Source organism: Crassostrea angulata, chromosome 4, assembly GCF_025612915.1.
Source record: "Crassostrea angulata isolate pt1a10 chromosome 4, ASM2561291v2, whole genome shotgun sequence".
Lineage (NCBI taxonomy): Eukaryota > Metazoa > Mollusca > Bivalvia > Ostreida > Ostreidae > Magallana > Magallana angulata.
Window position 1 is genome coordinate 30,260,730 of NC_069114.1, and position 140,708 is coordinate 30,401,437.

The 140,708-nt window shown below is 33.0% G+C and overlaps 9 protein-coding genes, 1 non-coding gene and 1 pseudogene across 19 annotated transcripts; 4 read left to right on the forward strand and 7 right to left on the reverse strand.

The window, feature by feature from the left end:
- Positions 1-5,991: 5,991 nt before the first annotated feature.
- Trnat-ugu (transfer RNA threonine (anticodon UGU)) lies at positions 5,992-6,064 on the forward strand. Its single transcript has one exon. It is a non-coding gene; the product is annotated as a tRNA-Thr (tRNA).
- A 3,662-nt stretch (positions 6,065-9,726) lies between these two features.
- Positions 9,727-28,023, reverse strand: LOC128181805 (octopamine receptor beta-2R-like). Of its 4 annotated transcripts, none has more exons than XM_052850345.1 (2): positions 18,563-18,645; positions 9,727-11,973 (listed from the first exon to the last, which is right to left on the reverse strand). In XM_052850345.1, exon 2 carries the CDS (start codon positions 11,837-11,839, stop codon positions 10,667-10,669), a length of 1,173 nt encoding a protein of 390 aa, XP_052706305.1. In that variant the 5' UTR covers positions 11,840-11,973; positions 18,563-18,645; the 3' UTR covers positions 9,727-10,666. The 4 variants fall into 4 exon arrangements, with proteins under 4 accessions (XP_052706305.1, XP_052706303.1, XP_052706302.1 ...); XM_052850343.1 differs by lacking the exon at positions 18,563-18,645 and adding an exon at positions 27,786-28,023 and having other exon boundaries at positions 9,728-11,973; XM_052850342.1 differs by lacking the exon at positions 18,563-18,645 and adding an exon at positions 15,375-16,075 and having other exon boundaries at positions 9,728-11,973.
- Positions 28,024-35,594: 7,571 nt separating this feature from the next.
- On the reverse strand, positions 35,595-42,388 carry LOC128181074 (proprotein convertase subtilisin/kexin type 5-like). Its single transcript, XM_052849327.1, has 10 exons — positions 42,167-42,388; positions 40,744-40,881; positions 39,937-40,081; positions 38,949-39,305; positions 38,295-38,386; positions 37,942-38,056; positions 37,281-37,369; positions 36,894-37,009; positions 36,389-36,551; positions 35,595-35,907 (listed from the first exon to the last, which is right to left on the reverse strand). Exons 1-10 carry the CDS (start codon positions 42,192-42,194, stop codon positions 35,783-35,785), a joined length of 1,368 nt encoding a protein of 455 aa, XP_052705287.1. The 5' UTR covers positions 42,195-42,388; the 3' UTR covers positions 35,595-35,782.
- Positions 42,389-42,527: 139 nt separating this feature from the next.
- On the forward strand, positions 42,528-50,435 carry LOC128182377 (ATP-dependent RNA helicase SUV3 homolog, mitochondrial-like). Its single transcript, XM_052850982.1, has 15 exons — positions 42,528-42,858; positions 43,871-43,948; positions 44,095-44,202; positions 44,576-44,702; positions 45,287-45,455; positions 45,793-45,904; positions 46,025-46,194; positions 46,445-46,496; positions 46,673-46,801; positions 47,257-47,350; positions 47,510-47,729; positions 48,060-48,140; positions 48,394-48,573; positions 48,929-49,077; positions 49,486-50,435. The coding sequence occupies exons 1-15, from the start codon at positions 42,585-42,587 to the stop codon at positions 49,676-49,678; spliced, it is 2,136 nt and encodes a 711-aa protein (XP_052706942.1). The 5' UTR covers positions 42,528-42,584; the 3' UTR covers positions 49,679-50,435.
- Positions 50,436-52,833: 2,398 nt separating this feature from the next.
- Positions 52,834-57,465, reverse strand: LOC128180935 (uncharacterized). The gene is made up of 3 exons (XM_052849140.1): positions 57,309-57,465; positions 53,609-54,630; positions 52,834-53,251 (listed from the first exon to the last, which is right to left on the reverse strand). Exons 2-3 carry the CDS (start codon positions 54,618-54,620, stop codon positions 53,241-53,243), a joined length of 1,023 nt encoding a protein of 340 aa, XP_052705100.1. The 5' UTR covers positions 54,621-54,630; positions 57,309-57,465; the 3' UTR covers positions 52,834-53,240.
- An 849-nt stretch (positions 57,466-58,314) lies between these two features.
- LOC128181869 (zinc finger protein 853-like) lies at positions 58,315-65,457 on the forward strand. 2 transcript variants are annotated; one of them, XM_052850418.1, is made up of 6 exons: positions 58,315-58,666; positions 59,884-61,564; positions 61,911-62,031; positions 62,260-62,358; positions 62,444-62,612; positions 63,362-65,457. In XM_052850418.1, exons 2-6 carry the CDS (start codon positions 59,903-59,905, stop codon positions 63,477-63,479), a joined length of 2,169 nt encoding a protein of 722 aa, XP_052706378.1. In that variant the 5' UTR covers positions 58,315-58,666; positions 59,884-59,902; the 3' UTR covers positions 63,480-65,457. The 2 variants fall into 2 exon arrangements, with proteins under 2 accessions (XP_052706378.1, XP_052706379.1); XM_052850419.1 differs by lacking the exon at positions 58,315-58,666 and adding an exon at positions 58,700-58,964.
- Positions 65,458-65,498: 41 nt separating this feature from the next.
- On the reverse strand, positions 65,499-75,907 carry LOC128179734 (heat shock 70 kDa protein 12A-like). Of its 4 annotated transcripts, none has more exons than XM_052847284.1 (5): positions 75,794-75,907; positions 68,608-68,981; positions 68,155-68,385; positions 67,921-68,065; positions 65,499-67,750 (listed from the first exon to the last, which is right to left on the reverse strand). In XM_052847284.1, the coding sequence occupies exons 2-5, from the start codon at positions 68,929-68,931 to the stop codon at positions 66,711-66,713; spliced, it is 1,740 nt and encodes a 579-aa protein (XP_052703244.1). In that variant the 5' UTR covers positions 68,932-68,981; positions 75,794-75,907; the 3' UTR covers positions 65,499-66,710. The 4 variants fall into 4 exon arrangements, with proteins under 4 accessions (XP_052703244.1, XP_052703242.1, XP_052703245.1 ...); XM_052847282.1 differs by having other exon boundaries at positions 75,824-75,898; XM_052847285.1 differs by having other exon boundaries at positions 75,767-75,818.
- On the forward strand, positions 75,724-106,141 carry LOC128179733 (kinesin-1 heavy chain-like). Of its 3 annotated transcripts, none has more exons than XM_052847279.1 (14): positions 75,724-75,861; positions 76,658-77,121; positions 78,891-78,941; positions 79,157-79,292; positions 80,351-81,479; positions 82,092-82,163; positions 82,462-82,578; positions 85,200-85,336; positions 85,892-85,986; positions 88,511-88,707; positions 89,056-89,197; positions 89,602-89,750; positions 97,949-98,126; positions 104,091-106,141. In XM_052847279.1, exons 2-14 carry the CDS (start codon positions 76,713-76,715, stop codon positions 104,375-104,377), a joined length of 3,099 nt encoding a protein of 1,032 aa, XP_052703239.1. In that variant the 5' UTR covers positions 75,724-75,861; positions 76,658-76,712; the 3' UTR covers positions 104,378-106,141. The 3 variants fall into 3 exon arrangements, with proteins under 3 accessions (XP_052703239.1, XP_052703240.1, XP_052703241.1); XM_052847280.1 differs by having other exon boundaries at positions 89,605-89,750; XM_052847281.1 differs by lacking the exon at positions 104,091-106,141 and adding an exon at positions 101,376-102,065.
- Positions 106,142-113,965: 7,824 nt separating this feature from the next.
- On the reverse strand, positions 113,966-115,799 carry LOC128182212 (heat shock 70 kDa protein 12A-like; annotated as a pseudogene).
- Positions 115,800-119,525: 3,726 nt separating this feature from the next.
- LOC128179735 (heat shock 70 kDa protein 12A-like) lies at positions 119,526-125,929 on the reverse strand. The gene is made up of 5 exons (XM_052847287.1): positions 125,791-125,929; positions 122,978-123,353; positions 122,569-122,799; positions 122,333-122,477; positions 119,526-122,100 (listed from the first exon to the last, which is right to left on the reverse strand). The coding sequence occupies exons 2-5, from the start codon at positions 123,299-123,301 to the stop codon at positions 121,055-121,057; spliced, it is 1,746 nt and encodes a 581-aa protein (XP_052703247.1). The 5' UTR covers positions 123,302-123,353; positions 125,791-125,929; the 3' UTR covers positions 119,526-121,054.
- Positions 125,930-130,532: 4,603 nt separating this feature from the next.
- Positions 130,533-135,921, reverse strand: LOC128179737 (heat shock 70 kDa protein 12A-like). Its single transcript, XM_052847289.1, has 4 exons — positions 135,581-135,921; positions 133,253-133,477; positions 132,781-132,925; positions 130,533-131,760 (listed from the first exon to the last, which is right to left on the reverse strand). The coding sequence occupies exons 1-4, from the start codon at positions 135,890-135,892 to the stop codon at positions 130,709-130,711; spliced, it is 1,734 nt and encodes a 577-aa protein (XP_052703249.1). The 5' UTR covers positions 135,893-135,921; the 3' UTR covers positions 130,533-130,708.
- Positions 135,922-140,708: the final 4,787 nt, after the last annotated feature.

Genomic DNA, 140,708 nt, shown 5'->3' on the forward strand with positions numbered 1-140,708 from the left:
CTTGCGCTTGCGCAATACTTTCACCCTAACGGGATCTTTAGTTTATGTTTCCACAATATCACATCTACATGAATAAACTCCAAAATGATAATACAAATACGGGTAAATTTTCATTTGACTTTTGCTATATATTCTGTTCATATATATTAATGATTTCTTATGAGAGAAAGTATAAAATAACAAATATACATTTCAACAAAGTACTTAGATTTGTCTTCGTGATGACAAAAAATATTTGATTAAGTTACATTATATTTGTAAGGAGAGTGAAGATAAAATATGTTTTATCGTAAAAATGAATAATGTCCTACGGACCCAGTTTTACAAAGAAAATACGTGTACGTTGGTGAAAAGGTGTTGAATTCTTCCATTATTTGGATTAAATTTTTTATTTGAAAGGTATTTGTACTCTCAAAAAGGTTTGTTGTTATGAATTTGACTGTTATTTTCAAGGCAACTTCATTAAATTTCTCAAAAATCGTTCCAGAGCGAATCTGCAATTTTCTGCTTTATTACGGGTATAATGGAGGCATTGGTGAGGTCGGGTGAGGGCCTTTCGCGAGACACAGTTAGATTATTCAAACTAACGAAAGTGTAGTGAAAGTAATAGCATTATTGTATGCTTATATAGCTTTGTTATGTAAATGTCAATAATAAGGTGTGTCGATGTACCTATTTCGTAAATTATGTCCGATATGCAATGTCAACCCGTGCATGCACAGGTCAAAGTCTAGTAATACTTAAGACTATGGGGTCACCGGGACCCACCATCCGTATATTCGAGCGTTTATAATCAAATGTTAAGCCAAACAATGCATTTCACCTTACGTATACTCATTCATGTCTATGCACTCGATGTTTTAATTCGAAATGAATGATAAAAATCGTAAGGTAGGTGATGTTCCATGGTAAAATTTCTTTGATATTTGGAAAATAAAAATCAAATACTGGTAGATGGTTCGGAATGGATACTCTACCTTCCCGCAGTAAAAATAAAAATAAGTTGCTGGCTATATTAGACAAAGAACACATCTAGATCTCTGCAGCTATATGTAGTATGTATGGTCACCTAGGAAAGCAAATATGTACGTCATAATTTTAAAAATATTGTCAAAACAAAACTTGAAAATTCGAAATCTTATCTTTATGTTTACATCTAATGCCCTTTAACCTGCGTTTTAATTACTTACTGCTGATTCTTGATTACTTTCTATATTTCCAAGTAATATTGCTTTTTGCTAACTTTTAAAATAGGTTTTTATTATCTTTAATGGTATCGATATTTTGAGATAGAGGAAATGAGCCTTGTTCAAAATCACTCTAAATTTCACAGCGTTTTTGACACTACAGAGGAAAGGCGATTTATAAGCCAGTATTTTCCACATGCAGACAGTAGCTGTTCTATGAAAATTTAAAAAAAAAAACAGTTCCAGGGGTAGATCCAGAATTTGAAGTTAGAGGGGGCGTCAGTGTAAGACAGGAAGTCTGGAGAGGCCGATTTGAGGCCTCTAGATGGTCCAGGGCAAAGTCCTGTTGGTGACCCAAGGAGCACAACCGGCCCCGGAAGCTCCAGGATTCTAGAGATTTTGTAGGGTAAAAAGGAAGTCTTCAAATAGACGTTTGAGATATTTCTTTTCGTGATTACCGGTATACTTAAAGTAATAAAATTATTTACAATTTTTAAAGGTTTGTAGATTAAAGACATACAGTCATCAAATTCCTCTGTCTTGTAGAAATCCAAGAAACATATCTTTTTATTTTTTTCTTTCGAATGACTGTAAATTAATCAGTTTAAAAATCAAGTTCAATGGGACAATGTCAATTAATGAAGTTTTAATAAAAGATAACTATATATACCAGCTTATATTATAATAACAATGGAAGAGTCGTTAAAACACTAGTTAGTATAACCAATTACATAAATGTGGGTATATGGGTGACGGGTCATATTTGAACACAAGGACAGCGTAACCATAATGTTTTTTTCTGGGGGGTTTTAGTTTCACCATTGACCACACGCGTTTTCTTCCTATTGCACAATTGAAATCAGTCTAATGTAGAGAAATCCCCTAAGTTAAATAAAAGATAATTAAGACTCGCAAGCTGTACAATTTCTTTGCCAGAAGGAGTATGATTTAACTTTATTTGGACAATTTTTTTTAGGGCTGTGGGGGGTGGGGGGGGGGCGGGGTCGACCTCCTTTACTCCGCCACTGATTTACCGCTTATTCTATAAAATGTTTAGAACTAACCTACATTTTCTCTATAATCAAAAAAGGGACCCAGAAAGTACATCTGATTGAAATTGATTAATAACGATACATGTACATTGATTTCTTTGTTTTAAGTGATGGTGTGTATGGGTCGTATTTGACTAAAAACAGAATTCTTAAAAAGTCGAGCTATTCAACGGTAGTATTTTGTACGTAGATTTACATGTATATGTACATTAATCAATGAAGCAAACTATCTAAAAGTTATTTTGATAATCTTGGTTGCAGTTCGCCCTTACTCTTAAATTCACCTCCATTATATCTAGATATGTCATTAATAAAATGGTAAAAACTTTCCATTTTAATTCATATACATGTAAAAATGATTAAATTATAGCGTATTATACAGCAACGTTACAATATGAACAATATAATTATATGTTTGCACTGCATTTTATTTAGATTAAATGTCTTGAGTACGACTTTGAGAAAGCTTCATAGCTTACTCAGAAAATCGCCGTTTTGTACTCAGCCGGAGTACGAGTATGAGTATGAAAAAGTTTTATAACCTCGATACCTTGAGTACGAGTACGATTTGGAGCACGGAGTACGATTTGGAGTACGACATCGTACTCAAGAAAGTTTTATAACCTCGGGGCCGGATATACCTTATTTTGACCTTTTTGCACCAAAGAAACAATTCAACATGCAAAAAAATAGTTTTAAAAGTGTCAAACTTTTACCTAAATTATAACAGAATTTTTTTTAAAAATTCTTATTAATTCAGAAAATAAAACCAAATGTTGGGTCTATTATGTAATTAGATTTTTAGATATGGCATGAAATAAGCTAATTTTAGGCAAAAATTGGGGTAAATGTTTTCTAGACCTTTATGGAGTATAAGCTAAATATTTGTCGATCGAAATGATAAAAAATGGTCAGATAGTTTTTTATACAAAATGAAAATATCCAAACGCAGAAACTATCTGGAAGTTTGGTCTTTATTGAAAATTAGGAAGGCAAAATTACAGAACTCTAGAATACTTGAGTTATGAAAACCTCTTGAAACCCTTCCGCCACAAAATATAGTCCCTTACTATAAACTCTGTAAATAAGTCAAATTCGTACATTCAATTTTTATTCAATGCAGTTTTTTTAAGCATTGTAAAATATGAATAAACAAGTTGAAATCAAATGCGATGCAGAATTTTCAGAATAAAGGTGATTCAAATTGGCTACCTCAAAACAGAGGAACGAACCTCTTTAAAGCTCCAAGTACAAATTAATACATCGATATTAAATGATATGAATCAAATCAAGTGTATAAACAAAAGTATGTGAAATATACATATATGTAACTCTTTATTTTAATTACAGTTAAACCTCAATTTGTCGCAATATCAGACTGATCACTCGGATTTACTCAAATGTATGTAGAGTTATTGCTCTTCGATACACTTTTGTATCATACTGCCACATAAACGGAATATAGTCGGACTGAATATCCGATAAAAACACGTTTCTCTCCCCCCCCCCCAAAAAAAAATACCAGAAGTTTTAAAATAAAACAAATGATCAAGATCTTTTATTATATCCCTTTTTCTTTAGCCTGCTGTTTTCTTGAACTGTTATATCTTAGTCACCTTTAATAAATGTTATGGCTCTTTGTACAAATCATCTATTGCTCATTACTATTGAAATTTTGAAGGTTTTATGTGGTTAAAAATACCTTCTGGCACATAATGTAATCCCCTACCCCTACCCTCACCCACAAAGCCAAAGTTAACTTTTTCTTCTCTGTACGCAGGTGCTCAATTTGTCCCGGAAGTCTCTAAGCAAGTTTTCTGACTGGAATTAACCAAATATTGATTCAGGAACATGGGTAATTTCCATCTTATATACCGCGGGCAAATTCCAGACATGAATTCTGCGTACATGTATTTGGGCGAAAGAACCTATTACCCTTTCCATTAATCTGTGAATTTATAAATTTTTGCTAGAGTTTTCAGTCATATAACAAAATTGTTCGAAGTCGGCTAACGCAGAATAAAGGATTATTTTCATTGCCGTTATTTTAAGTAAATGAATTATATTATACAGGTATAAACAAAGTGATAGTACATATAGATTTGCAGGTAACCCAATACTTTATGATAATTATATATTAATTTTTTTTTTTATTTTCAGAGGAAAAATTTCGTTTCGAAATATATTTTGTTTTGTGCGCAGGATGAAATTGATTCATTTCAATACGAGCTTTTAAATAAATTTTCCGATGAAATGTGACTAAAAGAAATATTTTACAATGAAAAATATTTCGACATGGAAATTGCAGCTCAGGTTGATCTTTTGAGTCTGATACCGCAAAACAACTTTGTAGAATTGGCTCGAGAAACACTATTAAAAAGGTATTATTTTCATTGTGTGATTTTTTTCTTAAAATTATTCTTTCGGATATCGAAGTAACTATTTGAAAAAGATATGATGTCGATACACGTATCTAAATAGAAGTTGATGAATTATTTTAAAATCATCAATAAAGGTTCTACTTTGCAAAACGCAGAACCTGCTTATGGACACGAGTTATCTTGTCTGGGTTTTCCTCTTCTTTCACTAAAACGAAAGATTTTTTACCTGCATTTATTAATGTGCGGGCGTTTTATGTTCACCTGCCTATTTTAGATTTAAACAAAAAAATATGTTAATGAAGCAGTTAGTTTTAAATTATTACATAATGAAATAAACAAACACATACATCAAATTACACTTGGTATGTTAGAGAATAAAAATAATTATCGGGTTTTTTTTATCAAATTTTTGACGCATAACTTGAAGATAAGAAGAAGTGTTTATGTGCCAATCGCTCTGCCATTGATGTATTTGTTTGTATTGACAACATAAACTACAAAGCAAATATGTTATTTAAGAAGCTATTAGATCGATCGTAAGATATGATTTCGAGGACAATAATTTTCGTAAATTAATTAAGACTATGTTATCCCGGCGTTGAAGCATATATTTTAACTCAATATGCAAAGTCTTTCCTTCAGGATCAACATGCTAGCTTCGGGTAGACTTTCATACAAAGAATATCATAATTCTGGGTATGGTATAGAATTTACATTTAAGAATTACCTGATGTATTATTGCTCCTTAAAGATGACAGCACGTAATTTTCTACTCATATTTAAACTATTCTTCGATCTTATTTCAAGTAAATGTATCTCCCAATTGTCGTCTCTTGGAAGCAGAAAATTTGGATTTTTATTTATAAATACAAACTCAAAACCCCTCACCTTAGCATTATTTGTGCTAAGTGTGGTTAAAATTGGTCCTGTGGTTCCGCAGAAGAAGTAAAAAATGTAATAATTTTAACAGACGGATAGACGGACGACGGACAAAAAGTGATAAAATATGAAAAAAAAAATTTGGCCTTTAACTCAGGAGAGGTTGAAATAAGAAAATGAAAAATATAACGTCAACCTTTTGATTATCGGTTGTATTTATTTGAAAAATGATGCACATGTTATAATTAATTCGTGTATTATTATTAGAAATGTATCAATAAATTTATGCTGGTATATATTCATTTACATTCAAAAATATAGATATACATTTAAATGAATAAATCGTCAGTCTTTTTCTTTCTTTTCAAAGATTGGCAAACAGTGAACAGTGAGTTAAATCTTATCAATGCGCCAGCTGTGCAAATGTAGGAGGTTTTAATCAATCGTATACCTTGAGTACCAAATGTCAACCTACTAATTGTGTCACACGGAGCCTCCATAGCTCAGTGGTTAGAGCACTGGTCTTGTAAACCAGGGGTCGTGAGTTCGATCCTCACTGGGGGCTTTTACATAATATGGAAATGAATTTTTAGGGGTGGTCGAGGCAGACATGAGGTCTTTCAGTTGTGTTCTATTTCAGACGAAACTTAATTATTTTTTATTGCAATGAGTTTAACAATATTGCACACGCAAAAAATTATCTATTTAATAATGAAGCAATCCTCATATAACTGCATACCCCTTTCTCTGTCATGTTATACAGTGAAAGAGTGTAAGGGGGTTCCACTCTCATTTTGATTTTCATGGTTACCATGCTTATAACAAACAAACCGATTTTAAGTAGAACACTTTTTTATGAATGGGTACCCCCCCCCCCCAACAATGACCCTGGAAATATTTCTGGATATATCCATGGCCAGTTACATGTATGTCAATTATTTAAGACCTAATGGAGCCAAAGAAACCTCGACTCTACATTTTCTCTAATGACCAAATTATATAACTGTCCTCAATTGTCTGTAAAACAGTTCAGTCCGACCGCATTAGGAAGGATTGTACATCGCATTGCTCAAAAACAAAAATATTAATTTTATTACCTGTTATTTTTTTATGTTAACCTTGGTGTTCCCTGGATAGCTTTAATTAGCACGCACACAAATTAATTTTTGGTGTCAACGTTTTATTCTTCAGAAAAGTATGTTCGGGTCCCCTGTCATTTTGATTCACACAGAGTTATGTATCATGCATAATACCGCAAATACCTGTAGGTCTCCCAATTAGCATGTAGTTTGTAACATCCAATGGCGGTAACAAGAACAAAATGAGTTCATTTCAGTAAGGAAATAGATTTAATTAACAATGTTTGTTTATATAAGTACTTTGTTCAGTTCTTTAAAAAATGATTATAACAGACGTAAGTGCATATATAAACATGTGAAATTTACATACATGTATTTCTGGGTATAAAATTCGGGGTGTGGGGGTATGTGATTTCTTCAATCTTCTTAAAATTTTACTTTCTGAATCCGCTATATACTGCTTCTCAAACTGAAAGGTCATTTTTATTTAATTTGCCAAAAGTCACAGGAGGTGAATAATTCGATGCAGATGTTGAGCCGAGATCCGAATAGATAAAAGATAACAGGACTGAATACACGTACGTAATTCAATCAATCTGTACTGTAGGCTAGTTTGTTTTTAAAAGTATATTCAAGTAAGCAAAAACGTCAGAGTAGTGGTAATTAAGACATAGTGATTTTGCCAAATTAAAAAGAAAATTAGTGAGCTTTACCGTGTGTTGGACACAGAATCTAACAAACCAACCTCATTAATATGCCTTCAACTTTTCCTATCGTTTTTTTTTAAATTATAATTTTAAGGTGGGTCTCTACTCAGCATTTTTTGGAGTTGAAAGTTTTTTTTCTTTAAATCATTAGTTTGTCGCCTTATATAATTAACAAATCCATAAAAATTATGATTTTTTTTCCTTCAGATTTTATCGACAGCATACGGAAATAAGGTCTACATATCTGAGCATTGTCTTTTTATAGACTTTAGTTTATAGATATCAAATTAAATCAAAACTATGATCACTGATTTATAAATAAAAGAATAATTTTCTGAAAGAATGATCCAAAAAAAGAACGACTTCCCATGTAACGGCCTTCAAAGTGACAAAGAGACACAAATAAAGAGCTGGGAAATAACTTTTGATGCCGAGATAATCAAATTAAATTGATGTCGGATGTACTTTTTCATTATCTCTGTCCTGTAAACTAGAGCCAAGGCATTAAGGGGGATTACGCTTTTCGAGATACCTTCCTCTCTATCTGTTCCGGATCCGGTTGATGCCGTCTATGGCTCAACAACATAAAAACTTTTTGGCTGAAAAAAAAATCATTTTTCGGCGCAAAGAGACTTGATGGAATCATCAAAAAGTGTCACGTGGTTTCTGATGTTGGGGTTCCCGCGGGTACAGATCCAATGTGATGATTGGGATATAAATAGATAATTACAATGAAGGGATGTCCTTTTATGTCGTTATCACACAAGTAAATCATGCATAATTTGATGCTGATGAATAAGGTCTGTTTTGTTAAAGAGGCGAGAAATGACAATGAAGTCACTCTTGAAAATTATATCATTAAAGTTGTGAATTGTAGATTGAAATGAGCGATACGGCGGGAAAAACGATATGATAGTCATGTCGTGGTCTCTAGATTGTAAATCAGCTTTATGGCCTTGAATACAGCCACTACAGAAACTAAATAGAAGCAACACAATGGATAACAATGACAGAAATTCGTTCATTACCTATATAAACAACAAATGCACCAGCAACGACAATCGCATGGAAACCAAAACCAGACAACGTTTTTTGCTGTTTACAACTTTCACCATAAACGCGTTAACAACACGTAACTGTGATATTGAAATAAATGAATTTTCTAAATGATGCAGTACTAACATTTCATATTACTAACTGTATCTTGATTTTTTGTAAAAAGTTATAAGTTATGTCATTTTATCTAAAATTTATTACTTTCATCGTTGATTTTCCCACATGAAAAACCTAGTTTTAAGCATGTAACACTAACCTATATTTCGTTCTACGAAAAGAGCTATTTGCAGCCTGCAATTTGTCGTCGTACAAGGGTAAAAAAAAATGTGAAACTACCTGCAGTGGGAACGTACGTAAAATGTCAAAAGAATTTGCAGATAATTTGTCTTGCAGTTAACTACGTAGATGCCATCTTAAAAATGTAGGTCTGAAAATAACCTTCATATTTTCACTTGTTTTATATCTGAAAATCTAATGGCAATTTGTTGCCTTTTATATGTTATCGCATCACATGATGCCACTTATATATTACAGACGTAAACAACTTCATGAAAACTAGATGGGCAACAAAAAAAAATTGAAACCGAATTTCCAACGAGCACTATGTTTTTGTTTGACATTCAGATTACCTTATATTTATATCCTTAAAATCATCTTATTTTCGTCTCCTACTGTTATCGCCTACTTTAAATTACCATCCTTAAGGTCAGTGATATTATATTTTCACAAGAACGTTTTTCTAAAGATTTCAAGAAATGACCACGACTTGCCGCTTTTACCCATTGCCGCGGAATTCACCACGTCACATGTACTGATATTTTTAAAATTCTGTACTTAATTGTTGTTCGTATATACTAGTATAGAAAATCCTTTTACCAATTTTCTTTGTTTTGTTCAAAAGCGAAAACATAAGACTTTTGTGCACATATCATACATGATAAGGATGAATTAGATAGAATATTAATATTTGTTTCAAGAGCTACAGATGTTGTTGTTGTTGTTGTCGGACAACAACTTAACGATCAAATATTTGATATTGAGCAGTCTGTTTAGCCAACATATAGCGAGTTTTTGTCCTCACATTTGCGTACTTCTCTGACGACCATTCACATTGATATGACATTATTTTTATGTTGATATGACGTAATGTTTATGTTGATATGATGTTGTCTTGCAAACAACTTCTACGTATTAGTACAACACTAGGTGTGCGCATTTTCAGTTTCCAGAATAAAATTAAAAACAACTGCAACGCAAGCAGATCAGCACTGCTCGGCCGTTGGACCTTGCGCACGAAGGAAAAATTATCAAAGATGTCTAAAGGGTATCAACAAAGCTTGAACATCCTTGGGCAGGATAAAAAAAACAACTCTAGGATTCAAACTGTTTTACTGTCTGTTTTTACGAGCTGCTGAATATCTGGTCTATGAAGAAATCGCGGATTATCTTGGAAACCAAGGGAGATAACCCTGGAGAGCCATTAAGAAAGTGTAAAAACTATAAAAATAATTCAGCATCTCAAATTAAACAATCTAACTTTTATCTTAGCTATGTGCTATATTCCTCAGAATATAGCCTAATATTTTTTTCTGGATATCTGTTATGTCGATTAGCAATTCTGTATCATCTGTTTCCTCAGATTTTTTTTCTGCTCTTATTCTGACCTTTAATGTATGCACTTTTTCTATCATCTTCTCAAATAATTTCTGTAGAAGACATTTTTACAATTATGATATATATTCTGAATTAAATATTAAAACATTGCCTTTATTTGGCATTAACTCGGTCGTTTTTTATTCACAAAAAGAGTGGTTCAAATATTATTTAATAGGTGTGGTGTAAAACCCTAAATCTTATGTTTTCTCAAAAATCATTTAAAAAACAACAATTTATATTGGAAATAAAGTGATAAAGCAAACGTATAAAAGTTATGATTTAAAACAATTTCATTTCAATAAATAGAACATTCATGTAATTACATTTGCAATGAACAAATAATTTATAAAGATTATGGATCAGAAAAATACGAATAATGTTCCTTAAATTAATACATGTAGTTTCATAAACTACTTTGGAACAAAGCAAAAAAATATATATATATACATATATATCACATGACGTCATCACATTTTTCTATTTATTAGATGGATTTCGACACAGTCATCAATGATATTTATTTTTCATCTAGAACAAATAGATGTTGGTTTCCCGATGGCTAAATTTTAATCAAAGGTAGCTAACTTTTTCTATCAAACACCAGGCTATTCCTGAGATCTATTCAATGTTTTTGTGAATACCATTTTAACTTTAAAAACAATAATTTAATTAAACATTTGTCAACATTGACTCCTTGTTAACAACAATGTATTTAGCTTTGTTATTTTCCCCATCAGATCCATTTCGTGCTGATGAACTACTAGGAAAAGACCCACCTAAATTGCGCATGTGTAAAAGTCGTTTGAACGCAGTCCGAAACTCCAGGTTATAATATGCATATATGATTGGATTTAAACAGGAATTTAGGTAACCAATCCAAAACAAGATTGATCCAAGTAACGGTGGATAGGGACAATCGTCTGCGCATAAACTGGTTATTAAATACCAAGAAAAGAAAGGTAAAAAACACATAATGAATGCACCCATCACAACTCCTAAAGTTTTCGCAGCTTTGTGTTCTCGTTTCCATCTCGTTCGTTCCGAGACTTTGCCGGATTTCGTTGAGGCTGGGAGTAGGGAGTCCGAATTCCCATTTTCAATGTACTTGTAAGAATAAAAACTGGTGGTTCGGATGTGTTTTTCTTGTCTTCTCGCAGTAATGAATATTCTGAAATACACAAAAATCATAATGGTACACGGGATCCAAAAGGAAACGCTTGATGAGACGACAGCGTAAATTCTATTCACTTGAAATGTACACGAGTCTGGGTTTTGTTCCAACAATTTAAAATGTTCGTTTGTAGTGTAAAACTGAGCATGGATTGGAATATACGAAATAAGCACCGATGCGACCCATGTTGTAAGAATCATTGCGCATGCGCAGCGTTTTGTCATTTTCGAATCGTATTGGAGCGGATAGTTGATGGCAATGTAGCGGTCAACACTGATACAGCATAGGTGCAGTATAGATGCTGTACTAAAGAGGACGTCATTAGAATTAAATATGTCACACATGGCTCTTCCAAACAACCATTTTCCCGTGATTTCTTGGCTTGCATTGAACGGCATGACCAAAATTGCAACAACAATGTCGGCAAAGGCCAGGGAAACTATGAAATAATTGGTTACCCTTCCTCGAAGTTTTTCGAACTTTTTTACACTTATTATCACTAGAGAATTCCCTACGATGGCGGCCCCCATGATGAGTGTCATGGCAACCGCTTTCAACACTACCACAAAGATGTTCACCGAAGGTTCCAGTTCGCTGTCGTGCGCTGATCCATTAGAGAGGGTGTTGTTGAGAAGATCCGTGCTTCTGTGCATATCATTTACTTTCAACATTCCAGGTGAAACTTAACTGCAGCAATTGTGCTTCCGGTTCTAGACAGGAATGAATAGTTTTACTTCCGGTATGTGTATGTCCTTCCGAGCTCTCATCGCAACCATTACCCAGAGTCCTTCCTTTGATTCATTCTCTGTAAAACAAATGATAAAAAAAATTCAATAAGATTTCCTTTTCAATCCGATCACAGCACCTACTTAATATTTTGTTATCCATAAATAGAGGGTATTCATTATTTATCAAGGCGCCTTTTGGTTTTTTTCAACTGGCATGCTTCAAAGCGGAGAGAGAAAAAATCCAAATGCATCGTGCTCATTAATATGAATTAAATAAGGGGCTTGGGGTCCTGAACCGTACAACGTTCATTGGGTCGATATCCAACCTGTTACTAAAAATACGAAAAGAAAAGAAGTTCATGTCGAAAGTTTACAGTTTCTACGCAAGTATGACATGGCATCACTTAAACTTGCCACTCTCTTCAAATGGGGTGAGCGACCTTTGTAATTAAAGTCGTGTGATGCCTCCCTCCTCGCGACTTCTACCAACTCAAGTTATCTTCTCGAAACAGCAGGAAATATAAGGAATTATTATCTTTGAAATTATAAATTAATGTTCTTCCAATTTGAAATCCAAATCAAAAAGTGTCCATCCTTTTTTTTTTGTCGCCAAGGCCATCTTCTGCGAAATCAAAATGGTAGACAGAGCGTGCCCGTTTGTGGTGTATACGGGTGTAAGTGTCTATAAAAGGAAGGTCTCTTGACGTTAAAAGGTCAATCATTTGTAAAACGAAAAATTAACCACGATCTTTCAGGTAAAAGTAAGAAAACAACAAAAATTTTTCGATTAAATCAACTTGAAAAAAAAAACCTACTCAAGATTGTGTATGTAATGAGTGAGTTAAACATGCGTTACCAGTATATCGAGTATCATCTGACTATCAGGCTGTTGATATAATCAGTTTTATTATGCAGTTTTTTATGAACTAAAAAATGCTTACTTGCGTAGATAAAGGTACATTAAAGCACATGTTTACACTGAAGATAATTCCTGATTCGGAAGATGCAATCCAGGATTTAGTGAAGTACATGCATCTTTTGCAGTAGAGCTAAAGGGCATCGCCTTTAAGAACAATATAACATCTGTCCTCCCTCATGACCAACAAAGAACTGTATCGCGCACCTGTTACATGTACCTTGTATAGCTCTATTTAAGCTAACTCCCGAATACTTAATATTTTATATAACCAGTCAATATCGCGGATACATCTAATCACTGCTAATTTTAAACTTTTAAAGTGCTTCTTGTTTGTGGTATTGAGAGCATGCCTCCTAATTAGCTACGATGAATCTATAGATGAAAGGTGTTTAACGGGAGAGCGTCATTTGCCTGCCGATTTACGATTTGCCGCAAAGCGTTATGGCCATCGCAGCCTATATTCATGAATGAAAGTGGCTACATAAATTTAACATACGTATATGTATTTAAAATGATGACTATATAAAACATAACTTTACGTTTTTATGGCATATTTAATGACACAAATTTAAAAAGCAAAATATTGAGAAATATTGAAAATAGAAACGAGATGAAAGGGTACTCGGACATTAAACATTAAAGGAATGTTTTACGCAAAGAGCAAAGAGATGCCTGAAATTTGTGTTGAAACATTTAAGATTTCCTATTCACCGCGGGTGATGACACATTCATTTACAAAATTCTCACACATCGCCCAATTTATGGTTTCGATGATTAGTTTTTTCTTCCACACATCAATTTTATCAGAGGAGGAAGAGTAATCGCCAAGGCACTTGAACTTCAGTACCACGGGAAACTGAACGCAGCTTTAAAAAAATCGAGACATCTAAGATTTCCAAATTCCAATTCTACCCATTTTTTACGAAAGAAGATCGAATCTTTATGACCAAGACTGTAAGATTTAATGTGGCATTTTTCTAACTTTGTTTGTTTGCCAGTGAGTTTATCTTCTTGGTTTTTTTTCAATCAACAAATAAAAAAAATATTTCCGATAACGTTTACATTGTAATTTCCAAGGTCAAATAAAAAATATACATTCCCTGTTTTTGACAGACAGGTTTTCAAACAATAGAGAACGTATCAAATCTGAACTGTTACATCAAGACGGCGTGGCTTCTTTCTATCTACAAAACGAACCATGACACAAAGGAATGCATGTTTTGCACAGTCAAACCGTGATTTCCCTTTAATACAATACGGCATTGGCAGTAAAATTAAGTTAGGTTCTCTTATATGACAAGACAAACCTATTTAAAAAGAACTAAAAAAAATCAAGAAGGTGCATGGAAGCTGCATTTGGCCCAATCTCCGAAACAAATTATGACAAGAGCAAATTTTAAATCGATTGAACAACCGTTTCCTTTTAATGTAAGTAGTCATATCATAGACGCTTGTGAAATTTGAACCAATTTTCTGTCTTGAGAATACAGACTTTGCATGAGTAGAGAGAAAAAAGAACAAAGAGATGTATACATACATCATGCAACGTTGCTACATTTTTTTTTTATTTTAACTCATGTTCTTAAACAATTGATGGACATTGGTAAATATAAGACTGACTCTCTGATTCGACAAGGCTAAAACAAATTAACACAGAAAGTATAATTATGTATCTGCCTTTGACTGCAGCCGCGCGAAACAGTCATTAGTACAAGAGCACTCTTTGCAGCGGTTAAATTGTTAAGGACAATGCAATTTAGACCGTTTCGAATGCTCAACATGACATACTTATTAGGATGGAGCAAAGCAAAATGGTGCCAAAACAACATGTATTTCAGAGGCTGCGTGTGACAGAACATAAGGCGGACGTCCGTACCGGAAACGGGATGAGACGATTTTATCAAAACAGACATTGGGCTTTGTCTGTGTGTAATTGAAGTTGCATGTATATAAAGGTTTAATAAAATCTTTTTCTTGTAGTTTTAAGAGATCGATAGATAAAATGCGCGTTAATATAAAAATAAAAATCCCACTTACCAAAATTCACAGCGGACATCAAAATAACAACGATTTATCTTTATAATGATTTCAGTTATTTATAACCTTGTATTTAAAATATATTGCCTTTCTGATTCATTGAAATAAAATTTTCATTCAACGAGTTTTCTTTTATTTTTAAGGAACATACTAGTATCTCAATCTGCTTTCTTATCATCATATAGAAATGTCGACACTAAATTAAGAAATTCTCTGCATGATCTATCAAACATTTTATTACAAGGTTCATGAGAAAATTAATATATCTGGAAGAAATCGTTCCACATAATTCATCGATTTGTTTTAATTTTATACCGGGATAACGATTTATTGCTTTCTCATCATCTGTAGCATATTGTATACGTAGCAGTCAATGTTTTGCGCAAGACAGAAAAAACACCATAAGACAAAATACGACTGAGTTTGAATTATATTTGTTAGCTCCAAACTCTGACTACAACAATCTTAACATTTTTACGCAGATGATGAGGAATAAAAAGATTTTTATCACATCTAACTTACCTTTATAAAAAGCATTGACAATAAAATCCATAGGCAAATGTATTTGTAAACTTGTGTCTTTCATCACATTTCAAAAACGGAAAAAACACACGGATGAAATCCTACACTCCACTTTGTGAATCCTTGACTTTACTTCATCACAACTTCATGCATACACAATAGGAGAAACAATTTCAACAATCTAAAAAAGTTATCAAATACCCGAGAAATCTAACTCCCTCAAGTGGCGTTCAGACAGGCAGAGAAGGATAATAAATCCTATTTTAAGAATATAACCTTCTGGAATTAGCCTTGTTCTGAATGACGGCTTGTCAACGCACTGTTAAAATTTACCAACCCTCCCCGTCCATGTAAATAGTCGCGTTCGATTCCTCACCTATTGATCGCCGCGCAAAGAGGGCGTGATCCACCGTGTACTCACGTACAGTGGAGAACAAAAAGCTTGTCTCTGTCTTTCATGCAGCCTACTGAACTTGCACTCATGAATTATAACGACGCGCAAGGCACATGCGATACCATACATTATGTCTCAGGTTTATTTATCATAACTTGTTATTTTCTTTTCTTAAACAGTTTATCATATTTCCCGTTTTTGTTTGGGTTTCAAAGTTTATTCCGGACCGCAGACGTTTGGCTGGTCGCTCGGTCAGCGATACTGGGCATCTGTAAAAGACCAACTTTCAATCGTTAACCAAATTTTTTGCCTCTCAAAGTGTGTTAAAATAATTATGGACGCGCTCGATCGGCTAAGGAGAATGATATTAGCGTTAAGTGTGCAGTAAGTATATATACTCTGTAGAACAAAACTTTATAAGATATGTATATATAACCAGTAATTATCAACGAAATGTGCTTGTGAAATACTAGCTTTATAAACGCTTCTAATGACCGTCTGAGGCAGACTTCTACAGTAACCTTGAGAGAAAAAAAATAATGACTTTGACCTTGAAAATAAAAGTTGCATAACCTTAACCTCTAAGTCTTACTAGAATAAATGTATAAATGTTTTCGCGGTTAAAAATAAATAACTTTATAACTCAAAAAAGACACAGAGACTCTCCCAAAACTGAAACTCTGATGTAAACAATGTGAGGGGTTTTTTTTCGTTTTCATTGTAAATACTACAAAATTAATGGTTGGTAAATTTTCAAAATTTAAACCACAATTATTCTGTTTTAAAATACACAACTGCCACATTAGAAACAACAAATTAGGAAACATTTATATTCCAGTGGTGCAGTTAGCGTTAATGTACCAGAGGAAATGTGCTTCGTGGGGGTAGGAATATACATATGTAAGTTTTTTTTCTTTGCTTTGTTAGCTTATTAGCATGCATGTAACAAACAGTATTAAATTATGATCAAATGTACATGACACTTTTAAAAAAAAGTAATAAGAAAATTCTGTATTATATCAGCACAGTGCCATGTCCTTATCGAGAACGTGAAGAAGAAATAGACCCCTGCGGACAAATAGTGGGGTTTTTTTTCTCGCAGAATGATTCTTTTTTCCATCGTTTTGTTTTGTACAGATTAAGTGGGTGTCATTGCAGTATAATACATAGATGCCATGCCAGTTTAACGTATCATATTAGCAATATTATATGCGAGCAAAACAAAATAATTAAATGCTTAACGGGATTCCGCATATACACGCTAATGGCATTTTCTACCACAGATTGCTTAATCAAACACACTTCAATCGTGCCCACGAGATGAATAGGAACGCGAGGTTTCTCGCATTGCTTACATTTGTAACCTGTAGTATCGTGTATCATCATGGAGACAGTCGTAGCAACGACATGTGTTTTATTTATATCAAACATTCTTCTTAATTTTTTTTTCCAGGCGGATTTGCATAATTTTGATGAGTGGGCATTCATCAGCACAGCATTTTTGAATTTTTTTGTAGGGCAATGTCACAACATGAAAAATTACACCCGAGATTAATTTTTCAATTATAAATAGAAAAATACACCAGACGGAAATTCAAAACCGAGACGAACCTAATGGGGGGCTCGTACATTTCATGCCATTCACAAAAAAGATAGCAAATCGGGGGGAAAACACAACTTATGCATAGGGTTAAGGTTTTCATATTTTCTTTTTTAAACTGATCCATTGTCCGGCCAGTGAACCTAGTAATTTGATTACCCAAATAATTCCTGCACAAAAAAATCACCGGCAAAAATCTCTCGTTAAATGGGTTGGTTGAAGAGGGGAAGGGGGGATGGTATTGTCGAAAGTCATATGATTCCACTTAACGCCCAAAATAGAGTAAACGGATGCTTAAGATGACAATAGTTATGTATGTAATGGGACACGCTGCATTTAAACCATATACTTATATTGTCACACTGCTCTGCCTTCTTGAGACTATTACTGGTGGTTTTTTTAATAAGAAAAAATTAACCTTGAGAGAGAAATACATGTAGTACATATAGGTGAAAATGCAAAAATATGTATGCATACAAGTCACCTTATGTGAACTTGTATTAGATGGCGTAGAATATAATTTCCAATCGATTAAAGATAAGAACAAACAGAAAATCATTTCAAGCTTGTATCTACATCTTTAAGAGGGATTATAGGTTTATTTTTACTATAATGAGTCTAATTCTTATTAATTAGTGAATTTGTAAGTTATCTAATTAGCAACAGAGAGAGAGAGAGAGAGAGAGAGAGATACAAACTCTACAAGTAGTTTTAAACATGATTTTGCTTCTCTCACCTCGTTAACGACCGTCATGACAATTGAAAAACTGAAAATCCTAATTAGTAAAGTTAACAATTAATATAACTGACTTTTCGCTGAGCCAAGATATTTCTTCACGCATGGAAATCCCCAATGCGTTCTCCTAAAGACCCATATAAATATTTATACGATCCACAAACTAGTATAAATGAAACAGTTATAAAAGTAATATTATATTTATTAATTATATTAAACTGTCAACACCATTTCAAAATAACAAATACAGGTCTAAGTTATTACAAATGTAATTGCCCTAACCAGGCTTATTAATTGGTTAAAAACATCTTCATCAACAACAAAAATTCGCTCAAATAGAAAAATAAGTTTGACAGCTTTTGGCATTAAATACACAAGTAAATTGCAGTTGGAGAGTGGCACCTAAATCATAAATCCATTAAAAAGACAAACACACATAAGCAATCTGAAAGACTTACCGACAAATTGTTTTGACCGGGGACTAAGACAGAAAGTCACACAAAAGAAAACGAGTGCTATCGAGATAAAAACTTCGCCAGGTCATTAGTCAAGAGAAATTCTGGCCAAATGACCGATATCAAAACCCAAGTATTTCTTTTAACCTCGTTCTAGGTACACTGTATATGTGAAATAAGTTCAAGGCTAAAAAATGTTTGTATCTTTTGTTCGAATTCCTTCTATTACTCGATCAGATGTTTAAAATCACAAACTCGAAAATAACGAGAGAGTCATTTGTCAAACTGCAATGGCTTGTAAATTTGTGACAGGATCGTTCAGCTTTTCGATTTTAACCGATTTTTTTTTTGATTTTTTTTTTGTAAAATAATTTAATTTTACGAGGGACATATTAAAATAAATTAGTAAAGATTGAAGTTTTGACAATTTTATGTTCAACAAGATTGGAAAACGCCTCCATTTTTATGAGTTGTTTCTTGAGAAAACAAAAATTACAACTCGGGCTTGGCCTGACTTTTGCTTTATTCTAAAAACAGAACTGTTTACAGGAAGAAAAAAGCTGATTTGAACTTTGTCCGCAATGATGTATATAGGTTTCCATCGGTCAGTGCACAAAATAGAGATATGTTAAAACATTTTACATGTTTAAACTTCAAAAACGATATTTCCGACATGAGTGTCATTGATAAATCTAGGCTTTGGTGGTGGGCTCTTTTTCTATACGGTTGAAGTACAGTATCAAAAATAGATATAGTTCACAGAGAGGATTGATCAGATAACAAAAAGGAAAAATAAATAAATAAAAAAATAAGGAAAGAGACGCATTCTAGCATCGGCAATGGCAGACAGAGGCTCCCCAATGACTGATCACTTGAGACTTTTATATAAAATAAATGACCCTGCAGTTATTCATTTGTTGTGTTTGAACCGCCAGATATTTTTTGTTATCAATAAACCTGATATTTATTTCACATCTATTGCTTATTGATTGATCTTTCTTGGTTTTTTGTCAATTTCTAGATCTGTTTGAATATTTTGTACATGGATTCTTCAAAATGCCGGAAGATAAAAATTTATATCCTGAAGACGGGAAGAAATTTCAAAAGACATGGGTCAAAACTGTTTTCATTTTATCCTTTTCCGAAAATTGGAAAAAAAAAAAACATCCGCTAAAATACGAACTCTCTTCCATTCCTCCTAAGAAAGTAATGATTCTGTCAATTCATATCTTGTACCGTACTGAATAAAAATCTAACATGCAGATAAAGAAACGAAATACATTACAAACCCTTTTGATCATTACATTGACACATTGCATGAGTGATTGAATGACACATGGTACTAGAATAGGTTCATCCTGGAATATTCTAAATGTAATGTTTTATTGTAGTGAACCATCAAAACACACACACTCTCTCTCTCTCTCTCTCTCTCTCTCTCTCTCTCTCTCTCTCTCTCTCTCTGAGATAAATATTAACGGACTCAAAGTTCAAACATCTGATTTCATAACCGTTTATTGCTATATTTTGGACCGTCGACATCAAGGCCTTTCGTTCGGTCTGTACATAGTAAATTATTATATACCTGCTCTCATAAAGAATTTGGTCTAGATAAAGATAAGGGTTCGTAGACACCATACCACAAAGCCGTCCGTAATCATCTGGGTAATGCAACAAGCTAAAGCCAGGATTCCCAGGTCTCCAATCTATGGACAGACATTTATTCGATTGGATCTGGCAAATGTTAATATTAATTTAGCAATGATTGGGGTCGTAGCAGGCAACATGGCTATGAACATGGCCAGGCTTTATAAAATGGGACATGCGCAATAAGCAGGTACCTCAGGACGACCCATCCTCTCGGCAAGGATCAGAAATCTTTCCTTTTTAACCTCGTTTGTGTCATTGGCCTTCCATTTTATATTGTCTTCGAAATAGAAGATCAGTGGGGGTTATGCTTGGTTTTATCCGCCTGTCATTTTGCAAGTTTTGCTTTGTTGAAAATAAAATTTGGTGGATGTCAAGGTCAATATTAGATATATGTCTAGGACATTTGTTGAAGTCAAAGATCAATTGTTTTGTGGGTTGTTTCAAAAGCACATATTTTGAAAGAATATAACAATATAGTGTATTCTATTTATTGATTAACTAAAACTGGAAAATTATAGAAATATACATTTCGATTTATTCTTAGATTTAGATTTTATATAAAAAGACATTATAAAGCTAAAACTAAAAATATATCCTAAAATCCCTGCGGAGAGAGAGAGAGAGGACACTTTTTCAGGTTGATTCCGCTGCATGATTGGCGAAAATTTTTCGTGATTGTCACCTCAGCAGCGTATGATAGTTATGGAGCTATTGAACCTCTATTTTTATATAAATAGTCTTACAGACGCACTTTATGCTAGAATAGAGACCCTTGTAATCTGCTTACGTGCTATTTGAGAGACGTGAAGTCAGACGATAAATTAATATTCTTAAGTTTATTACGGATAGGCGAGAGATGAACTCTGTTTGGACCGCAGACTGGGAGAAATAAACACATCTGAACGAACCCTTGATTTTCAACTTCATAACAGCAAAAGTTTCAATTTTCGCAATAAAAGTCTCAGATTCGGAATATAAAGGTAATTACGAGTCAATCATTTTTGATGGGTCGATGACAAGGTTGTGAGGTTGAAACCAAGAAAACAACATCGAAAATGGGGGAAGTTTAGTTTATAACCGAACGTCAATGTGAAGTTTAATGGAAACGACTGGAGCAATGCGTTCGTATATAGGAATAAAAGATAAAAGGAACGAGTTTAATCCCAATTGAGCAGCTTCCTGAGATTAGGAAAGATTAAAAGACCCCACAATGCCCTACTTAATCCAAAAAGCCTGTTAATATCCTTTTTTATATCCTTCATCACATTTTTCATTTTATTCCACATTTACTTCTAATGGTCACCGTTTTTTCTCTTTGAAGAAAATGAATAAAAAATGTACAAGGCTTCGATTTTTACATTTGTTTTCGTTTTCGCTTGACATTAGGGAAGTGTTTCAACCATAGAGGCAATTTATATTAGAATATTACCTGAAATTACGCGAGATTTAGTCCCCCCCCCCCCCCCCCCCAGGAAACTTTCTAACAGACATGATAATGAGAGGAGTAGAAGATTATATATCACAGAGCTTTGCTTATTAGTCGATTTGTTGAAGGTCAGATATAATTGATTTTGGCATTCACAAGGAAAAATAGAAAAATCAACAAACAAAAACAAAAACAAAAGTAATGCCATCGATTCTTTGCAGACACTGACGGGTGAAATTGTAACAACTCTTTAATTTATTATAAACTGCTGGTCTGATTTTTAAAGATATTATGAAAGAAACATGTAAGGAAGACTATCAATCGATATTTTTACACACTGCATTGTCTTTCATAATTGGATTAAATAATTTTCACCATTTTTTTTTTCATTTAGCAGGAAAGCTTACCAGGTTAATAAACCAACTGATCGCACTCAAAACTAAGTTTATATTTCTAAATATAGAATTATGAAACCATCATTTGATAAATTTACGATTATCTACAATATTACAGTGATACAATTAAACATCATACAGTCCTGGCGTTTCCGGAACTGTCACGTGGTGTTTGCCGGGTGAAGACAGGAACAATCCATAAAAAGGGGGGAAAAGGACATAAATGTACTAATAAGAGATGGTGTTCTTTATCAAAATAAGCAGATTGGATTGCTTTGCTCTGGCAGATGAACCCCATATGTCATTAACAAGCCGTCATGTTATTTTGTCCATGAATGCCCAGTTGATCACCAATGGCCACCGCTTAAAGAAGACAATAGCAGTAGGAAATCGGTCATCTTTCCGTATAATATAGAATCATTACACTGAGATGGCTCCATAGGATGGATGCACAGATGCAGAGATAATTCGACTCGAAAGAAAAATGAGATGGTAACAATTTTTTCCATTAATAAGATATATGCATCAGAGGGGGAGAGGGGATTTCCTATTTGATTAGAGGGTGTTTACAACATGAGGAAGGTTTACACGCGGATCACAACGAAGACGAACGAACTATGCACACAAAGCTTGTTTTTTCCCAAACATTCAAACCAAATACACAACCTAAGTGTAAAAAATACACGTTTCTTTAACTTTGAAATAGAATTTTATTACAATAAAAATATAAGGCAAAAAAATGATCATTTAAATTAGGTGTACTATTGATGTTATGTAAGTTCTGTGTATTTTTATATTCCCGTAAAGGAAAATTTGTTGACTATTTTATCCATCTGTCTATTCTACATCTTATCTCGGTCAATTTTAAAGGTCAGAGGTCGATATCACTGAAGATCAATGCTCAAAGAATTGTATTGTAAAATTTTGTATTTTTGACATTTTCCCCTTCATCTTTTTGACCATGGATAAATAAAGTGATCTTTTTTCTCTCTCTGAAAAAGTTTCCCTAAGCACTAGAAGAGTGCTTAAAAACATAGCTATTAGCATTTAGACACATGCTTGGCGCATTGTTTGCATGGCTTTGCTGCATCACGGGAAACCGGAATACACATATCATTTACAGAAGGCATGTCGATTTCCACAAAACGCTGGAAAGAGCATGCCGACTTCTGTATCTGAGCAAGCATGAGAGGGGATTTGTTGCTTTATGTAAACATAACTTGATACCTAAATCTATTATTGAATGCTTGTTTTACAGAGCATAATGTTCACTAAATCCATTAGAAACGGACCATTGCATTTACAATGGGTGCAACTTTACAATAAAAGGATAAATAAAAAAAAAAAAGAATAGCGGAAACAACCCAAGTATTCAATATACTAAGAAATAAAAATTAATTATGCCGTATAAAGGGTTGGAAAAAAAAGCGGTTTCTATTACAGATATTATAGAAAAAACAACCCAAGTATTCAACCTACTCAGAAATAATAATTAATTATGATGTGTTAAAAGGTTCAAAATTAGGTGTTTCTACTAATTTTGAGATTATTGACTTGAGAAATTATTTAATCTGAACATATGTCTCTTACAACCCTCTCAAACATCTCTTCCAAACTTCGATAGATAATTCTATGCTAATTTCAAAATTAAACTTTGCGTGGTCGTATAGAAATGTTATCGAGTTTTTATCAGCATTGAAAGACCATCGCATGTAGTGTTATTTTAGGAAGAGAAATTCTATATGCATTTGATTGAAATACCTTGAAACATTATCTATACCGTTGTAATCATATAACCATGTAAATATTTAGATCTCATCTCTCTTTTTAATAGATAAACATAAGGTTTATGATCTGTTCATAATCAGAGGATAGGGTAGTTTCCTCTAGAAAATATAACCTCGCTCTCGGGGGAATCTGGAATCATCCGCTTTAGAAAATGAATAATATAAGAGTACATAATAAATTTATTTTCAATCTGAATCATTGCAGTTTCTGGGTTATTTTTTTTCTTCAATATTCTGAAAAATTAACCCAATTCATAGTTAACCGTATTTTTATTTCAAATTCTAGGTGGATCCTATATATGATAATATGCTTTAATGTCTATTACTATTGTCTGAAAGTGAAGTTTTTAACCATTTCCATTAAGCGATAATTTTAATGCTCTGGGCTGGCTGGAAATCGATTCCGGAAGGGAAGGTACACGAGTAGGGAAAATAAATTATATGAAAGATACGTGCATAAAGAAGGCCGACTGTGCTTATCAAAAGATCTGTGGCAAGAAGTCTGCTACAAACGTCAATCATCGAGATTCTCCATTGCATGCTCTGCTCATTCTATTAGCAATGGTAATAGACAATGTTCACTGGATATTAATGAATGATTTTTCCATTCCTACGCATTGGTTCTTATATTGTATTTCACATCGAACACGTCAAATGAGGTTTGTCTTTCAAAGGCCAATATGCTTGGTTGTTTGTTTTAATAAGTCGTTTTTAGACGGTTAATATGTTTTCATTTTTTTTAAAAAGATGAATTTAGCGGCGAAGAAGAGATTCACATCAAAACAGCAATTATTGATTTAGAACAACAACGAAAATAATGTCATAAAACAATAAGACGATATGTAGCAGTTTGAAAATAAAAACAACAACAGCAATAAGTTATGACAGCACTATCAGCAAGCGGCGAGAAACCAACCCCCCCCCACCCCCACCCCCATACAGAACAACACACAACAGTAACATCACCACCAATATGGTGGCCATCGGTCACAACAACAATTTTACTAATGACATGATGACAAATTCAACAACACAGAGTCAACAACAACTAGGCCTATATCATCATCATCATCATCATCATCATCATCATCATCATCATCATTTAATATTGCTCCAAGACTGTTGTTATAACTGCAGGATGATTAACACACCATCATCATTATCAACAACAGCGACATCATCATCAAAATGGCAACAATTTAATTTTAGTCAACAACAACACAATCCTTATCATCAAACAACATAGCGATGAACAACAAGATCATACAGGTGACATCATAATCAGTTTCAGAAATAACAACCAAGCATACCAGCGACAACATAAAAAACATTAAAAGTCTCTAAGACAACTACGGGAACATCAATAAAACAATCATCAAATACCAACAACAACAACAGAAAAGATTATAAACAACAACTGTGTTCTTTCATTAATTGTAACAATAGACTACATGTAATACTTTATCACCAACGTCAACAACACTTCTTAGAAAAACACAAAATATGAACCATAACGATATAATGAATACAACGATCCTAAGAATGACAATATCAAGACAACAGCAAAGGCAGTAAAAAAAGTATAAACGACAACAAAATTTTTCTTAGATTGCAACAATGCCGCCAACTGGAACAACATTTATTATAATACGATAATCAAAACGATAATATTGCGAAAACAACAGTGACAACAACGGTGACAACAACAAAAGCAGCAACTACATGTATATCAAAGAGAATTATAGGCATAAAATAAGGATAAAGTCTTGAAACTGCTTAAGGACGTTAATTGTTTGTATTATGTATAATTGTTTTCCAGTTTCTGGGCAGTGCAGTGGGTAAGGTGCTGTTGAAGGGATAGCCGCGTCTTGGAGATTCTAACAAAATTTAATCGCATTTTCAGTATATGAATGTATTGTGGGCAATGGTTAAAGCAAATTGGTTTGAGAAATACCAAGTAATTGCACACTAGTAGATAATCGGATAAATCCGCTGCGGATATGATTAGCTGTAGGTTATCCTTATACATAAAATCAGACATTATTGAAGTTTAGAAACTATCTTTTAACCACTCATGTATACATGCACTACTCATATCATATTTAATGTTCGGTGGTAAACTGAGTCTCTATACATGTACATGCAAGCCAATTTCCATCCAATATATGGATCATAAAATCTGCTGTTTATATCATTTTACAGGTTTCAAAGGGCTATAACGAGCCGTGTTGTGAAAAAATATTTCATTTCATATAAAGTAATATTTTGTTTTGTTTTGAAACCTATATTTCATGCTTTCAATCTTAGCGTCCTCTTACTTCTTCAAAGAACAATTTAATGTTGCGGATTCATTATTAAATCTAAGATTTGCATCACTTAACATAATCATACATGTGTCAACAGCGACTGATTGCTCAAAGTACGTGTAGTCGCAAATGAAATCAATGCAACATTCAACTAAAAGGCAAAACATGTAAAGCATCTACATGTATTATAACATCGAAAGACTTCTAAAAGAGACAACAGGGGAAACCAAAAATATGATTCGAAATCGATATTATATGAATAATTTGAAATTCTTTATTTTTTTAAATCATTGTCATACAAAGAATGAAAGAGGGCCATCAAGTGTTTGCAAGAAACAACCCCTTTTGCAAAATAAAAAGTATTTGATGCCAGGAGTATTAAAATCGCAACCCCCCCCCTTTCCTTCATTTTAAGGATTTTTATATTTCAGATTTAAATGTGCTTTACTGATTAAATGGTACTTGACCAAAGGCAATAAAATCTTTAACCGAAATGATTTGAACTCTTTTAATTCCTGCTTCATTTATAATAACGGGAAGTTCATGCATCAGTTCTAAGTCTAGTAAACAAGTATATCCATTCTCTTTTGAGTGTAGAAAGGCTGAGGTAACGTGAAAAACCCCCAGAACATTTACCGGCTGACCGCCTGACGATCAGGCATAGAAGTTAAATTACATCGCAGTAAATTGAGACTGAAAGAGAGTTCATCCCTAATCAAAACCCCATAATTTATAGCACTTTATCATCGATATTACTCAACTTTATCAGACAGTCTACCGAAAATTTCAAGGCCAAAATTTTTACAACCGATTACGTGCAGGCGGACTCTGGTTCAATACACATTCTTAATTTTAATGCTGCAGGGTCGAAACTTGAGCAATTCAGATCTTTTAGCACCATTCCTAATTTTGAAGGTTTTTCCCTATCGTGAAAATAAGATGAATGATTTCTTTATTTGAGTCTTGACTCTGAGCTGTCGCTTTTTTTTTTTTTTTAGTTTCCGCTGATTAACCCATGCCCCTCGCAATTTAGTGTTAAGTCTCATTGACTTGTCACTTTGTTGACCGACGCATATGTCGATAAATGTTTATTTATAATGGTACAGAGTAAATATGATAATAGAACTCCCGTGTCAAATTCTTTCAAAGAAATTTGACAAGCATGCAACCCAGCTGTTCAATACAGTAACATTAAATATAAATAAAATATTTATTTTTTAACAAATGCATGTACAAATCTGAAAAGACTTATAAAGAATTTGATGAAACATAAATTTGAAATACAGCTTAGACTTGTCATCGAAATCTACGAAAGGTCTTTTCTTTTAATATAAACTCTATATACAATTTTTTGCTTCTTTTTATATCTATATCAACGGTCTTAAAACTCAAAATTAAAGAAAGAAAAAAAAACGTTTTACAGGAAATAAATTTGAAAACTCCAGTGAAAATACACTACAAGTTACATGTATGGTAAGACAATAGTAGATATATAACAACTTCACAATTAAGGGGACCTCGTGAACCCATTAAAAAATACATATTTGTTTTACGATAAAAAATCTGTGTGTGTAGAAAGTTCTGGTGTTTTAACAGTTAACACAATAATAACCTTATACTCTATTTTTTATTATACATAAAACAACTGTTAATAGAACTTACCTTGAATGCTAAGATACGGAGAAGAGATGAAGTCAGCACGTGAGATGCATAGTTGTGCAACTACTTCCCCGTACCCAGATGAAGGGGGTATTTAATCTGTGGTCACGTACCAGGGGTCAGCGATTGGAGTAGAGGCCAGTTATCCCGTTATCACAAGAATGCAGTGGTCTCGGGTCTGTTTATTGGTCCTGATCAAACAATTGGACGGCTGCTGGCAGACGTGGTGATTTATAGTAAAGAAAACGGCCAGTTTATGGGGCGGCGCGGGATCGGTAATTATTTCCCATCTGCAGATTTATAGGGATCGGTAATTATTTTAAGTTTTTCGACTTTTTACAATTTACTTCCCAAAATTTAGAACATGCACGTTCTAGTTTGTTTACAAAATGATGGGTAATTAAAACATAAAAAAATGAATTCATAAATAGAAGGAACTGATTACCTGACCGCGATTGTTTATGAGAAGGTTATATAATCTGCAGCAATTTAAAGTCCATTACTCATTTAAATTATTCGTAAAGTAAACGATTATATATGTGGCAAAGATGCAAATCGTATGCCCCAAAACACAGTTCATCACATTAGCTTCCACTGAGAACTCGCGTATAATATACTCCCACTGAGAAACGAATTGTGCAAGCCAAAACCATCAGAAAAACATTGTCATATACTTCTGATTATGTTCTGTAATTAAAAAAAACGCCACAAAAAATCTCTGCTCAATTGAAGGTAAAGCAACCTTTATAATAGAGTTAATTTTCCACCAAAACGCGGCACTGTATGAAAAACGATAAAACGATAACAATCAAATTTTGAAAGAAAAAAAATATGTATATAAAAAACAAAAGAAATGAGATTGCACCAGTTAAATTGGCAACGTTTTGTGCACAAACTCAATCCCAATTAAAGTCGCTTTAAAATAGATAAAAGTACGTGTTCCATTTCCTTCACCTATTTTCCTCCTCTATGTCCGTATTTTACAGAACCTGTCTGCTTAAAATGTTAAATATATCGGATGATGAATAATTAATTGGATGATAGACTGTTTGAATGCATGAACATGCCATGCAGTTTTTACAATTAACCATCACAAAATTTAAACGAAATGCCCGAAAAGGATTCCCACAAAGTTGTAATGGATTCCAAATACGTGCAATTTTTGTAGCTACTTTATTATCAAACATGTTATTAAAGGTATGCTTGTATCGAATTATCATACATGTTGATAGAGTTTTTGCTGAAGACACCTGTCTCTTTGTCAGGCATCTTTGGAACTCGTGACTCTTGCTCAAAATACCTTGTGCATGATGGTGCCTTAACAAACAAACGTGTATAGTAGCTTTGTCAGTTGAAGAAATAACAAAACAATAAATTATAATTAATTACAGTACCAAAACAGTATTCATTTGAACATTAATGTCGTAATCCCCAGTGAATGATAAGGGATACCGAGTGCATTGTACAGAACAAGGAAGTTATGGTTTCACAAGGTGAAAACCTACTTCCCGAGGCGGCAAAATTTAAACTGTGTTAAAGGGAAATTCTTTTATTTCATTTAGAGCAAAAACCATGATAATTGGAGTAGAAATGCACTCCACGGCACAATGTTGGATGCCCCTTCGCACTTTTTCCTCCCATTTGGATGATTAATGTTTCAGACGACAGACAGTGGCCGTCTTTAATTCAAGCCATAATAAGAGAGAAAAAAATCAATCTGAAAATCTAATTTTTTCCAATGAAAGTTAAATTACATACTTAAAAATCACTGCCTCATCGGGGGTAATAAGAATGGCAAACAAAACACAATCCGGTGAAGCCTCTAGCTTGATCGGCATGTTAAATAATGACTTTCGTTTTGATTTTTTCAGATTCAAGCGTTTGGTGATAGAGATTAAAGAACGTGCTGCAATTTCCCAACTTCTTTACATAAATATTACACAAAGAATCGATTCAGTGATTCGTGCTTATACAATATAGAATAAATTGATGAAATCCACCACAAAAAATATTAAAGTGAATTTGACGATCGAAATACCGGTATTTATTTCGCATGATATTCACTTGCTTGTAATCATCTGCATTATTTTTTAAATAATTCTATTCTCTTTCATAGAGGATATTATCCTTCATTTCAATGAATCCTTCAAGATATAATTAATCTTATGCCCGGTATATAGCCCCATCTGTGGCCCTTATAAAGTTAATAAGTTTACGATGTAAACACAATTAATTATGATAATCCTCTGTATTTTTGTCAGACTTAGTATATTATTTACCGAACATCATCAACTACATATGTAGGTTGCTTCCAATTTTCCTAAATTATACCATCCAAATTTTCTTCAAAACGAAATTTTCCTCAATTACATCCATGTATATATACATATAATTTGACCTCATCTTCCCTAAAGTAACTTTTATTTGTATCAGAAAGTTTTTCTACATGTATAAATATGCTTTAGGGAATTCTGGCTCAGGTGAGCTAAAACAAGAGGCCCATGGGCCACATCGCTCACCTGAGGAACAATAGGTATGATAAAGTCAGCTTAATGGAGTCATAATAAAAACAATCTGGACAATGTACAATAATACATGTAGATTTTTCCCCCTTGGAACTGGGATAGCCCCGATTGCTGCCAATATTTACAAGAGCAGACTTTAATTACCTCTCCTGCACATGTATAGGGACTCAACGTTACGCAGGCAGGGATGTCCGCACACCTACGCAACTCAACAGGTACCAACGTTAACACAAGCAGGAATGACCACACACTTGCGCCAACAGCTCAACATAACGCAAGCAGGGAGTGCCGCACACTTGCGCTAGAAAGGCCAGAACTCTAGCAGAGATGACCATTTACTAGTGCTCCGCCACATCCACCACAAGCAAGTATGACCACACACTTGTATTTAAGCGATACAGGGCAGGAAAGAGCGCACACTCTGTGTCATAGGCTAGAAAACACGAAGATTAGATAGAGCATGGGTGTCCACACACTCAATCTATCTGTAACTGTTCAAGTTTAACCCCAAACAATCGCACATTGTTATGCAAGAGACACTGTCCCTATATATGTGCCAGCCTAAAATAATTCATAGTATCTAAAAATTGGAAATCAAAAATAAACTAACTAATCCGGCCTAACCCAAAACTACTTATGCAGAACAACTTAAACACATTGAATATTTATTATTGTATAAAAATAATCATCACAATAATTGGTTAACAGTGGATGCATTAATTAAAATAATCAAGAATCAATAAATCAAGGGCAATAACTCAATACAGTAATACAAAAGATTTTAATGAAAAAATAGCTGCCTGCCTCAATTTTATAGTCATATCACATGTTGAGTATTGCAGTTTTCTAAAAGATCCTTTTCAATTGTTTATATATGGGATATTTAGCTGCATCAAACTCTGAACCTTCTTGTGAGGCCGAAGAATTGTCCTGGAGCCAAAGTCTTAACAATTATAAAGAATCATCTTGCTGATCCGTTTCTAAGAAGAAGATTTTTAAAGATTTGCTCTATATATCCCAAAGTAAAACTTTAACACCCCCCCCCAATGTGGCCTCACCCTACCCCCAGGGATCATGATTTTCACAACTTGAATCTACACTACCTGAAGATGCTTCCACACAAGTTTCAGCTTTCCTGGCTGTTTAGTTTCTGAGAAGAAGATTTTAAAATATTACTCTATATATTCCTATGTAAAACTTCACCCCCCCCCATTGTGCCCCACCCTACCCCCAGGGATCATGATTCACAACTTTGAATCTACACTGCCTGAGGATGTTTCCACAAAAGTTTCAGCTTTCCTGGCTGAATAGTTTCTGAGAAGAAGATTTTTAAAGATTTACTCTATATATTTCTATGTAAAATTTTAACACCCCCCCCCCCACAATGTGGCCTCACCCTACCCCCAGGGATCATGATTCACAACTTTGAATCTACACTACCTGAGGATGCTTCCACACAAGTTTCAGCTTTCCTGGCTGATTAGTTTTTGAGAAGAAGATTTTTAAAGATTTACTCTATATTTTCCTATGTAAAACTTCGACCCCCCATTGTGGCCCCACCCTACCCCCAGGGGTCATGATTTTCACAACTTTGAATCTACTGTACCTGAGGATGCTTCCACACAAGTTTCAGCTTTCCTGGTTGTTTAGTTTCTGAGAAGAAGATTTTTAAAGATTTACTCTATATATTCCTATGTAAAACTTCAACCCCCATTGTGGCCCCACCCTACCCCCGGGGGTCATGATTTTCACAACTTTGAATCTACACTACCTGAGGATGCTTCCACACAAGTTTCAGCTTTCCTGGCTGTTTAGTATCTGAGAAGAAGATTTTTAAAGATTTACTCTATATTTTCCTATGTAAAACTTCAACCCCCCATTGTGGCCCCATCCTACACCCAGGGGTCATGATTTTCACAACTTTGAATCTACACTACCTGAGGATGCTTCCACACAAGTTTCAGCTTTCCTGGCTGTTTAGTTTCTGAGAAGAAGATTTTTAAAGATTTACTCTATATATACCTATGTAAAACTTCGACCCCCCATTGTGGCCCCACCCTACCCCCAGGGGTCATGATTTTCACAACTTTGAATCTACACTACCTGAGGATGCTTCCACACAAGTTTCAGCTTTCCTGGCTGTTTAGTTTCTGAGAAGAAGATTTTTAAAGATTTACTCTATATATTCCTATGTAAAACTTCAACCCCCATTGTGGCCCCACCCTACCCCCGGGGGTCATGAATTTCACAACTTTGAATCTACACTACCTGAGGATGCTTCCACACAAGTTGCAGCTTTCCTGGCTGTTTAGTTTCTGAGAAGAAGATTTTTAAAGATTTACTCTATATATTCCTATGTAAAACTTCAACCCCCCATTGTGGCCCCACCCTACCCCCGGGGGTCATGAATTTCACAACTTTGAATCTACACTACCTGAGGATGCTTCCACACAAGTTTCAGCTTTCCTGGCTTTCTGGTTCTTGAGAAGAAGATTTTTGAAAATTTCTCGAAATTTTTCATTAATTTCTAATTATCTCCCCTTGAAAACGGGTGTGGCCCTTAATTTTCACAACTTTGAATCCCCTTTGCCTAAGGATGATTTGTGCCAAGTTTGGTTGAAATTGGCCAAGTAGTTCTTGAGAAGATGTTGAAAATGTGAAAAGTTTACGGACAGACGGACAGACGGACAGACAGACAGACGGACAGACGGACGACAGACAAAATGTGATCAGAATAGCTCACTTGAGCTTTCAGCTCAGGTGAGCTAAAAAAGAAACGACAAAACAATATTTATCATTTATACATATATTGCACAAGTTTCATTCATCACATCATTTTCATCAGTAAATATCACCTTAATCATTAAATTCCATGAAGTTATCAAAATCAAAATGTACAAATAATTATAAAATCTGATTTATATTGTTTCCGCATTAAATAAATGAAAATTGACGAATATGAGTATTAAACAGGAAATTAACATACCAAAAAATAAAATAAAATGTGTATTGATACCTATGTAATTTAACCAAATTTTGTTTTACAACTCTTTCTGTTAATACTGCAAACTGAATTCATTTCTTCGGTGATGAAAATATTTAATTGAACTCTGGATAGTTATAAGTAGCCATATTAAATCTTTGCCAAAACAAGTTTAAGTGATAAGGAGAGAGAATTATCTCAAAAAGGGTCAGAAATCTCACTAACATTAAATATTAGTTCCACCAACCCCCCCCCCCTTCAAAAAAATGATAAATAAATAAAAAAAGGGAACCATTTCTGTTATATCAGAGGAACATAATAATGACTGATAATATTTATTAACATATATTTGTAATTCCGCAAAATTGACATGGTGATAATTAGCCTATTCATTTGTTAAGCAGTTGGTTAAAATCGGGAATGGGTCGAGTTCTCAATCAAGCTGCATAATAAAATAGAAACGTATTATGGAGAAATCTTTCATTTCTTGTGTATAATTGAGGTTTAAGATAAAACAGTTGGTTCCAAAAATTTTCATTTTTTAGCAACAATCCACCTTAAAAACAATTTTAAAAAAGGCAAAAAAAAAAAAAATCAAAAAAAAATCATGCTTTGGAAGGTTATAAAGTTGAAGACTATGCTGATCTTGAAATCTAAGGGAAATAACTCCAGTAATAGTCGGTAGATGATTACGAAATTCTATTCAATTATAGTTTTTTGTAGCTGTTTTTAGCCATAATTGTGTCAACATGGAATTAGTACCCCTTCCTCAAGAGTTTACATCCTAACAAATTATGAATTTAAGCTTAAGAATTAGATAACATGTATTACTAACAATTCAATTAATCTATTATCCAGATAAATTTTTAAAAAATGGTTTTTTTGTTTTTTTTACATTGCCCCCTAGGAAGTTACGTGATTTTCAATGGGTTATGCAGAAATGAGAGCTTTGTGTGGGTGACACATATTTCACATACATTTAAAAGGGTTATACTATAACCGTTCACACTTTGGGAATCATAAACATGAATACTATACATATATACTAGACTAACTGGCCATTGCTGAGCGGGAAAGTGCTACATCCACTTGACAAAAGACATGATGATACTGTTAAAACAATGAATTTCATCTCTAATTCCTTGAGTATACCTTTGTTAGTGGCTGTCTCACAGGCAGCTGTTTCTGCAACAAGATTTAATTAACCCCAATGTATAATACATGTAATATTAATACATTGATAAATTAAGTGTGTTATTATCAAACTATAGGGTGAACTTATATATACAGAAACGAGTGCCTGTCAGTTGCCTCCAAGATTGGTACATCGTTAGAAGTTTGGTCACAAAATATAATGATTATAAAATGCATTTTTCACCTTGTACATGAACTATATTGAGTACAAGTAAATGATTTATAACTCTAAATATACACAGTACCCAGTGTAGATTCAATATCATATTGCACAATCATAATCATTAATGCTCGCTTCACACAGAATTACATATACATAGCTTTATACACAACTACAATAACCTAAAGTCAATAAATTTAAATATATTCAGCGAACCAATACACATCAACCTGTATGTATATAACTTTTGAGTAAAAAATAAATTCAAACATGTCATTAGATATCATCTTCACTATTGCCAAGGGTTTTGGGTCTACTCTATTCAAAATTGTGAGCAAGGGTGGAAGAAAACCCTTGGCTATAATTGTTAGATCCTAGCAGGGAGTCAAAAGAAATGATTCTCATACAAGCTATAGTTGAGAATCTGCATCTACCTGTAGTCAATTTTGAGTTTGGAATGCATAAAGCTGAGGTATAAACAATATTTTGAGCATGGAATGAATTTAAAAGGAATCAAAAAAAATCAAAAAACCTTATAAAATAATTCTGAAACAAATCTTGTCTAACAATACAATTACAAATATACAAACTGAAACACATAGATATATATGCACATATGCCTTCCAGATCTGATTTAACAAACACAACAATTTTTTTTTTTTTTGACCTCAAAGGTTTACCAAAGTGGATCACATGTAAATGAATAGTTATCTGTAGTTGCTTTCACACAAAATAACAGTATATTCCGACAGCAAGGCACACAATTAAGTCATCAAATATCACACGATGAAATAAATGTGCTCTGACACATACCAGTACAATATAGTTTTCTACTATAAATTCTAATTTATGAGCTTATAAATACAACGTTGAGTTGTATTGCAAACCTGGTAATTAAGGCCCTTATTCATAACCCCCCCACCCCCACCCCCACCCCCCCCCCCCCCCAACACACACAACCATCAATCCGCCCACACAATTTTAAGAAATACTTTTTGATATACAAGAACAAATTGGAATATTTTTCCATCATAAAAAATAGTTTAACTTCACATCTAAATACATACTTTTTTTTAGTGTTGTCATCACCTTATTTCTACAAGGAAAATGGTTGTTGCACAGTTTAGAATATAATCCGCTATAAGCCTTGGTATATTTGGGTTTTTGGTGTCGTTGTTAGGGGTTGTGTTTCTTCTTGAAACTGGCGAGATCTCCTATACTTGTACACTTTGTATGTAATTGCAAAAACTATAATGAGAGTGACTGAAAAAGAAAGAAATAAGAACATTAATAAAATGTAAAGATATTTTGAGCAAAGAGCAATTCCAGTGGTTTATAATAAGATTTGAAAGATGGAAAAATAATGAAATAAATTAACTTCACTATGAAATATTTCTCAACTACACTTCAGATAATTTGAATCACTGTAATTCCTAATAACCTTACCCAAAGACACTCTAGAAAACCTTCAAGAGACACTTGAGAAAATGTTACAAACAGAAACTCTAGAATAATCTTATCCATAGAAACTCTAAATAATCTTATTCAGCCATATTCCAGAGCACTTTATCAAAAAACACTCCTGATAATCTTACCCAAAGACACGACTACTTTACTGAGAGACACTTCTGATAATTCCAACAGACACTCTAAATGATATGACCAACAGAAACTCTTGGGAATCTTTCCAACAGTAGTTCCAATTACATGTAATCTTACAATGAGAAGCTCTAGATAATCTTACCCACAGAAACTCCAGCAATGAGAGCAATAAGTTCTTCAGTAGGTCGACACTCATACGTTGTTTTGTCTGGAGAAAAAAATGGAACATTGCATGGAATAGGGGAAGATTGTCCTGCAGGACATGTAGATGAATCAGGGCAAGGAATTGGGTTGTTCCAAGGGTTCTGTCAAATATATAAATGTGAAGATGGATATAATTTTTTTCATACATGCAAATTCAAAAGAAAACGATATTCTCTCGGAAGACATGAATCCAGTTAAAAACCATCAACTAACAGATGCATGGTATTCTAATTCAGCATTAAAGACAAACTTTAAAAAAAAGAAAATTTATATGTGATTTATATACATGTATAGTAGAAATAAAAATCTTTAAAATTCTGAATCACTCTAAAAATTGACTATAAAAATGCCACATGTAAGGCAATGCATAGATTAACATTTTTGGTGCAGATCATTTCTTCCCATAGTATATGTGTGCCACCTGTCCCCATTGAATAACTTACCGGACAGTAGAACCCCCGGGGACATTCGAGACAGGAGGTTGATCCCTCACCGGTCGTGTAGAAGCCATCTTTACACTGCCTACAACGTTCCGTTGAAGGTTCGTCTTTGTAATACCCTTAATTTGAAAAAAAATATACCAACTAAGAGGTTTCAATAACATATAAATCGATCATTTACTTTCATTTCAATGCTTTGAAATGTAATACATGTATAAGAGATTAATGATCATATTAGCATAAAATTAATTCTGGATTCATAATTTGTGTTGTTTAAATCAGTCCAATTACTAAACACCTTTTAGATGTACTTCACAAACTGTACACTGTTAAAATTAATGAATCAGCCTTGGAGTAACTTTAGGGCTTCTTTAGTTACCAATGAATTACCTCTGAGGCACAGTTCACATTTTGTACTGTTTAATTCCCGAGTTTCATGGCCTTCTGCACATGCTCCGCACGTTTCACAACCATCATCACTGGAAGAAATACATAAAGTTATTATTCCTTCACACTGCAAAAATGCCTTGAAAGGGCTGCCTCCTCCCTTTCCCTTTACAATTCTTAATCTAAATGTAATATAAATACTGGACAGATGACAACATACATGTAGGTTGATATAAATGATATTAAAGGTAATTAGAAAAAAAAACCCAGAAATATTCTAGCTAGTAAATATATCATGATTGAAGACATCTTCCCAAGTCAAGGGTTTTGGATCCGCTCCGCTGCTTCTTTGTGAGAAGCAAAGCAGATCAGGAACTCTTGACATGTGAAGATGGACTGAAAAATAAAATTAAAACAAAGATTCATTCCTGATAAGGCAGATAACTTCTGCAGGATTAGTTACATGCTAGCTGTGTTATTCCTTCAAAAATGTCAAAGGCAAATAAGCTGAATTTGTACAAATTTCAATTTCAAAACATTTTTCTTTTGGAAAATCATTTTCTAAAGGCAATATATGGACCATAAACAGTAAACAGAAAACAGTAAAATGATGAGCCTTACCATGACAACCACATTGGTATTGCTTTATGGTTCAAACACTTACCTACAGTAGGATCCGATTGCACATGGTTCACACTTAGTTTTGTTGATTTTATTCTGGTAAAACCCTTTCGAACATAGAGTACATTGACTAGACCCATTTGCTGCTGAGAAACTTCCTACAATAAGAAAAGAAACTCCATCAAAATGCTTTATAAGGTTAAAGTTTCAATAAATGTCAGATCACAGGTTTCCAACCATAGTAGATTTTGTGATCATTTCTTTGACAATTCCACTATCTCAACACTCTATTCAAGTCCAGTGGAAAACCTACACTTGCATACATTGTACCATTTGCACTAATTGCGTGTAACCATACACGAAAGATCTATTCTGAGGCCCAACAAAATAACATACCTGGGCGACAGGCTGGGCACTCCGTTAAGCCCGTGGAGTCATTCCCATACGTTCCTGCAGGACACAGTGAACACTGGACACATCCGGGCTCTCTATTCAGCGTGGAGAAAAGAAAACTTGTCACAGTAATAAAAAAAATCCACAAAAACACACAAAAAATTGGAAAAATTTTCAGACTTGGAGCTACAGACCTGCAGCTACAACATGCAGGTCACATGCTGCCACTTGATTTATTTCATTGCAATATTGAAAAGGGGAATAAATCAATTATTAAACTCTAGTTTAAATATAAAATGAAGTTATTCCCCTTTTCAAACATGATTGAATATGACACATTATGTTTTGAATTGTTAAAATACAGTTGATTTATCAGTCTCTTGGTACTGTGGGATAATATATTCTTTACCCTATCCTATAACTCTGTGTTTCGATTATAGGACAGATAGGACCCAAGAACTTCATTACCAAAGACCATATAGACTGTCAGAACGCAAGGGTTTTCTATCTGTTACACTGCTTTCAAGGGACTTTAATTGACTGAAACCTGTGGGTTCTGATGATGGACAAATCAAATTGGGGCGTATCTCAACAATTTGAAGCACAGTCTGCAGCTTCCCCCCATCAGTAAGGATTAAATTTCTATATGGTATTAACCTGCAGTAAGAGTTTTGAGGACACAGGTCACAGGTGGTGCTGCCATTGCCACTCTGGCTGTGCCCGGGCGGACACTTCAGACAGGTGGACTGACCGGTCAGGTTCTGGAATGACCCCGGGTGACAATCCTCACAGCTGGGCTGCCCTTGTTGGTCCTGGGACGTCCCTTTTGGGCAGTCCTTACAGCTGGTCTGTCCATCAGTATCCTGGTACTGCCCCTGAGGACACTGAACACAGTCTGATTGTCCTGTCTCATTCTGGAATGTTCCCGGTGAACATTCATAGCAACTGGATGAGCCAGTCTCGTTGGCAAAATGACCAATGTCACATGTTGTGCAGTTAGTTGATCCTGTCTCACTGAAATTCACACAAAAAAGTTAGTCAGTGACTGATCATGTGCAACTGTTTCACAACAAATCAGAAAACTGAGTTGAAGAGAAATTCCCTATAAAGATTCTTTCTGAGGTGGTGCTTTCAAATGTGCTATGAAGGTAACTGTGACTGCAGATTTTTTTTTTCTTACAGTCAAGTTGATTTGGTTTGTTACCGCGTATGTATTTTTGCAGCAGTGCCAACTTCCTTCATATCTTCCTCTTTCAACCACCATAGAAAGCATCTTACTTTAATACCAGTATTTAAAATAATGCACATGCAACTTAATTTGGAATATCCTTGAATTGTGTTATGGATGTAGATGCTATGATCTAATTGAGCTTCAAATATAGGCTACATGTATACTGTGGAATCATTTTTATTCATGGGGGTCAATGTTTAGAGGTAGCCAAAATTTTCCTGGTTTTGGGGGACATAATTTCATTGATAGACTTAGTGTGATCAGGATATAATTACATGTATAATGAAAATTAAACAAATGATTCATGAAAGCCACAAACATTGGTCCCCCCACAAACAACGATGAATCCACAGTTTATGTCAGGGAACTTTGAAAATTGAATACGACTATTTCTAAAGTCTTTCAAACATTTACCCTGTATAGGATCCTTTCTGACATGGGAGACAGGAGATCTGAGCAGGCTGGGACTGGAAATACCCCACTCCACATTCCTGACAGCTGCTACTATTATAGCACTGACCTTTAACTGATGTAGGACAGCAATAACATTCCTCAACAGCTGAAATTTATTGTGAGATTTGAGAAAGTATAGGGCACTTTCAAAATATGAATACACAGAAATACAAAATAACTTGAGTAACAAGAGAATAACATTTTAAGTACATGTATAACAATTTTTTAGTTTTGAATTCGGGAGGGTACATGTTAAGAAAAACAGTGATCTGAATTAATATATTCAATGAATTCTGTAAATAAAAATTAAAACTTCAACTTGGATTCATGATTGATTATTGTATTCATGGTCATGCAGTATACGACCCATCTAGCAATAAACTAACTGGTAATGAGAGTAGTAAACGCAATTGTATGGTCCTAAACAACTTGAACTTTGGTATTGCTCGATGCAAAGTATCCATCTTAAGGGATCATAAACTTCCTTTTGCCCTCATAACCAGTTAGTATATACCTGTAACATGTATTACACAGTTCACATCAATTTGTTCCATATGCATTTCAAATGTGAACAATGAACATCAATTTATATATCATTTTAATTTTTTTGTGCCTTTATGAAAACGTATCATTGAGAGAGAAATAATTCTTATATTTTGGCGCAATCTTTATTGGTACTGTTTGAATCTGAAGTATTTTCAATATCATTAATCAAAAATTTTAGATAAAAGAGTGTAGTATTAATCTGTTTAGAACCTATATACATACAGCTGTTGGCAAAAGAGCCTGGACTGCATTGCACACACTTCACATAATGCACCGTACAATTAAAGGTGTTCAGCTCAAAAACTATACCACTGGCCTTGGAGATTGTAAATAACAGTAGGATACAGCTTACAATGTAATCTGAAAGAGAGTCATAAAAATGGAATTGCTATAACCCCTATTTATGTTTGTACCTATTAATTAGGCTATCACTACTGGGTATACAAGGAAAGAAATACAAAACCTTCAAGAGAACAAAAACAGAATACAAACCTATGAGTTTTTACTGGGTGGTTTGACATATTGAGTACCGTAACTCTTAAAATTATACATGTATTTAAAGATTGGGGTTGAGCACAACATTGATTATGTGAGCCAGAGAGGGACAAAATGTCACATGATGCAAAGTCTCCCAATTTAAAATCTCCAAGAAGAGGGAGTAAATGAGAGAGAAGAATTAAAGTATAGGGCTATTACAGCTAGATGCCCCTTCTGAATGGTTGATGATTCGATCAATACAAAATTCCAGTCCATTTTGTGTTAAATCTTGGGAGGGCAAGGTTTCAATTATTTCACAAGAGTTCCAATTGAAATTACAAAAACAAGTATCTTATTTCCTTTAGTAGATTTACATCTAAGAAAAATGTTATAAAGATATTGCTCAGTTGGTAGAGCACCTGACTATAGAATCACGGGGTCTAGATTCAAATGGTCTGTCATTATTTTTCCCATCTCAATTCATTTGGTGCTGTGCAAACCCTTGGAACTTAATATGAACTTCTACCAGATTAAAAAGCCTAAGGTTGTTAGTCTTCAATTTGGCCCGGCAAAGATCATTTAAGAGGAAGAATGTGACAGTCAGACTGGTATGATTGTCATTTGGTAGAGCATCCGGCTAAAGAATAAGGGGTCCTAGTTTTAATCCTGGTCAGTCAATTTTTCTCCAATCTCAGTACAAATTAATGTTTCATATTTCATCGAATAACAGAACATTCATAATGCAGTGTATTGATTATTTTGGATTTGTAAAACATTTAACAACTGTTTAACTGTAAATCTCTAAACATGCTAAATACATTCGTTTTATCATTCTCTTTTGAGAAGTGGACAGGCATATATAAGCCTACATCCACAACTAAATGGGTGTAGGTCCACTTCTCAAAAGAGAATATCGTTTTTTTCTGAAATGTGATTGACTGATTGTTTCATATTCCCAATTTATATGGTATTGGGTTTAATTTACACAATATACTCTAAAATGCAGCAGATGCAATGCAATTTTATCACACTCATTTTCAAAAAGACACATTGTATTTCATAACCAGTCTGATCATTCTGTTAGTAACTTATCAAATTTAATGATAAATTTTGATTCGTTAAATCTTAATAGCAACATATAAATACACTAAGTTTGTGAAATACTTACAAAACTTGGGAAGAAACATCACCTCCATTTCAACCCATGACAATGTTTATGTCATGTGATGTTGATCTATAAATAGTTTTCCGTCGTTGCAAGGTTGAAAATGTTTTATGACATGTAACACTTCCACAATGTCTATTGTATCATAGATTTAAACAATATAACATAATTGATCGGAATATCATATTAATACGTTTAAAGTTTGGTTTTTATCATTGGTTATTAGGTGAATCTTGCATCTTTTAAAATTGTGGAAATCGAAAGTTCAAAGGCATTTCGGATATCCTCTGTATTCTGTCGTAACTTCTCGATTGTTTCCATTTGCGCCAGTAAAAATCCCCGAGGTGCTGCGGTGAGCTTGAAGGTGTTCCGATGACATTAGTGCCATGTGCGACTTGTGAAAAAACCTTATGAAATCAACATGTCTCATATACGAACGTTTTTACGGGCAAATTACACATTTTGTGCATACAAGAGATTTTTGATCGACAAGAATTTACGTCTCACCTGTTTTATTTCAAAATTACAAGGACAGTCTCAATGCAAACGAAATTTCAACACAAGCTCGCTCTGGAGAAATAAAGAATCGAGGAAATCCGGGAATATAGCAGATATTCTCGTCAAAGAGTCGTCTCTAGAAACATTAGTCGATCCCACGGGAGCAGGAATAGATATGACGGGAAAACTAGACAGAAGTTAGTATTACCGAAAAGTGACCTGGACATTTTATCATGTCTTGATCACTCTTCAATTTAAGTTTTAAAACTGCCAGTTACTCCTTCGTGCAGTTACATCACAGGACCCAGGAGTCTGAAGCATTACCAATAATAGAGCCAAAAATTAATGAACAATATACCTTTAACATAAACAATGTGGTGTTTTAATCATTGAAGGGTGTTTAGCTCTGGTATAAATAAAACTATAAATTCAGACTCCTATGGTTATATAATTTATAATTTGACTGACTTTTTTAGGTCACTCTAAGCAGGAATTTTTCCATAGAACTACCTTGCAAGACTTACATGTATTTTATGCTATACATGTAGTTACATTTCTTATATATCGGATTTGATAGCAAACTCAATGATACATACAGTTCTTCATAGTAAATTATTATTGATGAAACTTAAACTCTTGCAGAAGTACTATGTACACAAGTTCATACTATTTGTCAGAGTTGGATTCTGATGGTATCCAAGATCGCACTGCTCTGCTTGATATTTGAATTCATGCTTTTACTATAAGCAATTAACAGTGATTAAGGAATCACAAGTAAATATCAAGCCAAGCAGTATTTTGCCTGACACTAAGTTTTAAATGACTTTGAAAGTTTTTGGGAGATGGAACTTTTATGTATGTTTTGACTTTACAAGGAAATTGTGCAAACATTATCAAATGACTGTAATGATTATAAAATTCTACCTGTCTGTACACTGACATACTCAACACTTGTAAATGCTTGTCTGTGTTTTGTATGAAATGCAAATATCAAATTTACATGCAATGAGTTATGAAATAGTTCAAATACCAGTACATTTCATTTTATATATAAATATGTTGTCATAATGATGAATATTTACCAATATATTCAAACTGACACTGTAGAAGATGTGAAGTTTAATGAAAATCAATTGAATTGAAAGTAAACTTCTTGACAATACATGAGTTAAACCTTTAATTAAGTTGTAATGAAATTAACTTTTGTAGTCTTGGTGGCAAATATTATGAGGCAGTTTCAACAAAGAGAAGAAGTTTGTAAAGCAGCAACATCAGAAGGTCTATTAGGTGATTACCTTAGACATACATTTAAATTCTTTGTATGAAACATCATGCAACCTTATAAAAAAATTGACCAATTGATATGGTCTTTTTCCAGTTATTACAATGCAATGAATGATTATGACTCTATTTTCTCCATGTTTTGCTTGCAGAGCCCTTCTATTCTAAGGCAATGGACCGCTTTGTTGAGTTTGTGATGGATAATATAGACAGACTTCCTGCCCAGCTCCATGTGATTATCTATGATATAACGAAAGCAGGTCAGAACCAACTAGATCTTACAATATTACACCCTCTTCCCACCTTCCCATTCCTCCAAAAAATTGAAGGAAGAGGAAACTAACTGCCCTCTCCCCTCGCGAGTCTGTAATTTTTGTGAATTTTAAAAATACTGTTCTTGCCAGTGTAATTTTTTACCATAGAGAGTGCATGCATGTATACATATCTCATGAATAATTAATTTACATCAGCAAGCATAATTATAAACATGGAAATTTCAGGAGAGGTTTCATTGTATATTTGATATATTGAGGCACTATATGTTATATAGAATGTGAATAATTTGTTACTTTTCCTTTTACATTTAATCATTTTATTTTAATTATTTGCGCTTCTGTATGTTTTATTTTTCAGAGGGTAAAGGAAAGAGTATAGATGATTTATACCCGTATTTTATTGACTTTGCCAAAAAAATATATCCACAGTTTGAATTTCAAAAGGACTTGCAACTCATCTGTGATTTGACCCAACCTGCAAATTGGTAAGATCTAAAGACAAGGTTTTCCATTCCATTCAGTCTTGTCTACATATCCTTAATTAAGATGAATGTATTTTTTCTGCTTGCCTCCTTATCTACAACCACAATATTTGGTGAAAATTACATTTTAAAAGTCAAGGTCAGTGTCAAGGTTTATGTTTAATTCAAGGTCAGCCATCAAGTTTAGGGTTTTTAAATCATCATCATTTATGGAAGTTCTTTGCTATGTGTGATGGCCACACATTTTGTGTACATTTAATTTTGATTTGGTATTTCCATTTTGTAATAGCTTGATCAAGCCATAGTCTATTACATGTATCTACAATTACATGTTTATAAAAAAAAAAAACAGTTGCCAAAAAACAGTCTAACTTTCTAAATGTCTACCAAATACATTAATATTCATTTATAACATAAATTCCCATCAGATGTTTAAAAATCCTCTGAATTAAATAAACTATTCAATCAGCATACAAAAGTATGGGACTTTATATTCGGTATTAAACATGGCAGATATACCATAATCATTATCTTTTGTTTAATTTTTAAGATTTAAACACATTATTTTAATGTATCTTGTTCTCCAGGTATGCTGAAGCCAGAAGAATGAAGAGGAAAATGATCTTCCACTGCGGACCCACCAACAGTGGCAAAACCTACCACGCCTTGAAGGCATTCATGGCGGCTAAATCTGGTGTCTACTGCGGTCCACTGAGGCTGTTAGCTGTGGAAGTCTTCAATAAATGTCTGGAAAATGTAAGTATGATTTAGTCATTTATAAGTGTTTATACATGTAGCAAATTGTGAAGTTTAATCAGGGAAATGCAATTTGGAACCTAGTACCTCTGATAGTTGCTTGTTAATTATTTTTAATTTTAAAAGAGTTGAAATAAATAAAGGTCACATTCTTTTTTAATGCATTTTTCAGTACATGTATAAATCAAGAGAATGTGATGTAAAAAAAAAAAATTTTGCTTCTTACCCATCTATCCATTGTTAGCAATTGTATTCAGTATGTTAATTTTGGAGTTTACATTTTTTCAACAAAATCAAAATATTGAATATTTGCTATTGTTTACAATATCATTTTCAGAATGTGCCATGTGATCTGATCACTGGAGAGGAGAGACGCCACCATTTTGGCCCCGACAGGCCGGCGGCTCACGTATCCTGTACTGTTGAGATGACCAGCACCACCACAGAATGTAAGTAAAGAAAAAAATGAACAAACGCCAAAAATATCTCTTCTGCCTTCCCATAAAAGAAAGAATTTTATAATGGTAAATTTAAATTTGACTTTACCATGAGTTTGTCTGTCTGGATAGATGATGTGGCAGTCATTGACGAGATTCAGATGTTGAGGGACATGGAGCGGGGTGGGGCATGGACGCGAGTCCTCCTGGGGCTGTGTGCCAGGGAGATACACTTATGTGGGGAGGAGGCGGCGGTCAATCTAGTCAAGAGGATCGTTAATACCACAGGGGATACCTTGGAGGTATATTTAATCAATCTTCTAATCGTTCGAAATTTGGTTTTTGTGTCAAAGCATGTTTTGGAAAAGAAATGGGCCTTCTACTGTATATTTTAAATTATCCAAGGAATGCATATACCTAGCTGTATATTCATACCCAGGCATATTGTTGAAAACTGCTTAGATCATGATTTGTTTTTGTCAGTAGCTGTGTAAACACAAATGTCCACTACTATAAACAGGTTCATTCATGATGTTTTTTTTTATATTTTAGGTGCGAAAATATGAACGTTTAAACAGGTTGAGGTTCGACAATAATCCATTAAGTAAGCATAATTTCTAATACATGTAATCTATAAAGTTCTCTCCAACATTCATGCAAATTCTGTGGTTTCTTTCTTTCATCAAAACCATTAGAAACAAGCTTGTTTTGCTGTTCCTTCCCATCATAGCCGGTATCTAATGAAACAGATAATTGTCAAATTTATAATTTTTTTTACAGTGTCCCTGAAGGAAGTTACAGCAGGAGACTGTATAGTGTGTTTCAGTAAACGTACGATTTACAAGGTGTGCATCGAGTTGGAGAAGTTAGGACACAATGTGGCCGTTATCTACGGCAGTCTACCTCCAGGTATGTTACTATGAAGACAGTCATTTTACATGTACCTCAGTATTTCACTTACCTCCTCCTTAGAATCTGAGAGACATCTTGTGCTTATAATTTTACGAAAGCCTTGGTATAACCTCAGAACTTATGGTGAGTTAGCCAGCACTTGCTGTGACACAGGGTCAGATTAGATAGACCAATAACTTTCACCTCGACTTGGAAAAAAGCCTTGCCAAAGTGAAAGTTACTGGTAGATTAAAATAAATATTTTGGAGAAAAAGGATAAAAATACTTTTACTGTTGTTTTTTTTTTGTTACATGTATTACAATTACTTATATGTTATTTGATTTTGTTGCTTTATTACATTTACAGGATATGAGATGTTGACTTATTGATTTTTCATGTGATTATGACAATGAGATACCAAGTACATACAAGTATATTTCATCATTGACAGTGCATTCTTTTTCTTACATAGCAACAAAACTAGCCCAGGCTCAGAAGTTTAATGACCCGAAGGACCCCTGTAAAGTGTTAGTGGCCACCGACGCCATTGGAATGGGCATTAACCTGTAAGTACAGTGGGCTTCAATCAAATTAAGTTTCAAATCCTTTTTACCCACAAAAAAAGAGCTTAAGATGATACTGTATGAATATAGTTTTTGAGGAAACTAAACCTGACATTTTTTATCATAATCATTCACTTGAAATTTTTTCTGTGTATCTTTCAGGAAAATCAAACGGATCATTTTTCTGGAGATTCAGAAGTTGACTCGGGATGAGAACGGTGATCTGAATTATTCCTTTATTCCCACGCACCAGGCCAAGCAGATAGCTGGTCGGGCGGGGAGGTTTGGGAGTGGGGAGAATGTGGGGTTGGTGACCGCCCACACAGAGAAAAAGATGATCGAACTGAAAGAAATCATCCAACAGGACCTGGAGGACATTCAGGTAAAAACACACAGGGAGATAACTCTGCAGAGATCATTATTAATGATTTGTTCCTCACCAGACGGAAAGTTAGTTGAAGTCTCAGAGAGAGAGCGTTGTCCATCAATTATGGCCTTTATGCTGCCTTTTATTATTTTCAAAATGAAACTCCTTGACTTCATCAGACATATATCAACTAACAAACATAATTTCTTGCTTTATATAAGAAGTGAAGAGGCTAAAATAAATGACATAATCTTTTAGTGAAAGGTAAATAAATTCCCAATGCATGGCTTGCAGATGTTTATCTGGTACTATGATACAATACATGTAAACCTGTACATTTTGTAGGCTGCTGGATTGTTACCCACTGTTGAACAATTGGAGCAGTTTTATTTCTATCTTCCCAACTTTAGCATGCGTGATATTCTGGTAAGCACTAAATACATGGGTATGATTATTACCAAAATACAGATTTTATTTATGAATTAATTTACTTGTTTTCCTCAAATGTATGTGGTAAACTATATTTCTTGTAATTGATTTATGTTGTGTTCAAGGATGCATCTTTAGTTTATGATAACGGAAGTGTAACGGTAAAATCAACTTAGGACAATTAACTTTACATGTGATAAGAGGTTGTCATTTAATTGATTTGAATCAAACAGGATTCATCTTTTTGCAGGGTATTTTTCAATACATGTCAACTGTGAACAGTGATATGTATTTCCTGTGTGGATTGGAGAATTTTAAAGAGCTAGCAACATTAATCGACCATATTGACCTCCCCCTTCGAGTCCGGTACCAATTCTGCCTGGCTCCAGTGTCAGTCAAATCACCATTCCTAAGCACTTTATTTACAAAGGTATTAGTCAATACCAAATAAGATTCAGTTGATGCAAAAGATAATTTTTAGTAACATGTTATTAACACGTTATTTTAGGCTAACAAGAAGGTAGCAGCTCATGTAAACTACTGCTAGAAAATGTGATAAGGAATTAAAAACAGTTAAAAGGTGTTCTTCAATCAAAATGAGAAGAAAGTGAATTATCATGTTACCAGATTTGTTATTTGATCTGTACATTTGCAATTTGAAAGGCATAGATACTTTTTTTTTCGTGATATAAGGAAATGATTTCATGAAGAAGTTGTACAAAGTGTTAAGAAATTGAACGTCAAATCTACAAAAGTTAATGAATGGATTTTTTCCTGTGTTACAGTTTGCCAGGAGTTACAGTAATGGGACTCCCATTGACTGTAAGTGGCTGCTCCTTCAGACAGACTACCCCTGGATCCTCCCCAAGACAATCAAGAGTCTGGCCAAGCTGGAGGAGGTGCACGAGATCATGGACATGTACCTCTGGCTCAGGTAAACTCCTACTGTCATGCTTTTGTCACAGACATTGTACAATGTGTACACACTTATATACTTAGTTTGGGTAAAGGTGATCGACAATTGTAACGATCGTGCACTGTTATACAAATTTCAACAATGCTGAATTAAAACGTAGTAAACGCTAAATGCTTAAACAAGTTAGGGTATGCAGAACTGGATATAAGATATTATTATGCAAGCTTAGGGCAGGATAATGTAAATGAATTGTTTATACGGGTACTTTATCTATACTCAATTTCTTTTAAAGAAGTACATCATAGATTTTTAGGACATACATGTATTTTCTTATACACAGTAACCTCAATCTCAGATCATAATTTTTATCTTCCTCTACATTTAGTCTATTTATGAAAATTAACCACTTCTTCAATTTCTCCTTAGTTTTCGATTTGAGGAAATCTTCTGTGATAGAGAATCAGTCCGTGGAGTTCAGAAACAATTGGAGGAAGTGATAGAGGAAGGCGTAGAAAAGCTGGGAGTTCTCCTAGCCCAGGGAACCAATAACCCACCAGCTAAAGGGAAGGGGAAGATCATAGCAGCAAAGAAAAGCATCCGCAGGGCCAAAGGAAAGTGATGGGTGAACTTGCAAAGCATGAGTGGTTCCAGAACTTCCAGTATTATTGACTGTGTTTGAACATACGAACATGGGTACATTCCCAGTGAAACAAGAAAAGGTTGTCTTTAAATGACTTATCAAGAAATGTCAGACCATGGTGCTTTTAACATTCATGAAGAGAATATAGCGGGACATTAATAAACTCTGTTGATCCATAATGAAGACTGAAGCATCAGTCACTTTGAATTGAAGTTGGAGATTTTGTACACTTTACTAGTCATGTCTTCAAGTTATGTCTGTGAAATTTGTATTTAACTGCTAACTTCATAGGTCAGGCACTGGTACATATTCAGTTGTGTACTATATCAGCATAAATAGAACCAAATACTGATAGTAATTAATAGTTTTTCATGAGAAGTGAAAACATTATTTACAATATACTTCAATGCAAATTAAAATTGTTTTTCATGGGAAGTAAAATCATTAAATGATTTACAATGTACTTGAATGCTAATTAAAAATGTTATTATATTTTGTTTATCTTGAAAATGCTTATACAGCATATAAATAAATGTATGTGTTTGCTATTTCATAGAGGGGCTTTATTGTGAAAGTTAATGAACTGAATCAGTGTTCCAAGGAAGTGGCCCTGTCAGTGTTTATCCATGTCAATAGTATGATTGAAAATATACAGAAGAGAATTAGTTTGATGGGTTAAAAATTTTAAATATTTATTTAAAGATTTAATGAATAAATTAACATGTGCTGATTGATATATATGGGTTATGTTGTTTGATTCATGTAGTAATGATGTCAGATGGCCATTAACAAATATTGATAATCATCCTATTTGGAATACATACTTCGGGCATTATTGGATTTTTTATACATCCATGGATAAAATGTGTACATGATATACTCAACTCGTGAGGGTTGTATTATATATGGGAAAATCAAACAATATGTAGTTATAACTGGCTTAAGTCAATAGTTAAAGAAATATTACAAAATCAATTTATACAAGATTGGAGAAGTATAGTAGACAACTCACCAAAATGTATTAATTATAGAATTTTTAAAACAAATCTCAGTTTAGAAAAGTACTTGTTGATTTTACCTACAGATCTACGGATCACGTTTACAAAATTACGAACATGTAATCATCGATTCCCCATAGAAACGGGTAGATGCCATAATATTGAAAAAAAATTAAGAAAATGTACAATGTGTGACTCTAATAGTATTGGGGATGAATTCCATTAAATTTTAGAATGTACACATTTTGTAAACGATAGAAAAATGTTTTTGTCCAAGAGATATTATGAAAACCCAATATGAAAACCCAAATATAAAATTTAACAGCTCATGAATACTTTTAATGAAGAAAAACTAAAAAACTCTTCAATATTTAATAAGAAAATTTTCAAAGTCTGTTCTTCCAGAAACCAACTTTAACAACCTATTGTATTGTGATTTTAACCTTTTTTCATCGTTATTACTCCTACTGTACATGTGTTCCTTGACTGTGTTTGTGTACATTTGTATTTGTTATACTTTCATGTTTAATACTGAAATCTGATTGGTGAAGACGCAGTTAATAATATTTTCTATTACCCTCAGCGTTAGCAACGCACTTAGCAACGGGTAACATTAAAAAATATTACATGCGCGAAAATTATGCGCGTACGGTTCGCTGTAAAATTCACGTTATTCCTATATAAAAGCAGTAAAATTTTCTTAAAAATTAAGACATTCAGTATAACAAAATAAATAGTGCCTGTTTGGGAGGATAACAGTTGAAATTGACACCCCTCGAAAACCATTGTCAACCTCCGCTTCGCGTCGGTTGACAATGGTTTTCTCGGGGTGTCAATTTCAACTGTTACCCCAGGCACGTAGCATCGTTTTTGAAAGTGGGGGGGGGGGGGGGCAACTATGCTTCCAAAAAAATTCTTCCCTACCAAAATTTTTTTTCCTCCAAATCATGAAATTCCTAATCCGTGGGGGGGGGGGGGTAACTTCAATTTGACTACTCATTCCCTTATTTTCATATGAATTTTTTACTAACTTCCAAAAAAGTGGGGGGCCAACTCCATTATAATTCATTTTTTTATGTGTAAATTTTAAAAAATTTGTTGCTGCGAGAAAAAGTGTGGGGGGGGGGGGGGGGGGGGCAGGCCCCCCCTGATGCTACGTGCCTGTACCCTCCCAAACAGGCACTATTTATATAATACTGATTTTGAGCCTCAAATACCAGTGAACTGGTCATGAGTGAATAAAGAATTGAAATATGGAGTTGGCGACATTGCAGAAAAAATATATTAGTAGAAAGCATTTTATTGTTTATGTTTGCATCTTTCTTTTAAAAATTAATAACTCGATTGTGAAAAATCAGTAATAATAAGTAAATTACTGTTAATGTACATCAGTACGTTAGCTAAAAGAAACAGCAAAATCGTCTCCCATAGGAATTTGAGTGTGATATCATCATGATTATTTAGTGCAGTCCGTGATTTTTCTTAGGTCGCTGTAGGTTTCGATCAATTGATGGAAGGGCGTGTAGATTTCAGTCCTGTCAGTTTCTACGGAGCAATGAATTGCAATAAGCTTAAGTTTCCAATAGAAATAGAGGGAATCATACTCGGTAGACGTAAATATATTACAATAAAATGCTTTCTTTGGTGATTCATGCGGGATATGAACAGCTGATGAAGGTGGCGACATAGCAGAAAAAAGCATAACCCACGTTAGCGAGCTATGTAAATTCTTTTCTGCAATGATCGCCACCTTCATAACCCGCATGAACCATCCAAGAAAGCATTTTATTGTTTATATTTACATCTTCCGATTTTTTTTTTATATTTACATCTTTTTTAAACAAATTAATAAATATATTTTAAAAAGTAAGTAAAATTCACTGAATTACTGTTAAATGGGAATTGGAGTCAGACATTATCATGATTATTTCGTGCAGTCCGTGATTTTTCTTAAACAGGGCGTGTTCTTTAGAGCTATGTATTAATTATAAGTTTCTGTTAAAAATAGAGGGAATCATACTCGATGTATGTAATTATTGTATTAATTTTGACAATGGATGTATAACGTTACGTGTAGTGCATGTGAAGTAATCAAAATCATTGACCTCTTGTTTGCAGAAGACAACATAAAAACCATTTTATGTAACATCAACAATTTATTTCAACAAACAGTTTCGCAAATAAATAGATTAATTTTCTCTTCAGAGAGAATATAACAGTAGCTAATGGATTGTCTTAGTGAACACGATTGAGATATGGTAAAAACAAGGACTTTAGTTACAAATGTAACATTTCTTGTTTATTCAAGAGAACAGGGCTTTTAAATACTGCATATATTATAATTTTTTTTTAAGAAAAGTAAAAGGGACATTTCAGCAATTGCAGTCTTTTTGTATTTTTATATTTTTTTACTCATACAATTCCTGTAATTTAGCACTATATTTTTTAATGGGAAACTCTGTGATTTCAGTAACAAAGATGACCGCGTTGTATTTGATACGGAATCTTCTTGATGAATCATCTTCCTTGAAGTCAAAGTTCCCCTAACCAAAAACTGCAACAGAAAAAAAATAATAATAAAGAAACGAACACAATTACATGTATATCGAAAGAAATAATATATATTTAAAGTAAAATGATTTCTTTGACGGTCCATTTGGAATGTGAAATAGGTGTGATTACTGCAGATTTTATTTAGCGTTGCCCACTGATGAAGCCATATGATTTTACTATTTATACGTTCACATGTAATACGTCACAGAGGAGGAAGCAACAGTTCTTGTAAATATGGAAATTACTATAAATATTCGAATATCGGGTGTCGGTCAGTGAATTCCGTGCTTTCACTGTTCATGGAGCTAAAAGTTTTAATTGATGATTTTTATGCCAAACAATGATAATCAGAACTTACTTCTGCTTAAAAATCCCCCAATACCACCTCGGCTTTGTTGCTGGATTGGTGTCAGTACGGGAGGCTGGAAGCCCGTGAAGCCCGCCAGTCCGGGCAGACCGCCGGGAGCGGGCCCCATGAATCCCCCGACAGGTCTTCCGTTCATGTTCATCGCCATTCGAACACTTGGTGGGAGGTCGCTGGGGTCAATAAAGCTGACCTGTGGTTGTTGTCTGCCAAAAGGGTTCATAGGATTTCTCATGTTTGGGTTACCGAATTGGTTTTGGTCCACGTTAATCCCTTCCCCAAAGGGGGTACCGGCGAAAGGATTGTTGTTGAAGGCGCTGAAGTCGCTTGGGCCTGTACCCATTGCGTTCACATTGAAGGTGAACATGTCGTTACCTGAGGTTCCGAACTGTTCAAATGCTCCCCCTGGGCCCTGGTTGGGAGGGAATCTACCTCCTTGGTTGTTGAAGCCAGTTTGTGGGTTGTTGGGAAATCCCCCTTGGGGTCCGTTCTGGGGGAATCCGTTTTGCATGGGGAATCCTGGCTGTCCATTGGGATTCATTGCCATCCCGTTACCTACGGATCCGCTCAGTGCAGGGTTCCTATTTTGCATCTGAGAACCTCCCACTGTTAACCAACTTTCTTCGGGGGTTAAACTCCCAGTGTTAACGCGGGAAGATTGAATTGGTTGCTGGAATTGGTTGCGGGCAGCCATGTTCTGGTTTTGTTGCGGGAACGCCATCTGGTTTGCTTGTTGCTGTGGGTTGTTGAGCATCGGTTGTTGGTTGTTCTGCATCGTCATGGGGTTGCCTTGGTTAGAACCCATTGGCGGTGGTTGTACATTGTTTCCAGAAGCTTGGTTTGAAAAGGCTAGTCCCGCTGGGGGCTGTGTGGGACCATTGTTAGCGGGCTGGTTTCCGCCAAAGTTCATTCCGCTAAAATCGAACTGAGATAGGTCAAAATCTTGGTTCTGGCCGCAGACGATCCCCGCTAGAGCAGCGAGAACAGAGATCCATAGTGTTGTCATTTTGTTTTTTCTACAAACAGAATTAACCAAATGTGAATCACGTGCCGAATATTTTTCTGCAGAAAGATAACTTTTTTAAATTTCAAAGTATAATGCCTCGACATCAATATAGTTCATGTAGCAGAAATAGAAGAAGAAAAGGTATTTATAGAATTTTAAAATTCTGCAAATATAAAATTAATTTACTTAAAGGAGAATTGACGGGTAAAACACTAAAAACTTGAAGACTAAACTTTCGTTTACTCCAAGAACAAAGGGCAGTATATGACAAATAGATGCCGTGTTCCAAGACCTATTGATTCGTGCCATTTTAATAGCTTCGAATTTTTAAGACTAAATGATATATAATTTATCTATATAAACACAATGTGAATACAATTATAAATTGCATCAGTAAGTAGAATTAATATTTTATTTCACGTGAAACTAGTAGAAAATTCTTTGGTTTTTTTTCAGCGAGAACGTTTAAGTTCGTTGCTTGTTCTTTATTGGGGAATTACAAGAAAGAAATATATTTGGATAATTCATTGATCAGCTGCAGTAATTAAATCTAACGGGGTTTCTTTTTGTTCTATAAAACTAAGCTGTAGCAAATAAAAAAAAAAGTTATTTGCTATTTATGTGCATATCCAAAACATATAGTATTATTGTATAAATAAAATGTACGATAAATATCAATATTTAGCATGTTATGTTTTCGTTAAATACTAAGTTAGATGGGTATTTGTTTAGTTCTGTGATGTTTAGGTTGTTATGATGAAATTCTTTTTCAGTAATCATTTTATATACATGTACCGGGTATGTTGTTAGCCTACATTAAAAAAAACCTATCATATTATTGAAATGATACTTTAGAACAAAATCTCATAATTTCGGCTTGCCTTTATACTTGCTGATTTTTCTTGGTTTAGTATAACTAGAAATATTTCTTGCTTTTCCTTTATTGGATAGGGGTTTTCCCCCCAAAATACCAGCTAGTAAATTATTTCATGTACATAGTGTACTAAGTAACGACAGAACGTTACATGTATATACATGTACTTATGCGAAAGAATGATTTTAGTGTTAAAATACACATTTTTTTCTTTTCTTTTTATCCAAAAAAAATTAGACATTCAATAAACTGAGAAACGTTGAATTTTTTTTAAAAATTACTAAATGTACTACATCATTATTTACCAATACATGCTATATTTGGACATTTGTTTTGTAATTTCTACAAATTTTGCTAGTTTATTACTATATTCACCCCCCCCCCCAAAAAAAAAACCCCCACAGAAAACGTGTATCAAAGATGGAGCAAGTATTGAAAACTCTTGAAAATAGATTTTTTTCTTTCTTTTTATCAAAACAAAATTTGTCATTCAATAAACTGAGAAAAGTTGATCTTTTTTTAAAAAATAACTAAATGTACTACATCATTATTTACTAATACAAGCTATATATATCTTAGGACATTTGTTTTGTAATTTCTACATATTGCTAATTTATTACTATATTCACTCCCCCCCCCCCCCCCAAAAAAAAAAATAATAAAATCCACAGAAACGTGTATCAAATATGGAGCAAGTATTGAACACTTTTCTTATATTATATTACACAATGTGTCCCAAACTCACACAGATGGGAAGGTTGAGGGCGGTTAATGAGTACATAATACCCTTAGTGTGTGGCGTGGGTCAACTGGTGTAAACGAATAAAGAAGCTTGAAAATGTCATAAATATCTAGCGGCCATTTGTATTCTCTGATATTAAAGGTCATCGGTATATATGATTGATTTGTCGATTTTACCATTATGTAAAGTTGTAAACATTCAGTCACTTCAATTCTGTCTTCCTATTTCCTGTTTACTCATTAATAAATTATTTTTTTGTATGTATATATATCGTCCCATTTGAATATGCATGTACATGTAGAAACTTTTTTAATAATCTTTTTAATAAAAAAAAATAATCATTGAAATATCTAAAATTGTAAAAGACAATAAAATATTCTAATATATTAATTTTACTGTAATTACGATCATGTTATGCAAATGTATTTTTAAAAATACAATAAAACAGCCAAACTCTTCACTTTAATTTTACTATGATACTAAAATGATCATATATTCAATATTTTTTTCAACAAATATTACGAAAAATAATAATTTAGTATGCTGGAAAACAGTGGAGTGGTAAATTATCTCTTAAAGTGACTGGGTAATCAAAAAATACCCCATCACGTCTACCTTAAAATTTGAGAGATAATTTCTTTAGCCATAAATTATTATTCAGAAAAGAAAATTCCAAATATATTTTAGTTTTAAAATTTTAAGATTTCGTATATCTCTTTACACCTCTGACGAAGAAAAGCTTTTCTTTAACATGAAATTAATAAAGCTTACATTTGGCCACGATCATTCAGTTATGTTAAGTAATTTCTGAAGACCACATGTACCTCTTTATTCACTTTTTTTATCTATACATGTATATCAAATACTTAGTTCATGTGTATTCAAAAGAAGAGGATTCATTCAAGTGGCAATATTCCATAACTGATTTCTTATGGAGCAAATACGTGAATAAATTTTTGACCTCGAAAGTCAGTTAATAGCTTTATATTAATAATTTCATATTTAAATCAAAACCCTTCAAATTCAAATTGAATTTCTTAACATTAATATTCTCAAAACTTGATGTTCTTACCTTATACAGATAGAATTGTTTCCGTGATATTAAATCTTTTCCTAGGTGAATATCTGTCTTAGCTGTGATCAAGTATTTTTTTTAAAGATGTGCTTGATGAATGAATGCGGTACGTCTTTTAGTAGTACTTCTCATTCGTGTTTACGGATCGCCGTCGGCTATTCCGGAAGTACAGGGGCGACGTAACACTGGATGTATCAGCAGGCAACGGGGCCAATAAGAATAGCGGCGCTGGGTATGACAGACCCGTAAGAACATCACTTCCCGCGGCGTCATAACACACACTTTCGCTCTCTTCTTACACATCAGCTGATTCACCAATAAGCTATATGCACCCCGCACCCCAACCCTGTTTTTTGGTGTTTCTTATTCATATTTGAATATTCTGCTTGAGTTGTTGATACATGTACATGTACATTTACGCATCACAATCTTATTTCAGGCACACGCTCGTCTGCAGTTAAATCAAGTTAATTACTTAATAATTAATATACGTCAAGTATAATGAGTAACAAATTTCCTTTCAACTATCCACCATAATTTTTTATTTCTGTATACAATAGCATAATCAATATCATTATTTCCTTTTCCGGGCTGTGACTGCTAATCCAAAAATGGAATATCTCATGATTATAAAGGGAGTGTGAGATTGCTCACATTAAATTATTCATTAATTTATGAAAACAGGAAGAAGATCGGTGAATAAGGCGAAAAAAAAGCCAATTTGAGGCCAGATAAGATACCATGCAAAACAACATGTAAGAAATACAAAGAAATGATTCATTATTAGGCTATAAACTTGGTTATAAATTATGTTATCGATAGCCATGCAGTGCATTTCTTCGCTATTTACATTTCATGAATAATGTTTGTAGTTTTAAATAACAAATAAACATGGTTTGATGAAATAAAATTTTTAATAAGTGTTTCATGAAGACCACCCCTCCTCCTTTTTATTTAAATTTAGCGCGCTTTTACACGAACAAATGTAACTCCTTTTCCGCAAGTGTTCCATAAGTATGGGCAGATAACTCGCATTGAGTAATACAATATGTTATCAACTTTCATCTATCGATAATTAATTAACCATGAGTAGTTGGTCTTTGCCCTTTATTTGTTTCTACAACTTATGTGTCTTTTATTGAATTTCATTCGCATGGGCGTTTACCAAGGTTCAGTGCAATCGGACGGCATTGTTTGTAAACAAAGACAGTAACGTTACAGTTCTGATATGAGCTGAATCGCTCACTTGCAATGGCATGTAGCTGTGAACATTCAATAGTGATGAATATATCATCATTTAGTCCGTTTTGTGGTCAGATTAAATATACATTACGAAATATGCCGTAGCAGGAAGGGTAAGTTTCAATGGTAATTTATTAAATTTTTTATTCAGTTCGAATTTCCTCGGTAATTATGGCTAAATTATGAAAACAATAATAAATCGAGTCATAGACATGATACTGATCAGCTCTATTATCACAGCACGCTACAAAATAATTTTTTTTTTGTAAAAGAAAAGATCAGTTTTTTCACATAACGTGGAGATTATATGATTTAGACTGTTAAGGAGAGAACCATTCTGTCTTTCTGCATTTTGTCTATAAATTGGAATTCAATACACAATGATGCAGAAACCCAAATACTGACCAAAAGGTCAGTAATAATATATATGCTTATATACTGATATAGTAGCCTTTTTAGATAAGTCAAATTACAGTTCTCCCAATCATTTCTAAATTTACAGAACCAGATGCATTATTAATCTGTACGTGCATGGGTACATGTTTCCTCTAATACATGTAATTCAACTTTTCATTGGTAACGGTTAATAATAATCTTCACAAATCAATGTTCTAATAGACCCCTTCACGATGACTGCGGTACTGCAGGACAAAATGATATACTTTGCCGAAATTTCAGTAGATAGATAATTAAATGACGTAAATGAAACTATTGACGTAAGTCACATTTCACCAAACTATGTCATTTTGCCCTGCAAAAGAGCAGTACCGCAGTTACCGTAACGGGGTTGATTGTGATTAATGTACTGCCTAAGTAAGGATCAAACCTGAAAATAAGTACTTTGATAGAAATTATGAGCAGACCAACATTTTTCAAGCAAGAATTTGTATCATACTTGTCTTAAAATTAAATTTTATTTTTTAAATTAAAAGCCTTTTTTAAATGCACATCATTTGATAGATTTAGGATTTAAATCTGCATGATCTTATCATCGATCAGTGTGTAGTGTAGAAGTACATGTACTTTAAATATATGAAATTTGGATTTCTTGGAATTTTTGCAAACCTGATAGAGATATTGGTTCAGGGATTTGTGTTTTCTAATGCTTTAAATTTGGAGGATCCAGCATAAATACTCAGTTTCCTCAGAATACATGGCATGAACATGTATGTAATTATGATTCATCATGATATTATAGCTATGAATTGGTACACTGTATTAATTATAATGTTAAGTAAAACTGAAAAAATAAAAATATGCTTATTGAGGTATTGTACAACATATGATGTATCAACTGTAATATATAATGATAAGTTGTTTACTTTATTAGGCATGACCTTGCTGGTAAAATGGATTTAGGATGTAACATGGAGTTCAATTTCCCCGAACCAGGCCAGTTAAATGATTCAGTTTTTGGAGGAGGTAACTCCAGCATTGCTGACAAATTGGACCTTGGGACAGGGCAACTTTTGGATACTGTTTCTGGAACGAATCAGTGTGTTGGTCACCATGACAATGCAGATAAACATCTCTCCGCCTCAGATTTTCATCTTGATCTTGGTCCTGCAAATGATTTGGTCACAACCTCAGATTTTCCTCTGGTTAACCCAGTTACAGACATGGGAACTGATGCAGTGGAGGATTGTAGTGAGGGATACAGCATCGTGAATGCTGCTTTGGAAGGAGGAGGTATGTTACCCAAACAACCTATTCCTACATCAAATACCTTAAACTTGGGAAATGTGACAAATATACAACCTATTCAGCTCAATCAAGCCAACTTGCTGGGAATGCCAGCTATACAGGTGATCCCAATAGAAAACATGCAATTATTGTCCTCTATAAAATCACTGGGACATTGTCAAAACCTCCAGTCATCTTCTGCGAATCAAATTCAACAGCAAAACTCTAACTCTTCTCAAATGATACACAGCAATTCTCCAGCCGCAGTGTTGCTGGGAAATGTTCTCTTGTTGCAATCTTTACCCAGCCAAATAAACCAGAGTAGTATTACATACTCTAGCATTTCCTCTCATACCCAACAAGGTATCACTACTCCAAATCAGATCTTGCAGATTTCTAGTGACCAAAACACAGCTGTGTCCATTCAAAGCACATTAACTGCCAATTCATCTTGTGGGAAAGTGAACACTGAGATATTGGATGAAGGCATGACCATCAAAACTCTCTTGCAAAAAAGTAACAGACATGCATGCATGCAGATCAGGAGGCAGGAATCCTCAAATTTTCAAGATAGCATGGATGGAATTCAACAGCAAGTTTTGTCTACTCATCAACATCAAAGAAAACCTTTGAAAGTATACATGGACAAACAGACTGACACAGAATCTCTAATACAATCAAAAGAACCTTCGGACAACCAGAGGAACACCAAGATACTGGTGTATGGCAAAAACATTGCTCTGACATTTGACTGTCGGAATCAGAACTTTGTAATGGAGTCCCTTACAAAAGCCATGAAAGGGAATACTAGTCCGTGTAACAAAGAAGTCAGCATTGAAATAGGAAAGCCATCTAATGTAGATGCAGATGTAGATAAGAAAGTTATGGAGGGTAACAGTAAGTCAAGGGAGGTCAAGTATGTGTCCATTTTGAATCCCCCTGCTCCAAAGAAAGTCAAGACCGAGTCTTCGGTTGTGCTTATTGCGAAAAGTCCAGACAAAGACACGGAAGGCAAAGAACAACAGACCAGAAAATCTCTGTCAGCATCGATAGAAAACATGTCTAACTCAAAGGAAATTCAAATTGAGAAAGATGCTATCTTAACTGAGTGTGACGGTCAGCTGTCCCACCAAACAGGTGGCGGAGAATCTGGAGGAGAAAATGCGGACAAGATGGCGGTTCTGTCAGTGGTGAAGAGGGACCAGAAGTGTGAGGAGGTGGAGCCAGAAGACGAGGACCACGTGTACAAATGTGACCTGTGTAGTGCTTCCTTCAGCAGGGTGGGGAACTACACCCGACATAGAATGATCCACACAGTCAATACACAGGTACTGTATAGTGTACACAGTGTTGTTATTGTCCATTCACAATTTTCTAACAAATTAATGATTCTGTTTCTCATTAAACTTCTCCAAACACTTATTTGGAGAATTTTTTTTTAATCTTTGAAATAGTCCTGCCTTAAAAATAAAAGGCAAATGAAGGTGAAAATAAATCTTAAATAAAAAAAAATGACCTGTTTTATGTGAATGTATAAGTCAGTGTTTTGATTGAGAATTACATGTAAATTTCAAGTAATTCAAAGTAATTTTTCTGAAAGTCATTTAAAAGTGCTGGATAATATGTATACCAGTATGATCTATTAATATTTACTAGACCATGTGCTATTTACAGGACAACTATAGATACAAGTGTAGTGAGTGTGGCAGACTCTTTCTACAGCGCTGTGATATGAAAAGACACATGTTGATACACACAAAGCAAGAGCCACACAGGTGTACAGTCTGTGACAAAGGTAATTATGAGACAAACTATACATTGTTATTTGATACAGAAATTAAACAAACCACGAAGAAGGTACTCATTGGGTCCATTTATATTTTGGGAAAATATATATATATACCGTACAAAAATATATATGAACTGTAGCTTATTTGGGGGGGGGGGGGAGGGGATTTGTCTTCCTACTTTTCCTTTGTTCTAGGCATGATTTCTGAATTGAATTCAATGTATTTCTATTCAGGTTACATTAGAAAGAGTGATTTAGTGGTTCACATGAGATTCCACTCTAAGGAGAGAGCCTACAAATGCAACCACTGTGAAAAGCAGTTCTTTCAATCAGGTATAAAACTTTTATTATGAGTTTTAAAAAAAGAAATTTGGGGGATACCTTTTGTCAATTGATCATGAACATTTCATTTTGCCAGGTGACCTTAACCGCCATGTAAGGAATGTTCACCTGTTGGCCCCTCTTCTGAAGTGTGGCCACTGTAACAGACAGTTTGTGAAGGAGTCCACATTGATCCGACACATGCAGACCACTCACAAAGACATCATCATCAAGTCACTGCGGGATAAGCTGGATAAAACACCCTCGTAAGTAAAACTCAATACACATAATATGGTCGTAGGAATAATTAGATCAGTATGTCTTGGATAACTGGGTTAATAAGTCTAGAATAACTGGAGTAGTTTGTAAAAGATTACTTCTTTAGTTTAGGATAATTTGAGAAGTAAGTGGAAGAGGACTTGGGTAGTAAGTCCAGGATAACTGGAGTAGTAAGTCCAGGATAACTGGAGTAGTATGTCAAGGATAACTGGAGTAGTATGTCAAGGATAACTGGAGTAGTATGTCAAGGATAACTGGAGTAGTATGTCAAGGATAACTGGAGTAGTATGTCAAGGATATCTGGAGTAGTGTGTCAGGGATAACTGGAGTAGTATGTCAAGGATAACTGCAGTAGTATGTCAAGGATAACTGGAGTAGTATGTCAAGGATAACTGCAGTAGTGTGGTAAGAATAACTGGAGTAGTATTTCAAGGATAACTGCAGTAGTATGTCAAGGATAACTGAAGTAGTAACTCAAGAAGCACTTGACTAGTACGTCAAAGATAACTTGAGTAGCAAGTCGAGGAGAGCTTAAGTGGTAAATAAAGCAAAAAAAAATATAAATAATAAATACTGTAAAATCCAAATCATTTGCATAATTTTTTTTAAATGCAGATATTTTTGCAGAAGATTACTTCGTTATCATTTTTATAATGTATTAAATTAATAAAGTCTTAACTTGACTCTTTGAAGAATTGTTTGATGTTTTAGTTTTGTTTACAAATTTTTTAAACAGTGACAAACAGTCATCAGCAAACTTGGCTACAAGTACAGTACCAAGGACTGGTCATACAAATTCTGGAGTGCACCAGGAGAACCAAACAAAGGGGAACCAGACAAGCACTTCCTGCTGAAGAAACTCTTCAGAGTTATCCATCTTAGTATCGGTTAAATTTCCACAAAATACTTTAATTCATGAAATAAAATTTGGCATTCAGGGAGATATATAGAATACTAACTGACACTTGTCTCAGTTTGATAGATTTCTGTGATATTAGTGATGTGTATTCAGGATGTGCATGCTTTACATGGGTTTTATTAATTATTTGATCGTTGTGATGATTGAAAAGAAAACATGTACATTAAAAGAGTTGAATGGTTGTTTTTTGCAATTTTTGGACAGTTTTAATCATTGTTTACCAAAAAAAATTCATATCTTAATTAAGATTTTTAAGGTAGATCTGATAGGTAATTTGTTGACCGCTCAGCCTCCTGTAGTTTATACTTCTAAAATGAAAGCAAAATTTATGTTTCTGTATTCTGTAAAATGGCACTTGGTTAATATTTATCAACAAAAATATCAATTTTTTTCTTACAAAAATGTGACAAAGGTTGCATGGAATCTTTAAGAAAAATGAATATTGTTATGGAGTGATGAATACAGTTGTTTTTAAGAAAAATGTACATGTAATTTGTTGTCAAATTTTTGGCTTAATTCATTTTGTTGTTTTGTGTTTATATTTATGGTATCCAAGATTAGATATACTTGGTATTTTACAAGCATATTTTTGTTTAGTAGTTTTTTAAACTATTTTTTTTCTTCAAAGATCTCAGTGTTTAAAAGCTTCGTATGTTAAAACAGCTTGATCTACATAACAATTCTTGTCTTTCGCTTGATTTGCCAAAAAAACGGGTTTTTTTTGGCCTAACTGTCTTGATTTTGATATCTATATGAATAATTTATGCGTTAACATTTCTGTTGGAACATCGCTCTCTCTCTTTATTACATTAGTTCACTTTAGAGGGCCAAGGCCAATTTTAGACTATATTGATCTCCTTTAGAACAAGAGCTCCATGTAAATATAAATATATAGAAAATACCCATTTTTTGATGGTTAATTTGTTGACCATTCAGCCCCTGTAAGAGCAAGTACACTTATTGCAACCTTTACTAAGGTACGTGGTATGCGACATCAATCGATATTAATGTGGGTTAAAGTACATTGTTATCAAAATACTTTCACCGGTTCGGAATTTTCAAATATTAAAATATTTAACCAAAAAATACATTTTTTTTAAAATTTCTGGAAAAGTTAAAATTTTAAAATCGTCAGTGAGATTCAAACTCATATGACCAACAGATTCGTAGTGAACCCTTTAACCAACATTGCTTTTTCTGTAGCATTCAATATGCAAGAAACATAACATCACAAGTTGAACATTTTGTAAACTTTGACTCAAACTCTTAATCATGCTTATTAAGTCATGGGAATTTTATTATAATTTTTTTAAATTTCATAAAATGTTTTCTTGCATTTCTGGAAATATGGGTATTCTTATTATCTTTGTCTTAATTAATCTATGCCTTGCTTATAATGAATTGTTGGCATTTTATCTGATTTTTGCTGTTTCATGTATTCACTGTACATGATAGTATATATTGCATGGGATTTTTCCCTCTGACAGTGCTTTTGTTTGGCTGCAAAACTATTTGTATATTTAGGGTTGTGCAATATTTTATTTTGATTATTTTATCTTTATGCATTATTTAAGGCATTCTTACAAGTGAAATAAAATTCAGTCAATTACATATACATCTATTTGTGTTTTGTTTGATGCTCCTTGACAATTTCAAGTAGAATATTTTGAGTCTTCAATTTACAAATTCACATTGAGAAACTTAAATACGTGTATTTTTCAATAAATAAGTAAAGAGTCCAAGTAAATAAGTAAAGTCGAAATATTCCATCGAATAGTATTTAATTTTTTCTTTATGAATTTCAAACCTTGCATCTTTCAGTGGTTGCTCTTAAATTTGACTCCGAACACTGCTTACAGAAGAGAGGACTACCGGTATGTTAAAAGGTCCAATTGCAGCGGTTAACTTAAATTCTGTTTACAAATTTAATAAAATAAAAAAAATGATATGTCAGACAAATATTTTAATAACATATAAAACAAAATATGTCAGTTACAATGATGTAGAAAGCTGAGTTGTTATATCACCTTTCTAGAGTGGGTTACTACCCGTTTTTACAAAAAAGAAATGATAAAAAGGAAAAAAAAACAATATTTATTCACACTTAAAAATAAAAATGTAGAGCACAGTGTTCCCCCAGCATCTTTTTACGTATATTGTTGTTCAATTTGTTATTCTGCATTACATAGTAATAAAGGGTGTTAGAGCAAGCATGCACTTGATGATTCCTATTCAAATGAATGACAGGATATACCTATTTTTGCTCCAATACGAACATATATGTATATTGAAATTAGATCATCAATACATGATTAACAGACAATTTCTCTTTAAATACTCGCATTGCATATAATTATTTTTTAGCAAATTTCTAAAGCTCTATATTTTCACAACTTTGATTTTTTGGGATAAAAAAGCACATGTCACCGAATACAAGTATAGTTCTTTAAACTTTGATACAAAAGTTGTATTGAGATATCACACCAGTGTGAATAAATCACTATGATAAAGTCCAATTTTCATAGTAATATTTTAATAATAAATATTTAAAGATTTGAATGATTTTTAGCTCTCCAGAAAGTTTAAATAATCAATCAAGCTTTTAATTCTGACCACCTGTTGTATGTCTGTTCATCGGTTTGTAAACTTATCACATCTTTTTTTTTTTTCTTCTCTAGAAACACAAAATTAAGCTGACCAAACTTATTACAAATACTCCTTCTGAAGTTTTTAAATAAAGGATCTAATTTTTCCAAAGGGGGGGGGGGGATAATCAAGTAAACAGAGAAAATAGAGTATGTGTCTTGTATAATTTATCTTCTTTTCACGAACCACTGCACCAGAAATGCCAATAAAATGTTTACATCAAAATTTTCATGTAAAGTGAAAACCCCTAAATTGTTCAAACATTAACCCCCTCCCCCGAGCAATACTGAGACCCAAGAGGGGTTCACGGTTCAAGATATATAGAAAATCTGTTTAAAATAATCTTTTAAAGAGCTACAAGGCTACATTTTTAGGCGAGCATCCTCAGAATGGGTAAATAATATTCAAATCACACCCGGGCCAATAATGTGTCCCAAAAGGGGCTTAAAATTTAATATATGTAAAAAGTTTTTAAAGAAATTTATAATTTCAGCAATATTTGTACAAATAATACACCAAATCATAGTTTATTTTCCAAAAAGTCGATTTTTACATCCACAGACTTTTTAGACGTTTCATCGAATCCCACAACAGTAATCTTGGTTGCTCCAAACTTAAACTTTGCCTTTACTCTCCTTCTGGTGCCTCCTGTTGTGTCTGGCATAGGGACAGTCAGAGATCCTATCCCCTTGCATCCGTCAGTATATTGTGGTTCTACTTTATTGCTGGCAAACACAGCAAAATTGACCGAAGTTTGATTTTCATGAATAGGAAAGTAGTTTTTTTCGGTCTCTTCGTTGCAATGTACTAGCTTTCCTTTGTTAACGAAAATGTCGAAGTTGTCAGTACAGTATTCTATCCCGTTGATAATCTTTTTCTTTGATTCTGGGTGTTTGTCTTTGATAAATCGTGTGTACGTATCCACGCCATAGGTATATTTCACCACTCGGGCAGCAATTATATCTGGGTCATGACCAAAAAGAACAGCGCCTTTTAGTACAGCTAATCCGCATTCTTGGGGAATCACTACTGTACAACTCGGGAATGAATTCCTAATTCTACTTTGAAGGAGCTCACACTCTGAAAACCCTCCCACCATAATGATGACTTTAGTTCCTTCGGCTGTATCAGAAACTAACATTTCTTCAACTTTGACTGCTATTTTGTCCAGTACCTTGTTAAAAAACTCCTCAAATTTTCTGACTTTTATTTGAAGTTTACCTCTTTTCAATTCTACATCATCTTTCAAACCATGATCTTCTATGCATTTAATGAAATCCTCAGCTATCTCCAGGAGAGTTGGTGGAATATCAACACGCACGCTTTTTCCTGTCTGCTTTTGCCTTTTCTTTTTTTCAAAGTATCGAAACAATGCGATGTAATCTCCAGTATGTTTCATACGGAATGCCTCAACGATGGGTTTGGACACAATACCCTCCAGCATTTGTTTAAACTCGTCGTCAACAAAGATTCCTCCCCAATCTCCTCCTTCTGCCCTGTTTATCTCCTGTAGCTTCCCATCTTCTCTCACTTCTTGCATTGCCATGTCAATCGTACCTCCTATCGAACCAAACACAAGAACATTAGCTATCTATTTAAATGTAGAACTGGTCATTGAAGCCATTAATCTTAATTAGTTTATTATACTGTGTATGTAATATTGACCAAACCTAACATTCTGAACTTTAGTATTTGTGAGAATAGGCATCATGATGATCTTATAATCTTACCTCCAGCGTCTAGCACTAGAAACCTTCGACCTGGTTTCATGACGTTTAGTGCATCATCGTCCCTTTCTATTTGAATCCATTTACAGTACACAGCTGCAGCTTCTGGTTCTAAGCAGATGAGGAGAGACTCCTTTGAAATACCTGCCTATCATAAAATCACGATAAATTTTACGTAAAAAAAAAACTTTTTACATAATGACAATTATATGAAATGATAATATAGATAAACATTACAAGTTCAGCGGCTTCTTCCATAAATTGCTTTGCAGGCTCGTCCCAGATTGCTGGTACCGTTAATATCCAAGTAACGTTTTCGTTTAAAGGTGTGATAGATACTTGTAAATTTCTCTCCTCAAATTTCTTTACGAATTCATCCTTTAGATATTCGATGGAACGAGCAAAAACATCAATAGCTGGCATTTCTTTATCTCTCAAGTCTTTCAAAACAGTATCTCTTGTCAGTGTCTGAAATAAAATTAAGCAGTCTAATGAACGAAATTATATTATTGATTTTCATTAAAGTTACTGTCTGTGCTTTGGCGTAGAAAAGTTCTATATCTTATTCATCAATGGGCATACCGCTTCTTTCAAATGTTTTTCATAAGTGAGTTCAAAGTGTGGTACATTAGTTTCATGACTTATACTTAATTATTTTCATGTTACGTCATACATGGTTACTGATCTCACCAGTTTACCATCCTTGTCGTATAACATCATCTTAAATCGGCGAAAATAGTAATGTTCTTTCCTTTTTTCCTCTGTCATACTACTGTAGTCATTTTCTGCAGCATAACCAAAACTGACAAATTCCTTGTTTTTGTCAAGCAACAGAGTTGTAGGTGTTTTCTCGGACATAAGATCCCCACAATTCCAATTATTTATGTGGATCTTATTTAAATGATCCGTTTCATATTTAATAAAATCAGATCGGAAAGAATAGGCGTAACCAGAGTACGTTGTACCAAAATCTATGGCCACCACAACGATGTGATCTCTTGCTTTAGATGCCATCGTTGCAAATTTATGTTGATGTTGTATTTTTCTTTCTTGTACGGAAGTCTCTACAATAAAACACGAGATACATTTAAATATATATATTGGTTATGCTATCGAAAAGATAACTTAAAGAATTTGCATTATCCGTATACAGGAATAAACACAGAATTTGGTTGTTTGTAGTCCTTTTGATCTTCATTGATCATAATATTAATTATTATACTTTCATGTTAAATACTGAAATCTGATTGGTTTAGACGCAGTTGGTAATCCGTTCTATTACCCTCAGCGTTAGCAACACACTTGGCAACGGGTAAAACAACGAACTGTTACATGCGCGTAATTTATGCGCGAACGGTTCGCCGTAGAATTCACTTCCTTTCTATATAAAAGCAGTAAAATTAAAAAAAAAAAAAGACATTCAGTATAATAAAATAAATAGTGCCTGTTTGGTAGGGTAACTGTTGAAATTGACACCCCTTGAAAACCATTGTCAACCTCCGCTTTGTGTCGGTTGACAATGGTTTTCTCGCCAATTCTCGGTGTGTCAATTTCAACAGTTTCCGTCCCAAACATGCACTATGTATATACTAACATATTCCTTATAAAGTTAAACACCAGAAGAATTGCGCATGGTCCCTTATAAATTGAAAACTGAATGTTTAATTTCGGAGGATTTGCAAATAAGGACAGTCGGTACCAATGTGTCCTCATATACCCTGGAGGTAAATATATGAGCGACAACGCTATGCAATACACAATACATAATTTATTTAACTAATAAAGATCCCCTACTCCTAGACAAAGAACACACGATCAACACTGAGTCTGTATGCCTAAATAACATTTAAAAATTTATATCTGGAATAAAAAATATTTGTTGACGTACAATTATACATCGATGTTTTATTCAACTCTTTTTTATAAGCTAAATAGAATTACAATAGTGTGTGCTCATATTTACATAATTATTTTAAAGTATAACTTATTCCAGAAATAAATCTTTAAACTTTAAAGGATACCTATTAATCCAACTATTAAGTTCATGTGAAATGATTTGAATAGTTTAAGAAACGCAACAATGAATATAACGTTGTCAGAGATTTTGCATTAGCAATACAAGTAATGGTGAAAATTCGCTGATAAAAATGTGTTTAAATTAATCAATCTTAAAAAAAAGTTTATCGAAACAGTTAAGAGTATTGAAAAGAAAAAATAGCGCACTGCAATTACAATCAATAAATCGGGTAAAAACTTGAATAAATATATTTTTTTAAATTCCAATATTATTAAATGGATCCTTTAAAAATGGTGTACCTATATGAATACAAAACTTTCTGTGGCAAGGTTATATAGAACTATATTAATGGCATTCACCGGATGAGCTTAAAACGAAACCGAAAGTGCATTTAAATATGTTTTCAAACGTCAATTCCCGTTACATATTTGATTATTTGTCAATATCACTTATCATATAACTAGCCTTTAATCAATATACCTTTGTGAATTATATCCCTCATTAATGATTCATATGTACGGTATTGTGTAGGTACAAATACAAGTCATATACACTATCATATGATAGCATTTCATTTAGTTCATATATAAAGGTAAGATATAGACAGTTCTATTTTACAGACAAGCTTAAAATTTAGATGATTAAATAGTATATAACACAAAAAGGATGTTAATAATGAAACATTGCGTTAAATATGATTTAAACTTACCATAAAAGAGCCAATTTTAAAGGTGTTTAAATCATTTTACTTCCCGGTCAGTATATCTATGTGATTTGCATGTACCAACAAAGGCTAGGGATAACCTTGTTTATTTACATATATTCATTTAAAGGGACTTAACACGATTTGAGCTTAAAGTTTTTAAGTTTTATTTTTCCGTTTTTTATGTTAAGAATGGTTAATATGGGTATTTTATACTGTTTCTCCAACATTTGAATGTTAAATATTTAGTTACAAGCAAGATAAAGAGTTTGAAATTTTATGTTTCGTAAACAAAACTCGAGTCTAGTTTACATAATTTTGTGATTTATTGATATACGTTTCAATGAAATGTTGCTTACACATACATGATTGCTGATAACTGTATATTAGAAGAAAATAACAATGGACCATATTTTGTGTATCAATTATGTTTTAGAATACAAAGATTGTTTGTTTGTTAAAGAATATATAAAAATGAAATCGTCTGATACTTCTTAAAATCAATGAGTTTATTCTAATTCACACTTTAATGTATAAATTATTCACATCTTCTCATTTACTTAGATTACAGTGCATACACATCACATATTCCCTTCATTTAAGATAGAGATATAAACACAGTCACATACCGTAGATAAACATGCACATGTACAGACAAGTGTATACACCGACAAACAGACATGTATATGCACAAACAATCTCGAATACTTTCTTTTATCAACCATGGAAGTTTGAGTATTTTTAGTTCAAGGGGGGGGGGGGGGGGGTGAAAGAGGGTGGGGAAAGAGAGGGGAACACTACAAATATGCAGCTATCAAAAAGTCATACATATGCAAGAGTATATATAATAGTAGGCTTCTAATTTCTTTTGCCATAATTTGCTTACAATTTCCTTGCAATTATTATAAACACTTTTTATAACAAATCATAAATAGTTTGCCGATACTTTTCATACTCAGCAAATTTACAATTCTTAGGCAACGTACAGTAGTTTCTCAAAAAGTATTCTATCAGTGACAGTTCGTTTTAACATGAGAGTTTTGGGACATTCTTATATTTACTGGTAAAAATAAATTGTTTTACTGTAAGAATCAATAAGTTTTGAAGTATATACATATTTCTATTTTTGAATTTACTAAAAAGTTTAGTTTTTTTTTTTATCAAATGTCATTAAAAAAACTTGCTTCTTAACCATTTCTTCAAAGAAGTGTCATATTTCTTTGACATGGAAACAGTCCACAAATAAATGGTCTATAGTTTCTAAATCAATGATTTTTAACAAAGAATTCACAATGACAGATGGTCAGAGATAGAAGTAGGTCATCTGAGTGATGCAAAATACCGAAGAATTCATGTCCCTTGGACTACGATAACAGCAAGTTTTATGTAATATACTAATTGAGAGAAGAAAATATATTTACCATGAATAATATATTTGATAAAAGTATTGACATATTTGTATAATGTAAATTTTTTCCTACATACAACTTTTTAAATTAGAAAGTTATAAAATTCATAACCTGTCCGGTAGTCAGTACTGATGTATACCGGATTGCAGACTAGCTTTATTTCTCGTTTATTTATTATCATAACTGAAGTATTTTGTGTTAATATTGAATATTGTACGTTTGTGCATATAAACGCTTTAAATTTTTTACCTATCTTTTCTTAAAATTGAATAATCTATTTTTAATATCTTTGTTTATATTAAAGTGGTATGGTACACTTCCAAGTTGTGACGACGTATTAATTAATATGACCAATAAAATCAAGTATAATTTGATAATTAGTTTCTTTCCCAATCATGTCATCTAACATCCTAGAGAGGGTTCACTACGGATCTGTATCTCGCTAGGGATTTTAATCAATTTTAACCTTTCAAAAAAGTTTTAAACGTAATTTTGGGTTAAATATGAATATTCTAAACCGGTGAAAGTTTTTCAATTATAATGTACTCTAATACACACACACACACACACACACACACACACACACACACACACACACATATAATATATATATATATATACGAGGGTCAATCAAAAAATACGAAGACAATGTGGCTGTCTTTCATATATTTTTCATAAAAGTCATATTTAACAGATTAATCTGTGCTTCAACACTTATGTTATTGATATGCGAAGTTTTAGTCCATTTGATGAAACGGTATTTTTGTTACCCCTTATTAAAAACATGTTTTGTCACCACGGCGCACGGTAACGTTCAAAACATGACGTCAATATTAAACACACACAGTTTATAGATAAACCCCATCTTTAGATCACGCTTAGTCTCTTGTGCCTTTCTCCTTACATTTTTAAATTGCACTGAACCACTTAACATCTTATTTGCACACATTTGTTCGAGAATCATAAGTTAGTTCTTCAAAGTTTTCATTTTCTAACCGTCTGTCTCTTGGTTTACAGTAACGATAACCCTGAACGTCAGTTGACGTTACTTATTTTTTGACCTACATATGTAATATTTACAGATATTCTACTCTCTTTCGGAATGTTTTATATTCAAAATACAATTACCACCACCCCCACAAAATCTATTACAGTTTAACACAAACTTTCAAATAATTGTTGACTTATTTTTTGCACCATTGAGCATTTTCACAGATTGCGTCGGCTTCTCCAGGGTTAAATTCATTTTGTTTGTACCTTTCGTTGCGCCGTGACGTCCGGCGACGTCAATGTTTTTAGTCAGTTCTAAAGAGGACTATCTGTCTTTAGTTACTAATATCTGTTCGACAAAACAATACATCCCGTCATTATTTGGAACATAGAATACCAAGACAAAACTTAATTAGAAGTTTCAATATTATTTGGTTTTAAGCCCAATTTATAGAGATATTACTTTCAACATTATATGGTTTATTGTTGACATAACACAAATTTTGACCGTGCGCCGTGACCTCATTTTTGCAAGATTAGATTCTAAATAATTCTTAGAAATAAAGGAATTTATTAACTTTTTTTCTTGCAAATTGTTTGAAACTACCGCTTAATTATGTCTACCAAATTTAGTAATAATATGACGTTAAGTAACAAAGCTATGACTAAAACCTTCGTATTTTTTGATTGACCCTCGTATATATCTTTATAGATATATATAGAAAATTTAAAAAAAAGAAAAACAACCCAGAGTAAAACGTTAGCGCTTTCATTAAATCTTCAGACGTTTTATATATCATATATATATAATATTCAGACGTTATATATATATATATATATATATATATATATATATATATATATATATATATATATATATATATATATATATATATATATATACACAGTGTGTATATATATATATATATATATATATATATATATATATATATATATATATATATATATATATATATATATATACACACACACACACACAGCTCATATCTCAGAATGAATCTCTTACTGGATCTTACTGCATTCACCGATATCTATACTTTTACTAAAGGGATTGAACGAAAAAATAAATGCATTCTTTCTTAATCATTTATAACATTAAGAAGAAGAAAATATGTTCATGAGCTTACGTGGGACAGTTGAAAATTATCTAATAATCTTGAAACATATCATTTATTAAATATCCTCTCTCTCTCTCTTTAAAAAAAGCATTACATTATCCCCGCATTAAGTAATAATAATAATATATAATTTAACTTAAAGGAAAAAAACTGATAACATACCGGTTTAAATTATTGTCCCTAGTCAATTAACATGAAAGTGAAATTGGAAAAGGGGAAAATACAGAATGAAGTAGAAAAAATAAATATTTCTCTCAAAAATTAGAATTACTCTTGTGATTATCATAAAAGTAATATGCAACATAATGGTATCATCATAATAAAACATTCTTTTCACAGAACAAGGACTTTCCTAGAGTGGTTTATTTTGGCAGTGTCAATCACAAAATAATATCTATGTTCTCCACGTAATCAAACCAGAGGCCCATTGGCTACTTTGTTCAACTGGGTAATAGTTAATATTTCAGCAACAATTGACGTAAATGAAGTCAATTTACTGAATAGCTCCAGATTCAACGAAACAAATGTATCTCCATGCAAATTTAAAGGAAATTACTGCACACCCATGAAAATGAAATATACCGTTATCGTTTTGAAATGAACTATTTCAATAATTATTGTATATATAAGTCGGGGTAGCTATTAGATGAAGCAGAGTTGCTGTGTAGCTCAAAGAAAGTGAGTTACATAAAACCCTGAAAGGTTAAAACTTCCAAGAAGTCAAGGAAGAAAGAAGCCAGGCGAGGAACAGAAAATGTGAGGGTAGGAAGCAGAATTCCATCAGCTCTACTGGTATCTGGAGAGTCATTTAGGAATCAGACCGAAGCAATTATGTAGAAGATTGGGGTACTTGTTAAATTACAAATTTACGTGGAAAATAATATATTCATTACACAAATTAGTGAAATTCTGCGTATTGTAGTCCAGCTTAACATTTTTTTCGTTTTTCACAGCACTGTCGGGTAATGATATCTTATTCACCAGTTCAACCGAACATAATTATTTATAAAATAAAACGCAAACACATTCTTTATAAGACGAGCTCGCATGTGCGAATGCATAAGACTTTAATGATGTATATACAAGTATATAGTTCAATGTACATGGCTCTCAAGTCACTTTACTTTCATGTACAAGCATTTTAATTCTATTAAAGAAGAAAAAATCATGTAAAAACAAAACTGACAAAAATATAATGTTATGATTTGGGAGGGGTGGATGGGGATAGTCTGTTGCAAAGTGGCATCGAACTTAGAATAATAAAAAAAAACGAATTCTACTTGTACGTGTACAAGTTATGCGTAGCAAGGATTAAATCACCTTATTCACCTGTAAACATCCTTAATCAGCCAATCCATATGTATGATCACGCCAACTTAATTCAAAACAAACACACGTGTTTTCTGTAACTTTTATAAATATATTTGTTTACACATTTTAGTGAAGATCGACTGTATAACCTAAAGCCTATCCTATGATGCTATGGATTCCAAGTATTTTTAAATCGAAAATGAAACTACTTTTCAAAAAATTCTCTAGCCTGTAACTACGAAATCTGTTGTGAGAGTATATATTTCTTAATGAAACTCACAAATATGAGTTATGAGTTGTTACAAACCTCCAAAGTCTGACGGATATTGTTACAAACCTCCAAAGTCTGACGGATAAATAAGACGTCCAACTTCGGTAAGGTACAGGTACATATAACAACAATGGATATGTAATTAATATATTGTGGTTATTTATTTAATCATGAACCCGATGGTAAAATTCACTACAATTCCAAGTATTTAAAATCGAAAATGAAACTACTTTTCAAAACATTCTCTAGTAGGCAGAAAATGATCCGAAAAAAATATAATGTGGACACGTGTGTGTAAATAACTGCATATGGAAAAGTGAATGTGTGAACTAAATAGACAGAATTAAGGTATCTATAAAAAAGGTGTCTCAAAATGAGTACGAAAAGAAGAAAAATGTTTATCCTAAACCGAAAGCACACGTGTGTTATTGAAAGGGACATAACCATGATGTTATTGTTCGATTTGCATGCGTTACTAGTATTTCAGTCGTCGCTTCAAATGCGAAAATAAACTTTGTCAAGGGTATGATAATCTATTAACACCTTTTGCTAGCTGTTTGACGCACTTCGGTGGTAAACGTAGAGACAGAAGATGTATGTAATTACTTTGAAAGAGGTTCAGTTGCTAAATGATTAATAAAGAACTAAAAACGTTTTCAGTTTTGGCTTAAAAAGTACGAAAAAAGTTTTAAGAACCCAAACAAATCTTAATCTTCAAAATAAACACATTATCAGTTATTTTTATTCTTTTGACACCATTGGCTTTGAAAATTATTATCTTTAAAAATATAAACATTGAACATAGCAGGAACCAAGGGCAAACATAAGAATCATAAAATTGCATTGTATTATTACATTATTAATTTAAAGCGCTAAATCATTCGCCGTTTTAATTTTTAGACTTTTTCGTCAGGAAAAGGGGTCAAAACCAATTGTGGTTTTTGTTCTGTTCGGTATGATGGCAGAAGAGACGGCATCTTATCACACTTATTGGTTAAGTGAGACTCAATCTCATCGAATAAAATCACGGCGGTCCCGAAGATTCAAGCCTTTTGACAGGAAACGCAATATAAGTGAAATTGAGGACAGCCACGACAGAAGTACGAAATGTCCACCAGCCCCCTCCCTATCAGTTTCAATTATCAAATCTGACGTAACATTGAATTTCAACATGAAGGATAATGATACTGAAGATGTAAGATGGTATATTGGAAGAAGACGAAGAGACACTGAGATGAAACATCTTGCATACACAATGAATAGTTCCCCGTGTCGATTTCCTCTATATATGGCAGATATATTTAGTAAAACTAAGGACGGGCAGAGCAGTGCATCAAGGTGTCGGTGTTGTATTTACTTAAAAGGTATGTGACTAATTTTACATTTGATAAGCAAGATACATCAATAAAAAGTATTTGATTTCTAATTGGAAACACTAAAAACACTGAAACCCTGCCATACAGTCAAATGAAATGGGACTGAAAGCAGAGGTCTGTCATTCAGTTGCCTTTCCTGGCCGTTTCATAAACAATTAAAGGGAGAGTTTATTCCTTAGAGAGACGGTGGATCGAGTCATTTGCGTGTTTCCCAAACAGGAATGGAATAACTAATTTTTTTCCCTCTTATTTCTATACTAAACTATGAATAAATCTGGTTATAAGTAGCCGCGTACCTGAGTTTAATATACTTTCAATTTTCGTTCATCAGAACATATTCCTGTTTGAAAGTCTATCCAGGTTTTATCTTCTTCTTTTAAAGAACACGATCGTGAGATCTGCAAATACTTTGTATTTACGTCCATTTCGTCTTTTGGTGTATGATTAAAAGTTTTATTAAATCTGATTAAGACCAGGTTTCGAGGCCAACAACGGTAAGTTTTTTTCAGAAAGTTTTTCCCACCAAACGTTCAACAAAATAAACGGATAATAAACATGAGGACTCACTGAAAACATACTCAAGGGTCGCATATGAAGGCAAAAAAAGAGAATGTCTACTCTCATCATTGAGAAATCGTGTGCAGGGATACATGTTGTTAAAAGCCCTAGTGCCTCTACCATAAATGCTGATGAAGATGTTGATCTTCTCAACATCATTGGTAACATCAATAGCAGTGAATAAAGTGTCTAGGAAGTTAGAACCATTTTAACAACAGCTTGGACTATGGGTAGTTGTGCTAAACTGTGACGTAGGTCTGTCTATTTTATTCCTGGCCACTCAGCCATGGCTTTTTGAAATCAACAAGAGTTATCTGGCTTTTGAGCTAAGACTACGAAATCGGTGCATATTTCGCTAGAAACCGCGTCATTTTAAACTTGTTTTGACGCAAGAATTAGATAGCTACGCCCTACCGAAAGTCCAAGTTCTTGTTAAAATGGTTCTAACGTCTCAAGTCCAGTCTGGACAACGTTTATCGCACCCTGTGTCTGCCTTCTGTCGTCATTATGCAGCCTCTTCTTCCACTGCCTAATCTTTATCATTGCTCCTATCTCACCATCAACTACAGCATTACTCAATTAACTTTCGAAATTTCATGCAGGGTACATTTAGAACAGTGTTGAACTTTGTTTTACTCTTTATTTCAAAACATTCATATTTGAAACTTGTTGAAGCTAGTGCTTGGTGATGTGTTTAATCCTTCTTATTTTGTTTTGTGCAATATTGAGTTCTACATGTTAATGTTGACTGTTATATTTTTAGTTTACACATGTTTAACATAATTATCGCAAATCTGTGATACTTTACATCTGTTTCATGTTAACTTATAGAATGTTACTGACAATATGTTAAATGTTGAAATTTATTATGTAACATTTCCTGACTAATTATTCCATAACATAAAAGTTTCTCCAATCAGTTAGAGTAATTATATAATAAAAACTAGTACTATTATGGATTTCATTGTTGGTCGATATGTGGTTATATGGACCAATGTCTAGTGATATCGACCGAAGACACAGAAAATGATATCGACCGAAGATATCACTTTCTGTTTCTTCGGTCGATATCACTTGACCTGGGTGCATATAACCACATATCGATCTACCATGAAATCTATAATTGTATAATATATCTCTATAAATAAAGATTGTTTTAAAATATACTTTTAAAACAATTACTCTACTTATTCGTTTAGAAAATAAAGAGCCTGAGGTTGAAGTGATTGATCTGGTGGGAGTACAAACAGGTAAAATCATTGACCCCCAATTTTTTTAAATTCTACATAGTGTTAAAAACAACCGACCAAACCAATTTTATTCAAATTTCAAGGGTAATAGCTATGCAGTATTTAGATGCAGAGTTCAATTACAAAACCATATTGACGTATTTTTAAATTAATTTGCGGATATTAAAGCCATATGAAATTTGAGATATTTTTATTTTATTTTTAATATTTGTAAGACTCAATCAAGCCAGAAGATAAAGATATCAGGAGACTTAGAGGGGTCCAAGAAAATGAAGATTACTTAATTCATAGATATATGTACGAGGACTCTAAAACCATGGCTAGAAAAAAAGAAGAACTCAAGGATTTAAGGTACTGTGGTTTTATCAATGTTGGTTGAATATATATACCGATTTTCGTGGATTTCATTGTTAAGTTAATCCTTGAAATTAAGGTATCTCACTACACCTACACTTATACTTTTTAGGACACTACGTCACAAGATGGCGATTGAAATGTTTTGTGAACTGTTTATATCGTTCGATTGGGTTGTATAACGTCGTAGCTCAGTGGTTAAAGTATTGGGCTTCTGAACTGCAGATCATGAGCTCGAATCCGCGTGGAACTTTTGTTCATGTTAACTGAAGCAATTTTTGAAAATGTAATTTTTCACCCAAAATTGCACATGTTTTTGCCTACTAGACTTAAATACTCCTTATCCACTATGATAGCTATCATAGTCAAGTAATTTTCTGCTGATTTATGAAAATATTTTACGGTGTAGTGAACCACCTTAAATGTGCATTGAAGTGCAAGTCTATTATAATTGTGTATTGATAAGTTCTTTGGCCTCGAATTTACGTATCCTTGAAACGGTGATTTTCACTTTATCCACGAACATTGACACCCTTAAATATAAATGAAGGATTTTAGGTATCTGATGAAATTGGAAAATTGAAATTTGAATTTGGTTGATTTTAAAGATATTACGTTTAACAAAATAAGCATTTTATTTTAAAAAAAAATTAATTAAAAAATTTACCAGTAATAGTCGTACAATTTTAATTTTCAATCAATAAGCAATTTCTAAGTAAGTTATTTCGATAGTAAAATCATCAGCCTCTCGTAAAAAACTTGTCTTTGTATTTGTTTCATACGCTTTTATGGAAATGTTAATATTTGTAAAGTGGCATAAAAATATGGGTGGTTATATGACTGGTAAAAGGGAATTAGGAATTACAAATCCTCAGCACCCGTGTGGAATTTTTCAAATCAATAAATGTATGATTTAGAAGCAATTCACCTCAGTTATATATTTTTTAAAAGGACCGCCAGCTAATAAGTGTTCAAAATGTATTTTGATAAATGGTCTGATGCAAGTGTTCGATAAAAAGTGCGGTTAAATATTTCATCAATCATATATTTTACAGAACAAACCAAGAATTAAGGTTTGCCCTAAAGAAACTACAGGCTGCTTATGACGAAATTAAGACCGAGGAGACAGAAAAATCAAAGAAATTGAAGAAACTACATACTGATTATGAAAATCTAAAGACTGAGGAGACAGAAAAATCAAAGACATTAAAGAAACTACAAACTGGTTATGACAAACTAAAGACTGAAGAGACAGAGAAATTAAAGAAACTACAGGCTGATTTTGACAAACTAAAGACCGAGGAAACAGAAAAATCAAAGAAATTAAAGAAACTACATACTGATTATGAAAAACTAAAGACTGAGGAGACAAAAAAATCAAAGACATTAAAGAAACTAAAAACTGGTTATGACAAACTAAAGACCGAAGAAGCAGAAAAATCAAAGAAATTAAAGAAACTACAGACTGATTATGACGAACTAAAGACTGAAGAGACAGAGAAATTAAAGAAACTACAGGCTGATTTTGACAAACTAAAGACCGAGGAAACAGAAAAATCAAAGACATTAAAGAAACTACAAACTGATTATGACAACCTAAAGACCGAGGAGACAGAAAAATCAAAGAAATTAAAGAAACTACAAACTGATTATGACAAACTAAAGACTGAGGAGACCGAGAAATTAAAGATATTACAAACTGATTATGACAAACTAAAGACCGAGGAAACAGAAAAATTAAAGACATTAAAGAAACTACAAACTGATTATGACGAACGAAAGACTGAAGAGACAGACAAATTAAAGAAACTACAGGCTGATTTTGACAAACTAAAGACCGATGAAACAGAAAAATCAAAGACATTAAAGAAACTACAAACTGATTATAACGAACTAAAGACTGAAGAGACAGAGAAATTAAAGAAACTACAGGCTGATTTTGACAAACTAAAGACCGATGAAACAGAAAAATCAAAGACATTAAAGAAACTACAAACTGATTATGACGAACTAAAGACTGAAGAGACAGAGAAATTAAAGAAACTACAGGCTGATTTTGACAAACTAAAGACCGAGGAAACAGAAAAATCAAAGAATCTACAGCCAGTACAGGAGCTGTCCCTGCAGATAAATTACGGCGAGCAATTAGCTAAACAGGATCTTAAGGGGCTAAAGGAAAATGTGGTAATTAACTATATATAAATATAATACAGACAATGTGTGTGTGTGTGTGCGCGTGTGTGCGTGTGTTTGTATGGATGTGCGTGCGTGTGTGTGTGTGTTGAATGCCTATTTTGGGAAGATTGGGGAATAAGATGGCGCAAATGCCGATTCGATTTAGTAGTGAAACACAATTTTGAATTTATTTTTTTTCCCAATTGAATCCATTCAAATATATTATAATACAAGTTTGCAAAAGCAAAAAATTCAGTTTTTAATATATTTAACAACAGATAAGAAAAGAAATATTGCCAGAAATGTTTGCGGTATCGAACCCATATCATAAAAACCAACGTATATAAGGTTAGCTTATGTCAGGGACCCTATCCACTGAGCCATTTCAGACACAACAAAGCTGGCAGTTTAAATATTATGTTACTTTGACATAAAATAAGTACAAAGCAGTAAATGTATATAGAGCAGGCCAAACATTATCTAAAGTGGCTAGAGGAGACAGTGGTAAGTACCTGTACAATACAGACGCTATAATAAAACAAGGTAAGCTGTAACTGTGTTTGGAGTAGGCAAAACAATATTAAGAGTAATTCATTCTTATATTCATTTTATCATTCTCAGGCCAAAGAGCTGCAGACCCTTCACAACTTAAGAAAGCTGTTTGTGGAAGACTTACAGAACCGTGTTAAAAAGGTGAGCTGATGTCAAGAATTTAATGGTAACTGGCTTACATCTGAAGTTTAACTTAAGTTCAAAAATCTGCACTTTTAAGACTTTAACAAATACATTTCAATCGTTATTGTCTTTTTAAAAAATATATTTGTAACATGTTTAAATGTTTGTGAGCATTTTAAAATTCTTCAAGCTTTTCTACAGTCGGTCAAAAATTAGTTGTTTTAATATTTACAACTGGCACCAATTGAAATGATTTGTTTTGTTTGTTTACAACAGTCAGCCAATAAGATGATTTGTTTGAATTTGTTTACAACAGTCAGCCAATAAGAAAGAGGATGAGGATGATGATGACACAGGAGGAAGCATGGCACAGAAACAGAAGATATCATTCCTAGAGAACAATCTAGAACAGCTGACCAAAGTTCACAAACAGGTGAGTATTATTCTAAATTTATAAACAAGTAACTCCTAGTACAATTAATTAATGCTAAATAAAAACCAACACTAATAAATATCCAGGAACAAGCAACACCGATATTTCGGTATTAAATGTAAATTGTATCACAGTACAATAACGCTTTGCAAGATTTCGAGGATAGTGACACTCTTGAATAGCTTTATACAATACCTGTCACATGGTATTTGCACGATTCTGTAGCTATATATTTCATTTCAGTAGAGCCAGTCGTTGTCGTCGACCACTGTTGTAAAAATGATTGGGAAATTGGTTAGGGAATATTGAAGAAATTAGAGCTCATATAAAAGTTTGCACGAAACAAAACAATTCGGCAATGCAGATTTTTACTGAATTGGAGGAAGTTTATGGGTCTAATAAGGTATTCTATGAGACAATTCGTGAAAAAAGATACAAAGATGTAGCAAAATATGGGTGACCTGTTACTGCAACAGGCAAGTCAAATGTTTCAAAGGTCATGAAAATAATAATAAAAGTGATGACAGATACACAATTCGTGATACTTCTAAAGCTTTGGCATATTACTATCGCGGGTACATGCCAATTTGAAGCGTATTCTGAAAATATGAAAGGCCAAATTCAATCAAAGACAATTTGCAAATATTGTTACTGGTGATTAACACGGTAGAAGTCTTGTAGTTGCAAAATAACATAAACATAAATTCTGCTGTCGAAGGGAGTATTGTTACAAGTCGATTACTGAGATGTTATACAAAAAAGCTCAATATCTACATGTACTCCTGTAAAACGAGAAAATTTCGCTTTTAGCGCAAACGCAAGTGCCAGTACATTAGCGCAATTACATTTTAGCGCATGCATCTTTTCTTTAAAAAAGAATACAAAAAATGTTGTTGTTTGATAAACGATCACGCCCAAAATTTCGTTCTGTGTTCACTCAAGCACGACTTTGATTTTTATCTCGCATGCACGCTAAGCTGTCGTTGAGAACAATACACTTACTTTTGTGTAAATCGTCAGTAGATAGATATGAAAACTTCATTTATTGGCGATGATGTGTAATTTTTGTTGGTAAACAAATTTGAGTAATTGGACTTTGAATTTAACGTGTCGACTTGGATAACACTAGAAGAGTCCCGAAACTAAAAGTGAAATCGAATGCTACATTTACCATGAGTTTCGATCACAATGAGATAATCTTTTTCACAGTAGTTTTACATTTAAAAAAACACAAAAAATAGGTATCGTCTTGTTATCTTTATATCCACTAATCAGAGATGAAAGAAATTATGGTCAGCGTTAAGGATCGCCACGCTTGATCACATTTTCACCTCGAGGCGCTAAATGGAAGTGGCATGGGGAGAAGCCCAATTTTCAAGGTGCTAATGAGAGATATTAAAAAGCACTTAAAACTGAATTAATTAATCCATGTTTAGGCACTTATACCCGATAACCCATACCGTTTACCTGTGTAATTGTTTAAACAAACAGAATCGACCGCATCTGATATTTAAATGAACACTTCTATATAGCCTTAAAATGGACTGACGTTATTGTTTTGCAACTTGAAGAAATTTAATACATATGGAAAAGTGTTGGCGCACTTTTAATTTTAGCGCTCAGAGGCAGTTGCGCCAAACGCGCTAAAATTTGTAGTGCGCCACATTTTCTCGTTTTACAGTATATAATTATAAACGACATGTTACGTCGGCGTGTTTGTTTACTTTATGATAATGCTCCATCACATGCATCTGAGCTTGTGAAGCAATTTTTGAAATAGCAGAAGGTTACCGTCTTGCCACCCCCCCCCCCCCCCCCCCCTTTACTCTCCAGATCAAGCCTATGCGACTTTTTTCTTTTTCCAAAACTTACGAAGTTCTTATTTGGTCGTCGTTACAAGTCCCGAGAAGCCCTCAGCTCAGCCATCAGTCAGATGTCTCCGAGTTCTACCGAAATCAGCGTACCATTACGCAATTCCCAAATGAATTCAGAGATTGAAATTACGTATTTAAAACCACGGAGATTACTTTGAAAGATTTCACTATTTGAGTCTAATGATTTTGAGATACATCGTAAATACACGTTTTATATCAAACAAACCTCGAACCAATTTAAATAAAATCTAGACCTTATTTGATGGTGAAGAGATCACAGGATTGTTCGCAAATTGCAAGAAAAAAACACCAAGAGGTTCATATGTCTTTACGGTTACTTGAGTTTCATAGCACAAAATCATTGAATGTCATATATGCACTTCATCAAGTTTCATACTAGAGTCTTCACGTAGACCAAAGAGCCAAAAAAAAAACCCCACATAAATTATGGTTATATCTCCCCCTCCCCCACCTGAGATCTTGCCTCAATCACTTTTGGACTGAAAGCTACGATTTTGGTGATAAAATTTAATATAATAATAAATGTGCAAAGACTGAATATTGAAAAGGTAAAAAACTCTGATGATAAATCAGATGAACTAAAAAAAAACCAAAAGAACAAACACAACGCATCACTTCCTTGTCAAATTAAGATTTTTATTTCAATGTACTTGCTTAAAGCAGAATTTAGATATTTTCTCTGAATGTGATGAAGCAATGAAACATTTTTTTTTCATTCTGAATCAGCTTGTAAGGGATAACAGCGACCTGCGTTGTGAACTTTTTAAGATGGAGGGCAGACTGCGAGCCACAATGGAGAGAACGAAATCCCTGGAAACCGCGCTAAAGGAGGCCAAGGAGGGTGCCATGAGAGACAGGGAGCGGTAAGGAATTGTGGTTAACAGGGTGAATGAAACAGCGCTGTGGGTAAAAGGAGAGAGCCATGCGAGGTTAAGAGGTAGGGAATCGTGGGTAATAGGGAAAAAATAGTATTGTGGGAAAAAGGATTGAGCCGTGAGAGACAGAAAAAGGTAAGGAATTTTGGGTAATAGGAACAATTAAACAGCATTGTGGTTAAAAGAAGGGCGCCAAGAGAGACAGGAAGAGTTAGGGAATTGTAGGTAATAGGGGGAAGACACGGCATAAATTAATTGTTGTGTAGTAGTTGGGGCTACATGTACCGTGGATATCGGTCTGGATAGCTCGGTGGTAGAGCTCCTGACTAGAGTTACAGAGGTCCCGAGTTCGTCTCCTGGTCCAGCCATATGTTTTCAATATGCCTCCTTTCCTATAACAGTTGGTAAAAGGACACTCATCTAGAGACTTTTGTTGCAGGATTTACTGTATGCACATAATTGTATTTCAACAGATAAGAATTGCTGATCGAGAAAAAAACACGTTTAGTAATTCATGGTTTTTTTTCTTTTTATACATGACAGATACCAACATGAGCTGGACAGAAGAAAGGAAGCAGTCATACAGAAGAATCTCGCCAGACAGGGCCATGCCGCTCATGGACTGTTGACACCGATTGGTAACACACACACAGACACACACACACACACACACACACACACACACACACACACACACACACACACACACTCTCTCTCTCTCTATTGTTGGAATATCGGCTACAGTGCTTTTGTAATCTTGAAGATTATATATATATCCAAAAATTGACCTTGTAAGCGCTCTCATGCCTACAAATTTGGACGAATTTTCATTAAATTTAAACCAAATGTTTATACCACTTTTACCTTAATCAAGTTCGAAAATCAGCATTGGTCGATACTTTTTGTTGGAGTTATGGGACTTTGACCACAATAATAACTCCGTTTTATCCAAAAATTGACCTTGTAAGCGCTCTCATGCCTACAAATTTAGACGGATTTTCATTAAATTAATACCAAATGTTTAAACCACTAATACTTTGGTCAAATTCAAAAATCAGCATTGATCAATACTTTTTGTGGGAGTTATGGCACTTTGACCACAATAATGACTCCGTTTTATCTAAGAATTGACCTTGTAAGCGCTCTCATGCCTACAAATTTTGACGGATTTTCATTAAATTTATACCAAATGTTTATACCACTTTTACCTTGGTCAAGTTCGAAAATCAGCATTGATCGATACTTTTTGTTGGAGTTATGGGACTTTGACCACAATAATGACTCCGTTTTATCCAAAAATTGACATTGTAAGCGCTCTCACGCTACAAATTTTGACGGATTTTAATTAAATTAATACCAAATGTTTAAACCACTAATACTTTGGTCAAATTCAAAAATCAGCATTGATCAATACTTTTTGTGGGAGTTATGGCACTTTGACCACAATAATGACTCCGTTTTATCTAAGAATTGACCTTGTAAGCGCTCTCATGCCTACAAATTTTGACGGATTTTCATTAAATTTGAACCAAATGTTTATACCACTTTTACCTTAATCAAGTTCGAAAATCAGCATTGATCGATACTTTTTGTTGGAGTTATGGGACTTTGAGCACAATAATGACTCCGTTTTATCCAAAAATTGACCTTGTAAGCGCTCTCATGCCTACAAATTTTGAAGGATTTACATGAAATTTATACCAAATGTTTATACCACTGATACCTTGGTCAAGGTCCTAAATCAGCCTTGATCAATACTAGTAAACTGCTTGACCGGCGGGGGACCCAGGAATATCCTCCCAAACAGGCACTATTTATTTTGTTGTAGTAGATATAGTTATAATAAAAGCACTAGCAAATCACTGAAGCGTTGAAGCGAGGGGCTGTGTCAAAAAAAGTTCGGACTGGAAGTATTTGATAAAGCATCACCCGTTTGATATAGCAAAGGTTTATCACACGGGTAATATACACCACACGTATGATATATATATATATATATATATATATATATATATATATATATATATATATATATATATATATATATATATATATATATCAAACATCTCAAAAATCCATATAACGAAATACAAATTCAGAACAGAGCAACACGGACCTCTAAAAAGATAAAGATAGGGTCAGGTGTCTTGGATGAGTGAGCATCCTATGCTGACCGGTCACACCTGCTTTGTGCTCTTTGTCATAATTGGGGAAATACGGAAAAGTCCGTAGGCAGTTAGGTGATTAATTATGGTCTAACAATTAGTATGAAAAACGTCAGTCAGCATGCGACCCAGTGGAAGATTGTATAAATTTATATAATACCATTACATTATACAATATAACATTATATAAATAGTGCCTGTTTGGGAGGGTAACAGTTGAAATTGACACCCCGAGAAAACCATTGTCAACCGATGCGAAGCGGAGGTTGACAATGGTTTTCGAGGGGTGTCAATTTCAACTGTTATCCTCCCAAACAGGCACTATTTATTTTGTTATACTGAATGTCTTTTTTAAAAATTTTAAGAAAATTTTACTGCTTTTATATAGGAATAACGTGAATTCTACAGCGAACCGTACGCGCATAATTTTCGCGCATGTAACATTTTTTAATGTTACCCGTTGCCAAGTGCGTTGCTAACGCTGAGGGTAATAGTAAATATTATTAACTGCGTCTTAACCAATCAGATTTCAGTATTTAACATGAAAGTATAACAATATAATTTATCAAATGACACAATTCAATTTTGCATCATATGATATGATATGATTATGTATTATAATACTATTACTTATTAGATTTGTTACTAGTTACAGAAGATATCAATTGATTAATCTCATAAAAAGCTCAGCTGGTTTTGAGATTGATCAACCCGAATTCGAACTTTTTCTGTAGTCAGTCAGTAACAAATCTAATACATGGGTGTATTTTTCTCTCTGTAGAGGTTAAGGCAAATCTAAACACTGTCATTTGTCTGGCATTTTTGAGGGAAAACAAAATATCATTATATTGTGATATGTATAGATCATGGATTGTGATTTTTATTTACCATGATATAATAATACAGATTATGAACTGTGATTTTTATTGATGCCTCAATTGTCTCGGAGAGCTCTATAATCTTTGATTACTTATGTTTTATTTTAATTTAATCTTAGTTGAGGAAGGAAAGCCTCATGGTCACCAATGGAACCCAGTAGTTGAGGACAAAGATGCCTCTAAAGCCACCATTATTGTTTATGGAGAAAGCCAAGATATTGATACAGGAATTAACAGACTTGAACATTTATTGAAAGGAGATTTTCATGAAAAAGAATTCAAAGATGAAATTATTCCAAGGCTATCTAAAACTCAGGTTTGTTTCTGTTTGAAAAATATATTACAAAAGTTGAAAGGTTTAAGGACACTAACAGTACAAAAATGGATGCTTAAATGTTTCAGCATCCTGGGCCAGAGTTGCATGTATGATGCATCTTTAAATTAGTTGTACTAGTCAGCTAGTTTTTTTCCCGATTTTTCTTCTAGATGAGTAATTAAACTATGGTTTGAAAATTAAACGGATAATTTTGCATACAGCTTCAATATTTTCCATGTGTTTTTGAAAGGAAAGTTTTCTATACAACTGGGTCAGATATCAGTTCGTTCCAGTATCTATAAGATTACTTATTAATAATTTACATTGTTTCATATAATGTTGTTGCAGATTAAGGCTTTGTACGACTTAAAAGAAAAATTCCATATAGATGTAAACATTGACAAAGATAAAGGAATGGTCCTCCTTTATGGAACAAAAGATTATATAAGTGCAGCATCTGACGTCTATCATGAAATTATACGAGACAAAAGTAAGGGTATTTATAACCAGATTATCATTATTTTCTGTGATCTAAAACATCATAATAATAGGAAATACTAAAACTTTGAAGAGAGATACTGTTCAGGATTTCCAAACCAGAAAATTTGATGTTTTCTTTTTTATGAGCAAACTCAACTGCCAAGACATTCTCTTGAATAAATTTCAGTGCCTTGTATTTTTTGTTCTCATAGAAAGAAATTAAGCACATTCTGTTTTTATTGGTCCTTAAATGTTTGCTTTTTATTGATTCATTTATTTATATATTAATATTACATGTGGGTTTTTTTATTACACTGGAATTAATCTTTATTAATTTTTACACTCTTGGTTTACAGCTTTGCAAGATTAAATACAATCAATGAAAAGTTTTTTTTTTTATTTTTCTATCCCCAGCAGCCTTTACCTTTGAACTCCCATCAGAGTGGTCAACTATGCCAGACTCTGACAATCTGTCTGTGGTCCCAGTTAACTCAGGTAGCCCAGACTATACCAATGTGATGAACAGATTCCATCGACAAGTAGGCAAAAGGGAAATTGTTAAAGTAAGAGTAGCCTCATGACTGTAAAATTATTTCTCCTGAAATGAAAAGAGTTGTTTGCCATTGTTATACAAAGTTAAACCAGTTTTGTGACGCCATCTTTTGTAAAACCGAGTCCATTACATCTGTTAATGTCCTGAAACCCTCCAACAAGTTACATGTAGCTATCCAATAACTTTCTTCTTATCGGATTTAGGTGACACACTGGACTGCTTCAGATAGTTGAGGTGTACACAAACTTACACAAACACAATTAAATAAAAAAAAAAAACCTACTGGTTACTCCACTCTTATGGGGATATCAGCTTTCATGTGCAAACTGCACATAATATCCATGATTTCTTTATATCTAAAATTCTAAGATCAGTTCTGATATCAAATATTTGATAAAGAAAATGGTGAAGTATCTTCTCATAATAGATAAGTATTCCAATGAACATAAATTGCTAAATTACATTGTCCTGTTCGCTTGATAAAGTATTTTGTTGTTTTTTGTTGTTTTTTGGGGTTTTTTTTCATTTATTTGGAGATTTATTTTACAAAATTTGTTTACAAGTGTTCTTTATATATGTTGTCCTGGCCATATTTATTAAAAGCACTAACTGAAATACTGTATAAAGTGCATCTCATGTTGAATGCATCTACAGGTGGTTTACAGTCAATTTCAAACAGGACTAAAAATGTTGCATGACAGGGAACATTCCTTAAAATCAATTATAAGTTTATACCAGATAGATTTTACTATCTAAAATAATAAAAAAAAAATTCTGTATTATACATAACAAATCAATGTTTAATATCAGAAAATCATTTTCTGATATACAGTCCCTAACACGTTCTACTTTCCCGTTTTTCAATGCGTTCAATGTGCGCTCAGTTGCACTCTCCGACAAAACGTTCATATTGCACTCACTGTTCGCTCATTGTTCACGTATTGTTCAGTTAGATGATAATATATTTAGACTGATAACAATAAATACATGTAGTTTGTTATTTTTATGCCCTACCGTGAATCGTCTCAGTTCCACTCTCAAACGTTTGAAGTGATGCAAATATAAACCTGATATTTCAAATGTGGGTTATTTACAAGAGAATACAAATCAAGTTCGAATTTAGTTTCGGTCCAATGATTTTCGACAGAATTATGCCTTTTGAACTTAAGATAAATGGAAAGTTCTTAGTTACTGCTCTCTAACATTTAAAGTGATCCATATGTAAAGATGATATTTCATATAAGTTTAATTTATTAAAAAAAATACATATCAAGTTTAACTCATTTCAGTCCGATTATTTTTGACACTTGAACTTAAAGAGTAATTTTCAGGGATTTATAATTTATTATGCATTCAAACAATTGTTATACTAGATTTGGTATTTGAAATTTCGGATGCCTGTGGGGCATTCTTGGGGCTACGACACGTCTAGTTTCTTAATTACCGACGTAGCACAATGTAAGAAAAACTCCCAAATCACTTCAAATAAATCGTAGTGTTCATATATCGTTCACCTTGCATTCACCGTTCACTTTGCGCTCGCTTTTGCGTTTATAAGCGCTCACCAAATTCCGTTCAGCGTGCGCTCACTGTTCGCTTAGAGTGCACTGACCGTTTACTTACCGTTCAAGTAGGAAAGTAGAACGTTTCAGGGACTGTAAAGGATTTTTTATAGCAAAAATACTTTCTGATATCAAAATTTGATATTTTTTTCATATTAAGAATTCAACTCTAATTTTATAATAGTGTTGTGTTGTACATGTACTATGCCTTAATAGTAGTCAGGGTTTGAAGCATGGTGCACGAGCCGGAGGCAAAGTACATGCACAACACAACACTCTTGTTATTATTATGCCAAGTGTTGTATATACTGACGTACTTTGCTATAAGTAGCTGTGACGTTTGAGTGATGTCTTATCCCCAAAAATAATCACCGGAAAAGCTAGCGTTTGTTCTTTCTAATTAATCAATTGATTTGATTGAACTTTTAATCAACAAGTTGTTGTACAATTAAAAATCAACAAAGGTTTATCTTTTCATGAAACGAGTGACGTTTCACCTTACCGAGAAAACTTGAAATTTTAAGCTGGTGAAATCTCATTGAAATTTTTCTTCAACATTCTTTATCAAGCGTCATTTTAAAAAAGCGTTTTTGTGATTCTCACGTAGAATTCTTATAAAAAAGTTTAATCGATTTAATCGATTTGTTCAAAGGTTTATCAAAACTTTAACTTATAAAATGACCGTCAATAATGAGGTGTTTTTGGAAAAATTAATAATTTTAATTGCTTGATGTCAATCGTATGTTTCTTCGTTTTATGTATATAAATACCGTCAGATATATCAACGGCTTATGTAGCGTAACGGTAACGCGTTGGGCTTCAAGACGTAATGATTTTAGGGTCAAGAATTCAAGACCCGCTGTCGGCACTTGTAAAATTTTCGTTAAAAACATTTGCCGTGCTCTATTTCGGCATAGGATGCATAGGCTATATTAAATCTTTGAATAATATGCAAAATAGATGAGTATTGAATATATAGCGACAAACTGACAGGAGACATAATAATTCCTAATATCGAAAACATTTAATTTTTACATGACTTTTTGTTATCCAAAAATTATTGTACTGTATCAACTTTTTTCTAATACTGCAAAATTTAGTTATTTATATCAAGAAATCACTTTAAGCTCAATGAGACGAAGTTGTGTGAGTTTATGCTATACCCCCGGCGGCGGCGTCCGGACCTGGTTAAAGTTTTTGTTGCAGGTCCTGTATCTAAGTTATTACTTGTCTTATCTTCATTAAACTTGCATGGATGGTGCATCAGATCCTACTTATGGAATTGAAAGACTTAGATGCTGAATGTAGACCATGAATTTTAGATGTTTTAGGAAGTTAAGGTTTTTGGAGCAGGATAAAGGTTTTGGACCAGGTGCCTATTGATAGCCATTTCTAAGATACTAATGGTCTTAACTTCACCAAAATTACATGGATGTTGTGTCTTATGATACTGATGCACCCAAAAGTTTTGATGCTGAATCTTAGCCATATGTTTTGGATGCTGGAGGAGGTAAAGGTTTCTGGAGCTGGTTCAAGTTTTTGAAGCAGGTGTTCTCCGATGATTAAATCTTAGATATTACTGCTCTTATCTTTACCAATTTGGATGGTGCGTCTTAGGATATCTATGCACTTGACAGGCTTAAATGCGAACCTGACCCATAGATTTCAAATGCTAAATGAGGTTAAGGTCAAGATCTAGTAAATGATTCCAGGGTGTCTTTTTTTTATAATAGAACCATTATGACGTCAAAATTAATTGATTTGAATAATCGTTTTTCCGTACGTTACGGCTCTTAAGGAATTATGTAGAAAATTAAACATTTTCTTGACATTTTATGTTAAATCTTAGGAAAAATAATCCCGATACCTATACTCAATTTGACACCATTTTAAAGAGGACGTTAGGAGCTTGTTTCATTCCGTTTTTGGAGAGACTATAGGCATTCTCTATATATTTAATTAGGAAAAAATGGTCAAAACTCCGAAATTTGTTCCTTTTTCCTTCATATTTCATTAAAAATGTCAGTTTAAAACATAATTTTTCATTGTGTTTACCACAAATGTTAGTCCCAGTACACCCTATCAAACAAAGCTAGTGTTATGAAGCGTCAAAGAAATAATTTCATTTACTAGATCTTGACCTTAAGGTTTTTAGAGCTGGTTAAAGTTTTTAGAGCAGGTGCCCTCTGATGATTATATCAGAGTTACTGTTGGGCCAAACTTCGCAAAAGTCTTATGATACGTATGCACTTGACGGGCTTGAATTCTGAATCTAAGTCATAGGTTTTAGATGCTAGATGAGGTTAAGAATTTTGAGCTGGTTAAAGGTTTTAGAGCAGATGCCTTTTGATAAACAGATCTAAGATTTTATTGGTCTAATTTTTATCAAATTAGATGATATATCTTGTGATTCTAGATCTGATGTACTCCAAAGCATGGATGTTGAATCAGAGCCATAGGTGTAAGATTCTGGAGGAGGTTTAGTTTTTGGAACAGGCCACATGTTTAGTAGATGCTTTTTCAAACTTTCATAGTTGATTTAGCTATAATTTAAATGAAGCGCAGAGGTCTTTTCAGATAAAGAGCCTGATCTCAGACAATGATACTAAAAAGCTCTTACTTCTCTCAAACTTGCTTAATAGAATTGTTTGGTGTTAAATGATATAACATGATTCCGATGATTTAGTATTGTATGATATGATACACTACTGAATTATATAATACAATGTTATATCATATATTATACGGTAAAATTAGGATACACTATGATATTGTATTATTTTTTTTATATATCATGATATAATAATGTATCAAATGATATTGTTACATATAGTATTTTATATTATTATACAATATTGTAAAATATAATATTGTATTATATATAATTGTATCACATGATATTGCATTTATTTTATATTATTATACAATATTGTAAAATATAATATTGTATTATATATAATTGTATCACATGATATTGCATTATATAATATTGTTATATTTTAATATCATATCATATAATACAATATTGTACGGTTAAGAAATAAAGTACGAGTTTTTATGAATGTTGCAGAATAACCTCCTCGGTCTTGAAATGTTGTTTTGAAATATAAAAGCCGAGGCTTTTATACTTCAAACAACATTTCGAGACCGAGGAGGTTATCCTGCAACAGTTACGATAACAAGATTTTTTTTCTATTATACTAACAGGCCAGTATATCTACAGATTGTTTCTCCTATAGAGATACGATCTAGGTCATTTTGACGGCTGTTCCGTGTTACCCCAACGGTTTTTTAGTAATGTTTACTTGTGTACAAAGAATCACATGCAAACAACATTCTTAATACTCATCTCTCATTTATAAAATATCTTTGAATCATATTCCTAATATTTTAAGGGCTATTTGATACTATTATTACAACTACACGTTATATCTCTTATGTAAAAACACGCAGTTAAATTGTTCTAGGGATGTCCTAGGAACAGCCGCATTGATCTCTTAAAAATAAACATTTGAGGCAATATACATCGTTTTGTCTGGAATTAACACGTGAAATTGATATTGTTTTAAACTTGTTAGGGTTTGAATTTGTACTTTCATTATCAGTGCGAGACAAATAAGTATTTCTGATCTAATAATTTACTGTCAACGTTCGTGGTATAATGTCCACGGCATCTCTTTGATCTCAACAATAACTGTAGTAGAATATATGATATTGTATCATATAATACAATATGATATTATATGATATCGTTTATAGAATATATTATTAGGTCACATGAAATTGAATCATATGATGTTATAAAATATAATATTGTGTCTTGTGATGAAATATTATACAAATATTAACTGGGGTTAGGGGCAACATTGATTATATTAGACCCTGAGGGACGAAATATATTTCCAGATGCGAAGCGGAGAACAATTTAATTGTTTTATAAAGACACAAACCAACAAACAAGAATGGATTTGAAAAAAGATCGTCATAATTATTTCAGCTCAACATAGAATTCACGAATTTTATTTCTAAAATTTCTAAAATATCGTCGGCGTCAAATAGTCACTATTGATCTTCCGCCGTCGCTGAGAATAAAGCTACATATGTTCTTCCAAATTTTCTTTACAAAATTCCCAAATTCTTATATCCGTTATAATAGCAAACTGTACCATTGTGCGTCCGTTGTTCGCTCGCCTTGACTAATTGCCTATTATGACGTCACCTTGTGTTGCAGTCTCGAATATATATTAACGTCACCGTTTACAAATCAACAGATCAGAAGCGATTAATGGAAATAGAGGGAATATTCTCTGGATATTATTTAAAGCCGGTCAAAATTTTCAAAACTATTGACTGGTCAATTTTTGGATGAGCTTATAAGTATTTACTATCATTATGCCTCCTGTCAGTTTGTCGATAGATATTCAAAACTCATCTTTTTTCGCATCGTATGCAAAGGGTTATTATGTGTAAGTATAGTATGCCGAAATAGAGCACGGCAAATGTTTTTAACGAAAGTCTTCAAGAGCCGACAGCAGGTTTCAAGCTCTTGACCCTAAATTCATTGTGCCTTGAAGCCCAACGCGTTACCGTTACGCTACATTAGACGATGATGTATCTGACGGTATTCATAAATATATATATATATATATATATATATATATATATATATATATATATATATATATATATATATATATATATATATATATATATATATATAAAACGTAGAAACATACGATTGTCATCAAGCAATTTAAATTAATCTTTCTAGAAACACCTCATTATTGATGGTAAATTCATAAGTTAAAATTTTGATAAACCTTTAAGCAAATTGATTTAACATTTTTCAAAGAAATTCCACATGTGAATAACAAAAACGCCTTTATTAAATGACGCTTGAGAAAGAATGTACAAGAAAAAATTCAATGAGATTTCGTCTGCTTAACAATTCGAGTTTTCTCGGTAAGGTGAAACGTCTCTCATTTCTTGAGAAGAACATAAACCTTTGTAGATCTTTTATTGTACAACAAATGTTATTTGATACAATATCATATCTTGATACTATGTTTTTTCAAATGTTACAATATCATATTGTATTATTATATATGATGGTATTATATTGTATCAAATGATATATCATATGACACAATATTGTTTAGTATCATAAGATGCAATATCAAATATTATATTAGTGTATTGATAAACAATGAATATAACAATACCGTATGGAATGAACTTTGATTATCAAACAATTTTTTTAACATATGATATACGATATTTGTCAAAATAGTATCCATAGATATCTAAGATCATTAACTATAATTTTCATATTTGATAAAGGTGGTCTCATAAAGATTATGATACATAAAGTTGATCCGTAGCGATGAGCTATGTAATCTGTGATTACATGTACCTATGTTTAATTTAAGATGATATCTTTAAAATATTAAAACAGCTGGCACTTTTCACAAATATGTTTTAAAAAACAGAAATTAGATTTTTTATAACAATTTTTTTTAAATTTTGGATAACAAAACTTGATTTTGATGTCAGAAAGTTTATTTTTCAAATTTTTGAATTGATGTTCAGGTTTTGAAAAAATATCAGAATTTATTTTTGCATCAGAAAATAAGAATGGCCTACATACATGTAACTAAATTACAATCAACTTTATAAATGTTTCCTGTGATGCAACCTTTTTATCTTCCGACGTTTTTGTAACCTCAAGATGCATGTAGAAAATTATAAAGAATACTGTAGTAAATTTCCATTTCATTGTAAGAAGTTTGTTTATGTCTACAATGGTCAGCACTGATTAACTTGTTAATTGCTGGACGGATTGCATTTTTTTATTAATGTGATATCCAAAAATCAGTTTGAATTTCTGAAACTAAAAAATAAATTCAAATATGTTCAAAAACTCATTTTCTGGCATTACAATTAAAATACGTCAAAAGTATGAAATATAATGGCACCCCATACTTTTCTTCAAAATTAGAAGAAATTAATATACATCTTAATTGCTTACCGGTACACTAATAAAATCAATAAGAATTTTATTTAGTCATTAGTACATATACCATTAGTACATGCACATTGTTTATATTGTTATATTTGGTTATATGACGTTATAGCAGTACATTTACTGGATTATATACATAATTCATCATACATGTACATAGAGTGAATTTATAATAATAAGTAAAATGAATCTGCAAAAAGCCTGTTTACTTCCACGTGACTACAATATTTGATCATTTGGGTGTTTAATAAGTTCTCACTTATAGGAAATTCCATTAACTTTTTAATTTACTGCTAAAATAGAATTTCTATAAGAGATGTGAATTGTATTGTTATACTCAATGGGACTCAAAATCGGCTTTTTCTTTAATTCTGCTCTACCAAATTTAATTATAAAAGATGAATTTTTCAAAAATTTATTAGGAATTTGTGGGGGTCTCCTCAAAACCTTGTTATCAATGATTTCACTATTAAACAAAAGTTCAAACAAGTTTTACATTCCGTGATTTTTTTTCAAAAGGGTTCAAATACTAAGCCATATTTATGGGATTCTAAGCTTAAATTTGTACCTGTCCATTCAGTAGATAGCTTACCGGTAATTATAACTTTTGTTTAAATGACTTAGTTGGAGAGAATTCAGAACAAGATGTTGTACCAACAATATGTCGCCAAAAAGAAGTTGCTAGATTCTCAAAATCCTAAAGGAACAAAGAATGAAAGAAAACTCTGGCATGGAACTGCACCTGATGCTGTGAACAGTATTAACTCTCTTGGATTCAACAGGAGTCACTGTGGTAAAAATGGTAAGAATCCTACACAAAGTGACCAAATCATTGAATGTCATGAATATACTAGTATACCTATACTCAATGAACCTATACCATTGCATACAAAGTATGAAATTTAAGAACATGAAGAACAATTTTGACTTCATCTCTATATCCAAAGGGCCAAATTTAACCGAACTCTGTACGAAGCATCATTTATGTGTGGAAGGATATTCTAAATGTTTTAATAAAGGGCCGAACCCTTTTCAATTGGAAGGATCCCCCAACCACCACTACTCCACCCCTGGTAATCATTGATATCACAAGGACCCCCCTCCCCCCCCCCCCCCCACCCCCTATCTTTCTTGAAAAAGAAATTCTGGATCCGCGCACGAAAAACCTTTCCATAATTTAAGAGTACGTTTTTTCCAGGTTAAATATGTGTCCGTTTTCTCCGTGATGTGATTTCTGCTGGTACCTCTTTGCACGCCATCTAGGGTTTATGCAGTGCATCAAAGTTGTGGTCGTTTGTTAGGCATCAATGTCTGTTGATTTTGCGAAAAAAGCTTTTAAATTTGTTTTAAGCTGTTCTGTTTCGTATTTTAGCATGTTTTACAAATAAGTAGTACGTTTTGCATTAACGTCTTTTTTACCCTTTCAACCACCTATAGCCCACCCTAGGTATTATAAAGACCGATATAAATGTCAGACATCTTCAATTTTAAACTATATTTAGTTACAATATATCTAAATAAAAATGCAAAATGCACAAATATCTGTTTATAAAACTGTTACATATAATTACTGTAAAATAAATCAATGAAATATTTAGGTTTTTTCAGCTAGATACAGTGTATGAGAAAAGAGTAACTGGGCAAAAAAAGTTTGTTACAGATTTGACTATTTGAGTCACTTAAAACCAAAGACGCTCTAAAATAATTCAAGTACACGTTTATATTAAATATATTTCAGTTTAACGTGGACTTCATAATGATCAATCAAAAATTAAGTGAATATTTCATTTAGTATAGCATTTAGTATATTTCATATAGATATAAAGTATAGCAAGTACAGAAAGTTTATCTATGTGATATGGGTCTTTTTTTTTGGGGGGGGGGGGGGGGTTCTCTTGCACTACTCTGACGCATGCAAAATATACAGATATGTTCTAAAGCATTATACTCTGTTTACACTTAACCACAAGCAAGCAAGAATCAGAATTATCATTTAACTGTATACAAGGAGTTCTATATATTCATTTCTTGATGGAGGTTTATCTGAATTTATTACAAATCAGTGGTTACATACACCAATCAAAAATGATTACCAATCAAGTTTCAAAAACAGTATTGTATTACGACAGGCACCGGTATCTATTTTGCTATATCTTTTCGTCCGTCGTCGTGCATCGTCCGTCATGCGTTAACAATTTTACATTTTTAACTTTTTCTTAAAAATTACAAGCTAATTGTTACCATTTTTGGTGTGAGGCATCTCTATGGTAAGAGGAATCTTAATTGTGAGATTCATGGCTCTACAACCCCCGGGGTGCCACAGATGGGGCCTAATATGAAAAAAAGCCAAATTGTCAAAAATATTCCTCTCTACTCCCACACATGTGAGGAAAAAACTGGTTCCTTTGTTATGATGTCCATGAAGCGCTCTACCAAAATTGTGAAATTCATGACCCCTTCGTCAGGGGTACAGGCTCTAGGGCGGGACCAATATGGCCATATAGTTAAAATGTATTAAATCTTAGAAAATCTTCTTCTCTACTCCAACATATATTTGTAAAAAACTAAATGCATGATTATGATGTCCATGAAGCCCTCTACCAAAATTGTTAAATTCATAACCCATGTGTCAAGTGTTCAGGCTCTAGTTTGGGACCAATATGGCCATATAGTAAAAATGTATTAAATCTTTAAAAATGTTCTTCTTTATTCCCACACATGTGGGCAAAAAACTGAATACATGGTTATGATGTCCAGTAACACCTCAACCTAAATATTCAAATTCATGGCCCCTGGGTCAGGGGTTCAGGATATATAGGGGGTCAATATGGCAATATAGTGTTAATGCATATAATGTTTAAAAATCTTCTTCTCTATTCTCACATATCTGTATGAAAACTGATTTCATAATTATGTTTACAAGGAAGTCCTCTACTGAAATTTTAATTTCATGTCCCCTGGAGTATGGGTTTTGACTCTAGTGCAGAGCAAAAATGGATGTAATGCATATAATGTTTAAAAATTATCTTCTTTACTCCCACACACCTGAAAAGAAAACTGAATTCATGATTTTGTAGACCAGATCTTTATTTTTTGCCAAAATTTAAGGTTTCATAGTTCTTTTTGAAAGATTTCAGGCAGGGAGGTGGTCGTAATTACAAATTTATAATTTTTCTACTTGAAACCTAATAAAATGCATATATGAGACTCCTCGACAAGTTTGTGTATGCACTTGTTACTCCACGTTTGAAAAAGTCTGGACTTGATAGAAACACTTTAAGTAACTATAGAGCAGTATCAAACATCCCGTTTATTAGTAAGGTCATTGAGCTTGTTGTAGCACAGCAACTCAAGAATCATCTTACCAAGAATTGTCTGCATTATAACCTGCAGTCGGCATACAAGTCAGGTACCTGCACTGAGATAGCCATCTTGCGAATTAAAGCAGACATAGAAGAGGTTCTAGATGAAGGTGACGCCATACTCCTAGTCCTTCTCGATCTTAGGGTCGCATTCGACACCAAAGATCATTCTCTCTTGTTAGAGAGACTGCAAAGAGAGGCTGGACTGACAGAAACAGCACTTTCATGGATGCAGTCCTATCTCAATGGCCGAACTCAGGCAGTAAAAATCAATAACAGTGTATCCTCAGATGTGCCACTGTCTAAGGGAGTGCCCCCAAGGATCTGTTCTTAGCCCTCTTCTCTTCCTGGTGTACCTTTTACCACTTAGAAGAGTTATCAACATGTATGCCATTAACCGTCATGGATTTGCAGATGACACAACTTTATAGCCGATTGAGTGTAAAAGACACAGCCATGCGTAACATTTAAATCAACACCATTGAAAGAAGTGCATAGCAAGTGTTCGGTCTTGGATGACTGTGAACAAACTCAAACTAAACGACGCAAAAACGGAGGTAATGGTGTGGTTGCTAGTTCCCACAACAAGTGCCGTCTGATAGATCAGCATTAAGATTGGCGAGGCAACAGGAATACTTAAGCCTAATGTAAAAACATCAGTGTTGTCCTAGATGCTACCCTATCAATAGAGAAACAAGTAAGCTCCGTCGCCAGAAAGATGTACTTTAACATCCGGGAAATCTCAAGGGTGAAACACCATCTTACCGAAGAAGCTTGTGCAATTGCCATCAATACAACAGTCATATCCCATCTTGATTATCACCTTGCCCTCCTGCTTGGCGTAACCGATCGTCAAATGCACCAGTTACAAGTGACTCAAAACAGCACTGCACGTTGTCTAACAAAAACACACTACAGACAACACATTACGCCAGTACTTCAACAACTATACTGACTGCCTGTAAAACAACGTGTTATATTCAAAGTACTTACAACAATCCACAAATCACTACATCCCTGTACAGCACCATACTTGAGCAAACTCTGTTCTGTCCACCAACCACACATGACAATGAGATTATCAACTGACCAATGGAAACTGGTAGTGAAGAGGTCATCAAATGCATACGGCGCAAGAGCTATAAACATTCTAGGTGACCAATTGTGGAATGAACTACCTTTGGATCTTCGATTCGTAAGCTTGAAACACACGGAGCATTCCGCAAGACCCTCAAAACACTGTTGTTCAATCGTGAATTAAAACATAGACGAGTAGTATATAAAGACTACGTATGTTTATATCTGTTTATCCTTAAATCATGTTTTAGATAAGCTTCTATAGTTTTATCATCACTCTACTAATATTTTTAAAGTATCTCTAACATAGCATTTATCAGCACACCCCTTTTATTAACACAGTGTGCAGCGTATAGAAACTACATGTATATTTTGCGCTATATCAGTCAATATAATAATGATAATAATAACTAGACACGATCTCGTTGCGAGCAACGAGAAGGTCTTCCGTCCGATTTTTAGAAGAAAATATGACATCATCGACTTTGATTTTCGACAACAAAACATGATATGGAAAAAGGAGTGAAGTACTTATGCTTCATTGCATCGCTTTTTATAAGTTCTATTACACTGCTTTTTTAAATGCTTGCATTTCCTCCAATCAAGATTGAAAAGATAAATTCTGTTTACATCTGGTCCCTAAAACTCTAATTGGGTAACGCAAGAGAAAATCATTATATTGTTAGGATATAGAAACGTATTATACCTAATCAAGCATTAATAACCTTTCACAAAATGGCTCTCATTAAAGAGCTATAGATAAAAAAAATTAGAGGCTTTTGATCCCCTAATTTAAGGGGCCAGCCCCTTTTTCTTGGAATCAAATGAAAGAACATTTAATTCTGAAAACATTTTGTCAACAAGTGTTTAAAAATTCGTTACCGTTCTGGAGATATATGAGAAATAAGGTTTAAGAGGCCAATCCCTTATCTCCTTATAGGGGCCGTTTGGCGAAATTTTGAAGATTGCATATGGTTAAGAACATCTTTTGAACAACTTTTCTTCTGTATTGCATATCAAAATATTTTTCCTTTCTAAAATATGGGTGATCAAAATTTTGGACTTTTGGTCCCTAAAAACCTTTAATTACGTAATGCATGAAAAAATCATTACATTGCTTGGATACATAACTGTGCGATAAACATATTTGCTTCTATAACTTTTCACAAAATATCTTTCAGTAAAGGGCTACAGATTAAAGACTTTAGAGCCCTTTGGTCCCCTTATTTGAGGGGCCAGTCCCTTTTTCTTGATATAAAATGAAAGGTCATTTAATTCTAAACAAATTTTATTCAACAAGTGTTTAGAAAGTTGTTACCATTCTGGAGATATATGAGAAAGAAGGTTTTAGGGGCCGATCCCTTATCTCCTTATAGGGGCCGTTTAACAAAATTTTGAAGGTTGCATATTGGTAAGAACATTAATTAGAACAACTTTTCTTCTGTGTTGCATTACAAAATATTTTTCCTTTCTGAGATATGAGTGATCGAAATTTTGGACTTTTGGCCCCTAAAAACCCTTGATTACGTAATACACGACAAAATCGTTACATTGCTTGGATACATAACTGTGAGATAAACATATTTGCTTCTATAACATTTCACAAAATATCTCTCAGCAAGGGGCTACAGATTAAAGACTTTAGAGCCCTTTGGTTCTCTAATTTTAGGGGCCAGCCCCTTTTTCTTGATATCAAATGAAAGGTCTTGTAAATATAAACCTTTTTTGCGTTACATGTGTTAACAAAATATTTTTCAGAAAACTAAGAAAACCATTAAAAATTACGACGTTTTTTCAGTCTCAATTTTCGGGACCGGGCGAGCTTTAACGCCTTTTGAGCATAACAAATATGAATGCCAAATTGCACATCTACAATCTCTTGTCTACAATCCCTGAAAGTTTGAACTCAATATCTTTTACCGTTTAGGAGGAGATCCCTGGACAAGCCGACCCTCTGAAAATCGTTAACACTTCATTTTCTCAAGAACGGAAATGACGTCATCAAAGTAAAACAATGTATTTTAAGTTCGGATTAATATCTATTAGATCTGAAAGTTTCACGAAAATCGGTTCAGCCATTTCCGAGAAATCGCCTGCACAAATTTTGTAAGAAAAAAAAATAATAATAGGGAAAAAGAAACCGAACGAAAACAATAAGGTCTTCCGTTGGAAAACGGAAGACCTTAATGATATGGGTTATATGCTACTCAGATGACCGTTAAGGCCAATTGGTATCATTTTAGAATAAACTAAATTAAAATACTAATGGGAAAGAGTGCTTTACCTCCAGATGATGATTATAACTATATTATTTTCTATATTTGCAGCTACAAAATATGGAGAAGGGGTGTATTTTGCTGTGAGTGCCAACTACTCTGTATTAGACACTTATTCCCATCCCGATAGCAAAGGACACAAAAGAATATACCTATGTAAAGTCCTTACCGGGGATTATACGGTTGGACAAAAGGGAATGAGGGTGCCACCTGCAAAAAAGGGACAGCAGTCTCACATTTTGTATGATTCTGTTGTCAATAACGTTAGTAAGCCAGAAATGTTCATCATCTTTAATGACACGCAAGGCTACCCAGACTACCTTATTACATTCAAATAGAATTATCATGAACATCCACAGCAAACCAACGAGATATACCATTGATCACCGGTATACCAGCATGTATTTAGTGGGTTTTTAAAAATGTCTTTTGATGTTTGTTTTGACTTTGCAATCATTATTATTATAAGTTTTTCATTCCTTTCAAAATAACATCTTATAATTTTTATCGAATTTTAGCTAGCCTTTTGTAAAAAGCTGCTTGTTTTATATGGTTAAGACTTTGTACGCTGATAGAACTGGTGTCTGAATCTTTTGTAAATTTCATATTTATATATATATATTGTATTCTATATAACAGTAGAATATAGTTTGTTCAAATCAGTTTGACTTGTAATGGGGTGCAAGTAGAACTCTGTCAAGAACTTAAAATTTATATTTAACGTAGATGATTTTTAATTTGTAGGTCACCCAAGTTACTCAAGTGACCTATCTATTGCAATTGGTATCCGTCAGTCGGCATGTGTTAAGAATTGATTATTTTTAACTTCCCGGCCAATTCTTTTCAAATGTAATATGTTGCATCTTCAGGGTAAGAGGAACATAAATTGTAAATTACATGACTTTTGCTCCATAGGGGCCCTTTTGACATTTTTCAAAAATCTTCAAAGATCTCTACTTCTGCACATCTGACCGAAAAACTGAATGATGTTGACCAGAAAGCCCTCTACCAAACTGTAAATTTCATGTCCCCTTGGAATGGGTCTTTGACTTCAGAGCGGGGCCATATACATGTAAATGGTCTACATAATTACGTAATAAAATGTTTTAAAAATCTTCTTTTAGAAACTGATTGCACATTTTGAAAGTACATAAACCCCTCTACCAAAATTGTAAATCTTATGTCCCTCTAGATAGAGTTTTGGCACCAGGATGGGGACAAAATGGCGTATTAGAGTTACTGTACATAATGATTTTAAAAAATTCTTTACTTCTACTTAATTAATATACTGATTTTAAAGTGACTGTATTTTAGTTAAGAAATACCATAAAGCTGTCTATTAAAACTGTAAGTTTCATGACACCCTTGCAAGGGCTCTAGTTATGGTGGTGGATTGCATGGTCTGATAGAGTATACCAATATAATGTTTAAAAACCTTATTCTTTTGTTCTGCTGTTCAATTTGAATGAAAGATGACTGCACATTTAAAGGAGAGATTTAAGAAACCAAGATACCTTTTGGAGCAAGAGTTAAGTTTGGAAGGCGAGCTTAAAAATTGTAATACTTAAGAAAATCCAAATAGAGAAACTGTTCCCTTTTATTTTTTACATTCCTCTTTGCAAATTCGACCAACGGCTATTGGAAAACTGATCATTCCAAACCTAATGCTGATGCTAAGCACTATGAATTTATAATTACTGTGATGTGCTTTCAATATTTTTATAAATCGAAATGTGCTCCTTTTTGAAATATTAAACATAAATAGTGTTTATTTTCATTATCTTTTATTATGTGCAGGTACATGTGTGGTAGCCTTGTCATCTTGTCTTTTCGGTGGCAACCACCAGTACTCTCTCAATAGATTTGGCAGACCATACAATAAATAAAATTTCCTAAGTAAATGTTATAACCACATAGGTTATAAATTACTGTAATATGAAATTTCAAAATTACCAACAGTTTGACAAAAAGAACCATAAATATATCTTATACAGATCTTAGTTTTTAAAGAACTGATTTCATACTCCATAGTGCTGCCTTTTTAAAATTGCCTAACATACATTGTGTGACATAATTTAACCAATAAAAATTTACCTAAAATTTTTGAGATTTTGGTGTGGTCGTTTTTAGACGGAGAAAGGGGTATATCTAAGTCTACTACGAGAACAAGAACAGCAAAGCCTTTGCTGCTTTGCAGAAGAGGTCAGGGCAATAAACTTTGAAGCCGTCTTCAATAATTATGAAGTGTAAATGACACTAAACGAATAAGTTTTGACTTTTTCAAATGATCCATCCATTCAATGTACACGATTTGAAACATCAGTTGCCAAGGGAAAGAATTCACTTCTTCAAGGAGAAGAAGAGCATTAACCCTTGTCTGTCTAGAGTAGATGGATTAGATTGTGTAACAGAAGTTGTCCATAAGAAACATTGCTAATTGGTACAAAACGCACCCTTCAACAACGTACTGCGAAAACGTTTTATTGAAAAAATCCAGTGGAAGATCCTTATGACAGTTGTATTTACAATGTACCATGAAATCTCGTACAAAGCAAGCCAGAATGCTGATGCTAGACAACTAAACACAGTTGTGTGTGTGCATATATATATATATATATATATATATATATATATATATATATATATATATATATATATATATATATGATTCATTTTGAAAAGTAATTGATGCATGTTCTTCCTTTGTTTTAATGCTTTTTTCTCTGTTTTCTCTGTGTAAATTGTTTCTAAGAAGATGGGGGAACAAGATACCGCAAATGCCCATTTGGTTTTGTCGTAAAAAACAATTTCCTATTAATTTTTTCTAACCAAATATACTTGATGATCTTTTATTACAAGTTTAAAAAAGCACGTTTTCTAACTATATTCAGTTTTGAATATTTTAACAAAAGGTAAGAAAAAAATAATTCTAAAGTGTTGGTGGTATCGAACCCACAACCAAAAACCCTAGCTCTATATTGTTACCTCATGTCTGGTGCTCTAACCACTGAGCCATTTCAGTCACAACAAACATCATTGTTAAATGCTAAATGCAACTTCAACCATGAATTGAGGGACTTGTAGTACTTCTCTAAAACGTTCAATTGTTGGGATACAAAATGACATTTTTAAAGTATAGTGGGTCATCTCTCCACGTTTTTGATGATTGAAATCGGTTTGATTTCCTTTAAACCTCATAAAGACAATGACAAAAATATGGAGCCCAGACCCACTCTATAAAAGAAAAGGCATTTAAGTTCTAAAAATGACACTATTTGGAGGTTTTTACACGCATACGCCAGTTTAAATCAACCTATTCTAAATATTTAACATATTCAAAGGTTATAAATCGATGTTATGGTAAATATACATTGTTTTCAATAATTGAGAATGAAATTATGAGATTTGTTCATTTTTTAATTTTATAGTATCTTATATATCCTAATATGGTCAGTTTACACGCCTTATTCACCCATCTTCTTTTTTTTCTAACATTTTTCTATTTACTAACCATATTTGAGTGTCAAGCTGAGTTATTAGCAATATATAGAGCTTTGCTCACAATTCTATGCATGTACACAGAGTGGGCCATGCTTTTGTTCGTTTACATTTTAAATCCTGAATAGCAAGTGTCAAGTTTATAAATCTTAAGTCAAATCTAATAAACTCGTGTAAACAAAAACAAGACTCAAACCTAGCAGAATTGTGAGCTATGTGTCTTGCTTGTAATTCTACGACTGAAGCTGGCTTTTTGATTGATTATTCGAAATACATAAAATATTTGTACAGAGAAAGTAAAAGGATGACGTGCTATAACTACAGTCTGGGCCCCTTCGTATACGATGAATTTTATGAAATCTACAACAATTTTGATAGTTTTCAAATGAGTAAAACTACGTCTTATAAACTGTTTCCATAGTTCTGACACATTATATTTATGAGGATATTTGCATTACTTATCATGCAACGGGAAATCATCTTGGTTTGTAGACAATTGGTTTTTATGGCGTCGAGCGAAGCTCGAAAGCCATCTAGGGATCGTACGTCCGGAAGTTTGCAAATTTTTTAAGGAGCCAAACAACTCAAATGAGTGCAAAGTTTTCTTATGTGTTTGAAGAAAAATAGATGACATACTTCAACTTCGAGCAGAGCTGTACGTCAACAAAACTAGTTGGCAGATACGAAATGGTTGATGTCTTTGAAAATGTTCATATTTTATTGTAAACAATATGTCTGGGTTTCAGCGGACGAATACACTTGCACGGAGACACATGCGATAGTTGGCCTACATACTCAATTTGGTTATGAAATATACCAGCCTGCAAAACAGATTATTTTGTATCCATATCGAATATTGACAATGCACAAAAGTTTGATCTTTTAGAAACAAAACTTCCTACATGGAGCGATAAGTATATCTATAACCAAAAGATATTTTTAACCAACTAGTGAAGTACTTTCACTTTGTAAACAACGTGAATGGGTGTCTTTCTTTTATCTACCCCTGATCTTTTCGGCCCGTGTCATTTGGACCCATGTGAATTTTAAATCAAATTGATAGTAAGAGAAAGTGTGTTTATCAGCAGTATACAAATTACAATATATAGAATGAAACACAATCATAATTTAAATAATTTATTTAATTCTATATGAATAAAGAGAAAAAAATCTATAAAAAAGATTTAACTCCTAAGATATTTCTAAACTTAGTTTTTTAATTAACATTCAATTTTTTTTTAAGAATTAGGTGAGTCAATTTGTAATGAATTGTAATTTAATTAGTTATGTGATAAAAAACATAATTTTTTAAAATTATTTTTGAAAGTTGACTAATGTATTTGTCTTTATATTTGTTTTTAAAAAGTAAGTATAATTGATACCAATTTCTAAAGGAATGGTCAATAACCAAATCAGAATGATTTTTGAAAATATTTAAAAAAATCACACTTAATTTTAATATTTCTATTATTTTAGTTGACTGCGTAAAATCTATATTAAATTTCATTTTTGTTAAATTGACCGCCCAACTCAATTTTTATAAAAATAATCTCCAGCAAACAACAAGAAAAGTTGGTCTCATTATAAGTACACACATTACTAAGAGTTACAAAATCATACTTTGTTTTCAGGATTTTTTTTAAATCTACAGTACCTAAGTGTACATTTGATCAATGAAGGAGAACCATAAATAACACAAATAAAAAATATATGCATTTTTGTTATAGTCGAGATTATTTTGACTTTTAAAAAAAATTATTCAGATTTTTATTCTTCAAATTAACTTTAACTCGACGCCATTGTGGCCCTTCAGGCCTTTGATTTTTTAATTAAGATGAAAAAAAATGGGTGGGCTTTAGTACAATAGAGTGATATGCCTGTCAATACATTGAAGAGCTCTTTAACATTACACGTGACAACATTTTCCCGTCTTGTGAATTAGTTGATCAAATGGGTATGGATATAAAACGTTACACGAGTTCACGCCAGGTAAACAATAATGGTTTATAATTTGGAAGACCATTTAAAATTTTGCATAATTTCAAGAATTTTGCGCATTGAGGTACAATTTTCTTCTTTCAAATATAGGTAGATTTTAATATAATACACAAATAGTGAGTAGTTGATGGAGAAAAATATTACTGTACCCATATGCTCTCATATATTTTAATAGCTTTATAAAGGTGGGGTGACTAAAAATGAATAGGATGTAAGCAGTGCACCCATACCTAAAATTTAATTATATATCTTGCATATGATGTTTTTATTTTCGGTATAAAAGGTTTTCAACATTTGGCATTTTAATTAGCAATTGATATGATTTATACATCGCAATATATTTTCACACAAACCCCTATATGAAATTTTAAATATTACATCAGAAAATTATGGTACATGTGCTTAACTTTGGTAAATATTATTTTTCTTTTATAATTAATTGTAGAAAGTGTTTAAAGCCAAAGAAGTAAGCCATTGATGCTTAAGCGAGCGATGTGGCCCATGGATCTCTTGTCTCTAAAAATATGACATACGACAATTCGTACAGAAATTCCATAGAGTCTATATTCTAGAAAATTTCAGCTCGACGCCTTTGTGGGCGTTCCGGTTTTTGATTATTGTTTTACCAATGCATTTACTTAAAATATTCCCAATACACCTTATCAAACAAAGCTATTGTTATGATGCATCATTGAAAGAATTTATATCTCGAATTATATAATCTTGTAGCCACCTTTCATTAACTATATTTTGGCCATATAATAGAAAGGTATTGAGAAATGATCACTGGTTCTATAAATTGTGACATGAAACGGATGGACACTAAAGATAAACTGGTAGATCTTGATCTTTAAAAAAATGTACATACTCTGACTGCTTAATCACGATAATGTATGAAAATATTTCCTTCAGAACAATATTGAACATATACTTACAGCTAAAGTACTAAATAATATACTAGTATATATGATAAGACTAGCATATATTTATACGTAATTCAATATTTATTATCTTAAATTATTTTATTAATGAAATAGTTTGAGAGAATACAGAACAAGATGTTGTACCCAACAATATGTCGCCAAAAAGAAGTTTCTACATTCTCAGAATTTTAAAGTTTAGAATGAAAGGGGGCTATGGCAATGTATTGCACCGGAATCTGTGAGCAACATCAACTCCTGTGGTTTTAACAGAGGTTACTGGGCTAAAATTTGTAAAAATTGGTATGTTTCCTGCATTGTAATTCTTTAATCTTTTTTTTTTAGAGCATTCTGGTTTGAATACATGGGATCATAAAGAAATACGTTGATACTGTAGTTTGCTGTTATGTCGTTTTATAAGACAAATCTAACAAATTTTTACACTGGTATGCATTCTTATGCATGCAATGCCAAGGTGGCATTTTTGCACCCGTCTAAGATGCAGTTTCGAAGAAATTCATACATGCTTTTAAATGGACTATCACCTGTAGAGTATATAACCACTTTTGTATTTAATCTCGCCAGAAAGGTAAGATAGTTACCTTTAGAATTAAAATTTAAATGAAAAAGTTATTATCTATGTATGAAACATGTTAACTACCGGTCTCCCGGAATGTAATTGTTTCCTGTATTGATAAAGTTTGTTTAAAAAAATTATATAGGGTTTTTGAATCCGGTCGAAAATAGGAAATGTCCACATTTGAAATTTGCAAAGCAAAATTAAACTCATGTAGTAAATTCAATTATCCTATTGGAATCGAAATTCTCATAAAAACTTATATCACAAGGTCTGGATATGTCAAACCACATCTTAATTAAGTATACGATCATGTTGCTCAACTAATTGCATGTCAATTATTTTATAAACAGCTGAATTTTATAAACTACCTGAAGTTGAATTCAAAGACGAATAAATACGAATCAAGAGGAAAAATGAGAAAACATAATCTTTTTTACAGGGAAATAGTTTCTCCTTCTTGAAACTAATCATTTTCTTGTTCTTAAGACGTATCATTTTTTAAATTTAATTTGTTGCGTATATACAATTTCAAAACATTGATATTGTGCATCTAAAACGTGTTTTTGAAATTCAGATAGGATTTCTGTTTTAAAAGAGCTTTGGTATGAAGTATTATCATCTAGACAAAAGGTCTAAAACTTGTATTTCGATCTAATGATACTGACAGATGACAAAATCTTTGTTATGCTTTTTCAAAATACAGATTATCGAATATATAGTTGAAAAAGCCATTATAAAGTTACAGAGACGTGTTAAAATAAGCGATATATATATATATATATATATATATATATATATATATATATATATATATATATATATATATATATATAGTTCAGAAACTTTTGCTGAGGATGATTAATAGGATTTTTCGACCACCTTGTTTAATTGTACTTTAATTGGTATATTAGAATAACCAAATGACTGAAACCGAACGCATAAGGTTGAAAATTGTTTAATTGCAGATAAGTTATAAACAAACGAAGAAGGGTCTTAGAAACAAGTTGGTGCATGTCTTAAAAAATACCCGCAAAACATTTGTTTTTCTTAAACAACGCTGAATCTAAATTACATGGATTTGAAATGAACGAAGTTGAGCAATTGCACATGATGTAAAATTACAGACATATGAACAACGTTTTGTCAACCTAAACTATATATATCAAACGAAACTATATAAATTATGATATTGCAACGAAGCAATTACAGTGTACTAAATTGCAACTATGGTGAAAAGCGCCGAAATATTTTTTGTTCTGGTTGCAATCATGACGAAAATTTCTGGCGTCAGGTATTACACTATTTCTCGTTTGATTTTGGATTCGATGATTGCGAAAAGATAACGGTTACCGTTAAAAGATAAAAATGTATTAAAATGTAGAATAAATAACAAAAACACACGAGAAAGACATACTTATGTAATATAATGCACATCCTTATAGTTAGATGATTCATATACAAAAGGTGATTATTGTTAAAGGGGAAGGAAAGTCAAAAACATATTTTTATTTATATTAATAAAGTGGTTTAAATTATCACAAGTGGTCATGCAGTTTTGGTTATATACTTTTAATGCATGTTTGAAGTTAGAGAAATTGTATTTACTGGAAGCTGACATGATGTAAAATTCTTTCGTATTTAAACCAAAAAAAAATTAATAATTTTGACGTCATACCATCTATTCCTGTTTGGTTTGCATATAAAACGTACACAGTGCTCTGAATAAAACGCTGATTTATGCATTTCTGTTACTCAAAAAATTGACTGAACAAAATTGATAATGTTTAGGTTTACGCATCAATCTAAAAATTAATACATGTATGCATAAATATATTTTTATTAAGTAAATGACAGTTGTTGAAAATGACTTCGAGTAAATTTTCATTCCAAGTCGAGTTCTTCGCCAACTAAAAAAGCATGTTGTAAATGTAATCGGGATGTTTGATACACATATTTTCTACGACACTTGGCAACTGTTGACAATTTCAACAACTACGTGGAGATTCCACCGACACTAACCTCTGCTTTTAGATTCCAATGAGCATGCTCCGTTTGACTTGGTTTGTAATTTAATGGAAATTCAAAGGTAAAAGAACGGTCTCAAATCGATATTGTTTTAATTTTTCCAGAACTTGTCATTTAGCATAGAGCTAATGTCATGATTTGATTCTGGTGTTATGTTGATAAAACAAACCGAATTATATATGGAGTTACGTCATATATTAAAGTTCAATGGCAGCAAGACAAATATACTTTGTCAAATTCTATTACTTTTTAAAATAATGTTTAAAAATGCATAAAGAACACCGCTACTTTTACCATTGAATTGTACGCTTTTTAATAAAATGTTAATGAATATCGATCCTATTGATCATTTATTTATGGAATAAGGAATCATTCTTTCAGAATTATGGGGTGATGAAATATGGAATTAAGGGATAATCAAACCCAATAAAGTCCGAAAGGGTCTATGATAGATTTGATCACGACCGACCATATCTGATCACCTCATAATATTCAATAATGATTCCTCATTACTTGCATCCATATAATTTTTTATTTTTTTTTCTGATTCAAATTGAAAAGAGAAATCTTGGGATTTCTCATACTATTGAATGAAGATCGTCTGAATCAAGAGGTATTAAAATTATCGAATAATTTAAGAAATTTAATTTGAGTCTAAAGACACCAAATGGTCTGTTAAACAAAGTTCACTTCGATATTTGGTTGTACATTTTCGTTTCGCTAAATACGGATTTCCATTTCACACACTAGATGACTCCAAAGTGTCCCAAACTGACTATATGAAGTTATCAATATTTCTTAGTAAATAATTGAGTAAATTGTTGCGATTTACAATTCAAAGGATAATAAAAGAAATGCCTTAATAACCCCTACTGGTACCTCTTTTACATAACTTAGAAAACTTTTCATGATGAATTCTCAAGAAAGTCGACTTTTACATCTACTGATTTTCCCGAGCTTTCATCGATGCCTTGAACAGTAATCTTCGTTGCTCCAAACTTGAATTTCGCTTTGACTGTTCTTCTTGTGTCCCCTGCTGTGTTTGGCACTGGGACATTGAGAGATCCCATTTCTTTATACCCCTCTTCGTCTGTATATTGTGGATTTTCCGTTTCACTCGCAAACACTCTAAAAATCTAACTGGTTTGGTTTTCATAAAGTGGTGAGTGGGATTCCACCGTCTATTCGTTGGAATGAACAAGTGTGCCCTTGTAAACGTGGATGTCAAACTTGTCTGTACAGTATTCTGTCCCATTAATGATCTTCTTCCTTGATTCCGCGTTTGTCCTTGATAAAGCGGGTGTTGGTGCGCACGCCATAGGTATATTTTACCACCCTGGCAGCATTAATATCTGGGCATGACCAAAGAGAACAGCGCCTTTTAGTACAGCTAACCCGCATCCTCGGCGAATCACCACTGTGTGATTCGGGAATGAATTTTTAATCCTATTTTGAAGAAAACCACTTTCTGAAAAACATCCCACCATGATGACGACATTGGTACCTTTCGTTGTTTCGGAAACTAACATTTCGTCAACCTTGACTACTATTTTATAAACCACTTTGTTGAAAAACTCCTTAAATGTCAAGTTTTATTTGAAGTTTATCTTTTTTCAATTCTACCTCTATCAATCCTTGATCTTCCGTCCGCTTGGCGATATCATCTGTTATGTCCAAAAGAGTCGGTGGGATTTGGGATACGAACGACTTTTCCTGTCTGTTTTTCTCTTTCTTTTTTCTCAAAGTACCGAAACAATTCAATGTTATCTTCAGTAAATTTCATACGAAAAGCCTCGATAATGGGTTTGGACACAATACCTTCCAGCATCTGTTTATACTCTTCGTCCACGAAAATCGCTTCCCAATCTCCTCCTTGTGCTCTGTTTATGTCCTGAAGCTTCCGATCTTCTCTCACTTCTTGCATCGCCATGTCAATAGTACCACCTATTGCCCAAATTGATAAACAGATTAGTTGATTGAAGAACTTTTCCGGTTGAATTTACATTGAATAATAACAAAATTGTATATAAAAGTGTGTCAAACGATATATTATGAATATATATAATTATATGTATTTGTATAAAAAGACACCAATTTGATAAACTTATATAACTTGAAAAACAACAACAACTTATTCAATCATGCAGGTCTATTCATATACCTCCAGCATCTAGCACAAGAAACCTACGGCCTGGTTTCATAGTGTCCAAAGCTTCGTTGTCCCTCTCCATCTGGAGCCATTTCCAATAAATGGCTGCAGCATCTGGCTCCAAGCATATGAGGAGAGACTCTTTTGAAATTCCTGCCTACTGTTGATAACAATAAAAATCACGTAAAGATTTTTTATATTGATTATTACATGTATAACGATAATTTTGTTAAGTGTTATCATACATTTTACGTTCAGCTGCTTCCTCCATGAACTGTTTCGCTGGCTCGTCCCAGATGGCTGGCACTGTCAACACCCAAGTAACGTTTTCGTCCAGAGGCAAAATGGTTACTTGTAAATTTCTTCTTTGAAATTTTTCAACGAATTCATCCTTAAGATATTTGATGAAATATGTAAAGACACCCATAGCTGGCAATTCTTTATCTCTCATGTCTTTTAGCACAGTATGTCTTGTCAATTTCTGAAAAAAGGGTTAATTCTCATTTAGAGAGATAAATGGTTTCAAACACTTAAGATATGAACAATATGTAATAATAACAGCCGAAAAAACATGAAGTGACTTGATATTCAATAAGTTATAGCATTACATACCAGCAATCACCATTTCATTGTCATGTTATGTTCTAATGTAGATGCAGGTCTGTAGCTCCCGGTCTGAAAAAATCGGATCCGATTTTTTTCAGACCGGGAGCTACAGACCTGCAGCTAGTTTAAATGCATTGCATTTTTTTTACTGGACTCTCCAATTTGCCATCTTTGTCGTAAAGCAGCATCTTAAATCGGCGAAAATAGTAATGTTCCTTCCTCTTTTCTTCGGTCATCCTACTATAGTCATTTTCTGCAATATAACCAAAACTGACAAATTTCCTGTCTTGTCAAGTCACAGAGTTGTTGGTGTTTTATCCGATACAAAATCATCACAATTCCAACTATCTGTGGAAATTCTATTTAAATGATCGTGTTTATCTTTCAAAAAATCAGAACGAAAAGAAAAGGCGTAGTCTGAATACGTTGTACCAAAATATATGGCGACCACAACGGTGTGATTTCTTGTTTTAAATGACATCGTTGCAAATGAAATTGTATTTTCTTTTCCTGTGTGAAAGTTTCTACAAAAAGTCATAAAAAATATTGCACGTATGAATTGAAGGTAAATGTTTTTAAAAGGAACTTAAGCAGTGATAGTTGTATTTCTTGGAGTAAGGAATTTTTTAGCCTAAATGTTTACACTTAAAATGAAATACGTCTGATTCCTATAAAATAAAAGCTATAATATAATCTTGGAGGCTTTAAAAACACTTCTTGCCTTATTACATGTAATTTTAAAATCATTTCAGAAAGAAACGTCGCTAAAGCATCACTATGCTTTCATTCAGTAAACAAAAAATGTATAATTCAAATATGTGCTAATTAGCAGTTATCTCTTAGAAGTTAGAACTTAACATGTCTCGTCTTACAATTTCATTATTAGATATAAGGTTTATCTTGTCGGACAGAAAACCTTCGTTCCAGTCGACGTTTTCTCTGGTTAGGGCATTTTCAAATGTATTTTAAGTAATCTCTCCTAATTCGTAAAAAAAATATACCGCTCACAGTTAAATGCAATCTCAACGAGTTAAACTTCGTGTGATTGGTCGAAAGAGTGTCTTTTCTGGCGTTGTCATCGGATTCTGAAATGCTAATGGGATGCCTGATGTCAGAAAACAATTGTTTTGTCAAAAGTTGTTAGATAGGATCAGCTCCGGATGACATCAGGATTCTGTCTGAATGCATCTGTACGCCTCCTCGAACACGTCAGAGAGATTGCCTGGGTCAACCTCTTCCTAGTCTTTTTTGTGTCACTTCTTGTTGTTGCCGTAGCACAACCACTGTAGCGAGTGTGGCAATGCCTCCTTGTTGCGTAGTCGAGTTTGTCGCATCAAATATATTAATTTTGATTGCTCTTCCTCCCGCATTTTCAAAGAGTGTTTTTCTCGTACAATTCTCTGATTGTAGATATGGCATCAATGATACTGTAGGTTCCATTTTTTCAATGAGTACTTAATTCCGCAATTAAACTGTTTGCAGCAAACCGCAAGAATATAGAATCGGTTATTCATATTTTTATAATTTAAGATTTTTAAAATAATTTTATCAAGTTTACACCTGTCTGAAAATTAAATTAAGATTTTTAAGGTAGATCTGAATTCTAAAATTTGCAACTGTGCTTCTCGCGATTTTTTGCATATTTTTAAAAAAAAATCCCTCGCATTTAATTAGGAATCTACCGAATCTAGCACTTGACTAGTGCGTCAAAGATAACTTGAGTAGCAAATCAAGGAGAGCTTAAGTAGTAAATAATGCAAAAAAAAATACATACATGTACATATATATATATATATATATATATATATATATATATATATATATATATATATATATATATATATATATATATATATATATATATATATATATATATACAGAATATATTTCCTTTATTAATTATCATTTTTATAATGTATTAAATTTTTAAACTCTCAAAGTATTAACTTGACTCTTTGAAGAATTGTTTGATGTTTTTGTTTTGTTTACAATTATTTAAAACAGTGACAAACAGTCAGCAACAAACTTGGCTACAAGTACAGTACCGAGGACTGGTCATACAAATTCTGGAGTGCACCAGGAGAACCACACAAAGGGGAACCAGATACGCACTTCCTGCTGAAGAAACTCTTCAGAGTTATCCATCTTAGTATGCGTCAGGGAGATATATAGAATACTAACTGACACTTGTCTCAGTCTGATAGATTTCTGTGATATTAGTGATGTATATTCAGGATGTGCATGCTTTACTTGGGTTTAGTAAATTTTTGATTGTGATTATGATTGAAAAGAAAACATGTACATTAAAAAAGATGGATTGCTGTTTGGCAATTTTTAGACTCTATTTATCATAGTTTACCAAAAAATAATTATATCTTAATTAAGATTTTTAAGGTAGATCTGATAGGTATTTGGTTGACCACCCGGCCTCCTATAGTTACTTCCTTGAATAAAAGCAATTTGTGTTTCTGTATTCTGTAAAATGGTGCTTGGTTAATATATGTCAACAAAAATATCAATTTTTTTCTTTGGAAAATGTGACAAAGGTTGCACACAATCTTTATGAAACATGAATATTGTTATGGAGTGATGAATACAGTTGATTTTAAGAAAATGTGATTTTTTAATGTTGTCTAATATCTGGATGTAATGATGTTTTGTTTTAATATTAATGGTATCCAAGATTAGATATACTTTGTATTTTACAAGTATATTTTTGTTTAGTAGTTTTTTAAACTATTTTTTTCAAAGATCTCAGTGTTTAAAAGCTTTGTATGTTAAAATAGCTTGATATGCTTTATAATTCTTGTCTTTTGCTTGATTTGCAAAAATGTATTTTTATTGCTTAATTGTCTTGATTTCGATATCTATAAGAATAATATCTCCGTTGATGTCTTAACATCACTCTATCTTTATTACATGAAGTTTACTTTAGAGGGCTCGATCGTTGTGGTCATTTTTAGACTGTATTGATCTCCTTTAGAAGGAGAGCCCTATCTAAAATATATAGATACCCAAATTTTAAATATATGGGGGTTTTCTTTAATAAACAATATATTATAGCTCAACTAATTGTACCTTAAACTTTAAGGTAGATCTGATGGTTAATTTGTTGACCATTCAGCCTCCGTAAGTTCACTTATTGCAACCTTTATTAATGTCACATTGTGTGGCGCTTTATAGTTTCTCAGTCGATCATAATATTTATAACAAAATTTTTGTAAGGAAAATTTAAGAAAATTATGTTTAAAATCTGAATTATCAATTGTGAAAAAATATTTTTTTTTCTCTCGCAAAAATCATAAATCTAAAGTTTAACATTTTGTAAACTTTGATTCAAACTCTAAATCATGCATATTTAAACGCGTGAATTTTATATATACATGTTTTTTTTAATTTCATGGTGTTTTCCTTTTCTTTTAAGCTTGTCTTTCTTTGTATGTAACAGGGACTTAGACACGTTTGAGATGAACATTTTATTTTTAATTTTTTAATTTAATGGTTTACTAGTGTATTTTTGAATGATTCACCAAGATTTAAATGAAAGAAGTCAAATTACAAGCGAGAGACAGAGGAAAGAAGTCGTGGTTATGTAAAAAAAAAAAAAATGCTTGAGTCATACTTGTTTACAAATAATGTTAAGTGATGAAATTACCAATTTTTTGACAAAGCAGCTCTTGGTAAACAAGTTAAATTCATTCAATGTATTCATAAATAATTTATTAATAGCAAAAAGGACTTTTAGATTGAAACTTGTACTTATACAACATATATGTAAAACAATAACAAGACTCAGGCTTTGTTTACAAAACAAAGATTTCTAACCTCTGAAACTCGCGTGTAATTCGATATTTGACTTTCAGATTTAAACAAAGCATTAAAAACATCCATATTGACCATTCTGACCTAAAAATTACAAAAATAGATTTTTAAAAAATTAGCTCAAATCGTGTCAAAGTCCCTAGAAATATGGGTACTCTTTGTCCTAATTAATTTATGCCTTGCTTATAATGAATTGATGACATTTTATTCGATTTTTGCTGTCTATTGTATTCACTGTACATGATTGTATATATTGGATGGGGTTTTCCCCATTGACAGTGCTAATGTTTGGCTGCAAAAATATTCATATATTTAGGGTTGTGCAATATAATGTTTTATTTTGATTATTTAATCTTATCTTTTTAAGATGCATTTTTAAGGCATTTTAAACTTTATTTCTTACAAATGGAATAAAGGCAGTCAATTTTATAAATTTGTGTTTTGTTCGATACTTCTCGATTATTTCGTAAAAAAAATCCTGAAGTCAGAAAAATATTTTTAATAACATATAAAACAAAATATGTCAGTGTTAGTTACAATGATGTAAAAATTAAGTTATCTTATGACCTTTTTAGATTGGGATATAAATCTAATTTTCATAGTAATATTAATATAATAATAAATATTTTATGATTTGAATGATTCATAGCTTTCCTGAACCAAAGTTTAAATTTTAAGCGAGCTTTCCTGATCATCTGTTGTCTGTCTGTTCATCAGTCTGTAAACTTATCACATCTTTTTTTTTCTTCTTTAGAAACAATTGACAAATTTTAGCTGACCAAACTTATTACAAATCATCCTTCTAAAGTTTTAAATAAAGGGTGTAATTTTTCCAAGGGGAAATAATAATCAACTAAACATAGAAAATAGAGTATGTGAATTACATATCTTCTTTTCATGCACTGCACCAGAAATGCCAATATTGACATCAAAGCTTCCATGCTGAGTGAAAATTCTAAATTGTTAAGACAGTGACCCCCCCCCCCCCTGATCAATACTGAGACCCAGGAGGGTTCACGGTGCAAGATATATAGAAAATCTGTTAAAAATCACCTTTTCGAGAGCTACAATGCGTAATTTTGTGGTTTCACTATGCGAGTATCCTCAGAATGGGTAAATGATATTCAAATCACGCCCGGGCCATTACTGTGTTTCAAAAGGGGCTCAAAGTTATATATATATATTGAATGATCTCAGAAATTACTACAACAATTATTAAATTAAATATAAGTATGCGAGCATCCTCAGATGGTGTAGATTCCAAATTGTTCAAATCATTATCTTGAGGCTAATACTGAGGTTACAAGAGGGGTTCAAATTAGAAAAGAGAACATATAAGAAACTAGCAAATTTTGAATTGTTCAAAATGCTAAAAAATCTATACTTTCAGCAATCTTTGTGCAAATTGAGCTCCAAATTATGGTTTATTTTCCAAAAAGTCAATTTTTACGTCCACAGATTTTTTAGACGTTTCGTCGAAGCCTTCAACGGTAATCTTGGTTGCACCGAACTTAAACTTTGCCTTAACTTTCCTTCTGGTACCCCCTGCTGTGTCTGGCATAGGAACAGTCAGCGATCCTAACTTCGTGCATCCCTCATCGTCAGTATATTGTGGTTCTACTGCATTACTGGCAAATAATCCAAAACTGCCCGAAGTTTGGTTTTCATAGATTGGAAAGTAGGTTTTTTCCCTCTCTTCGTTGCAATGAATTAGCTCTCCATTGTAAGCGTAAATGTCGAACTTGTCGGTACAATACTCTGTACCATTGATGATTTTCTTCTTTGATTCAGGATGTTTGCCGCTGATAAATCGAGTGTTGGTACCCACACCATAGGTATATCTCACCACTCTGGCAGCAATAATATCTGGGTCATGGCCATAAAGAACAGCACCTTTCAGTACAGCTAATCCACACCCTTGGGGAATTACTACTGTGTAACTCGGAAATGAATCTCGTATCCTTCGTTGAAGAAGCTCATTCTCTGAAAATCCCCCCACCATGATGATGACCTTATTTCCTTCAGTTGTATCAGAAACCAACATTTCCTCAACTTTTACAACTATTTTGTCCACCACCTTGTTAAAGAACTCTTCAAACTTTTTAACTTTGATTTGAAGTTTATCCTTTTTCAATTCCACGTCATCTTTCAATCCGTGATCTTCTATGCATTTAATGATATTGTCTGCTATTTCTAGGAGAGATGATGGAATTTGCACACGCACGTTTTTTCCTGTCTGTTTTTCTCTTTTCTTCTTTTCAAAGAACCGAAACAAATCGATGTAGTCCCCTGTGTATTTCATACGGAACGCTTCAATGACGGGTTTAGACACAATATCTTCCAGCATCTGTTTAAACTCTTTGTCCACGTAAATCCCTCCCCAATCGCCTCCTTGTGCTCTGTTTACCTCTTGTATTTTCCCATCTTCTCTCACTTCTTGCATTGCCATGTCAATTGTACCACCTATCGAGCCAAAAACAACAAGACATATTATCAAATATTGTCATTATTGAACAGGTCTACGATGATATTCACTTTAATGTTAATAGTAATCCTGTGTATGAAATTTAATATATTTAATTGTAAACTTTCTAGAAACCAGATCCTTTTGATTTTTTGAGGTTGCTGATATTAATTATTACTTATTACTTGATTACTTGATACAAAATTATTACTTGATACATAATTGCCATACCTCCAGCGTCTAGTACTAGAAACCTGCGGCCTGGTTTCATGACATTCAAAGTATCACTGTCCCTTTCAATTTGAATCCACTTGCAGTATACGGCTGCAGCTTCTGGTTCCAAGCAAATAAGGAGAGACTCCTTTGAAATTCCTGCCTATCGTTCAATACGGCACAATTATGTAAATATGATTCTACAAATAATTATTATTGATAATATTATATGAATAAATTTTATGATACATTACACGTTCAGCAGCTTCCTCCATGAATTGCTTTGCAGGTTCGTCCCAAATTGCTGGTACTGTTAATACCCAAGTAACGTATTTGTTTAAAGGCGTAATAGTTACTTGTAAATTTCTTTCTTGGAATCTCTTTACAAATTCATCTTTTAAATATTCGATTGAACGAGAAAAGACATCGATAGCCGGCATTTCTTTATCTCTCATGTCTTTTAAAACAGCATCTCTCGTCAACTTCTGAAAAAAACTAGGCATTGTTATCAAACAACATGGTTGATTCTTCTTGAAAGTGTAGAAAACTTTTAATGCATCGATATGGTCGTAAGGTTTGATATGAATTTCTTTCAAGTCATTGTGAAAGTGTTTCAGGCTTTATAAACGTTTCACGTTTTATGTAAATGTTTACTGAGCTCACCATTTTGCCATCCTTGTCGTATAACATCATCTTAAATCGGCAAAAATAATAATGTTCACTTTTCTCTTCCACTGTCATTCTACTGTAGTCATTCTCTGCATCATAACCAAAACTAACAAACTTCTTATTTTTGTCAAGTAACAGGGTCGTTGGAGTTTTCTCGGACAGAAGATCCCCAGAATTCCAATGATTTGTTGTAATTTTACCCAAATGATCTTTTTTATCATCCAAAAAATCAGAACGAAAAGAAAAGGCGTAACCAGAGTACGTTGTACCAAAATCTATGGCCACCACAGTCGTATGATTCCTTGTTTTAGATGACATTATTGCAAATGTTTATATCATCTATATCATCTTCTTCCCTGTGTGAAAGTCTCTACAAAAAGACACGATAAACAATCGAAATATATTGCACGTGTGAATTTAAATATAGGTAAACTGTGTAATTTCTGTACATAAGCAGTGATACGCACAGATTTGGGGCTAAGAAAGTTTTGAGCCTGAATAAGATGTTTCAAATCTGCTCATACATGTATTATCTGTCATACCCCTTGTTCTTTTTTCCACCTCACAATTCGTACAATGCATAAGTCGTTATTTAAATAATTTGACTTTTATGGTGCATCTTTATGAAAAAAGTATTTCCGCCAACGTTTTCTCTAGTTTTTGGCATTTTTTTTTAAATATTTTGGAAAAAATATGATGAAGCACATTGTGCCGAATAATTATGCAAGTACCAAGGTGGATTTTTTGCACCCATCTAAGCTGCATGTATCGAACAATTCAAATACATGTATACCATTGATAGACCACTGGTTAAGAGTTAAACATCGTCGTTAATAATGTATCTCACCTTTTGAGATATTTACCTTTTAAAAATGAATTTCCGCAAAAAATTATTTTTTCTATTTTTTTTTTAAAATTACCATTTTCACATAGGATTTTTGGAATTTTCTACAGGAACAAAATAACTTCTTACAGGAATTTAAATTCCGAGAGGATTTCAACAAAACTCCCGTAGTATTTTAAAAAGATGGTAAATCTTTATTTGCAATTGGAAAACCTGTTTGAATCAAATTCCTGAATGGAATACTTTTCTTATAGGAAATATAATTCCTAAAAACCTACGATCAAGAGTATATTTGTCACAAGCTCATAAACTGAAAATTGACGTATGTCAATATATTTAAAATTGATATGATGTTTGAAAATTCGATTTGGCCTGTAAAATGCTCAGAAAACTATAATATACCACGAGTTATTGTTTCCATAACTTTTTGATGATTCTAATTGAAATAAATATATCTGTCAATGAAGTACAATTTAAATTAATTTAAGTTAAAAAAAAATGTGAGGTTTTTTTCATCGTTATATCATTTGTTTCTATCCGAAGAATTTCACAGGAACGAAAGCTATCGTCGAACGGAGATTCAAAATGAGAATTTTTTAAAATATTTTCTCCATTCGATAGTACTCGGGACAACTCGCAAAATCTCTTAAATTTCATCATCCGGGTTACTTTCATGGCTTTTGCAATGCAAAATCTCCGTAGACGTTTTATTTTTGGATGTGTGTTGAAACATGAAGCGGTAGAAGTGGCGTTTCAAAACAGAAAACCTTGACTTTTTCTTTGCTAGTGAATGACTGTAGTTTAGGCGCAAATGCATCACTGATTTTCAAGATATTATGCAAAAGTGGGAGGAAGCAGAAACTTAGGACAGAATATAATGACATGGTGATAACAAACAGTGTTCAAAATCAAAAGTCCAAAGGAAAATTCAAAAAAATAGAGGAAGGATCAGGTGCCATGGAGGAGTGAGCATCCTCTACTGACCTGTCACATCCACTAAGTGCTCTTTGTCGTAATCGGGAAAACGGAAAAATCCATAGACAATTAGGTGAATAATTATGGTCTAACAATAAGTATGAAAAACGTCAGTCAGCATCCGACCCAGTGGAAGATAACAAAGATAACGCTAGAAAATTTATATTTGGAATAAATTACAGTTTTAATTTCAGTCCATTCTACTTCCGCTTCAATTGATTATTCAACACTGGAAAAAACTTCATAGTAAACATATTCAACTGTTCTTTGTACTCAAGCATGCATGCATGTTAATCTATCTATTAACCGACAATAATAGTGATAGAAACGCAAAACATGGTACACAAAAATACCAGCTAGTAAAGCGCTTTCGAGTTACTGTACACAGGAAAATATTCGCCCCCGTTTTATTTTCGCCCCTTTCGCCTTTGTTGACAGCGGACGAATTTAAGACTGGGCGATTTCCCATGTTTTAAACGATATCCTTTATTCAAAATTTTTGCCTGGGCGAATTAAAGACTGGGCAAAACCCTTTATCAGTTTAAAAGGGCGAAAATAACAAGGGGCGAAAATTACCCTATATTTGTCATTTGAATTTTCCACACGAATAGCTCTTTAATATTTTCAATAATTGCTTTGAAGTTTTGCATTCACCAGGCAAGCTAAAAACGAAACCGAAAGTACTTTACAGAAATTTCCCCAGTTTGTTTTCTTATAAAGTATTTGGCAATTTTGATCTTATTGTAGTGGGTTCTAAACTATTCTTCAATTAATAAGAATTTGTGTGAAATGTCACTCATTAATGATCTATATACATGTAAATGCTGTACTAGACATGTGTATATGCATGTCAAATACCTTTTATTATGAATTGCGATATGCCACATGTTAACAGGTAATATTTAGATAATAGAGAAAATAAAGTTCACTAAGTGATGTCTTATAATTTGTTTTAAAAGTTGTTGACTTGTTTGTTAATTCGACTTACCTTGGTAAATCCAACTTTAAAAGTGCTCAGATAATATTACTTCTCAGTTAGCCTGTTCGATTGACTACTACATGTGTCGACAAAAGAAAACTCTAGAGTATTCAAACGTCAATTTTTAAATTACGGGCTCTTCCGGGAAGATCACCCGGGAAGATCACTACAAATCAAATAGCTTTAATTAAAATATTACATGTAAATAGCTAATGCAGTTAGATATGTAAATTATTAAAGAACAAGAGGCCCAGGGGCCACATCGCTCACCTGAGCAACAATTGCCTTATTTCTGATCAAATTAGCATTACAGTATCAAAATATCTTGACAACTGAGTACAGTAGATCTTGCTAAAAAAAATTTATCCACCTCTTATTTTTTGGTAAATACCAAGCCCCTTTTGTTGTTGTACCTGTAAGAAGATTTTTTTCTATTCCTATAAACCCCCCCCCCCCTTTTCGTGACCCCACTTTTCTCTAGGGAATCATGGTTTCATCAAACTTAAATCTGCATAACCTGTGCTTTCACACTCAGTACTGAGTTTTGGACCGAAAACTTTCCCAGAATATTTTTAAAGATTTTCTCTATATATTCCTATGTAAAAATTCAAACCGCCATCACGGTCCCGCCCTACCACTAGGGACTGTGATTTTGCAAACTTGATTTTACACTACCCGAGGATGCCTCTACACAAGTTTAAGCTTTTCTGGCCAAAAAGTCTTTAAAAAGAAGATTTTTAAAGATTTTCTCTATATATTCCTAAGTGAAAATTCATCCCCCATTGTGGCCTCACTCAACCCCTGGACTATTATTTAAACAAACTTGAATCTTTATGATCTGGGGATGCTTCCACTCAAATTTAGGCTTTCCTTGCCTAATAGTTTTGAGAAGAAGACTTTTAAAGATTTTCTCTATATTATAAATAAAAATTTATCCCCCATTGTGGCCCCGCCCTACCCCCAGGGAGCTTGATTTGAACAAACTTGAATCTACATTATCTGAGGATGGTTACACGCCAATTTGAGCTTTCTTGGCCAAATAGTTTTTAAAAGAAATTTTTAAAAAAGATTTTCTATATATATTCCTATATAAAATTTTATCCAACAATTGTGGCCCCACCCTACCCCCGGGGACCATGATTTGAACAAACTTGAATCTACACTTCCTGAGGATGCTTCCATTTTAATTTGAGCTTTTCTGGCCTAATATATTTTGATGAGAAGAATTTTAAAGATTTTCTCTATATATTCCAATGTAAAGATTGATCCCCCAATTGTGGCCCCACCCTACCCCCGGGGACTATGATTTGAACAAATTTGAGTCTACACTACCTGAGGATGCTTCCATTTTAATTTGAACTTTTCAGGCCTAATAGTTTTTGATGAGAAGAATTTTAAAGATTTTCTCAATATATACCTATGTAAAACTTTATCCCCCAATTGTGGCCCCACCCTACCCCCGGGGACCATGAATTGAACAAACTTGAATCTACACTACCTCAGGGTGCTTCCATTTTAATTTGAGCTTTTCAGGCCTGATAGTTTTTTAGAAGAAGATTTTTAAATATTTTCTCTATATATTCCTATGTTAAACATGATCCCCCTATGGTGGCCCCACCCTACCCCCGGGGACCATGAATTGAACAAACTTGAATCTACACTCCCTAAGTGTGCTTCCATTTTAATTTGAGCTTTTCAAGCCTGATAGTTTTTGAGAAGAAGATTTTTAAAGATTTTCTCTATATATTCCTATGTAAAATATGTTCCCCCGATTGTGGCCCCACCCTACCCCCGGGGACCATGATTTGAACAAACTTGAATCTACACTTCCTGAGGATGCTTCCATTTTAATTTGAGCTTTTCTGGCCTAATATATTTTGATGAGAAGAATTTTAAAGATTTTCTCTATATATTCCAATGTAAAAATTGATCCCCCAATTGTGGCCCCACCCTACCCCCGGGGACTATGATTTGAACAAATTTGAATCTACACTTCCTGAGGATGCTTCCATTTTAATTTGAACTTTTCAGGCCTAATAGTTTTTGATGAGAAGATTTTTAAAGATTTTCTCTATATATTCCTATGTAAAACTTTATCCCCCAATTGTGGTCCCACCCTACCCCCGGGGACCATGATTTGAACAAACTTGAATCTACACTACCTCAGGGTGCTTCCATTTTAATTTGAGCTTTTCTGGCCTGATAGTTTTTTAGAAGAAGATTTTTAAATATTTTCTCTATATATTCCTATTTAAAACATGATCCCCCTATGGTGGCCCCACCCTACCCCCGGGGACCATGATTTGAACAAACTTGAATCTACACTCCCTAAGTGTGCTTCCATTTTATTTTGAGCTTTTCAAGCCTGATAGTTTTTGAGAAGAAGATTTTTAAAGATTTTCTCTATATATTCCTATGTAAAATATGTTCCCCCGATTGTGGCCCCACCCTACCCCCGGGGACCATGATTTGAACAAACTTGAATCTACACTTCCTGAGGATGCTTCCATTTTAATTTGAGCTTTTCTGGCCTAATAGTTTTTGAGAAGAAGATTTTTAAAGATGTTCTCTATATATTCCTATGTAAAACTTGATCCCCCTATTGTGGCCCCACCCTACCCCCGGGGACCATGATTTGAACAAACTTGAATCTATACTACCTGAGGATGCTCCCATTTTAATTTGAGTTTTTCTGGTCTGATAGTTTTTGAGAAGAAGATTTTTAAAGATGTTCTCTATATATTCCTTTGTAAAACTTGATCCCCCAATTGTGGCCCCACCCTACCCCCGGGGACCATGATTTGAACAAACTTGAATCTATACTACCTGAGGATGCTCCCATTTTAATTTGCGTTTTTCTGGCCTGATAGTTTTTAAGAAGAAGATTTTTAAAGATGTTCTCTATATATTTCTATGTAAAACTTTATCCCCCTCTTGTGGCCCCTCCCTACCCCCGGGGACCATGATTTGAACAAACTTGAATCTACACTACCTGAGGATGCCTCCACACAAATTTAAGCTTTTCAGGCCGAATAGTTTTTGATTTTTTGAAAAATACCAACAAATTTTCAATAATTCTCAATTAACTCCACTTTAAAGAGGGCGTGGCACTTCATTTGAACAAACTCGAAATCCCTTCTCCTAGTGGTGCTTTGTGCCAAATTTGGTTGAAATCTGCCCAGTGGTTTTTGAGAAGAAGATGAAAATATGAAAAGTTTACAACAACGACGACGACAACAACAACGACGACGACGACGACAACGACAGACAACGAACAAATTGTGATCAGAAAAGTTCACTTGAGCCTTTGTCTCAGGTGAGCTTAAAAGTACTTACATTATAATAAAGTGTTGGCTTTTTATGTCATTTACAGATCTCTGTTTTCCTTTAAAATACAAAATCATTTTCACAAAAAGTAATAAAATGCATGTTTTGAATTTACAATATTTTATCAAATTCTAAGAAATTCATGAAAAGCTTTTAGAGTACTTAACAATTACTGTGGTTTCATTAATATTCAAGGATATCAATTTTCGTGGAAAAAGTGAAAATCACATGTTCAAGGCTACGTAAATTCGTGGCCAATGATCCTTTCAATACAAATTGATAGTAGAAATTGCACTTCAATCAACATTTAATTTCATGAATAAACTTAAAAACGAAATCCACGAAAATTGGTATTCAACGAATATTGATAAAACCACAGTAAGTAGATTACTGACTGCCATCCTCTGGTGACTAAAGTCCGTAATAAATGAGGCGAAAAAAGCATGCAAAATAAAGTTTTAAATTTTGCCCGAGGACAAAAACATATTGTCTACACATGAAATATGTAAAATATCGAAACAAAATAAAAAAAATATGTTGAGTACTTTTCAAGCATATATAAGTCACCAATGAATCTCTAGAGAATCAGTGGAATCTGTACAAAAACAAGAAAAAAGAGGCGAATCAGTGATTCTGCTTCTGGTCAGCCTGATGCATATAAAACTTTTTTGAACTAAATTGCAATTTTTCCCTTTTGGCAAATAATGGTCAGAATGAATAAAGAATTAATGGTCAGAATGAATAAAAAATTTAAAAAAGGGAAACAATCTGCTCAAAACTATATAGTTTTTAAAGGCCTTTTTGCATTGATATTGGCTAAAAATTGGATTAATTTTATTTCATCTTTTGAAAAATTATCAAGAAGTTAGATATTTTTGTAGTTTGTCCATTAGATATGTTTTAATATTAAATACCATAAAACATGATTGATGTCAATTTAGGTAAAAGTTTGGCTAAAGTAAAAATTCTGACTTTTTCTTTATTTTGCCACAGTTTTAGGTAAAAAGTCTGTCAAACTATCTAATGTTGACATGTTGTCTCCTACATTCTAAAGAAATATAAACGATAATCACCAATTGCAACTTATCGGGCTTTTTCAACAAAAGAAAAAATTTCATTTTTTTCTTAGATCTGCCTGAAAGGCACGGGAAGGTTTCATGACAGCAATTACTCTTGACCTCATGTTTAAACCTTTTCTCTAAAGACAAATAACAAGAGTCAGTGAAATAAACATGACTTTTCAATTAATTGTAATTCGTAGTTTTTTTTTTCTTCAAAGTGATGTATTTTGATATGATTTTAAATATTTTGCAATAATGTATTTGTCTTTGCGTCTGTGCCTTGCACATTGGATTTTAGAATGCAACCAAATTTAAGTACATATTAAGTCCTTTAGATTTAATAGAATATTATAATCTTGAGCTTAAATACAAATTTTTATTAAAAGAACAATGGAAGTGATTTTTGTATGCGTATACAGTAAGGTATAGAGTACAATTTATCATGTTGATGAGTAGTAAAACAAAACTATCAATTTTGAAGGCATGCTAAAAATGATTCTAAAATGTCATATCAGAAGTTCAGGTTGACAGTCAACGCATTATGGATTATTTTCCAAAAAGTCGATTTTTACGTTCACAGATTTTTTTGACGTTTCGTCGAAGCCCTCGACGGTAATCTTGGTTGCTCCAAATTTAAACTTCACGTTGACCGTCCTATTGGTACCCCCTGTTGTGTCTGGCATTGGGACAGTCAAAGATCCTATCTCTTTGCATCCTTCTTCGTCAGTATATTGCGGGTATTCTTTATCACTCACAAACACTCTAAACTTAACGGAAGTTTGGTCTTCATATAGGGGGGAATAGTTACTGTTTGTCTCTTCGTTGCAATGAATAAACTTGCCTTTATTAACGTGAATGTCGAACTTATCAGTACAATACTCTTTTCCGTTTATTAGTTTCTTCTTTGATGCAGGATGGTTGTTGTTATTAAATGGGGTGTTGATACATACGCCATACGTATTTTTAACTATTCTTGCGGCAATTATTTCAGGATCATGACCAAAAATTACAGCGCCTTTCAGAACAGCTAATCCACATTCTTGGGGAATTACCACTGTACAATTTGGGAATGAATCTCTCATCCTTCTTTGGAGAAACAAACTCTCTGAAAACCCTCCAACCATGATAATGACTTTAGTTCCTTTCGCTGTATCGGAAACTAACATTTCTTCAACTTTAACTACTATTTTGTTCACCACTTTGTTGAAAAATGCTTCATATTTCATTTTTTGAATAAAAAGTCTACCTTTTTTTAATTCCACTTTATCTTTTAGTCCTTTATGTTCAATGCGCATTGCAATATCGTTTGCAGCTTGTATTTCGAGAAGAGAAGCTGGAAATTGAATATTTACTTTATTTCCTGACTGATTTTCTCTTTTCTTTGTTTCAAAATGCCGAATTAATTCGATATAGTCATCGGTGTATTCCATTCGAAAAGACTCAATGACTGGTTTGGAAACAATACACTCCAGCATCTGTTTAAACTCGTCGTCCACATAAATCCCTCCCCAATCTCCTCCTTCTGCCCTGTTTATCTCCTGTAGCTTCCCATCTTCTCTCACTTCCTGCATTGCCATATCAATTGTACCACCTAACATATAAAACAAAAAAACACAGTGCTTTACACTTATGAAATACACAATACAATTACTAATACCACATTTAAAGTAGATCCAGTGTTCTATGATGTCATACTTTTTTGTAAAACTTTGAATTCTTAAAATTTTGAGCAAGATAGTTTTATCCTAAATTTCCAACTTTTTATACATCTTATTGATGCTAAGGGGAAATCACTCTTTTTCTGACTTTTCTTTCAGTTATATGTCTAAATGCCATAGTTTTCTTATCCCAACGATTAATTTTAAAATATGTTTGTTGTTTTAGTTTTCTGATAAATTTCGATTCTGCCGACAAACATTTTACTTTTTGCAAAAAAAAATACGGTTTTTTTTATGATAAAATATGCTTTAGTTTATGATTATCTGGCATCTCAAAAAGTGTGATGACATGTATTTTTTTTCTAAGAATTGATGAAATTTAAGTCTATTAAGTTGAAATCAGTTCGGTTTTTAAATGATCAAAATTTCGAGATATGGTGTCTTTTATAGTCTTTAAGCATTTTCTGCGAAAAAATATTTCTGAAATTTTTTTTCTGAATAATTAGGTCCGAATTTCCCCTGTTTCGCTAAAAGCCCGATTTAGTTTGAGCCTAATTCCATAATATAGTAGAAATATCAAATGCTATGTATAATATATTTGGGTATTTGCTCTATTTTTATATTGAGCTGTACGTTTTAAAGGATATTATAACAATCGAAAAATGGTCACAATCATCGAACCCTTTTAAAAAATATCGATAACAAATATGTCGCATGACTATATACTATTTGTCATGCAAATGCAAACATTTGTTTTTTGGTAATTTTGCTAAAAAATCGTAATGTTAGGTAACGTATCAGATTTCAGACTCTTCTGTTACTTAAAATGCAATACTTGAACATATATGGGCAGTGTAAGATATTTATTATTAAACATAGTACGAATTTTTCTTACTTAAGCTGAAATATAGATATTTATTAAACGTTACACCTCGTTAGATAAAGACTTGTACCTCCAGCATCTAGCACAAGAAATCTTCGACCGGGTTTCATCGTAATAAGAGCGTTTTGGTCCTTTTCTATTGAAATCCATTTGCAGTAAATGGCTGCAGCTTCTGGCTCCAAGCAGATTAAAAGAGATTTTTTGCAAATACCAGCCTTTTGAAAGAAAGAGTTTTATATACAAATAATTTTAAAGATGAAAAATTGTAATGAAAAAAAAGTCAAGCTTAAAACGAAAGTAAGAGAAACACAATCCCGATTCATGGTACCAAAATAGATTTTAAACACGCTGTCACAAACCACAGTCTTTGAGTTAAAAGCGATATAAATTCATAGATATGCATAGATTAAAATCTTTTAACATATTTTGAAAAGTACATGTATTTCCAAAAAACAGAAGCATTTGAACAATTAAGGTACTGTAAAATAGATTCTTTGGCAGTAATTTACAAATTGGATTTTGAAAATTATAACAGAGCTTACTTTTTCTGCTGCTTCTTGCATAAATTGTTTTGCAGGCTCATCCCAGATAGCCGGGACAGTTAAGACCCAAGTAACATCGTTTTTCTCATAAGCCATATTATAATTTCTGGTCAGCAGGGCATCGATGAAGTGATCTTTGAAATGTTTAATAGATTTGGCAAAAACATCAATAGCAGGCATTTCTTTACCTCCTATGTCAGATAATACAGTATTTCTTGTAAGTTTCTAAACGAAATAAAAACAAATTCAAAGAAAAAAAGCAAAATTAAAACCCTAACACATTGGTGTAATCATAAATACGCAAAGCCTTATAAAACATTTCAGAATTGATTTGAACGGTAGGGATGATTCACGCGAAGTTTTCTTTTTCAAATATAAACTCTTCAAAACGAGCTCGAGGCATGCCAAAACAATGCTATGTGCGAACTTGCATATAAAGATACTAACGTATACCGGTATTTGTTTTGACATATCAATATTTTTCTCGAATATATTTGCATCATCTTAGTCATAAACTTTTGTCGCTACACATGCGATTTTGATTTTTTAATTCATTGTTTTCACACTTTCTTTAGGAAGTATTTGTGAGATATTTGTATAATATCACATATTTGGACCCTATATTGTTAAGTGTTTTGTACTACCTTAAGAAGTAGTTAATTTCTATTTAAAATATACCTGATACAAGCTGGACTCAAATGATTTCTTTCGTTTGATGTACAAATTAGACAAATCAATTTGTTTGGTGTAATGACGAATTATTTGTCCTAAAATATAGGGTTTTTATTCGAATACTTGCTTGTGTCAGTGGTTCTTTAGAACCGGTTCAATATCAAGCCTACACGTGTATGAAGAAATGCATAGGTGTTAGATAACAGTTTAGGAAGACACTTTCAGCGTTTCAGTGTTTTATTTAAGTAATTTTAATGAATTAAATGAATCAATGTAATCTAACTTTATGTCGTAAAATTATTTGAGCATTTGTACTTTTAATATGCTAAATATTAAAATTATAATGTAAACGGCTGCGTGTTGTCGCTAATTGCACACTATGTTTAGATTAATATGTTGGGGTGGGGTGTTGTTGTACAAATGTGTTGTGCATGAAGATGTAGTTATTTGTTGTCTATCTGTTCTTCATTCCGATTAGGGATGTCAATCGATTGCAAAATAGCTAATCAATTAATCGCAGTTCGTTCCGACCGATTATCCGGTTACTCGAATCAAATTAGGCAGAGTTTTGACATGTTTTTATTACTTTTAATTTTACTTTTAATACTGGTTATAAATAACACAGAAGGACGAAAGGAATACTCTGTTTATGTGTAAATGAAAATATGATACTGAAAATTAAATCTCATGATAATTATTCAAAACGAAATTTTAAACATGTTGCAATTTCGCAGTCACTTCGACCTCTGAAAACAAGGTCTGTGCAAGATAAGTTACTATGATAGGACTCCGTTTGAAACAGTTATTTTTTTTCAGATAGACGTTACATATATGTACCCGCTTTACAATTGCATTTTTCTATGTAATAAGTTAATCACGTGTTTAAGGACAAAAAGTAAAATAAACACATTTAACGTAGGTACAATTGAAATGATAATTGTTACGGTACGCAACAGTGTTTAATGATGTATCATTCAATAATGATTTTTGAATTGGTGAATAAACATGGCACTGACACTTTGTTTCAGCAGTCTTTATAACCAACACCCAAAGACCGATTTTCCCCTCAGGAGCTCAGTCATTTGGTCATAACGGTCTTCATTTCACTTAATTAGTTAATAGTCTCAAAATACAAAAAAGTAAATCTATATATATGAAATTGCGTTAAAATAAATGTTATTTTTAGTTTTAACAACTAATTTTTTTTGTAACCGGCTACCATCGTTCCGACCGAGTAATCGGTTAACCGGTTAAAGATTGCCATCCCTATTTCCGATTACTTGGTTTTATAACTTGAACAAACCTATCTAGCATATTTTAGGCAGCTCATATACATGTAAATGTTTAAATTTCACAACCTTTTTTAAAAGCCCTTTAATTTCATTTTGTATTGATTTTTTCTCAAAGTAGGAGACATTCATTTAAACAAACTTAAAAAGTATTTACTTTATGCCACATTCTGAAAAATGGGGACAAAGTATGAACAGTTTACAAGAACGACAACAGACAACTTTCAAATTTGACTAGATAACGTTACTTGAACCTTAGTTTTATGTGACTTATATATGCAGCACGGTTGGCTGAAACAAAGACAATTTTTATGCTTTGTTCAAACTATTTTCTACAAGTATGACTTGACTATCTTTATGTACGCACTATTTTGTCATCTTTGGTGTATAACATCATTTTAAATCGGTGAAAATAATAATGTTCCATTCTTTCTTTCGCTGTCATTCTGCTGTAGCAATTTTCTGCATCGTAACCAAAATTAACAAACTCCTTTTCCTTGTTAAGTAAAAGAATCGTCGGTGATTTGTGCGATAACAGTTGTCCAGAATTCCATATAGGTGACTGTATTTTACTTTTTTCGTTGAGGTATTCGGATCGAGTAGAAAATGCGTATCCAGAATAGGTAGTTCCAAAGTCTATAGCCACTACAAACAAACGGCTATCTCTTTCTGATGCCATTGTTCCTGTAACGATGTTTTGATAACGGGAAAACTGCAATTATTAAAATTCAACAAAAGAGAGTAAAATTTGACAGTTATTTTCATGAAACATGAAACAACAAAGTTTAGCCTGTACATGCGAACATCTTGGCAATCTTTAATACTGAATAGATATACAAGTGTATCTTTTATAAAATTGAGAGTATGTTAAACCACTCATAATTTTTTTTGAAAGAATATCTGCTTGCATAAAATATGATAATAATTAGAACATTCAAAATCGAACTAAAATCACGAATATACTAAACAAATACCACTCTAGAAAATAAAAACATAATACAGAGCATGATCATGATCATCATTTAAGCTAAAAATATGAATTTAATATTTTTATTTTTATTTTACTGTCTAAAAGGGCATGGTCACGATTTTTATCAAATTCTATTTTTTTCTTTTATTAAATAAATTGCTTTAGGAATGCATTTCTAATGATCAAATGAAATTTGAGAGTCAGTCGTAGAGTTATAAGCAAGATACAGAGTTCGAAATTCTTTGTCATTTAAACAAGGCTCGTGTCCTGTTTTTGTTTACATAGGTTTAGAATACTAATAAAAATCTTTTTCAAGCTGATTTGTCTACTTCTTTTTCATTTGAAGCATAATAAACAATTCCGAACGTTTAACACATTCGTTTTAGGTATAAAACTGGAATTTTCACTTCAACGTTAACATTCAAATTGTTAAAAACAGATTTGTTAACATAGCAAAGAATTGTAACTCGCTAATAACTCAACAAAAACACTCAATATTGGTTGCCTATTAAAAATGCCTTACTGAAGCATTGTAAATTTTAAAATCGGGAAAATAAAATTTGACCAAAATCGTGACCATGCCCCATAAGAGGACACATGCACATTTTTGCTTTTTTAAGTTTTCATACTGATAGACATTTGTTATAAAATAGGAACGGATTTGTCCCAATTTTTGGATTTGCCTCAAATTTGGCTTATAATTTTTTCTAAGCACAAAAGATTCTGATATTGGTTTTATATTGCCAAAGCAAGATATATTCATCGTAAGTTAATTCAAACTATTATTTACATTTGATAAGACTAATACACATATTTCTACATCGTATGTCATTTTAGGGATCTCTTGATATCCTTTATGTTTTAAAAACTCGAAATCACACGTTTATGAAAAAAAATTAAAAAACGTTTTTAAGTTATGATATTATGATAAAGCATTCTACAGCAAATGCAACCTTTAAATAGAATAACCTAGTTGCGTGAGATATTATGTCCTACCATCATTACAAATATATATGGCTTTGCATACCAGTTTATTTTTTCGTATATTAAACATTAAATTATGAAAGCCGAAAGTTCATTAAAGCCGAAAGTTCATTATGTTGAAAATTCTTCAATTATTAATTACTGCACCAGAACCTATATATTCTTGAACTTACCTATTTACAAAATGTAATAGTCCTTCGTTACATCTTTTTTCTTTTGTAAACTAAGCTAAAATATTCCTATCAACAGCTTTATCGTTTTGTTCCTTATGATTTATCACGTGTTTACTTAATGTCGTCCTACTATCACGTGTATTTTTCCAAAGATAACAAAATAGTTATCTCTATTATAGTGCAAGCTATGTCTAAATGTACCCTCTGAACACACAAATTACATATTTATAAAAAAAAAAGTACTCAAAGCACAAATATCCGGCCCTATTTAATGTAACTGTATACAGGGTTTTTTCCCATGTAATTAACTAATTTTCTCCCTTCTACACATGTGAAGAGTTTCGCCCCGTTTTGAATTAGTCCAGACTAAACAGTGTTGTGATATATAGGAGAGATCATTTGAGATATCGGAATTCGCCCAATCTTAAATTTGCTCCCGACAACGAGGGCGAAAGGGGCGAATATAAAGCGGGGCAAATATTTCCTTGTATACAGTATTGAAAACGTGTTCATGATATGGCATTATTACAGATAATATAGACACATAGCGTCTTTATTAATGAATAAACTGAGCTAAAATGGCTGTTACATGTAATGCATAATTCTATTGATATGTTAAATATGATAAATTGTGGGAGGGTCAGATATATTAAATACAACTAAGATTAATTGTTTAACACGCTTAAAGCAATTCCCTCAACAATTTGAACTCTCAACTTGATAACGGGATTTTTAATTATAAAATGGCCTAGACTACTTATGTAAACAATGTATCCCGCAGCTCAGTAACTTTACATTGCAAACACAAAGTAATCAACTGCTCTGGAAAATCATTTATAAAGAAGGAAGGATAAGGTACTATTATACACATTACATAATTGCAGGTTATACACCATTGCACCAAATGGCGTGTTTAACAAATTCACTTTGAAATGTAGATGCTACTTTTTTCTCGTTCGTTTTGCCAAATACATATTTCATTTTCATACACTAGATAACTTCATAATGTTATACAAATATGTATAACTTTAACTTTTTCTTTTACGTTTTGATATTCAGCATTTATTTATAATACAAGTTATTGAATGTATTCACCACAATGTGTTTCCCAGAGTAAATCATTAAAACTTCACCAGTAGTTTTCTATAAATAATTGGGGGTAATAAATACTTTAAACGGGTATTTTAATTTCTTCATTTTGTTTTATTGTAAACAATCCCACATTAGGTTTTAATAAACTTTATGTATAGTTTTTTTGTATATGTTACTGGATTTATTTCATGTTAGTTTTCAACACTGAGGACGCTGCGATACATTACGCTCGCAAGATATCCGAACCCAAACTTTATTGACCTTCCGAGTCGCGTCACCGTATTTTGTCCTTAACTTAAGTTTATATTTGTTTAACTTTTTCACAGCATTCATTCAAAAGATGTTGACAAACTTCATTAAACATTATAAATTACTCATCAAACATATAATTCATACACATTCAAAAAGTCGAAAATAACAAACACTGAATGTCTTAATATTTAAATCTCTCAATACTGTCGACATACCTATATATTTTTCATTAATTTGAAGAATAATGAATATTCCAAGATTCATATTTTTTGGTTTTCAGAGTCAATACTCAATTCAAATTTAGTAATCTTCATTTTCTAGTGCTGCCTGCTGTGTTTAGACAGGAAAGTACATTGATGATTAAATGATCGTCAAGAAGTGACAAAAACGATGACCCGGAGACTGAATTCTTTATGTTCAGATTTTTTTTGTTTTGATATTTTTTTTAAAATGTTGATCAAATTAATTTTCGTGTCAATGGTAAATAAAATTTAAAATTTTCAGGCAGTGTGAATAGGTTCTTTAATACCCTTTTCCACCAAATCCATATTTCTCTAAAATAAAACATTTTCATCACACACATCTATATCCCCATTGGATTGCAGCCTGACATTCATTTGACTTCTTCACGCACTCATCAAAAAGACTGGTACTTAAATCGTGCAACCATAAACGTTACAACGTTGTTGTCGCATAATGCTGGAATGTCCTTTTATGATAGCGGCTATTTTCGGATTTATTTCTTTGATAAGCGAGATACCTTACAAAAGTATATCTATTAAATGACTGCATGAATAGACTGGTGCAATATTTCACTTAAAAGGCAAACGAATAATTTGATTGGTGAAAAATATCCTGTAACCTTTCAACACTCTGAACTAATTATATACTAGTAATTAGGTATGAAACATTAGCCAAAAAATTATATAATCATTGTTTCACCATCTGTAGAGAAAGCATAAGCCTGAACAATATCTGGTGTATAGACTTAACTTGTATATACATGTAGCATACATATCTAGATCGGTATATAATTTATAGAGATATACACATATTCGAAGAATAGAGTAATTAGGAATGAAACATATTTCATCAACTCATAAAAAATTGTGAAAAATTGCATACAATAAATTCACCGAAAGTTAACACATTATATACGTTTCTTTCCAAAGACTAGCAGGATCTTTCTGAGTGAAAGACTTGGATTATCTTCGCGAGGAGTTAAGCAGGTGGTTTTAATCGTATATGGTATTCTTCCAGGTACATATTTTCAATCTGTCAACAGTATTTTCTAGAGTTAGTGTCAGTGCATCATAAAGAGGGAACAACGTGGCTAATTTGCTTCACGATCCGAAAGTACGATTTTTTCATTGTAGAGCTCTCTCTCTCTCTCTCTCTCTCTCTCTCTCTCACACACACACACACACACACACACACACACACACACACAATTATATAATTCCTCCAGATGTTATCAAACCCGCATTTCGATAATTTAGCTCAACTGAGTAAGAATCTTTCAATATTAGGCCAATATATTACCAAACTTATCAATATTTCTCCAGATTTTAAAAAGCTCTATTTCGGTAATTCACCTGGACAGGAACCTTACAACATTATGGCCAATTCAACCAAACTTGACATAAGGGTTATCACGTGAAGGTTCTGAACTACTTTTATGAGAGCTCTTTCTATGCAGACCACGACCTCTATGTTCAAATGACATCATTATCCGATGTAACATAGTAAATAACCTACCAAGTTATGAAAGTCAGATGTTGACATATGATATAAAATTTAATTAACAAACTGTAGTTTACGTTAATTATGTTGTTTACTTCTGAAGCGATCACAGCGCATTGGAAGCATAATATAAAAAGGTAAAATTTTTACTTTGCATGAATATTCTACTTTACCATACTATTTGTGTTAAGGTACTCGTAAGTAAAAAAAAACTATGTTCAAAGAGCATTAATACCGATAAGCCTATTTTATGTATCATGTATATTCAAAATGCAGAACAA

Excerpts from the sequence above, each read along its gene's own strand:
- LOC128181805 (XM_052850345.1), bottom strand. The coding sequence starts at position 11,839 with ATGTTGAAAGTAAATGATATGCACAGAAGCACGGATCTTCTCAACAAC.
- LOC128181074 (XM_052849327.1), bottom strand. The coding sequence starts at position 42,194 with ATGGAGGTGATGTTTCTTCCCAAGTTTT. Across the intron at positions 40,882-42,166 it reads GATGTTTCTTCCCAAGTTTT|ATTACATTGTAAGCTGTATC; the intron begins GTAAGTATTTCA and ends ACTCTCTTTCAG. Across the intron at positions 37,010-37,280 it reads ATGTGAACTGTGCCTCAGAG|GGTATTACAAAGACGAACCT; the intron begins GTAATTCATTGG and ends TTTCAAATTAAG.
- LOC128182377 (XM_052850982.1), top strand. The coding sequence starts at position 42,585 with ATGTCTCATATACGAACGTTTTTACGGGCAAATTACACATTTTGTGCA. Across the intron at positions 45,456-45,792 it reads TCAATAAATGTCTGGAAAAT|AATGTGCCATGTGATCTGAT; the intron begins GTAAGTATGATT and ends TATCATTTTCAG. Across the intron at positions 46,195-46,444 it reads CCACAGGGGATACCTTGGAG|GTGCGAAAATATGAACGTTT; the intron begins GTATATTTAATC and ends TTTATATTTTAG.
- LOC128180935 (XM_052849140.1), bottom strand. The coding sequence starts at position 54,620 with ATGACAACACTATGGATCTCTGTTCTCGCTGCTCTAGCGGGGATCGTC.
- LOC128181869 (XM_052850418.1), top strand. The coding sequence starts at position 59,903 with ATGGATTTAGGATGTAACATGGAGTTCAATTTCCCCGAACCAGGCCAG. Across the intron at positions 62,032-62,259 it reads GTGTACAGTCTGTGACAAAG|GTTACATTAGAAAGAGTGAT; the intron begins GTAATTATGAGA and ends ATTTCTATTCAG. Across the intron at positions 62,359-62,443 it reads AAAGCAGTTCTTTCAATCAG|GTGACCTTAACCGCCATGTA; the intron begins GTATAAAACTTT and ends TCATTTTGCCAG.
- LOC128179734 (XM_052847282.1), bottom strand. The coding sequence starts at position 75,878 with ATGTACCTGTACCTTACCGAAGTTGGACGTCTTATTTATCCGTCAGAC. Across the intron at positions 68,982-75,823 it reads TTATCCGTCAGACTTTGGAG|AGACTTCCGTACAAGAAAGA; the intron begins GTTTGTAACAAT and ends GTTTTATTGTAG. Across the intron at positions 68,066-68,154 it reads TGGAAGAAGCCGCTGAACTT|GCAGGTATTTCAAAGGAGTC; the intron begins GTAATGTTTATC and ends ATTTTATGATAG.
- LOC128179733 (XM_052847279.1), top strand. The coding sequence starts at position 76,713 with ATGATGGCAGAAGAGACGGCATCTTATCACACTTATTGGTTAAGTGAG. Across the intron at positions 81,480-82,091 it reads AGGGGCTAAAGGAAAATGTG|GCCAAAGAGCTGCAGACCCT; the intron begins GTAATTAACTAT and ends TATCATTCTCAG. Across the intron at positions 85,987-88,510 it reads TGGACTGTTGACACCGATTG|TTGAGGAAGGAAAGCCTCAT; the intron begins GTAACACACACA and ends ATTTAATCTTAG.
- LOC128179735 (XM_052847287.1), bottom strand. The coding sequence starts at position 123,301 with ATGTCATCTAAAACAAGGAATCATACGACTGTGGTGGCCATAGATTTT. Across the intron at positions 122,800-122,977 it reads ACGACAAGGATGGCAAAATG|AAGTTGACGAGAGATGCTGT; the intron begins GTGAGCTCAGTA and ends AGTTTTTTTCAG. Across the intron at positions 122,101-122,332 it reads TCTAGTACTAGACGCTGGAG|GTGGTACAATTGACATGGCA; the intron begins GTATGGCAATTA and ends TTGGCTCGATAG.
- LOC128179737 (XM_052847289.1), bottom strand. The coding sequence starts at position 135,892 with ATGGCATCAGAAAGAGATAGCCGTTTGTTTGTAGTGGCTATAGACTTT. Across the intron at positions 132,926-133,252 it reads TGCAAGAAGCAGCAGAAAAA|GCTGGTATTTGCAAAAAATC; the intron begins GTAAGCTCTGTT and ends TTCTTTCAAAAG. Across the intron at positions 131,761-132,780 it reads TCTTGTGCTAGATGCTGGAG|GTGGTACAATTGATATGGCA; the intron begins GTACAAGTCTTT and ends TTTATATGTTAG.